General features: G+C 51.3%; 3 protein-coding genes across 10 annotated transcripts; 2 read left to right on the top strand and 1 right to left on the bottom strand.

The window, feature by feature from the left end:
* Positions 1-7828: 7828 nt before the first annotated feature.
* On the top strand, positions 7829-15495 carry PGC (progastricsin). The gene is made up of 9 exons (XM_036927602.2): positions 7829-7969; positions 9410-9560; positions 9953-10070; positions 10942-11060; positions 11538-11737; positions 13139-13261; positions 13821-13968; positions 14382-14480; positions 15203-15495. The coding sequence occupies exons 1-9, from the start codon at positions 7896-7898 to the stop codon at positions 15353-15355; spliced, it is 1185 nt and encodes a 394-aa protein (XP_036783497.1). The 5' UTR covers positions 7829-7895; the 3' UTR covers positions 15356-15495.
* A 1421-nt stretch (positions 15496-16916) lies between these two features.
* Positions 16917-73362, top strand: TFEB (transcription factor EB). Of its 4 annotated transcripts, none has more exons than XM_036927585.2 (9): positions 16917-17183; positions 66928-67144; positions 67222-67476; positions 67943-68020; positions 69579-69699; positions 69800-69856; positions 70391-70466; positions 71096-71243; positions 72226-73362. In XM_036927585.2, the coding sequence occupies exons 2-9, from the start codon at positions 66950-66952 to the stop codon at positions 72712-72714; spliced, it is 1419 nt and encodes a 472-aa protein (XP_036783480.2). In that variant the 5' UTR covers positions 16917-17183; positions 66928-66949; the 3' UTR covers positions 72715-73362. The 4 variants fall into 4 exon arrangements, with proteins under 4 accessions (XP_036783480.2, XP_036783482.2, XP_036783481.2 ...); XM_036927587.2 differs by lacking the exon at positions 16917-17183 and adding an exon at positions 28638-28774; XM_036927586.2 differs by lacking the exon at positions 16917-17183 and adding an exon at positions 51521-51653.
* A 30476-nt stretch (positions 73363-103838) lies between these two features.
* Positions 103839-119105, bottom strand: MDFI (MyoD family inhibitor). Of its 5 annotated transcripts, none has more exons than XM_057493928.1 (5): positions 117401-117555; positions 117185-117268; positions 109883-110065; positions 107036-107260; positions 103840-104512 (listed from the first exon to the last, which is right to left on the bottom strand). In XM_057493928.1, the coding sequence occupies exons 2-5, from the start codon at positions 117255-117257 to the stop codon at positions 104259-104261; spliced, it is 735 nt and encodes a 244-aa protein (XP_057349911.1). In that variant the 5' UTR covers positions 117258-117268; positions 117401-117555; the 3' UTR covers positions 103840-104258. The 5 variants fall into 5 exon arrangements, with proteins under 5 accessions (XP_036783509.2, XP_057349911.1, XP_057349910.1 ...); XM_057493927.1 differs by lacking the exon at positions 117401-117555 and adding an exon at positions 118853-119101 and having other exon boundaries at positions 103841-104512; XM_036927612.2 differs by lacking the exon at positions 117401-117555 and adding an exon at positions 118853-119100 and having other exon boundaries at positions 103841-104512; positions 117146-117268.
* Positions 119106-140720: the final 21615 nt, after the last annotated feature.

The following is a 140720-nucleotide window of genomic DNA, read 5'->3' on the forward strand; positions in this document are numbered from 1 at the left end:
CAGGTGATTCTCCCTGTCTCTCTCCCCATTCTCCTTCCTATGGGCCTGGGAGAGCCCAGGAGACCAGGCAGGAGGGGAGCCCACTTACAGTCCTTTGAGTTCTGGGACATCAGGTTTGCAAAAGACCTTAAAGACCATTACACAACCTCTGCCACAAAAATACCAGAACCCACCGTTTATCCAGACCTTTTTGTGAATTGATATGTGTCGTGATTGAGGTCCAGTCTATTTACGTCAGGTTCCTTGTTTTGCTACTTCCAAGCCTTGTGCCCTTGAGGGCACATTTAGCTTGTCTGAGCCTTTATTTCATCACCTGTAAAATAGGAACAAAACTGTGTTCACCTTATAAAGTTCTTAGAAGATTCAAAGATTATGGTAGACATAAAGTGGTTGAACAGTGCCAGCCACAGGTCAAGCACTCTAAGCACTGGTTGCTATTCCTGGTGTCAGGAGCTGAGCCAAGGGCTCCGTGCACATTTGCTCCTCAAACCTGCGTGACAGTCCTGGGAGTAGGTATGGCCATACCTCCCACAGGTGGTCACTCAGCCCCTTTTTAAACCTGAAACTGGTACTTACTACCTGTGGGCTGTCCCCATTCCATTTACCCAAGGAGACGGGATGAAGCCAAAGCACAGTGTGTGGTGGTCAGGGAGTCCTCTATAGGTCATCCAAACCTCCAAACGTGGTGGGCCAGGCCACTTTCTCTGCCAGCCTTCACCCCTGCTCCGAGTTAATGAATATTGTTAAGTATACTCTGGGTCTCCACTGTGGGGGACACAGAGGAAGGGAAAGACACCACCCTGTTCTCCAAACACTTGGCGATTAATCACTTATTTGTGAAGTGTGCGAGACTGTGTGTGTGTGCTCACATATACATGTGCTCAGTGCCATATAGATTGGTGTTTTTCAAACTGTACCTCACAACCCATTAGCAATCAGCTTAGATGATTGGAACCAGCACTTGAGAAAAAATTTTTAAAAATTTAAAAATGAGGGTGCATTACATGTACTGTGGACTAGAATTTTTATGAGGAGAGGTGAGGCTTTTATTTTAATTATGTATTGTATGTATGTGTATATAAGGTTATGGTGTAAGATATATTTCTAACTGTGGGTTGTGGTCAAAAAAGCCTCAAGGCCTGAGCTCCAGTGGCTGGGCCTCTGCCTCCCTCAGCAGACCACTCTCTCTTCTGTATGCCAGCCTCACAGGCCCTATCATGTCATCTTTCCTACCTCAGGCCCTTTGCATGTGCTCTTTTGCCTACCAGAAATGTTCTTTTCTCACTGGCTTCACCTGCATAACTTGTGTTCACCATACAGAATGCAGCAATGGGTCACATTATCCCCCCTCTCAGCTGATGGGGAAACTGAAGCACAGAGAGGTTAAGTGACTTGCCCAATGTCACACAGCTAGCCAGAGGTGAACTGGGATTTGAATCCAGGTTTCTCTGGTTTCAGAGCTCAGGTTCTTTCCTTAATCCAGTGAGATATGCCTGTTAACAGCCTCAATCCTCATCTTCCAGGTCAGTGCAGTAGCTGCTTCATGGGGTTCCAGCCCACATACTTGCCCTCCGACAGTGGCCAGCACCTGTGGCTCCTTTCAGGATGGCATCCTCCTGAGGGTCTGCTGCCCCATCTGTGACAAAGGTGACAACAAAGTGGGCCTGGTCACTGCTGTGTGTACGGGCTCTGTGTATCTCCCTGCTCAGAGGCATGCCCTCTGGGTCTCTGGGTCTCACAGAAGCTGGGGAGCCCCCGTTTTACACTCACTCCAGCCAAAGTCTGCTTTTCAGGTTTGAGACCAGGGAGGCCTCAAATAAAGCAGCTTTGCAGGATCTGGCTTTGGGGAATAAGGCAGGTGGTTGGAGGACTGAACAGGCAGGCCAGGTCAGTTTGACTTTCATGCCCACTCAGTATAGGCCAGTGGGTCCCAAAGTTGTCATTCAAATACAATCCTCGCAGTCTTTACTCTGTCAGTGTGTGGCCACTAGTTGCAATCTACTGATGGAAGTGGGGGAGAAGCCATTCCAAATTTCACTCTCAGATCTCTGGCTTGTGCAAAATACCATTTCTGGAGATGTGGGACAGTAGTTTGGGAGGAAGTTGAGCTGGCAGTGTGGGCAGAGCCCACTTGGCATGACAACTGACCCAGTGCTCACAGTTGTCCTGCCTGTCAAGTGGAGTGGCTGCCCCTGAGCAGTGCTTTGGTGGAGGTGGGGACAGGCTGGCAGTTCCTGGCTAGATTTCACGTCTGGGAGATTGCTCTCCCCATGGGACCCAGGGCTAGGGAGGAGGTTGAGGAGCAATCTCACACCTAGAGACCCCAGAGCTGGGGGTCCCTGGTAACTGCAGGCTCTGCCCCTCCCTGTGGTGGCTAGCTGAGGAGACAAACTCCTAGGCAACAAGGGTTTCAGGCTGTGATTCTGCCACTTTCTGACACTCCTTGGTTAGGAGCCTGTTTTAGCCCGTGGTGTGCATGAAAGTATGGGTGTGCTGGGTCTGTTATACATCTGTGATGAAATATATGTTACTAAATGCATGGTTATTCAAAGATGTCACATTCATCCTACTTCAACTCAAGTCCTCTCTGCTTCTCTGCTATTGTGGACGATGTTCTCATGAATGAGCATGTCCCCACCACCCGGGAACTCCCCGAGATGGGACTGCCTCCTCCTTCCACCTTTGGGGGTCTCTGAGTGTTCTGTCTCCTTTCTTCTTTTCCTTCTCTTTTTCCCCTTCCTTCTGTTTAAACTGTGACTATGCAACTTTAATTGAAGTGTGATACACATATAGAAGGGTGCACATGCCCGACTATACAGCTCACTGACTTCTCCAGACCCACATGACTGGAGTTCAGGTCAAAAAACAGAATATTATCAGCAGCCCCCAAAGGTCCTTTTTCCCCTTCAGCCCCTGCCTTCAGCCCCCTGCCCCTTTAAAAGGAAAAAACTCTGACTCCACTGATAGTTACTGAGGGCTTGCTACCAGCTAGCAAGGAGGAGAAGTCAAGGGAAGGGGAAGAGAAATGCATGCCCTCAATGTCATCATGAGAAAACACTAGAATAACCTAAATAGAAGGATTTATGCTTTTTTTTTTCATTTGATGTAATTTTCCCCTTACAGAAAAGTTGCAAACATAGTACAGAGAATTCCCATATACCTTTCCTCCAGAAGCCCCTAATGTTAATTACATCATAACCATAGTACAATGATCAAACCAGGAAATTAACCCTGACCTAAATACCATCAACCGGTCTATAGGCTTCATCTGAATTTTACCAGTTTTCCCACACATGTCCATTTTCCAATTCAGGACCCAGTCCAGGAGCCCACGCTGCATTTCGTTTTCCTGTCTCCTTAGTCTCCTCCAATTTGGGACAGTTTCTTAGTTTTTCTTTGTCTTTCATGATCTTGCTACTTTTTAAAGAGTACTGATCCGTTATTTTGTAAAATACCCTTCTATTTAGGTTATTCTAGTGTTTTCTCATGATGACATTGAGGGCACGCATTTCTCTTCCCCTCCCCTTCGTCCTTCCCCTCCTTCCCTCTGTAGGCTGGCTGTCTCCACGGTAACTGACACTAGCAGCTGAATTTTACATTTCCAGAGAAAGAATGAAGCCCAAATTCCCGGGAAAGCTCTCTGATTGACCCATCCGGGGTCAGGTGCCCACACCTGGGCTGGTCAATGGGGGGCCAACAGGGAGGGCCGTGGGAGCACTTGGTGGCTCCCTCAGGAGGCATTCTGAAGACTGTAGACAGGAGATGTCCCCAGAAGAAGTAAGGGTTGTTTCTGGGCACATAATCTCAGAGATGTCTGTGCAAATTTACTTCTGATGACATATGGACTCTATCCACCCTTCTTTGCACATATTAAAGAAAGTGATGGTGATGGATGACATGCAGTGGACTTCAGACCAATCTCCACCACTTAGCAACCCTTGGACCCCAAAAATTCACTTATCCCCAAGATAATAGCTGAAGCTGTGACTAAAATTCATGTAGACAGTTGCCAAGGACTTAAGGTTTATAGAGCACCTGTGCCCACAGCTGAGCTGAGGTCTTTTGGCTCCGTGGGCTTATCTCAGGAGGTAGAATATACAGAGAAACTCAGATCCCTGGCCCAACTTACATCTGGTGCAAGAGACCCCTCTACCAGTACTCCTCAAAAGGTGCTCCTTCAGCCTCTGCTTGGACGACTCTGTTGTTAGTTTGTGAGCCCCAAGTGCTACTGATAATAACTAGAGATTAGAATTAACCCAAATGAATAGGGGTAAGTAATCCTAGCTACCAAGATAATAGAGAACCATACAGTCACTGAACATGGTAAGAATGTGGCTTATCTCTCTCAATGCTTGGAAATGTGTATTTAGTGATCTTTGGTGACAAGAACAGAACAGAAATGGCACTGACACACTGATTATGGCTATGTTAAAATCTAAGTGTGTACCTTAAGAACTAGAAAGTAGTTTAGAAATAGTGCAGATAGTTGGTAGTTTTAAGTTGCCTTGATATCTTTCAAGTGGTATACATACATACAGAATCCTAGATGAGATTTAGTATCCAGAATTTTAAAAAAACACCCTCCATTAAAGGACTTGGGGATTTCATTTCAAGATTAATTGAGAATGGTTGCGTGGAGCACTAGATTGAGAAGAATCCTAAGGCCCAGTGTCAGCACTAGGGGGAAGGGTGATATGTTTGATGAGTGATGTCTGCCATGGGTGGAGGACTAGGTGGCAGTATGCATGCCATGTAGTTACCATGTCATCTTGAGCCACTCCCAAGAACCAGTGTCACTTTTGTAGACACCCTGGAAGATGTATGAGCTGTTTACAGAGCCATGGGCAGGAAGAGACCTCCTCTTTGATTTACAAGTGGTAGGATTTGGTGCAAGTCACTGGGATATAGGATGATATGACATAACGGCCATAGGGGAGGAAATGCAAAGTCCTCCACAATAGGGGCTGGTTTGGTGGTAGGTGGACACAGGATGGAGGGCTTTGGGGCATTTGTGGAGGAGATTTTCAATGTGGAGATGCTCGGGAAGGGTATTGCAGATAAAGGGTACAGCATAGATAAAGGCATGGAGGCTGGCAAATTACAGGCCTCCTTGGGAAAAAGGAAGGAGGTCACTATGGCCAGAGGGTAGAGGATGTGTAGGTTAGTGGTACACAATGAGCATAGAAATGTGGAAAGGGGCCAGACTGAGTGTGTCCTGAAGGCTAGAGTGATGAGTTTGGGTTTTATTTAGTTAGCACTGGGGCCTTTGGAGAGCTGTGAGGCAGGCGGTGCTGGACGGAGATGGGACCAGAGGGTAACGAGACAATGCTTTTTCCCTGGGAGACCATCACTGTGGAAGGCCCCAGGCCCTGGATTTGGACAAGATCCCCTTGGAGTGTGGAGTGGACAATATCAGAGCACTGGGATAATAGGCTGGGGGAGATTTAACCAAGCCCCATCGAGAACAATCCCATGGGCTCCATCTACTACTGTTCAGGATCTCCTGAGCTCTGCTCCCGGCACAGGGAGGTGGAGGCCTCAGTCTCTGCCTTCTGGGAGCTTCTAGTCTATGGAGAGAGGAAATCTATCAGGAAGCAACTGGACGCCTATCCTAGACAGAGTGAGATCCAGCACCAAGGGAAGAGCACCAGCTGGGTGGGCAGCATTCAGGCGTAGATGAGCCCGGCCAGGAGCCAGTGGGTCAGGCTTGCTGGGATTTCTCTCCTTGGAAGGAGGTGGCCCTGGACAATATCTAAGGTGTCCCCAGACTCTCCACATCCCTGGCTCTAGGAAGAGGGGCCTTGAAGGTCAGGAGGAATTTGGATACATGGAAGGGAGAGAAGTGAGGTTTCCAAGTAGGGGAGGCTGGATTGGGGTGGGGGGCAAGCTGGAGCAGGTGAGGACTGGGGATGTCTGAGGAGGCTGACCGCTATCAGAAGGGCAGGTTGGGCCGGGGGGCTGCAGATGCCCAGGGCCCGGTAGCCAGGCAGGGATACCCTCGAGTGGAGCAGCAGGCCAGGGACACTCAGAAGGGATGGGCTGTGTCTGGGGCTTGGGGAAGGTTATCCAGGCAGCCATCAGACTTTAGGGTTCTACCTGATAAGGGGGGTCCCTGGATACCAATGCCGGGGAGTCTGGCAGGCCTCACAAGACTTAGGGGTCCCTCAGATTCTGCTCTATTCATAGGATTTGGCAAGATTTCAGGGATGCTATGAGTTTCTTTTGCCTGTTCTTCCAAATCTGTGGACCCCCCCACCCAGGGAAGGCACTCCCTTCCTCCCTTGCCATCCACTCCCAAGTCCTGCATCCCTGGGGACTACAGGGATCAATGGGAGCTGATTTGGCCTTGAGACACAAACAGGCAGGTACATCCCTCTCCGGGCTCAGCCTGGGAAGACCGCGGGTGCCCTCCTCTCCCTCCCCCATCACGGGGCCAGGGGTGGCTCCAGGGCTCCACCTGGGCGGTGCGTGGTGGTGGCCAGAGTGGAAAATCCCCCACAGGCTGGATTATATCAGTGTTTGTCAGGCCTGATCTTGGCCTTCCACCTGAGGCTTGACGTGTGACAAATCTGTTTGGAGCCCTAAGTGCAGGTCATGAGGTGGCAGAGAGGGGACTGGCATGGAGACTTTTTCCACTTGCCCTAAATGGAGAGCTCTCCTGTGCCAGGTTAACTGGTGCTGGGCCAGCTCCAGGTAACCTCAGGCAACAAGATGCCCATAGCTGGGAAGCAGGGAGACTGGGAGATGAGAGATAGAGGCACAGGATAGATGAGACTTGGGGGCAGGTAGAAGGGCAGACATAGGCTTGGTGGGACGGTGATGGGGGAGAACTAAAGACGGCAGGGTCACAGGAGCCAGGAAGGGTGAGACAGTAAGAACAGAAGCACAGGCAAGCATGTCCTCTGTTCCCATGCCCCGGCCGGAGCCTCCTGCTGTCTAGACTGCTGCAAGGGGCACAGCCAGGCTTATACTCTGGGTGTGTCCTGAGCACTTACTGCATTATGATGAGAATTTCTCCTGATCCCCCATTTAACTATGAAAGCCCACAAAGCTACCCCAAACAGCTCTGACCTCAGCCACAGGTTGCTGGGATGCAGCCTCACCACCGGCACAGGGCTAACGATTCTGTCTTCATTCCCACTGTCAGCGCCACCCCCACCCCCACCTCATCTCACTATCATCCCAACTACTGACCTCATCATCCTAACTGCATTACAGACACCCTCACTGCATTCTTTCAGGGCAGGGGTTGCTGGGAACCAGGACCTGGGTCAGACCTCCCAGTGCATCGCCTATAGACCAGCGATCCTCAGCAATTTTGCCCCCTCACAGGACATCTGGCAATGCCTGGAGACATTTTTGGTTGTCAGAACAAGGGGATGCTGCTGGCATCTAGTGCATGGAGGCCAAGGCTGAAGCTAAACACCCTGTAACACACAAGACGGCATCCATAGAAAGGATTATTTGTTCCAAAATGTGAGAAGTCCCGAGAATGAGAAACTTGCCCATTGATCCTATCGTCCTCACTGTACCATTCTGCGGCCCTGACCCCAAAATGCCCACATCATGCCTCTGGTTCCTGGAGGAGACGCAATCTTCACCAGCCCATCTTAGGGCCACTTTGTTCTTTCTTATCGTTCTCACCTCCTGGCCTCCCACAGCTTTAATTAAAAAGTCAATAATATGAGAAGTCCTTAGCAGCCACCCTCGAGAGGGAAAACACACAGGAACAACTGATACACAGAGCACAGGGTACATGCGAGACTGAGGTCATGCTTGTCCAGGGTAGGAGGGCAGGACTGGGAGAGATCCAGGGGGTATAAAGGGCGAGGAGGGCTCAGGCCTCCACTCCACTGTGCCCACACGACTGGCAGTGGCTTTTCCTCTTCGGCCCCATGGATATCGGCATCATGAAGTGGATGGCAGTGGCTTTGGTCTGCCTCCAGCTCTTGGAAGCAGCAGTGGTCAGGTGAGTTGGGGGCCTGGATGCTGGCGTAGAGCCTGGAGCCCTGGAAGGGCTAGGCTGGCTAGGGGATGCCCCACCTACCTCTACTCTGGAATTCCTGCCTGGGGCAGGGAAGGCTCCCTGGGCCAGTGTAGGACTGGACTCAGAGGTGGGAGAAGATACAGCCTCTTTCCTCAGGACACTTCCAGGTAAAGGGAGAAGGGAGAAGCACACTCCCTTCTCCCATCTGAAGAGAAAAGATGGACCTGAAGCAGACAGTAGAGGTGACTGCCGCTCAAGCAGACCCTGAATGGCGGGTGTGGTTTCCTCCTGCAGAAAGGAGCAATTATTTCCAGATCAGGAGACCTGCTAGATCTGCTAACCATTTCCATAAGGCCCTGTTTATTTGGCAGACGCCACAGTCATCTAGGCACAGTCCTGCCATCCAGTACCGTAATCTCTACATGCTGAGGAGTCAGGAGATAGGGAGCAAGGTGGCATATGGCTCACAGGACACTATGCGGCTTCCAGGCTGCCAGGCCGCCTGCCGCCCACCGTTAAGGAGCGAGGTCACAGGGGAAGAGGCAGCTTCTCTCAGGAGCCTCTTCTAAAATATGAATTCTGTAGAGGTGGCTAGCCTGAAGCAACTATAGGTCTTCATAGCTCAATGTGAATGGGTTTAGCAGAGAATTTCTGGAGAATGCAGGGTCCTGAGGGGAGAGGAATTAGGATGGCAGCAAGCAAGTCTGGGAGGAGGGCCAAGGGTGATATGGGCAGAAGCCCATATTTCCTAAGTTCCAGTTGCAGAGCTGATCTGAGCTCCAGACCACCCAGGCCTCTTCCCCACTGCCCTTGTGTCCCGAGAAGGGCAGTGATTGGCCCCAGGTCAGAAAATTAGCATCAGGGGCAGAACTTGGGCCCTGTCTGCTGAGTCCCAGTCTAGTGCTGTTCCCCTGTACCCATGCCAGGGGCCTGGAGCCACCCCACCAGAGGACTGGGGTGGGGGAACTTTGCCATCTCTGAAACCTTTTTAAAAACGCAGTTCTCCTGCAAAGGGTAATGTCTGAAGTGCCTCTTCCTTTCCTGCGAAGGGATTTATGGGGTATTTGAGAGCAGAGGGCTGGACAGGATGAAGAACCACTGAGATGGGGTGGAGGCATGCAGGAGTGAAGGCAAATGTTCCCTGGATCTTTGAGCAAGTCCTGAGAAGAGCTTTGAAAAAGAGGAGGGCAATAAAAAGAGGCAAAGGAGGAAAGAGAGAGACACAGGGAAAGAAACAGAGTGAAACAGACAGAGATGGAGACGAAGACAGAGACACACAGACACACAAGCGTTCGGCCTGGGGGCAGAGAGACAGCAGACTGAGGCACAGAGTTAGAGATGGAGAGATAGGGATTTCGGCTGGGCTGTTAGAGGTGCTGCAGGAAGGAGGGAGGGCCCTGCACTGACGCCCAGTCTTTCTAGAGTTCCCCTGAGGAAAATGAAGTCCATCCGTGACACCATGAAGGAGAAGGGCTTACTGAAGGACTTCCTAAGGAAGAACATGTACGACCCCGCCCTTAAGTACCAGTTTGGTGGCTTCGTTGAGGCCTACGAGCCCATGGCCTACCTGGATGTGAGTCTTGACCTTCCCTAGAGGTACCCCTTTCCCTGCTGCAAAGGTGGGCGGCCAAGCCAGGTGGGGAGCAGCAGCTGTCCCCTCTGCACCCTCCCGGGGGCCCCTGGGGCCTGCCCTCTTCTCCTGGACCTGCCAGTGCCGACCTCCTTGCCCAGGCCCGGCATGGGGGGGCGGGAGCCTGCTGACCCGGCCGCTAGGTCCGCAGAGACTTCTGCGGCTGCCCAAGGCAGACACAGACTGAGGTCTGAGGGGTCTGGGCAAGCGCGGAGGGGGGCTTAGATCCCTGCTCCTCATGCGGGCTGTGGGCCAGGGATCTGTTCACGGGGGAGGCTGGGCCCGCCCATCCCTGGGCCCCTCCGGAGCTAACAGCCTATCCCGTGACTCCCCAGGCTTCCTACTTTGGTGAGATCAGCATCGGAACCCCACCACAGAACTTCCTGGTCCTTTTTGATACTGGCTCCTCCAACCTGTGGGTGCCCTCTGTCTACTGCCAGAGCCAGGCCTGCAGTGAGTGCTGGGCTGGCAGGGGAGGGCAGTGGGTGGGGGAGGGCACTGACACCCTCTGGGGAAGGTTAGGTGTCGCAGGGATCACTGTGCGGACCTTCAGCCTGGAGAGGACTAGGGGCTTGTCCCGGATCGCACAGCCCACCCAGGCCAGAGAGAAGCTGCCCCTTTGCCTTCCCTGCTCACCAGCACGCATCCCTTCATCTGCTCCCGGCTACTGCCCAGTCTTGCCCCTCCCTGTCCATTTTACCCCACACTGTTCCATTCTGTTCCCTGCGGGCAATGCCACTCCTTCCCACTCAAGTCTACAGCGTTCCTGCTATTCCTCTCCACACCACTATTTACTCAGTTCTCCCAGAGTGTCTCTGAGGCGCCCGGAAGAACAATATAGGATGCGGTCTCTGACCCGTAGTCCTATTTGGAGACAGGCCATATTCCCCTCCTAAAAGCTGCCCTGCTCCCTGTCAAAGCCTTGGGGTGTGGGTCCTGATACTTCTGGTCTGAAGGGTCCTTGCTGGCCCCACCCTGCGCTGTCTCAGGAAAATGGGGCGGCTGGCTTCCTGACCAGGGAGGGTCTGACAATGCAGGGTGCCCTGGGGGCTCACACACTTCTTCAGCTGTTGAGTAATTTCTCAGCACTCACTGTGTGCCAAGTGATCTGCCCGGATGGGGAGGTCACAGTCCTAGGGCACCCCAAGAGTCTGTATGGCAGAGGGGGCTTTGGGACCAAGACTGGTCAGACCCCATGGGCCTTCCAATGCCAGGAACGTGACTCTGCAGCCAGGGTTGCTGAGGCCCTAGGATGTGAGCAGAGGCTGGGAGACACAGCCCTCCAGCGGCCAGCCTGACCCCCGCATCCTCTCTCTGCCTGCAGCCACTCACTCCCGCTTCAACCCCAGCCAGTCCTCCACTTTTTCCACCAACTCGCAGTCCTTCTCCCTGCAGTACGGCAGCGGCAGCCTCACGGGCTTCTTCGGCTATGACACTCTGACGGTTAGTAATGCGCCTGCCACTCCTGGTTCCCCATCCCAGGGTGCGGGGACCGCAGGCGGGGCTGTGAGCTGCATTCTAACCTCACACCCTCAGAGTCTGAAGGGGAGAAAGAGATGGAGACTGAAAAATGTAGAGGAACACCTTAGGGCTCTGCCGTATAGGACAGGAAATCAGAACAGAGGGCTCGTTGACTAGGTCTCCTAACCCGATGAAGGCCATCAGGGGACACAGGATGAATGGGACACCCTGGTCCTCTTCCTTGAGGAGCTAAAGCCTGGGGAAAAGAGATGGGGTGGGGGTGGGGGCCGCAGTTGGGGCAGGCTACTCAGGAGAGTCTGCGGCTCCCGCCAGCCCTGTTGGGAAGGGAAGCAGCAGAGGTGGGAGGGATGAAGGACAGAGCATTAAGGGGTCTGAGGGCTTCTGGGGGAGGTGGGTGGAGGTACTCTTGTCATCTCCTGTCCTCTGCGCTCTCATCAGGTCCAGAACATCCAGGTTCCGAACCAGGAGTTTGGCCTGAGTGAGAACGAACCGGGTACCAATTTCATCTACGCAAAGTTTGATGGTATCATGGGCATGGGCTACCCATCTCTGGCCGCAGGGAGGGCCACCACAGCCTTGCAGGGCATGCTGCAGGAGGGCGCCCTCAACAGCCCAGTCTTCAGCTTCTACCTCAGCAGGTGAGCAGCTGCTCGGCGGGCCCCAGCTCCCAGCCCACTACCCTGGAGGCCCAGACAGCAGAGGCCGGATGCTTCGGGGCTCCGTCTGAGGCCTCCCAGCAGGCACTGGGCTCCAGCCACTCCTGTGCAGGACCTTCTCTCCTGGGCTTCTGAGCCCTTCCTCAGCCCACCCTCTCTCCTAGGTCCCTGCATCTGTCCCCAGCCCGCTTGGACTTTGCTTTGCATTCTTGGCCAGGATGGAATGTCGCCGCTTTGAGTGTTGTTGCTGATTCTCAATACCTCTTAGATTTATCTCCTGCCCAGAGCTCCAGTTAGCTCATTTTCTTCTGACCCACAAATGTTTTCTACCTAGATACGTCTTCTGTATAGTAAGTAATCTGTTCCTTCATCACCTTTGATCTATTGTTCTCACCGGGTCCTGGAGTCTTCCAGTCTAGGCCCACCACTAACTCCTAATTGTACTCCTCCCTACAAGCACAGCTCTGTAGTGTGGAGAGCTGGGAGCTGGGCAGCAGGAGGGGTGTGTGCTTGCAATGGACTTTCCCTTCCTCTCCGGAATTAGCCAACCACCTTCTGGAGATAGTCGGCATCTATCTGGGGCTTAATCACTTGACTCTAACTCAACAATATTATCCTGTTTCTAATGTTGCTGATTTACTCGCTTCCTCAGTTTATAATTCCTGGGGAGTTTGGCCTTTAGGAGCTCCACCCAGTTAGTTCCACACTCAGATCGGCTACCGGGAGAGGTTGGAACGAATGCGGAATAGCCTTCCGTCCCCTCTACCAAGGGCCTCCCTCCCCGCCGAGCAGAAAAACAACTGGCTGGGCTCAGGGTCAGGCTCCCAGGCCCCACCAGCAGTGGCGAGTGGAAGGGAGAAGAGGAGAGTGTGGGGAGGGGCTGACAACCAGCAGCAGGACGCTGGGGGCACCTCATCTGGGAGACTGAGGCACTGGGAGTTCTGAGGTGGCTATCTTGGGAGCCCCAGTCACAGAGGGGACTACAACCCCTTCCCTCAGGCACCCCCAGTCTGAGTGGGGACAGAACCCTGCCCTTGGGAAGCCCCAGTCTGAGGTGGGACAGAGCTCTGCCCTTGGGGAGCCCCAGTCTGAGGGAGTGACATGGCCCTGCCTCAGGGAGCCCCAGTCTGAGGGGGACAGAACCCTGCCCTCGGGGAGCCCCAGTCTGAGGGGGGACACAGCCCTGCCCTCGGGGAGCCCCCGTCTGAGGGGAGACATGGCCCTGTCCTTGGGGAGCCCCTGTCTGAGGGGGTGACAGTTCTGCCTCAGGGAGCCCTAGTTTGGAGCTGCGGCAGGGCCTGTTTCCTTCTGAGGGTGACTGCTCAATAGGGAAGTCTTTTCCAGAGCTATTCCCTGATTCACCCTTCCCTTTGCCTCCTGCAGCCAGCAGAGCTCTCAGAATGGGGGAGAAGTCATCTTCGGGGGTGTGGACAGCAACCTGTACATGGGGCAAATCTACTGGGCCCCGGTCACCCAGGAGCTCTACTGGCAGATTGGCATTGAGGAGTGAGTCTGTATTGGGGCCATGGGGAGATGGGCAGTTCTTTGGAGCTTCTGAGGCACTTCATGTCACACACACACACGTAATGCTGAAGGGCAGGGGGCAGAGGGCCCCTGAGCCTGCCCCCACAAAGCCACAGCTGCCCCCTGCTGGAGTTTCAAGACCCAGCTCAACCTGAAGAAGAGGGGTTGTGTGGTGGACAACATAGGAAGGGGCAGGACAGAATCCCAAACTGTAGTCCAGCCCTATGGTTTAGAGATTAAAACAAGTGTGTGTTGGGGGGACTAATTTTGTCAAAGCACTTACAACAATCAGTGGCCCTGGCTTTCAGTGTTTCTAGAACTTTGCTTGGAACTTTTAGAAAGAGGTTCCATGGCCATTTAGGATAGGCTCTGATATGTTGCGAGGCTGGGGGAATGGCTAGATTGACCACTGCAGAGTCCTTACCTTTCTGAGATGTACTTTGACTCTGTGGCTGTAGCTGTTTGTCCCTCAGTGGTGGGGACAGCTGCCCTAACTGCCTCCAGCTGGGGGTGCTGAGGCCACTCATGTGCTCCCACTCAGGTTCCTCATTGGCGGCCAGGCCTCAGGCTGGTGCTCCCAGGGCTGCCAGGCCATCGTGGACACAGGCACATCTCTGCTCACTGTACCCCAGCAATACATGAGTGCCCTTCTGCAGGCCACGGGGGCCCAGGAGGACCAGTATGGACAGGTGGGTCTGGGGGAGGTGTCCCCCTTCCCTCGGTGAGGCCAGCCAGCAGGTGTTTATATCCCGAGAGCACAGGAGTAGCTTAATTCTTGGCCTCTGTGCTTCCTGATGCCCCTGAGCACTGGAGGTGGGGGGCCCTGGGATGACTAGGGTGGGAAGCCTTGAGGCTGATTCAGGGCCGCCAGATGCTTGTGCTGAGGGGCTGTGGGGAGGTTACTACTAGGCAGAATTTCCTCTGAGCTCCAGATTCCCAGAGAAAACAAGTTAAACACTTGCTGGGCTTTGGAGTAAGAGCAAAATAACTGGAATGTGGGGCCAAGCACGTGGGGTGAGCAGGAGCAGAGGCTGAGGTGATGGGGTTGGCAGGCACTCTCGGGTGGGAGATGAGGCAACCTAGGCTCTGTTCCACTCTGCAGTTTTACGTGGACTGTAGCTCCATCCAGAACCTGCCCACCCTCACCTTCATCATCAATGGTGTGCAGTTCCCTCTGCCACCCTCCTTCTACATCCTCAACGTAAGTCCTGGTGGCCGCTAGCCTGCAGGGATATGATGGGGGCGGGGCCGGGGAGGAGGGGGAGGAGCCAGAAACTCCGGGTCTCTTTCCCTTGTGCCACTTGCCAGCTCCTCTCAGCGCGGATTTGTTTTCACTGCTCATGGATCCTAAACATCCTAAACCCCTTCTCTGGAACGAGGCTGTGAGATAGAAGAGTGTCCCTATTATTATTTATTATTATTAAGTAACAGGGAGGCACTTTGTTGAGTATTTAACTGGATAGGCCAACATATGAAGTCCTTAGCCTATGTCATCCCACTTAATTGTCACAACATTCAATAAGGGAGACACTAAATTCTATGTCACAAGGGAAAACTTGGAGGTTCAGAGAGGTTAAGTGACTCAAGGCTACACAGCTAGTCAGGGTGAAGCTAAGGTAAGAATCCGAGTTGGGCTGGCCTCCAAAGGCTTTACTACCAGGCTGATCTGCTCCAAACTGGGAGCAAGAGGGAGGTGGGCAGGAACCCAGGGAGAGGAGGCCCTGCAGAGAGCCACTGCAGCCTGCATTCACCCATTCCAGAAATCCCTCTCCCCAGCCCCTGCTCTGGCAGCCTGGGGCCCTCAAGGGCAGAAGCTCGGGCTCACCCATTTCTGCATTTGTGCCCCTGGCCTGGGGCTCAGGGCTGAGCAGTCCTTGTCCAGCTGTGAGGAATGCCTGAGTGCTGCCCTTCTGTGTTACACAGAACAATGGTTACTGCATCGTGGGAGTCGAGCCCACCTACCTGCCCTCCCAGAATGGGCAGCCCCTGTGGATCCTTGGGGACGTCTTCCTCAGGGCTTATTACTCCATCTACGACATGGGCAACAACAGAGTGGGCTTCGCCACTGCCGCCTAGACTCAGTGCTTGGATGCCTGGGACCCCTTCTTCCTCTCGGCCCCCTACCCTGCAGAGGGTTCTCTCTGTGCTTTTCCTCTGGATTCAGCCTTTCTTTTCTGGACTCTGGACTTTCTCTAATAATAAATAGATCTTCTCCATGTTGGCCAGACTGTTGTTTTCAGAGGGGAGTTGTGGCCTGTAAGGCAGCTCCTGGTCTTGGAGAATGGGGAAAGTGAGTCGGGGGATAGAACTGCTGAGCCAAGTCCTCCTGGAGTTGCTAGAAAGTTTCCAGGTGGGTCACTGAGATTCTAAGAGAAATGGAACATAAGGTAGGGCCTAGGGATGGGCTCTGTACCTCTCTGAGCTTAAAGCCTGTCCCTAGCTTCTCTCAGCAAAGGGAAGACAGTGGTGGGGGCATCAAGGCAGGGCATTTCTTTGTGATGGGAAGAGGGGCCTTACTCCAACAAGCCAAACTGCTCTGATGACTTAGCTTACCAAGCTACCACCAGAATTATCCTGTGCATGTCCTACACATGTCCACCAGCAGTATGATTAGTGGTGCAGTGAATCCCAAACCTAGGCCTCCATCTCCTTATCTGTGATCAGATTTGCACTAGGAGTTTTCTGTGCACTTCTAACAGTCATGGGTCCTTGAGGGAGGATGGTAAGGCCACCAGCTCCTATTCCCAGGTCAGGGCTGAGTTAAATGATAGTTTCCCCCAGACTGCTCTGTCCCAGGGCCTACATTTGAAGAAGGGCTGGCCCTAACCACGGACAAGAGGGATCACTACTTGAGTTACATGGAAATCAAGCCCACTTGCTGTAACCAATTGAGCAAGACATCTTGCCCCTGTGGACTTCATCCCTGTCCTACTTAGGACCCACCCAGAAAAAGACCCCCAAACCTGGGGCAACATGGGATGGGGAGGAGGAGTAAGAGGAGAATGCAGAAAATGATGGCTCAGTGTCCTGTAACTTCCAACAGGGGAAGGTGTCATGAAAGGAGATCAGAAAGTTTCGGTCCAGCAATGTGGATTGATGAGGCCTAGGTGGGGAGGGGGTGTAAATGGAAAATTCCTAAGGGGAAGGGAGGTAGACCCCTTCTACAACTGTCTTTCACCCTGTCCTACAGTGGCTGGCCCCACCCTCGTGCCTTATGTTCAGGAGCGGGGCTAAAAGCGCAAGATTGAAAACTGGAGGGAAACTGAGGTTTGTCATGCTGTAGTTCCTATGCAATAGCCCACCACCCGGGACCTGACATCTTTCCTAGACTCTGGTAAAAGGAGCTGGCTGTAGGCCTCTTCTTCGGGTCAGACAGGCTCGTAGTGAGCTCAGTCATCACTGAAAAGAAAACTTGCAAAAGGGGAAGAAACGAAGTGGAACAAAGACTCCAAGTTTAAACGCCGAGTCCCCAGTCCCTGTACCTGCACAGTCCTGGGACCCACCAAGTGAGACTACAAATCCCGGCGAGCCCTGCCGAGACCCTGCGAGGACTACGATTCCCAGCGGGCGCCGCGGCAGACCGACGGGGGGCGGGACGGGGCGGGGCCGCAGGGGCGGATGCTGCCCTCTGTCGGGCGCGGCGGGAAGTGGGTGCGGAGTGACCGCGGGAGCCCGAGTGCCCGGCGCGGGGCTCGGTGACAGCGGAGGCGGCGGCCGCGGGCTGGAGCGGCGGCAGCGCCGACGGCAGCTGGAAGGGCGGACGGGGAGGGTCTCCCCGGTGGCACTAGCTGGAGGAGACCGGGAGGGGGCGGCAGGCGCTGCTCGCGGGCCGGACACCTGAACTTGGGACAAGTTGCCAGAGCTGCGGGGCGCGAGCGGCGGACGGATTGACCTTCAGAGCTAGGTGAGTGGGGCCAGGAGGAAAGGGTGCATGGAAGGCTCGGAACCCCCGACCCAGGCCACCCCGCTCCCATCCCTTCGGTCCGGGAGACAGGTGGGTGGGTGGAGGTGCCGGCTGGAGAGAGGAGCGGGACGGTGTGTACCGCGCCGCCATCCGCGCCGCAGTCTGTCTAGCCCGGGACGCCCGGCGCCTGGCCGGAGCGGCGCTGCCCCCCCACCGTGTCCGGGAGCCCCTCCGGTGCCTCCCTTCAGGCCGGGGGCTGGGGGCGGCTTCTCCGCGATCTTATGTAACCAGGCGGGAGGGGCAGGGGCGGGCACGGGCCTTCCCGGTCCGGGAGCTGGGCGTCGAAGGGGCGTGGGGCGTGGGAGTGAACTTGCAAGAAGTTTGAGGGACGTGTGGGCCCTGAGCCCACTCCCTCTCCACCGGACGCGGTTGGGACGGGAGGTACGGGGGAGGGCGCCAGGCTCAGGGAGGTGTGCGGGGGCCGAGTCCGGCCCGGCCAGGCCTTGCCTGGCTGGTCCTGGGGAGTGGGAGGGCCGGAGCGGCGCCACGCCCCTGGGGCTGGGCTGCTGGAGGGGGGCGGGTGGAAGTACCATCCCCCCCCAACTCCTTTCCCGTCCCTTCCTCCCCCTCGGTCTCTGGAAGAAGCCGTCCCTGTCTGAGTCCCCTGCTATATCTTTTTCTCTCCCTTGCATTATTCCACGACCTTAGGGAACACCAACCCCAGAGCTCACCCTCTGTCCGGCACCCCTTTTTCTGCTTTCCCTGGAGCTCCCAGCCATCTGCTTCCCCCCTCCTCCCTAAGACCCCCCCCACCATCTCGGTTCTAAATCCCGGAAAACACGCCCCCTTTCCCCTATATACTCGGAGTCTGCGCCGCCCAGCCCCAGGCTGTCCCGTTCCCCAAGTCAGCGCCCATTCTCCCCACCTCCCCGTACCCCGGCCAGCTATTGGGCCGCAGCGCGTCCTCTTGCCTCCTCGAAAGGAGCGGGCTGATGCCAGCTCTGTCCCCACCCCGCAGCCCCCTCCCGTCTCGGGGTTCTGGCTTCACGCATGGCTGCCCTGAGCTGCTCCGGGTTGCGCGAGCAGGTTCGCACCGCAGCCGCCTGGCGCGCCCCAGCCCGGAGCCCAGTCGAGGGGAGGGCGGGCGCTCGGGGTGGGGCTCGGGGCTCGCGCGCCCGCACAGCCGGGAGCTCTCCTCGTCATTCCCTGCCGCCCCCTCTCCGCGGAGTCCTTCCTCGAACCCCAGTCCCCTCCAGCCTTGGTTCTCCCTCCTGTCTGTTCTGGGGACGGTTCTGCGCGGACGGTTTTCTGTACTAAACTTGGGCGCAGTGCGTTCTTTGGCTTAGCGTTCGCTGAGGAAACGTTAATTACCGCCTAGCCTCCACCCCCCGCTCTGAGCGAAAGGAGTGCTGAGTCGAGCAAGGAAAGGTTCACGGCCAGAGCAGGCCCCCAGCGACATCTCTGGAATGTGGGCTTGGGCCCGTGCACCCTGCCCTGTCCGAGATTCCACCGGCCCCAAAACCTGGCCCTCTTGGGCACCTGAGGGGGCACGAGGTAGGGGGCTGGTCTCTAGCTTCCACTCAGGCAGCCAAAAGTAGTACGCTCAGATAAAAATGCAGATCCTGGCTCGATGGCCCTTACCTCCTGAGACCTTCTCTGTGCCCAGCCTGCGAGACGGCCCCCAGGCCCTGCCCCCAGGTTGATGGCAGTCTCCTGGAGAGACTGCCAGCTATAGGTAAAGGCCTGCCAGAGAGGCACTGGAAAGGGAAGGGCTGGCTGCCCTGAGAGCCCTCCCTGGTAGCCTTTGGGTATGCTGGTACCATGCCTCAGTTTCTCCAGCTGTAGGAAAAATAGCAATTCACTTGGCTCTCTTCTTTCTGCCTGCCTCCTGGCTGCTGGGATAGATGAACTAGGAACCATGCAGTGTAAATGAAGGACTGTTTGTGGCGGCTCTGTGCTGTGCTTCTCTGGGAAGGGAGCCAATATTGCTTACAGTTTACAAGGCCTGTTACAGCTGCAGTGCTATTTTGTCCTCCAACCAGCTCTGTGAGATGCAGCCAAATGGGAGTCCCTGGTTCTAAGTCCCATGAAAAGGGTGCAGGGGTGAGGGCAGGAGACATCCAGGGTGAAGCAGCTGGGCTTCGGAGGGCTGATGGCCAGGTAACTCGTGGTCAGAGACGGGCAGGGGGTGGGCCAGGGCAGACAGCAGTCCATCCAGGGTCCTGGAATGGTGGAGACACCCAATGGCCACCCCCATTGCCAGCCAGGCCCCCCTTTCAGCCCCTCAGCTGGAAAGTAGGTGGGAATGGTCTCACCCCTAGGGCCTGGTGGCCCTCTGAGGGTCTGGCATCAGGCCCTGGTCCTCCTGGGGCTCTGTTTATGGCTGTAATTGCATCATTAGCCAGAGTTTATAGAGTTACTTAGCACCTGCCCCCATAGGGAGTGGCTCAGCCACCCCCTGGCTTCTGTCTCTTCCTTTTCAAAGTCAGCTTGGTTTCTCCCAGCAGTGATAGCTGGGGTCTCCCCAGCTGCAGCTGGTGTGAAGGCCAGGTTGGTCCTTTGTCCTGTGGATGGAGCGCAGTCAGTGCTTGGGGCCCAGCTTGGGGCTGCCCTGGAGATGACCATGGAAATTGGGTTGGCCTCCTCTGATGCAGAGGGAGGGAGTTCAGGATTTCCAGAGCTGCCAGAAGTATCCACATCTCAGGATGCAGTAAGATATACACATGTAATATGTATATCCTCATCTGAAAAGAGAGAGATAAAAAAGCACACACCTTACAAGCTGTAGTGAGAATTTGGGGGGGACCATGCCTAGTACACAGTGAGTCCATGGCGTTGCTCTGTGTGTGGGGGTTGTGTAATTGATGGGAGCACGTGGTTATGAGATTATAGGTACTGGGCATGTATGTGTAGATGAACTGTGTATACACATGTCTGTGAGAGTGTAACAACACATTGTTAATAGATTATTCAGGTATTCTCTTTATGCTATAATAGAACAATATTACAATGAAATTTAGTTATAAACAATCGTTGCCAACATTTATTGTATATTTATTCTTTGGAAAGAGGCGGGAGCTACTATTTTCATTATATGGATTCAGAGAAGTTAAACAAGTTGCCTGAAGTCACATAGCCTGGAAGTGGTAGGGATTCTAACTCAGGCCCAGCTGCCTCCCAAATCCATGTTTTCTCAGTCCCTAAAGAAAATCACTTCAGAGTTACCCAGGTGTTCTCTTCATCTTAAAAGTGGGGGGTGTGGTGGTCTGGGAACCTTCTTTGCCTCATCCAGGGTCTCCTGCTCTGAGCAGGCGTGGGAACTTGCTGAAACCTCAGCCCCAGGACTACACCTGCTTCTTGGCTGCTCTCTGAGCTGCTTACGCAGGTGACCAGAGGGCCCCCTAGTGGGAACTCTCCTGACTGGCCCTGGGAAGAGACAGGTTCAGACATGGCTCCCTGGGTCTCCTTGGAAACCTCAAATGTTAACTTACAGCAAGGCCCTCAGTAGGCATCTGTTTACTTAGACGTGGAGAAAAGGCTGCGGGGACTGTGGGGTGAGAATGAGGCTACAGCGAAGTCATGAGAACACAGGAAACCCCATGCCCCCTGACAAGTCCCTGCTCCACTCAGCCGCAGTTTCCATATCTGTGATCCTCAATCTTATGCGGGGTCCCCTCAAGTGCAAACCTTCTACTGGTCTTTGGCAAAGGCACCTGGACAGGGGAGGCTTCAGAAAGGGAGGGAGGGGGGTTGTGGGGGCCTGCTGAAGGCCACTCCTTAGGGCTTTTGCTAAAGCTGTCCCTGGTGGAGCGACCAGCCAGTCTTTCTTGGGACATAGCTGTAGCCACCATGTGTTGAGCACTGGGCTAATATAATCGAGCCAGGGCACTGTTGAGGATGTGGGCTCCTAGGCCAGGCTGCCTGGCTTAGAGTCCCAGCTCTGCTACTTACTAGCTGTGTGACTCTGGGCAAGCTGCTTATCCCCACAGTGCCTCCGTTTCCAAACCTAAAAAATGAAGATTATAATAGCACCTACCTGATAGTACTGTAGTGAAGGCTAAGTATGTTGATGCACTCTACATGTATAAGACTGAGAATACTGCCGTGCTAAAATAAAGTCAGTTGTTATAATTAACTTATAACTCATTTTTTTCTCACTTTCAAGTGAGGAAATAGAGGCATAGAGAACTCTAGGGAAGAAATAAGGACTTATGGGTTGCAAACAAGCCTGCTTGCATCTAACATCCTCATGTGAAATGCCTCCCATGGGACTTTGTAGACTCCGTGGCCACAGTCCCCACCACTCCCCATTGTACCACATCCTGCCTGGTTTCCACACTTAACAAGGTAGCACAGGGGACTTGGCATTGCCTGCAGCATCTCTACCACCCTGATCTGCCCCTTGGGATTCCTTGGGTAGCATCTGGCCTGGTCACTTATTCGCACTCCTAAACCGAGGTTCTCCCCTGTGCTCCTGCTGCCTGCCCCTCCTCCACTGCATCACAGATACAGATCCTCATGGCTGCGATGTTACTGAAGGCAGAGGTAAAATCCCAGCAGTAGGGAATCATCTGGGACTTATTGGGCCCCGGGAAGTGCTTTGCTGTGCGGTGGTGGGGCAGTGGGTGAGAGCAGGGGGCAGAAGAGGGGCAGAGGCAAGAGGCAGAGCCCTCACTAGTTCTCTTTCCTGGCTGCTTAAGTGGAGGCATAAGGAGAAGGACAAATGAGGCCTGAACATCCCCACCCTCACCCAGGTGCTTTAGGGACAGGCCTCCCTGGCTCTTACCCATACAGTGGAGGTCCCAAAGTAGAATGTGATGCCATGGATTCATCCAGGAACTCCAACAAACTATTAGAAACTCATGGTCCATCTTCTCTCCTGACTGCCCTTGTTCATGCTGGTCCCTTCTCCTGGTATCCCCTTTTCTACTCCCCTGCCTATAACCAAATCCCCTGTCCATCAAGGCGCACCTTCCCAGGAGACCAGGAGACACTTCCATCTGCTGCAGCCCTGGTTGAATATGTTCACTTGAGCAGCTCTTAAAAAATACCATTGCATCTGAATCTTGGGGGTGGGGCCCGAGCATCAATATTAAAAAAATAGGCATACCTTGTGCTTCTCAGATACTGCATTTTTTACAAATTGCAGGTTTGTGGCAACCCTGCCTCAAGCAAGTTTATTGGTGCCATTTTTCCAACAGCCTTTGCTCATTTTGTGTGTCTGTGTCACATTTTGGTTAATTCTCACAATATTTCAAACCTTTTCATTATTATTATATTTGTTATCTGTGATTATTTTTTACCAATAAGATCTTTTTTAGTTAAGGTATGTACATTACTTTTTAGACATAATGCTATTTATTGCACATTTAAGAGACTATGGTACAGAGTAAACATAACTTTTATATGTACTGGGAAACCAAAACATTCATTTGACTCGCCTTTTTGTGATACTTTATTGTGATGGTCTGAACTGAACCTGCAGTACCTCTGAGGTGGGCCTGAAATTCTCCAAATGATTCTGATGGCCTTTGTCTAGGGCAGTGGTTCTCAGTGAGAGCAAGTATCAGAGTCACCTGGAGGGATTGTGAAAACACAAATTGCCATTGCGGGCCCTCTGCCCAGGGTTTCTGATGAGTAGGTCTGAAGTCAGAAGATCTGCAGTTGGTCTGGACTTTGCATTTCTGACAAGTTCTGCATGATGCTAATGCTGCCGGTCCCCAGATCACACTTTGGAGAACCAATTGCTTTGCAGCGCCCGGGTGAGAGCTTTCTGGTTCCTGAGTCTCTGATTGCCTTGGGCCTTTTAGGCCTGTCTCCTTTTCAAAGCCAGGTCCCTGGGGCAGGAGCCACATGGAGACCAGGTGGTGACTGCCTGTCCCTGGTATAGTCAACCCTCTCTTTCCCACCCAGGCTCTCTGCCCCCAGTCCCGGTAACTGATCACTGTCCTGCCTTGTGGTCTAGGCCCCACCCTCTGGGACAAATGCTCAGGGAATGCTTGCTGCTTGAATAAGGCGGGATGAAGTGGACAACTAAGGACAGAGCTAGCCCCATGAGTCATCAGAACCAGAGGCAGGGTCTGAAGCTTCTGCAAAAGTGCTTGGAGCCAGAGTAGCATTGCTGGGATGGGGGGTATCTAAAGGGGTCCCTTACTTTCTTGAAGGGAGGCTGCAGAATGACCCATCACGTTATTTACTTTTTGCCCAGTGAAGGGCAAGTATTGGTCACTGCTTGAATTGTGTTTCTGGTTAATAATAAAAATGATAAAACACACAAAAAGCAGCCGTTTCCTTCTCCTTTTCTCGCCCAGACTGGAGATGGTGGGAGCATGGCTGGGGGTCACTGTTAGCCATATGGGTGTCTCCATCTTCTAGAGGCCCTGGGGGTGCACCCCTGGGCTTGTGCGGTGGAGTCTTCCTAGGAAGCTGGGGGAGGTGAGGGGAGGCAGTGGTCAGTCCAGCCCTGCATGCCGGCGGCGGGATGAGCTTGGAGTCTGAGCCCAGCAGTCACCAGATGAATGGGCAGCTGGAACATGGCGCCCTGAACACAGGGCTTGGGTCTATCTTGTTGGATGCTGTATCTCCAGGGCCTGGAAGACAGGGCATGTCATGGGACTCAGTAAATCTTTGGGGAGCGGGCAGTGTGTGTGAATTGACCCCCTGTCATGTGCCCAGAAAAAAGGACACCGCAGGTAGTTTCCCATGGTCTCTGCCCTGCAGGCAGGGCAGTGGCATCACCTTCTAATACTCAGGGATTGAGCACAGCTTGGCAAGGGGGAGCTCCTTGCATCTGCCTGCCGGGGACCGGGGTGCAGCCTCGCTGTGGCTTAGGGCTCACAGACTGTCCCCCCAACAGTTTGCCGGCGTCACCTCCCCTGTCCCCTCTCCAGGTCTACCAGTGGTCTGTCGGTGGGGGGCTCTGGTCTGTTTTCTCCTGTTTACCAAGGGAAGTCACAGCCTGTCTCTGCCTTGTTTATGATTGGTTTGGGGACAGCACCTCCCCAGCCCCCTGCAGTCCCTGAGGGGTACAGAGTGGTGAGGAGGTAACACACTCTACTGTCCACCTCCTGCCTCCTCTCATCCCCTGCCGGCTCTAGCCAGGTGTGCTCTCGGCTGCCCCTGCCTGCACAGCATGGCCTGGCTTTGCTGCGGCCTGACTGGGGCTGGGGGCTGGGGGGTGCTGCCCCCATGTTGTTGAGAGTAGGGGACCTGGGCCCAGGGAGAGTGAGGGAGCCCCCTGGCACCCTGTGGCCTTGAGCACCGTCGGGGTCACCAGGCATGAACTGAGTGCCTCCTGGGTGCCTAGCACCGGGCTGGCCAAGCAGGATCAGAAGAATAAGAACATGGCTCCTCCCTCAAAGCTGACAGCCTAGCAGGGAATTTCGGTAACCACAGAGGACAGAGAAAGGTGGACTGATGTAGGATAGTATGGAGTAATGTGCTAAATGAATGAAATGTGTCCGTGCCTGGCCCTTTTCCTGAAGAGCATTCTGCCTTGGTCTGGAGAGAGTTTTTACAGAAGGGCTCCTGCCAGCCTGAAGGCAGTGGCTCAGCCCTTCCCTTCCTCTGCACCCCAAAAAGGGCATCTCTGTTGCTCCCTGTGTCCTCTTGCCTGTGTCACCCCTACAGGCCTGGGAGGCTTCCCTCCTGGACAGAATCCTTCCTTCCAGGAGGACTAGAGGCTTCTGGGTCCCAGAGGAGGCCACAGGGAGGCCGCTGACCACCCACCTGCCACTTGGAAGCCCTGGGCCATCATTTTCAAGCTAAGTCACACCCAACAACTCAGACCTCTTTGGACCTGCCTGCTGCTGAGTCCCAAGACTTGGGGCAGTGCATCTGCCTTCCTCCCTGGGACCTTCTGTCTTCCCCCTCTTTCCTGTGCCACTCCCCCCCCACCACCTCCAACCCTGTGACCCTCCCTGTAGCTCCACATCATCTGGGACAGCAGCCCTCGGTGCCTGCATGTGTCTCTCCTGATCTCTGTATTCCTCTTCTCCATTTTCTTTATTTCTTCTTGCTGCCTCCCTCCTTCTTTCGGCATGTTCAGAAGGTGTCTGAGGCTTGCCCCACTCCCCCAGTGCCTCCTCAATGTGAACCCCTGAACCCTGTTGGGGACCCGAGGAGTGGCCCAGGGCAGGGTGAAGGGGCTGTGAAGGTGCCCAGCCCCATCAGCCCCCTGCCCCTGGGCAGCCAGGCCGTGTGCTGGCTTGGACACCCTGGGGGCATAGTGGGGATGGAAGGGGCTGTGGTGCCCAACTCCTACGTGCTGAGGAGCGGCCAGTAGCCTGGACCAGCTGGAGGAGCCCCCCTGCAGACAGCCCCAACAATCACTGGATACCCCAGCCCTGTGACTTAACTGTAAGTCCTCATCCACGTTGTTGGGCCAAATTATAGTCGTTTTCAAAGCCAAATGTGAGAAGAAAATATTAGAACTTCTTTTTCTGCTTAGTTACATCTCTCTTTTCTCCTCCCTTTTATTGTGAAATATAGCATAATTACTAAAAGAGCATAAACATATAGGTAAATGTAATAAATAATTATAAAAGTGAACACCCAGGCAACCACCAGCCAGATGAAGAAACAGAATGTAGCCTGCACCCCCAAATCAGTGGTGTGTCCACCTCAGTCATAATGGCCCCCTGCCCCAGAGGTAACCACTGCCCTGACCTTTCTGGTAATCAGGTCCTTGCTTTGCTTTACCACATAACCACCTATGTCAGCAGCCGTTAGCAGAAGAGTTTGCTTTTGCCTGATTTTAAAATTTAATACAGGTGGAATGACACTGAGCATGTTCTTCTGTGTTGTTTTTTCCACTCAGCAATCCACCTGTAAGATCCGCCCATGCTGTGGGTAGCATGCTCATTTCAGTGCTGTATAGTATTCCGCTGTATGACCTTGCTACTTGGATTTGTATCCATCCTGCTATGTGTGGACCTTAGGGTTGCTTTCCCTTTTTGGCTGCTACATGTGTTACTGTAAGAACATCCTTGTTTGTGCCTCCCCATGCATTGGCGCATCCATTTCTCCACAGTATATATAACCCAGGGTGCAATTGCTCAAGCATAGGGCATGCAATGCATATTTCAGTGTTCGTAAATATTCTGTTAAGTGGTCGTACCAATTTATTCTTCACTAGAGGCACCTAAGAGTTCCTGTTGCTCCATGTCTTTGACAGCACTTGTTATTGGTAGACTGATTTCAGTTCATGCTGGTGTGTAACAGTATCTCATCATGGGTGTAATTTCCATTCTCATCTTTTTTGTATATCTCTTTGGGTATGTTTGCTGACATACATGATACATTCATGCATTGGGATTTATAAGCAATTTATGAGAAAAGCAGCATATATTGGGGGTGCTAATATTTTTTATACTCATAGAAATGTGTGATCAAAAATTGTTGAAAGACCATTGTAATACTGAATGCCAGGGAGGGGCTGTAGGATGCAGGTGGGAGGGCAGTCTTGGGAGGAGACCCCCCAAGTGGTGGTGTCTTTTCTCAGAGGGTACTGAGCCCACAGAGTATTCTCAGTGCCTTCAGGCCCTCCTGTTTGGCACCTCTGGCAGCGGAGGAAGGTGGCTGTAGGGCTGGAGCCCTCCACAGATACTGTGCAATTTAGAACGGCCACAGTCTGTCTTTCAGGGGCTTCTGGGGCAGTGGTTCTCCACTGGGGGAGATTTCACCTCGCAGGGGACTTTTGGCAATATCTGATGACATTTTTGGTTGTCACAACTTGGGCAGTGTTCCTGGCATCTAGTGAGTAGAGGCCAGAGATGCTGCTAACATTCCAGGTCTCAGACAGCCCCACAACAAGGGATTCTCTGGCCCAAGTATCAGTCATGTTGAGGTTGAGAAATTGATCTAGGAAAAGACCCCAGAAACAGATTTGCCAAGAACCCTCTTCATGGCCTTGGGGAAGCCACTTGAGTGCTTTGAGTCTCAGTCTTCTCACCTGGAAAATGCAGGTGTCAAGGGTTGTGAGCGCTTCCCCTTCATGAGGCTTTTGTTAGAAGCCGGGAGAGGGGTCTGTGTAGGCATCTCGGAAAGCACCCGTGCCAAGGGGCCTGTGGTCATCGTTTCCGGGGAGGGAGGGCTTTGTAGCACCAGCCCCTCCCCCTTTCCTACGCACCCTGTTCACAGAGCTGAAGGCATCAGGTGACTGGTTATGAGCCCAGGCCCTGGCTCCTATTCCAGGCCTCAGAGGGCTGTGGGGGAACTTCCCTGAGGGCCCCAGCCTTTTGATGAGGGCTGCAGAAATAAGGGGCTCTCTGGGGAGCCTTGGGGCCCAGGCAAAACCATTTCTGACTTTGTCCTTAGCTGGGTGGGAGTCCAAGGTTGCGTGAGAGTGATAAGAAATACTTATCATACTCCTTATCTGAGGCCTCATTGCAGGTCAGAGTGGTGAGGGGTGGGAGCCACAGGTCATCCTTGGGGGCTCTGCGTACCCAGGCCAGGCTCCTCCTCATCCTCTCTGTCCTTCCAGTGTCTGCTCTTCCGGGGAAGGCCCAGAGTTGGGCCAAGTCTGGGTCAGAGCTCCCCGGGCCTCTCTGAGCAACTCATTCTGAAGCTCACCTTTACCTCAGTCGCACCCCCGACCTTCTCCAGGAACTGTGGCCTGCCTGATCTCCCCCCTACTATACCATTCCTTCCTGAAATACGCTCGTGAAAGGGCCTAGAAGCTCATCCAGCCTGAGGCGTAGATGACTGATAATAATGAATGACTGCCAGCCTTTCTTAACAGTGTTTGCCTATTAAAGATGGGAATCCCTTAGGAACCAGAAAGAAACACTAGTGAAATGTCAAGGCTCTTTGACAGGCCATTAGAGAAGTGCTTTGGGGGCTAAGAAACTCCACAATCATATGTGTAGCAGGAGCATTTTCCCACAGGTGAAAATTGTGTGGTGGCTTGGATCTTCCCAGAGCTTCGTAGAGTATGAAAGTCTATTTCAAAGTGGGCTGTAGTGAAACTGTGAACTGGGTGTCTGGAGGCCCTGGGAAGGCCCAGAGCTGAGATGAGAGGTGTGTGTGGTCAGTCAGGAAGGTGGTGAGCTGTGGAGTGTCTGGCAGAGAGGGCATCTGTCTCCAGGAGGGCGTGGGAGGATGTGTAGGTTAAAGTTAGGTCTGCACTGCACCTAGTAGGATCCCCGCAAACCTCTGCTGTTCCATCTTGGAGCAGGTGGCCGGGATGGTGGCAGCGTGGCCCGGGGCTCTGTGAGGACAGGCTGTGTGAGGGGTGGGGGACTGTCAGAGGCTCAGTCTAGGAGGAGGGAGGGGCACTGTAGGTGGCCAGTGTGGGTGAGATTGGAGCTGGGAGCCCGCCTGGTCAGCATTGGGCAGTCTTATGTGTGTGAGAGGCCTTCCGGGCGTGCAGTTCCCTCTGTGCTGTGAGTAATCCTCAGCCACATTTGCAGCTCCCAGGGGATTGTGCAACTTCCTCTCAGGCCAAGGTGCAGGGGGCTGGGTAAGAAACAGTGCTGGGGAAAATGAGGAAACTGGGGCCGGCCCTGGGACAGGGGCACAGCCCTGGGCTCCAGCCCCCTGAGGAGCTGAATATTCCAGGGGGCCTCTTCCCAGGGGCTACCCTCTCCCAGGTATGAAGGCCTGTGTGCGTGAATGTAAGCATATGTGTGTGTGTGTGGTGGGGTGGGGGTGGTGTCTTTGGGAAGGTGGTTGAATGGGTTGAGACCCTGCTGGCTGCCCTGGCATTTGGGATATCTTGATGAGGAGAAGGGGAGATACTGAGCAGGGTCAGGACTGGGGAAGCAGGTGGCTGGCCTGGGAAAGGGGCCCCCACCTGGGCCCTGGGGATCGCTGGGTGGTGGAAAGCTTGTGAAATTAGGGGTCAGAGGAGCTGGCTGCCAGCCCCACCTCTGAGGAGCTGTGCAACCCTGCGCAGTTTAACTAGGCACTCCCTGCCTCCCGTCCTCATCTCCCAAGCCACCTTTGAGGCTCCGATGAGAAGGTAATGGGCATGATGGGCTTTGCCTGGCACCAGCAGGGTCACAGTACATGCCTGCTTAAATCGGCTTTGGGAGCAGACACTCTGCCAGTGCCCCTGGGTTCACATCCTGGCCCTGCCACTTTGCAGCTGTGTGATCCTGGTAAGTTCCATAGCTTCTTGGTGTCTCGGTTTCCTCTTCTGCAAAATGGAGGTGACAGTGATAGTGCCTACCACGTGGGTTCATTCTGAGAATTCAAAGACTTAACTGATGTAGAGTGCTTGGAAGAGTGCCTGGCGCCCGGGGAGACAGTGCTCATCACAGGTTAACATTTGACAGACACCTGAGCATGTTTGTGTGCAAACAGCAAAAATACTGCCCAGGGTTCATGGTGATTATTTTTGACAGTGGGATTTGAATTGAAACTGGGGACAGTTAACAGGAGCTCGCCTTGCCCAGCCTTACTTCATGTCAGGTGCTGTGCCAAATGCTTGACCCACAGCAGCCCTAGAATCCTGCCAGTCACCGTGTGAGGTGGGTGCTGCTGTCACCCCCATTTTGCACACAGGTACATGGAGGCACAGAGGGGTTGAGCAACTTGCCCCAGGGCAGTGATGTCCATAAGGAGGGACAGCAGAAGGGTCCACCTTAGCCTGGAGGTGGCCTGCCACCCCCCATCCCCAGCCCCTTTTCTGGGTTCTTCAGAGGTGGGTGGGAGGAGGGTCTGCTGAGGGCTGAGAGGCTGGCCTCACGGCCTGCCAGCCCTGGCCCATCTCCCGTCAAGAAGGTAACTAACTAATACAAAGTTAACACAGGGAATGGCTTGTTAGTAGTTGGAGTTGTTAGTAATCCTTGGGTGAGCTTTCTGCCCATGTGTGAACTTAAGCGAGGGGCTGAAGACACTCAGCTGGTAGGAAGGGTGGTGCAGGAGTTAGGAATGGGGTGCCAGATTCAGGCAGACCTGCGGCTTTGAATTCTGCCTTTGCCATTTACTGTGTGACCTTGGGCCTCAGTTTTCTCCCATGTGAAATAGTGGTAATAACTCTTAGGGTGATGGCAAGATGAAAGGAGACACCACAGTAAAATGCTTAGCACAGGCCTGGCCCAGAGCCAGTGCCTGACAAATGGACGCCCTTATTAGGCACCTGTTGTAGAGAGGGTCATGTGTGGGGCAGGGGGTTTGGGCCACACAGATATCCATGGAGGGCTGTAGTTTGAACTGTGGATCAGGGCCACTAAGTGGACCCTAAGCTGGCCAGGAAATCAGTGTAGTGGGTCTCAGTGAACATTTTTTTAAATGGAGAAGAATAGAATAGAAAACACCCATCTGTACTGCACAATACTGGCAAAGGTTGTTTTACATACCTTCTGTGGGTTCACGTCTACAGGTGTGTGTGTGTGTCTGAGTGTGTATACCGCGTCCAATAAAATACACTTTTCTGTGAATCATGGCCAAAATATTTAGGGCCACCACTGTAGAGATTATCTTCCTCTTTTGCAAGGTTTATGAAGCAACTACTGAGTGTAGGGCCTGGCACCATGTGCCAGGGCCCAGACTGGGGGTCAGAGCCCAGTTCTCAACAAGGCGTATGTAGGTGAGTGGGCCTGTGGGGGTTGGCAGAGGCAAGGGCAGGGTGGTCAGGGAGGGCTTCCTGGGTGATGACGTGTTAGATGGGGACAGTGAGAGCAGACATGCCTGTGGGGAGTGGTTGGCTTGGGGGCTGGAGCTAGAGAGCCACTGTGGGAGGTGGGGGGTCCCTGTCGGCAGAGGGCTGAAGGGCCTGGCCTGGTGGAGGTGCTCATGCTAGCTGGAGCAGAGGGTTGGGTGAAGATCTCGGGGCACTGGGTGAGGGCTGTGGCCATCTCCTCTGGCTGGGGTCATTGTGGTTACTGATACCCCTCAACAACTCCCAAGCCTCCCAGGCTCCACAGTGACTGAGTGAGACCCAGAGCCCACGGCTCAGCCATTCACTCCCCTCCCCTCTGCTCCTGGGAGCCTCCTGAACCTTCTCCTCCCCTCATTGGCTCTGGTGGGTTTGGCTTGGGACTGGCTCAGCCCTGAGCCCTGGTGCAGGAGCCAGAAGCCTTTCTACTAATTAGATTCCTGCCCAGGGCAAGCCAGGGCCTCAGTTTATTTATCTGTAAAGTGGGCGTACTAACCCCGGAGGCACCGGCCCCCAAGGTGGTGGTGCCCATCTGTGACCTAACGTGGAGCCGGCTGTAGGAAGTGCGGAGAGCTCTGCGTGTGATGTTATTGTGGTCTCCAAGGCAGGGAGGGCTGGAGAAGATCATGAGGACATCAGCTGCCTGGCTGGAGAGCCCCCTGCCTCCCCACCCCGTGACCTGGGGCTGTGGGGCAGCAGTGGGGAGAGGCCGGGACCCATGGCGAGCGGGGGATTCCCCGGCTCTGAGGGGGAGGTAGCTGTTAGGGGCCACAGAAAATGAGACCCAGGTTTGACTGAGGTTTGGAAACCCCGATTCCCAGAGTGGCCACCTGCATGGGGCATCCTAGGATCCCAAGCTTGGAGGTCTGTGGTGCCAGGTGGAGGGGAGGTAGTGTCCTGGGACTGACTGGCAAGCCAATTTCCAGGAAGCCTTGGGTGGCTTCCAGCTTGCTGAGCTCAGAGCCCAGAGGCTCAGGTGTGAGCTCCTGATGTACAATATGCTGTTTAACGATAGGTCATATATATTGAGCATCTACTGTGTGCCAGGCATTGTGCTAAGCAGTTCTGTATATTTGCAAATTTAATCTTCACAACATAGGCCTTTTTATTATCCCATTTTATATGTGAGGAAACTGAGGCCCAGAATAGTTGTGTCTCACCCAAGGTTACCTAGCTAGTGAGTAGCAGAGCTGGGCTTGAGGCATGAATGAGTTCTGGATTCAGGCTGCCAGGCTTGACATCTGGGTGTTACCTTGCTAGCTGTGTGACCTTGGACAAGTGACTGAATCTCTTTGACCATTCGTGTCTGGCTCTGTGAAATGGGGATAACAAGAGTGCCTTACAGGGTTTTGGGAGAATTACATGAGATAATGGAGGTCACATACCTAGTACATGATACCCACTGCTCAGGGGGGTCCGCTTCATAATTTCTCCTGCGGGCGGCAATCACCCACTCTGAGACCCTGGCCCAGTTTTTTAGTCTGCCTGAGTCCTTGTCTCCTCAGCTGTGTGACACAGGGTCCTGGCCCCTTCCTTGTGTGTAGGGGAAGGAAACTTTTCCAGGTTCTTTGGCTGGCCTAATAACTAACTTGACATATAACAGATTAATTGGAGAAAAACAACTTGAATTTTGTACATATGGGAGCCCCAAGAATGTGAGGTTCAAAGAAGTGACCAAAGCAGGCAGTTTTTATATTTTTTAGATAAAGAAACAATAAATTTGTGAAGAATTGACAAAACAAAGGGGTTTGGCATAGCGGTAGCTAATTAGTGAAGAAGTTACAAGGTGTATTTATCCAGCCTTCTTGGCCCTGAATTCCCTGTCTGGTGATAGCATGTCTGTGTACCTGCTGGGACAGGTGCCCACCTTTCACAGGGGGGATTTGTTTCTTGCTTTTAGGGGAACTAAGGAGGGTCGCAGTGTCCTCCCTGTACCTACTCTTTCTTAAGTAACTTGAATTCAGAATAATCAGCATGCCAAAGTGGCTTATTTTGGGGTGACATAATTTGCTCCCCTTCCATCTTGCCTTTGGAACTTGAAGACCTTTCACACTTGAGAAGCTGAGTTGGTTGATTATTCCAGTATTTCACTGAATGAATCTCCTCGTCTTGAAAATCAGTTGGTTCAGATAAACAGTTATGTCTCATTTTAGGAGGAGGTGATGCAACTAGACTCCCAAAGATAGGCTTATATTGTCTGAGAAATTAGGTAAAATACTGCATTTTTATGGAAACAAAACAATGGTTCATGATCAGACCAGATTATAATCCCAGTTTCTGAGTTCTGAAGGCAGCCCGATGAGACCCGCAGAGGCCAGGCTCAGGGCACCGTACATGGAGTCAGGCAGACACGGGCAGCCTGACGGATTCTCCTGGTCTGTTGTTTGGATGTCTGTGGTGATCTTTCTGAGCCACACACACAGCACATACCCTTGTGATTGTCCATGCGTGAGTTGCTGTGGTGATTTCTCTGGAGTTTAAATCAAATCATTCATACTCAGTGTGCAGGGCTTTGGGGAGAGGGATAATTTTTGCTTTTAAAGATTGTAAGTTAGAAGTAGGAGAAAATTGGAAATGTGAGTTTGGAGAGTTGTAGCCCAAACATTTGAGGAAACTAGCAGAATTCAGGATCCAGTTAGTTTACTCAAAGACAATTATCAGGACTAGAATCTGATTTCCAAAACGGGATACTATAGTTTTTCATTGAATTTTTTTTCTCTATAATTATCCCATATTTATCAGAGATAATCAAAGTAAGACTTGTTTGAAAAATAAGTCTAATTTTAGTAAACTTGGTTTAATTATTTTACATAAGTGCAACAAGAATAGTGATTGACCGTACAGAATCTTTTGATCTGCTTTCCTGGAACTTTCATAAGGAATCTGAGATTGAACTTTTAAAAGCCTCTTGGGGCTAGGAAGCCAAGCCAAAGACTTGACATCAGACCTCACATGCAAACCTATATAGATCTGGGTAAATTACTCTCTTCTTGAGGTCCACCAGGCATCCTGAGGTTCCTAGGCCTGCCAGGAAGTGACCTTTCTTACTCATCTGGTAAGACTGTTGGGAACCCTGTACCAGGCCGATTTTTCCAAGGAGCTTTATTGGCTCCATAAAGTCCATCTTAGTTCTTTACAGCTGTCTGGTCATAACTAACTTGCCATATAACAGATTAATTGGAGAAAAACAACTTGAATTTTGTACATATGGGAGCCCCAAGAATATGAGGTTCAAAGAAGTGACCAAAGCAGGCAGTTTTTATATTTTTTAGATAAAGAAACAATAAATTTGTGAAGAGTTGACAAAACAAAGGGGTTTGGCGTAGGGGTAGCTAATTAGTGAAGAAGTTACAAGGGGTAGCTAATTAGTGAAGAATTGAATCTTTGAATGTTTCTTTTAAATATTGCATTCTAATCAAAGCCTTGGTCATGTAGCCAATGTTTCCAGTTGCGTCCTGTTATAAGAATAGATTTTTATTGAACATAAAATCTCAAGAGTTTGAATTCTGGAGGGATCAGGTAGGCAGAAAAAGGTAAATGTTTCAATTCTGCTTACAAAGATACAATTCACCAAATTGCTGGAAGTCATAGTTACCTTAAAAGGGTTTTTTAATGAACCAACAGTTTTTTAAACAAAAAGTCATAAAAATTATAATCATCTTTATCAGTTAATTCAGTCCCATGTATTTAATTCTTGTCGATCTTGATCTTTTGTTAGCAGTTACATGAATCCAGTTTTTCTTTTAGAGTTCTGTAATTCTTACCTAGTTCAGTGGTATGATCCAAAAGTTATCAGAAACCTGTATTTTAGAGTATTTGTCAGAGTCCTTTCCAGGAATCTCTGAAAATGGAACACTTTTATAAAAGTATCATAGTAAAACACTAACTTCTGTAATTGACAAAAGACTTTAAAATGCTATGGTTAAAGATGTGTTGAGAGCTCATTACAATATTATTGACAAGGAAATTTGGTTATTTCTGCGATACACATTTTAACTAGAATTACAAGTCATAACATTATATCAGGACATACCAGGTCTCTAGGAATTTTATACAATTTCTGGAATACTTATAAACCTGAAAAAATACAGCATAAAGAATGCTTAGTATTAACTTTTTATTTGACAATGCTTCCCATGTAATTTAACAGAGCAAATAAGCCTAATTCATTTTTCCTTCCTTCCTTCCATCCTTCCTCCCTTCCTTCCTGCCCCCACCCACAAATCTTTTGAGATGTTCCAGGGACCCTCTAAAAAATCCCAAAGTTAATTTAAAGTCAAAAGTCTTTATTTAGAATTTGATTTTGGGAAAGTTTGTTAAAATATTCAAAGGCATGAACACTTGACTAAAAAGAGCATGGATCATTATGAAACAATACTTAATTAATTGTTTAAACAAAGTTACAGTGAAAGGTTTTAAAGGCAAATACAGAAGGTTACAGAGTTGTGAGCAAAACTTAGCTCTTTTAATATGGAGAAGTCTCAGTTTTCTTGAGTAACCAAAGACCTAGTAATAAAGACAAACTTAAAAAGTAAAGAGCCTGGGCTCTGCCCTGCCAACAAATTGGCATCTGTTGGAACAAGATAGTCCTGCAGATGTCCTGAAAAAAACATGATTTTTAAGGACCATGTGTCTCTGGGGGACTGTGAAATCCACTATGGGATGAACCTGGAGGTTTATTAGCAATAGAACAGAATTCCTGCCCCCTCCTCTGTCCTGCCTGTCCTTCCCTTCCCTCCCCTCACACTGGTTATGGATGCTTTTAAAAATTCATGTTAATAAAAACTTGGAAGCTGCAAAAAAAAAAAAAAAAGAAAAAGAAAAACTTTTATAATCCCTTATCAGGAGCAGGCCAATAGTCCAAAAAAACTTTGTCCTTATAGCAGTTTTAGTTTTATAATAGTCACACTATTGATATTAATGCTTATTTAAAAAATCTCTTATAATAACAATTCAAGTTTAGCCCGCTTAACCACACCAGATAAAATTCTCTCTCTTGCTTTTTAACTTTTTATATACATTTAGTATGTCCTTCATTTTCTTCCCTCCCATTCTGAAATAACCAGCTTTACTCTAGAACAAAATCACTTTTATTTACCTCAACAAAAACACATCTTCCTATCTTATAGCTTTTCTAACCAAAGAGAATACATCGTATTCATCTTGCATAGAGTTGTTTCTCTTACTATTTCCAGTAGTTTTGATTATGTATATTTATTAGAATTCTTAACCCTTATAAACCTTAATTTATAGTGAAAACTAAGTAAACCATTGTAGACTGTGTGTTACACCAACATTCTATAGATTGGCAAATATATGAATACATTTTATAATTTCTAGAAGCATATGACCCTTTTAAACAGCATAATCTTTTCATGTGACAACAGACCCAAATAACTTTAGTTTCTCTGTAATAGGAAGACAAAGTAAGTAAACCTGTGATCATTAATTAATGTTTAATATTTTATCTTATTTGGAAATGATTTAGATATTCAATGAATTTATTTAACTGTCATTTAACTTAACTTAGCAAAATTAATAGTGGAAATTACCAGAAGATTTGGAAAATTATTTTAAAGTAGACATGCTATAAACATAATTATTGTTGAAAAGTTCACCTAAAAACTTTTGTTCCATTTACATCTATCTAAATTACTTGTTCTTTTTTTTTTTTATTAAGGTATCATTGATATACACTCTTATGAAGGTTTCACATGAAAAACAATGTGGTTACGACATTCACCCATATTACTGAGTCTCCCCACATATCCCATTGCAGTCACTGTCCCTCAGTGTAGTAAGATGCCACAGAGTCACTACTTGTCTTCTCTGTGTTACACTGTCTTCCTATGACCCCCACACACACCATGTGTACTCATCATAATACCCATCAATCCCCTTCTCCCTCCCTCTCCACCCCTCCCCTTTGGTAAGGCCAGTCCCTTCTTGGAGTTTGCTGAATCACTTGTTCTTAACAGTTATGTTTAGATTACCCACAAAAACTTCATGAGGCATTGAAAGTCAGCCATCATCCCAAGCTGTTTTACTTACTGACATATTTAACAATGATAACATTAACTTACTTGACTAGTAAACCCAGATAGAATAAAAGTTGTATGTCTGCATTATATTTAACACTAATAACTCTGAAAACACATCCATCTTAATTAAACCAACAAACTTCAACTAGCTTTTATTTACCAAAGATTATCCCAGATCATGTGAACTTGAAAAACATTTAGGGTAGTTTTTATATTTATGAGAATTTTAGAATACCCATCCTTATAAGCACTTGTCCTTCAACCCAACTAAATAGAGCTCTTTTACAAATTAATTTTGGCAATACCATCCTGAGGTAGAAAAATACCATACATCTACAACATACATATATAGACATATGTAAACATAAAGACAAATGCAAACAGAGACCTAGCTATTGTTCTAAAATTTTAACTGTGAATCAGGTGCAGTAATACAAACTCACTAGCTTATAAAAGGACAGTTGGATCCAAATTTTGCTTCTGGCAGTTGGAATAAGTTGTTTACCCACTCAGATGGTTAAACTTAAAAAAAAAAACATTTGTGGAGGAGACGCTTAAGATTTTTCACTAGTCCAATTTTCAAATAGGCCCTTTATTTCCCTCTGATGAGAAACTTCTCCCTGAAGTTTCCATTTCCAAGAATAGCTTTTAGGTCCTAGAGAAGGTGGGGGTTGAAAATCACCAAGTCACAGAGAAAGTATCTAAAGTTTTCCAAGGAGTTTTGAGGTATGTTTACCTACTATCAGAGATCTAGAGTAATTACTAATTTGTCCTTTTTCTTAAGTGCAGAACAATTCTGTTTCCAATGTCCTGATCTTTTACAATATCATCCACAGGCATTTTGAGATGAATAGACAAGGTTTGGGGAATTGGTAAAGATAGGTGGGATATGAATTACTTCTAGAGCTACTTTTCTGGTTTTAGAGATTTTCAGTACAAGTATAGTTGTTTCCAATTCCCCAAAGAACTGAATTGCAACCTAAATATTAAGGTACTGACCTTCCCATCCAACTAAATGTGTTTCTTTGTAACAGGGAGATTTCCAAGTAATATGGAAATCAAAAGATGTCTACATTCTAGAGCTTGAGGGTTTAAAGCAATGTGCCTTTAAAAAGTCTACCTAAAGCATTTAACAAAGGCCTTCTTTTTTTTTTAATCCCTTTATCAGTTCAGTATGTTGCCCAAATTTCCTACTATCTGATTTACTTTTTTTTTTTTTTGGTATAATTAATCTACAATTACATGAACAACATTATGGTTACTAGACTCTCCCCATCATCAAGTCCCCACCACATACCCCATTACAGTCACTGTCCATCAGTGCAGTAAGATGCTATAGAAACACTACTTGCCTTCTCTATGTTGTACAGCCCTTCCCGTGCCCCGCCGTATATTATGTGTGCTAATTGCAATGCCCCTTTTTCCCCCTTATCCCTCCCTTCCCACCCATCCTCCCCAGTCCCTTTCCCTGTGGTAACTGTTAGTCCATTCTTGGGTTCTGTGTTTCTGCTGCTGTTTTGTTCCTTCAGTTTTTTTCTTTGTTCTTATACTCCACAAAGGAGTGAAATCATTTGGTACTTGTCTCTTTCTGCCTGGCTTGTTTCACTGAGCATAATACCCTCTAGCTCCATCCATGTTGTTGCAAATGGTAGGATTTGTTTTCTTCTTATGGCTGAATAATATTCCATTGTGTATATGTACCACATCTTCTTTATCCATTCATCTACTGATGGACGTTTAGGTTGCTTCCATTTCTTGGCTATTATAAATAGTGCTGTGATAAACATAGGGGTGCATATGTCTTTTTCAAACTGGGCTGCTGCGTTCTTAGGGTAAATTCCTAGGAGTGGAATTCCTGGGTCAAATGGTATTTCTATTTTTAGTTTTTTGAGGAACCTCCATACTGCTTTCCACAATGGTTGAACTAATTTACATTCCCACCAGCAGTGTAGGATGGTTCCCCTTTCTCCACATCCTTGCCAACATTTGTTGTTGTTTGTCTTTTGAATGGTGGCAATCCTTACTGGTGTGAGGTGATATCTCACTGTGGTTTTAATTTTAATTTCTCTGCTGATTGGCGATACGGAGCATCTTCTCATGTGCTTGTTGGCCATCTGAATTTCTTCTTTGGAGAAGTGTCTGTTCAGATCCTGTGCCCATTTTTTAATTGGATTATTTGCTTTTTGTTTGTTGAGGTACGTGAGCTCATATATTTTGGATATCAACCCTTTATCGGATATGTCATTTATGAATGTATTCTCCCATGCTGTAGGATGTCTTTTTGTTCTGTTGATGGTGTCCAACAAAGGCCTTCTTTTTGAGTGTACAGTTAAACCCTGGACCAACCACCTTTGTGGGTTAAAGCCTCTGCTATTGCTTCTATTAGTCCCTGAACATTGGCCTCCAGGTGATCCATTTCCTGATCATTTGTAGAAGGGCCTGGGAGAAATTAAAGTTATCTGTTTTTAATTTCTGTGTGTGTGTGTGTGTGTGTGGTTTCCCATGGGCCATCTGGCTTGTCTGATAACTAGTATAATCATGGGTGGGAAGGACTCTCTTTAGCAGCCAGTCGAGGTCCCTGTGAGTGGGGTTGTGAATGACCACTAAACCTTCTAAGTCTTCTTTAAATTCGGTAGAGTCTTCTCAAAGTGGAGGCAAAAACAGCTTTGCAACTTCATCTTGTTAAAAACAGTCCTTAAGGCTAGTTCCCATATTCCTTTGTGTTCTCTTTTTTATTTGATGTTTTCCATTGGTACCAATACGACAATTGTTTAGAATGAGAGTTCTCTAAAAAAATTTTTAAATATAGAAGTTTGTCCAGTCAAAAGAAAATGGATCAAAGGATCCATTGTCTGGCCATTGATGAATAGGATCCTATATTAATATTAAAGAGACTCAAACCAATAAGCCTTTTCAGGGCTTAACCAGGGATATAGTGGGGGGGTACCAAAAGAGGGTGCAAAAGCTGCAGCCCTCACAAGATCCCGAAAGCTCACTTCCAGAGTTAGCCTAAGAAAGTAAAGAACTTCATTGTCTTAGGCAATAATAATGGTGTAGTGAAATGGTGTCTGGTCTTTCATGGGAACATTAGATGTCATCTGTCACAGACCCACTAATCTGTGACACTGGGCACTGGGTAGGCGCTACTGGAATGGGACTTTTCCAGCACTAACAGGACAATGAAGATTAAGATGACAAAGGCCCCTTGTGGATTGGAACCCCATTATGACAAATTTCCCTGAGAGTTACCATTGTTAGACAAAGAGAATACTGTTTATGACTTCATGTTTTGGAATCCCAGTCCATTTGACTGGCCGTCAAATGTACGCCGGTACATGCACCTTCTGGCTGATGGAGACCAGAGAGAATATTCTCACTGGTCAAAAAGTCAATCTCTCAGGACACAGAACAAGACGAAAGAAAAACCTCATCAGACCTATGGCTCCCCTCCTTATGGCAAATGACACAAAAGACAGAGTCAAAGGAAAACAATGACCATCTCTGGGAGGAAGGAGATCAATAGGAAATAAGAGTACTCACTACCACATCTTTACCAAAGTCAGTATACCCAAAAAACTAGTTCACACAGATATTTTCTGCTGTAATCTAAGTTTAGAAAGAGGAAAGGACTCTCACCACTCTCACTCTTTCCAGACTCCACAGAGATTCAGGGGACTGACATGGTAAGAATTCTTGCCTTCTGCTGGCCCCTGGCAGGGCTGCCAGGATCTCTCGGCTGCAGCTGCCCTCCAGGCTGAGCAGCCTCCAGCCAGGGAAGAGCCTCACGCTGGGCACCCAACCTGTCGGGGAGGAAAACTTTTCCCATCTCCCTTCCAGGTTCTTTGGCCTAACAACTAAATTGACATAAAACAGATTAATGGGAGAAAAATAAATTTAATTTTGTACATATGGGAGCCCCAAGAATATGAGGTTCAAAGAAGTGACCAAAACAGGCAGCTTTCACAATTTTTCAACAAAGAAACAATAAATTTGTGAAGCGTTGACAAAACAAAGGGGTTTGGCTTAGGGGTAGCTAATTAGTGAAGTTACAAGGTGTGTTTATCCAGCCTTCTGGGCCCTGAATTCCCTGTGTCGGGTGATAGGATATCTGTGTACCTGCTGGGACAGGTGCCCACCTTTCAAAGGGGGGATTTATTTCTTGCTTTTAGGGGGACAAAGGAGGGTCACAGTGTCCTCCCTGTACCTACTGTTTCTTAAGTAACTTGAATTCAGAATAATCAGCATGCCAAAGTGACTTATTTTGGGGTGACATAATTTGCTCCCCTTCCGTCTTGCCTTTGGAACTTGAAGACCTTTCACACTTGAGAAGCTGAGTTGGTTGATTATTCCAGTATTTCACTGAATGAATCTCCTGTCTTGAAAATCAGTTGGTTCAGATAAGCAGTTATGTCTCATTTTAGGAGGAGGTGATGCAACTGGACTCCCAAAGATAGGCTTATATTGTCTGAGAAATCAGGTAAATACAGCATTTTTATGGAAACAAAAGAAAAACAATGGTTCATGATCAGGCCAGATTTATAATCCCAGTTTCTGAGTTCTGAAGGCAGCCCAATGAGACCCGTAGAGGCCAGGCTCAGGGTGCCGTACATGGAGTCAGGCAGACACGGGCAGCCTGACGGATTTTCCTGGTCTGCCGTTTGGCATATTTTGCTCCCCTTCACTTGCCCCTTTCAACAAGATTGTTGAACATCAAATGGGCTTAAAACCCAGGGTGGGTCCTGAGAGAGGCCTTCATAGAACAGAAGTGTTAGACTCCCTGAACCCCCAGAGTTCCAGGAATTTTTCAGGGCTTGCTGCCAACTGCAGGGTCTTGATGCCTTTGGTTTGGGCCTGCCCCAAGCTTTTGGGTTTTTCTGCTGACCCCTGCAGACATTTGAATTGGTGACTCGGCATCTTCTCCAGGGCTTCCCAAGATGTGTTCTGTAGAAAGGTTTGGTGGTCAAGCATGTCTGGGAGAGTATAAGTCAATTAAAGCAAAACAGTTGCCTTTGCTACAGGACTTGCTAGAACCTTTGATATGATAATATTCATTGTTCATCTCCAATATGTAGTTGTGATATATCCTCAGATATGTCAATGATATGTGTTCAAAGGTCTGTTTTCCAAATGGAAAAACAAACCTGGAGTGACACCTGGGGAATGATTTCCCCGGATCATGTAGTTTTCTCTAACACAGCTGGGGCCACACCCCAGGGCTTCTGACTCCATGGCTAGTGCTCTACCCAGGACAACTCGCTTTCTTTCCCTCCTCTGTCCTTCTCAGAGAATGTTGTGTGTGGGGCAGCTCCGTTCCTGGAGGCTTCTCCCCTTTTCCTGGTCCCCTCCCTTTGACTCCCAGCAGCTCTAGAGGGTGTCCTATTTGCTCTGAGCATTGCTGGGACACAGGGCTCTGCCCAGCATATGGGCTCCTGGGTGATACTTCCTGGACTAATAGATGATAATAAGGCTTCATTCCAGCTGTGGGGCCCCTGGCAAGTTACAGTTGACCCTGGAACAATGTGAGGGTGAGAGGGGCTGACCCCCTGTACAGTTGAAAATCCACGTAAAACTTTTGACTTCCCCAAAACTTAACTACTACTGTTGTTAAGCCTACTGTTGACTGAAATCCTTACTGATAACATAAACAGTTGGTTAACACACATTTTGTGTGTGTATTATATACTGTATTCTTACAGTAAAGTAAGCTAGAAAGGAGAAAATGTTTCTTCAAATTGTTGCAAATCTCCAAAAAATTTTCCAATATATTGGGAAAAGTCTGCACACAAGTGGACCTGCACAATTCAAACCCGTGTTGTTCAAGGGTCAACTGTAATATGGTTTTCTGAGCCTTAGTCTTCCCAACTGTGTAATGCAACTTGTCATCTTGTTTATCATCTGCCTTACTGATAAGTTCAGTTCTGACACCATATGCGAATGTGCTCTAATAATTTTCAATTCATGTACAGATATCCACGAGTCTAACAATTCCTCTCATTTCTGGGAGTGATGAGGGAAGAGCATGGGAGAAATGAGGGAGACCCTTGGCCATGGGATCTGGCATAGGTGGACCCAAATGCTGAACCGGCCCCACGTCTGATATCTGCCCTTTAGTATGTTGCTGTCCCTCTCTGGTCTGAGTTCCCCTGATCACTTAGGAAGTGGGCCAGTCTGGCTGACTCTAGGGACTCATTTTACAGGTGACACATGAGGGAAGAGGACCTGGAGGCATGGTTCCGTAGTTTCCCAAGAGGAGTTGGTATTAGAGTTTGGAAAGAAACTCAAGCGTCTTGGTGCCTCAGTATAGCTCTGCCTTGTCCAGCTTCTGCCCACTCCTTGGACACCCTTCATGCAGGGTGGCTGGCCACTGGCTTGTGTGATAGGAATGCATGTGGGCCTGCCCATGTCTCTGTCAACTCAGCAGTTGGGGTGTAAACACCCCAGGCCCTCTGCTGACTGTGGAGCCTCCAAGTGAAAGGCCAGCAGGTGGGCCAGGCTGGGCTGAGAGATGGGAGGAGGTAGTGGCTCCCTGACAGAGCATGTCCTCTGCCGGAGAGCTGTTGGCCTGAGTTATTCTTAGCACTGACTCATTAGAGAGTCTATTTTTAGCCGTTTCTGAGTGTTGCCAACATCTGGTGCAGCCGGTACTGAAGTGGGTAGGGTGGCAGGGTCGCCCACTTTGGTCATTGCTCGGGACTGGAGCCTGGCGGGAGAACAAGGACAGCATCTGCTACTTCTTGTACCTGCCACAACTTGAAGCTGGGCACGCAGGAGGCATCCTGTTCATGCTTGCGTGCCCACTGCTCTCCCACAGTCTAAGCCTTCCAGATCCCGCCCCTGGGGGCATAGGGAAGAGGTGGGGTGGATGTTTCCATCCGGCTGGAGAGCAAGAGCTGAGGGTTCTCATCAGGTAGGCTTGCCCATACCCCTCCCTCAGGGGCTCCAGGGGGCCTCTGGCTCCTGCAGAGAGGAGCCTCAGGAGGGAGGCAAGCCCCTAGGTAGGGCACTTGTTACAGCCACTGCTGAGGAAGAACCCGCAGGCATTATAGGGAAGGAGTGTAGCTCAGTGGTTAGGTGTGCGGGCTCTGGAGCCAGACTGCCTGGGGTCAGATCTTAGCTTTACTATTTTTGACTGTGTGGCCTTGGGCAAGTCATCAACCTCTTTGTGTCTCAGTTTCCTCACCTGTGAGATGAGGATGGGGTATTAAGTTGTGAGGATTAAAGAAGATAAAAATGTATGAAATGCCTAAATAAGTAAATGCTATTTAATTGGGAAATTATGGTGTTTTTACCATTTTATTGCTATTATTACTGAGAAGCCCTATGTGTGCTGTCCCGTTGGAGTGAGTTGGGTAGGAGGCTTCTCAGCTTTTCTTTGAGTGAGGCAAAGCTTGGGATGGGGCCCCAAGGGAGCAGTTATACCCAGGCATCCTGATGGTGGCAATTTCTACAAGGCTGCAGCCAGGAGTCAGGAGCACAGAGGTGGGCTGGGATGTGGGCTTTGCTCTTCCCAGGTTTGGCGAGTCAGTTAACTTTTCTGAACATCCATTTCTCTACCTACGTGACGGAAATGATACCACATAGGCTATAGAATTATTGTGGGAAAATGAAGGGTTCAATGTTTGTGGAGCATCTGGCCCAATGCTTCACACGTGGCAGGGGCCAAATCCATAAGACTGGGGTGCATGTATGTGTGAGGGGCAGTGTTAGGTCCTTTCCCGTGTGAGGGAGGGGGTGCTATTGCCCTGGGGGTTGGAGAGGAGAGCTTGGCCTGGAGGTTTGGTGGGGGAGCTCGGTTCCAGCTCTCCCTGGGCTCTGCTACTGATGGGCACCTGTTACTTGCTCCCTCTGGGCTTCTGTAACATGAAGAGGCCAGGGCAAGCTGGTTTTCAGACTTCCTCAGAACCCCGGGACATGCTTTGGGGACTGTTGAGGAGCTTGGGGGAGGCCCCCAGTCGGAAGCCACGTGGTCTGGTCCACGTCCCCTCAGAGTTGTTTCATTCACATGTTTTACATATCAAGGTTGCAAGTAAATTTTGTCTGCAAACAAGGTTCTACTAAAAATGGCCTGGGAATCTGGTAGGTGTCTTCCCAGGTTCCTTGTCAGCTGGCATCTAGTGCGTGCTCTCTAACTCAGTCAGCATTGGCTTTGAGAGATGACCTGTGCAGAGGGCTCTGCTGTGCGTGACCATTGATGCCCAGAGGGTGCTGGGCCTCTCCCCAGGGCTGGGGGCACAGAGGGGACTGCCAGGCTGCTCCTGTGGGCAGAGGCTTGAGTGCTGCCCTGGCCTCACTGCCTGCGGGATGTTGGTGCTGTAAAGACAATACTCAGTCCCATAAGCAAAATCTCACAGAAGGAGCGAGAACTGAGACTGGGCAGAAGGACCCTGGCCACAGCTCTGGCACATAGTAGATGCTCAAGAAATATTTGAAATGGGTGAATGAAGTACCAGCCCAGCATCCCAGAACATTGGAACTTCTGGTCTGCTGGCAGACCTTCTACCCCCTCCTCTTCCTTCTCTCCCTTCACTCTGCCTTCTCCCCCTGCCTTGTGTGGCCAGCCTAAAGCTGCCCCAGCCCTGGGGTCCAGGCTCAGCCTTGCTCATAAACTTGAACAAACATGCTTCCCCACCCTGAGCTGCAGATTGTCCATTCGTTAAAATGAGGGTGATGGGCTCAGTTTCAGAAGGCCCCTCTGGCGCTTAGGGTAGGAGAGAGAGAGAGAGAGAGAGAGAGAGAGAGAGAGAGAGAGAGAGAGAGACACACACACACACACACACACACACGAGAGGGTTGGTGAAGTGGGCCTGACTGGGGAAGGCCCCCTCCCTCTCACCAGGTAGGAGCTCCCAGGTTCCCCTGAGGTGCTGAGTGCCCTGACTGGGGCCTCCAGGATGCCATGTGCTTGCACCGTGGCTCAGTTGGGGGATGGGGTCCTGGGGGGGGGGTAACAGGAAGGGTGGGCATCCAATTGTGTCCACGGAGCTGGGGCTGCCATTGTGACTTTTGTGTGTGGCCTTCTGGGAGTGTGGGTGGCACATAGTTGTGTCATTATGACTGGATGCGAGGGGTGTGTAAAATTGAGTCAGCGAGGGCCAGCGTGCTTATCTCCTGATGCCAGGAGCTTCCCGGGCTCTGAGGAGAATGGAAAGTGATTCATGTGAAGGAGCCCCTCTTCATCTCCAAATTTCAGCCACAACCTAATGTGGACTGGCTTCCTCCCTTTCCCCTACCCGCCGAGGCTGGTGGCCCCTTCCTCCCTTGCCTCACGCCCTGATTCTCACTCAAGGGGACGTGTCTACCTTGACCTGCAGCCTGACCCCATCAGGGGCATTTTGGGGGCTCATCCATACCTGCAGCTCCAGCAGTCAGTGTGGGGACCATCAGCGCATCAAGGCTGCATATCCTGGCACTGGGCTATCCCCCGAACCGGAGCAAGTGACCTGCGGAGGCTGGGCTGGCTCGCTGGTCAGTGGCCCGTACCAACTGAGTGGTTTTCCAGCTTGAGAAACCTGCTGGGCAGGGGAGAGGAGAGGCTCCACCTGCCCACTGTCTCCCTGCCATCCTGGCTGCAGCTGGCCAGCGACTCATTCCCCTGGGGAGTAAGCTGGCTCCTTTCCCAGGGCACCCCAGGGCTCTGGTGCTGAGCCCAGGGCCCCAGCAAGCTGGCAAGGGTGGCCTGAGGCCGTCTGCCCAGGGAGGAAGTTGTGATGGGCTTCTCGTGCACCTTCTCCGGGCATACAGACTTTACCTTCCCTTTGCCCGCAGGGAAATCCACAGACCTAGATTATAGAACGGGTCCAAAATGCCTCACAAGTGAGCCCGCTGCTGGGCGGCTGGACTCAGGAGGCCGATTCCCCAGGGCCTGCCACAGGGCATGTCCCCATTCCTCTGCCTGTGCTTGGTCGGGGAGTAGGTGGTGCCTGCTCCTCCTCCCCCCAAAACAGTGCTGTGCAGCCTGGAGGGAGTGGGAGGCCCTCTCCAGGGAAATGAATTCCTGGCCTGACCCCAGATGCCGGCCTGCCCAGCTCTGCTCCAGGGTAACGCTGGGTGCACACACAGCCCCATTGTATGCCTGGGCCCCATGCCCACCATGGACCTGGCACCAGCTCTATCAACAGCAGTGGCTCCTCAGCTCCTCAGCACCCCCAGCCGTTGGGCTCCTGGGGAGGAGTTGGGCAGACTGGCCATTAGGGGATGGCCGTGTCCCGAGTGGAGCAGCCTGGACCATTCTGAGCCTTGAGAAGCCACAGGAATACATTTGTCTCTCTCATCAACTGTGAAACGCAAGAGTAGGGAGCACTGCTCCCCATTGGCATGAGGAAACTGAGGCATTGAGAGGTTTTAGGAACGTGCCCAAGGTCACAGAGCTAGCAAGCAGGGAAGATGGGGGTCAAGCCCAGGCAGCCTGGGGTCCAGGGTCTACTCTGCACCACATACAGTGCTGCACACCCAACCTCAGGCTGGGACCCTGGAAAAGTCAGCGTCCTTCTTTCCACAGCCCAACTTTGGAGACTGAGTCAGGCTACTTTCTGGAAAGTATATGTCCCCAGGGTAGAAGGGGTCCCCTGAACAGTAGGGTCTGGAGTCCCGTTGTGCCTGTGAGAAGCATGGCAGTTCATTTTCAAGGACAATCCAGGTGGCTAGGCAGGCAGAGCTGGTCTCCAGAGCTGGAGGGCAGCCATCTGCCTCAGTTTACCTGCTTCACCTGCACTGTGTATCTCCTGTGCTTCTTGGAAGGGCACAGATGTAGAGGTCAGGTGTGGCTAGGGCTGCGGCCGAGACCCTCACCCATTTTCCTATGCTCCACAGGTTGGCTAGGAAGCCCCCCTTCCCAACCTAGACCCCCATAGAGGTGTGGGTGCCAAGGCCTCCAGTTGCATCTATTCTGAGAGTCCATCCTGAGCTGCCCCATCTCCTCGGGTTTCCTATCCTGCAGGGGTCTCTGAGGCCTGAGAGCCTGCTGAGGGGGCAGCTCAGCTCTAGGCCGTGAGGGCCTCCCCCTGCCTAGTGCCCATGGGCCTCAGGCCAAGATGGAGGGATGCCCAGACATGACTCTTAGGGGGGTCTGCCCAGTTTCTCACTTTCTGGGCTCAGTTTCCGTCCTCCATGAGCCCCAGCCCCCTGGGGCTGGGCAGAGCTGAAACTCCTCCCTTCTCAGCCCACCCTCCTTGCCTCCTGTCCTCCTTCAGTGCTACCTCAGCCCCCTTAGCAAATGAGCAGGGCATTCTGCAGTGAGCACAAGATTGCGCAGTGCCAGGGCTGGGCCAGGGGACAGGTGGGGCAAGGAGAAGCTGAAAGGGGATGCAGAGGCCAGCTCCCTCTCACCCCACGCTGGGGCCTTGTCTTCTTCCCCACTCTGCTGGGGCTCATCTTTCTCTGTTTCTGCCATTCCCACCAACCAGCCAAACACATCTTCATCCGAGGCCACAGGAGTGGGCGTGTCAAGCACAGAAGGGAAATGTTTGAGTGCCCTCTACTTGGGAGATGCCGAGAAAGAGACAACCTGGGGACAGCCTGAGGGAGCCTATCCTACAGTAGAGAAAACTAGACAGTGTAACTTCTCTGTGCCTCAGTTTTCTCATTTGTAAAATGGGTACACAGATTTTTCCTACTTCCCAGTGTTGTTAAGAAGGCCAAAGGAATTACAAGGCCTAAGGCCCTTACAAACAGTTCCTGACAATGGTAAGTGCTCAGTGCAGGTTTATTAGTAGTGGTAATAGTGGTAGTACTTGTAGTAGTGGAGGTACAATATATGCTATCAGGTAATGCTGTTTTTTCCAGACTAGACTGTGAGTAGCAGGAGGGCAGGGACCGTTTTATTCATCTCTGTATCCTCCTATCAGGCACAGAGCTTGGCTAGCTGTGGATTAACTGATTGTTTTCAAATGGTAATCAGAGGCGGGCAAGGTCAGGGCAGACTACCTGGAAGAGGTGGCCTTTGAGCCCAGCTTCGAGAGTTGAGTGGAGGTTAGACAATCTGTGGAAGGTGGATGGGCAGGGGGAGTGTATGGAGGCTGGGACTGTGTTGGGAAGAGAGAGTGAGGAGGCCTCCTTAGCCAAGCCCAGGGCTTATTTAAAGCAGGGGCATCCTGGATGCCTCGAAGGCTCGATTTGGGAGTTTGGACTTTATCTGGCAGATTGTGGGGAGCCACTGTGGATGATGGAGCAGGGGAGTGACCTTTCTTTGTTGCTCAGTCCATTTTGTTTCTGCTGCCTTATTCTCTTGGGGCTGTTCTCTTTCTCTACTTCTCCAAGACAATAAACTCTGCTCTGCTCTGCCGTCCCTTCTCTCTGATCCCTACACAGCCCCGTCCCCCCATATCCACATTCTGTTCTGCAGCCCTGGCTTCTGCTTAGCATCCTGGCCTGACCTCCTGCCTGCTTTAGTTTGGCTTCTCCTTCTCCCTAGGCCCTGGCCCATCTCCCCTGGGGTAGGGGCCGGGTAGAGTTGGACTCGAGGGGATAGGGGCATGGTGTGTGTGCACTGGGAACTGGTGGCTGAGCCAGGAGGATACCCTCTGCTCTGACACAACCCTACACACCCTTCAGGGTATGACCCTCGCCCAGGAATGTGGCTCAGGTTCATTAGGAGGACCTCACTTTGCATTTGTCAACCTGATAATGGAGATGCAGATTTCTCCAACGGATAAATTAGGGAGTGATGGGCCTTCATTTTCTTGTTTAATTTAGCAGAGAAAGATACTGAAGCAGATGAGAATACTGCAGACAACTGTTGTATCTCTCGTCTCCTTTCAAACATACATCCACCTGTCCACGTATGCATCCATCTGCTATATCCATCCATCTGTCTGTCCGTCCATCCATCCATGCATCCATTATACCCATGCATCCATCAATTTGTATTGAGCACCTATACTAGATGCTTTATGTTTAACCCATACAGAAACTCTCCAATGTAGACATTACCCTCATTTTACACATGAGCATATGGGGACCCTATGAATGTAAGTAAGTTGCTGAAGGTCCTGCAGCCAGTAAGTGACAGATGTGGGGTTCAGCTTTACCTGCTTCAAAATGCACACTCTTAGTGTTGAATCCCGTGGCCTCCCATGGTGTCCCTAGTGCCTAGTTCTGAGCAGGGAACCTAACCACCGTGCTGCTGAGTGAATGGGCATGCCAAGGTTCTGGAATGCTGGAGTTCTACAGTTCTGTTGTAGTTGCAGCCCTGGAGTGGGAGGCAATACCTGTTGCCTTTTGTCACCAGTAACCTCATTTTGCCACCCCCACCCCTGGAGTGGAGGCTTCTTCATCACATAATGTACCACGCTGGCACATCCTTCCTTCTTCTCTGCCTTTGCCAGTGCTGCTCACTCACCCCCCACAGGTGGCAGAGTTCTGGGCACATACTTGGCCACTGCATCCAGTTCCCCCAGTCTTCCCCAGTGCTGCCTGCCTCTCAGGACAGCCAGCCTCCAGCTTCCTCTGGCCCTTTTATTGGCCCTTCTTTCTAAGCTTAGAGTTAGCTGCTCAGTTTCAGGGCAAAACTGTCTCCTTGGGCCCCACTGGCTGTGACAAGGATGTGAGTAGAGGTAGTTCACTCGGGAGGTGTCCCCAGGAAGCACCGGAAGTGGAGGAAGGTAAGTGAGATGGAAGGGAAGATAAAATGTGTCTTAGGAGGCGGGTGGCTGCTGGGACACCCGAGGCTCAGTCTCATTGGGGACCTCTGTAGAGCATGCATGCTTTAGAGTTACCCAGCGGTGGGGTGGGGTACAGAAGGGGATTGGGTCTTCATTCACTAGCTCCCCTCCGTCTTTCGCTAAGGCTGCTGGGGGAGGGCGCTGCCTCTGTTGGCTCTGGCACAGATTTGGTGCTGGTGGCTGGAAATGCTCAGGTGGGCAGGCTGGACTGTGAATGCCCAGGGGATGTGGGCAGGGCACTGGCAGCCTGGACCACACCCACCAAGCCCAAGTCTGGGGATTCACCAGCTCCTTGGAGTGTAGCTCTGTCAGGCCCTCTTCCCACAGTTGCCTTCTCCCCATGCCCACAAAGCTGTCTGGGCAGACCCTTCCCACTGGGGCCAGTCCCCAGCACCACATTGATTGTGTTCAACCTTCAGGAGCACCAACTACATGCCAACTGCCACGGATTAAAGAGGAGGCTGTCGGGATCCCACTAGGCGCTCACAGCAGCGCAGATGAGACCCTTACCCTGTGCCAGATGCTGGCAGCCCTTTCCAGGCCTGGCTGAGGCGGGTGCACTTGTCTGTGCTCCCTGCTCTCCTGGAAGATGGGAAGACATGCTGGGCAGCATACAGCCTGGAGCCACCTCCGAGTCCCCTCCCAGCTCTAGCACCCTGAGACTGTGATTGTAGCGGTCTTTCTGACTTCCTTTTCCTTTCTCTCACTGCCGCTGCCTCTTCCCCTCTTGGGGCCACTAGCCCCATGGCTGCCACGTGCCTGCCTCCTGGTACCCTCCCTCCGTGTCTCTGTGGGCAATGGGGGGATCAGTTTATTCAAGGGCATCTGCTTTGTCCCTGGTGAAGGCTCTGCCTGGTGCCTGTTTCCTAGAGAGGGGCCTCCTCCTTAATGCCTGCTGCACCCCACAGACTCACACTACAGTCTCGTGCCTAATGGGGCCGAGGAGTTGGGCAGAGCCTAGAGAAGGAAGTGGTGTGTAGGTAAAGCCTGCTGGTGGGAGGGGGGGGAAGGGCAGGAGACAGGCATGGGGCAGGTGCTGGGCATTCACACCAAAAACTCCACATTCGGTCCCAGGCCGGCGTGCCGAGGCCCCATCGCTTTGACTCATCTCTCCAGCTGCTGCAGCTGCCCACAGCCTTTGCCCTGGATGTTTTCACTTCCAAACCAGGTTTGCTCAGGGTACGTGTGCCAGGGTGGCAGGGGAAGGAGTGTCTGCCTATGCTGGCATCCTTATTACTCTGACATTCTCCCCCTGCTCTGTAGTGGCATCTACTCCCCACCCCATGGGCAGGGCTGGCGTGGGCCAAGCGAACTTCTATCTTGTACCTTCCCCACTTGGATAGGAAGGTGGCTGTACCCATTCTGGGCTGCTGTGCTGGTGTGAGGGCCGGCCGGGAGGAGAGGTGGCATGATCCACACTGGGACTAAGAGGTGGTGTTCACGATGAGGCTTTTTGTCGGTGTCTCAGGTTGGAGCTTAAGCACCTTTGATCTGGGGAGGAGGGTATGAGGCAGCTGGCTGCAGGATGGCTGCTCATGTCTCATGGCTGCAGGGGAAGCTGGAGAGGCAGGAAGCCTCAGAGATCATAAAAGGGGTGAGCAGAGGCCCCATGCCCCTCCCCCACCCCAACACTGATTCCAGGGCACTTGGTTCCCCTCTCTGCCTGGCTGAAAGCAAAGTGCTGCTTGTGGTGTTCAAGGGATGGGTGAGCTGCTGCATGTATTTTGAGAGTAAGATCGGTGTTCCTGTCATACCTGGGCTGGGGGGAATGGGGCAGGTGGAGGCGGCTCACTTCACTGGTCAGGGTGGGGACCCTGCTGTTGAAGGTCATTTCCCTGTAGGGGAGAGGCTGGCTGTCCGAGCGGGTCTCCTCTGGCTCCCTAGGTGGAGATGGGGTACAGGTGCCAGTGGAGTGTACCTGAGCCAGAACTCTGGGTCTAGGGCAGCTGCCACCACTGGGGAAGCCCAGGGGTGGGCAGGGGCTGGGATGGGACCCAAGCAAGGGGGCCCCTGTGTTTTGTGCCCCTCTTGACCATGCCCAGAAGCCCAGCTCTTTGGCGGGGCAGGGGGCGAGGCCCGGTGGGTAGGTGTGCCTGGTGAACGGAGGACGGCCTGTGCTTGTCCAGCGGCTTCTGCCTGCGCCAGCCGCCCCATCCTGCCCCCACCAGGCGTGAGTCAGACTGAAAGCAGAAGCTGCCAGACATGGCGCAGGGTGAAGCGAGGCAGAACCAACTGTGCTATTTTGGAATCTGGTTAATTCCCCCTCCTGTCCCCCCACCTCTTCTCTCAGGGCAGCCACCCACTCCTGGTCGCCAGCACTTTGCTGTCCTCAAGGGGACAGTTGGGACAGGACTTGTTTTCCCCTGGCGGGTTTGTGGAAGGGGTGCTTAAAGCCCCTCCCCTTGCTAACCCCCTCCCTGGTCAAGACGTGCTGGGTGTTGGGGAGTCAGGGCGGCCCTGGGGAGATGATGGCCCCCGACTGGCCGTCAGCACCGCCCGTCTGGCCCCCCTTTCACCCCCCTCCATCTTTCACCACTTGGGCCAGTTGTCAGCCGCCTCTCCCAGGGGTGTGAGTTGACAAGAGCCTCAGGTGGGAGCCTCTCCCGGCAGTGACTTGACAGGGTTGGGAGGGATTTCCAGACCTGGAGGGGAGATATTTTGGGGCCAAGGGCCTTTCCAGAACCCATGACATCACATACCCTGCAGCAGCCCCAGCGGACCCCCCCCAGTCAATGGTTCTTTCTTGGGGCATCCTAGGCCTGCTTGAGGTTCTGGCCCACATTTTAGGGGTTTTTTGGAGTCTGCAGGAGCCTGGGGCACCCCCGGCCATCCAGTCTGCAGTGGTGAAAGAGGTCAGTGGAGTGTGTGTTTCTGAACTGAAGATGGGGGTGTAGAGGTGAGAGCTGTCACCCATCAATGGGCAGGGTGGACAGGGGGCCCTGCCCCTCCTGAGGCCGCATGGGGAGAGGGTAGGCTTCGTTATTCTGTGTGGATGTTGGTAGCGGGAGAGGGACACAGTGCCCACTGGGTGCTGCCTCTCAGCGGGACCCTGAGGTCAGAGCTCCACCTGCTGTTTACCCCCCAGCAACCTGGGAGGACAGGTTTCATGCATGGGGGGACAGTCATCAGACACTTGCAGGTGACCAGTTAAAATGTGGGTCCTTGTCAACCTCAGGAGTTGGGTTTCTCATTGCTCAGAGGGGTTTGGGGCTTCAGCGGGTAAGGAGGAGGTGGCAGTGTGGAAGAAAGGGTGGTCTCCTCCTCCTGCTGCGGGGGGCTGCAGCACCCCACCCACCCCCGCCTCCTGGGAACATGGCACAGGTGCACCCTGTCCTCAAGGTTCTCCGCTGGAGCTTTTCTTTTATTCTTTGGGCAGGCAAGTCCTGGCTGGTGTGAATGTGCTGGTAAGAGTGCACGTGTGCAGTGGTGTGGGTGTACAAGATGCTGTGTGTGTGAGAGTGGATGTGCCTGGCATGGCCTGTCTGGGTGGCTTTTCCATGGGCAACAGTATCAGCGTCCAGGCTGTTTCTCCATAGACCTTGACTGTGCCCAATCCTGCACAGGCCAGACCAGCACTGAGGGCCGAGTGCAGAGCCGGCCCTGAGCCCTGCATGCGTTCCTGCCTCCACCTTGGCTCCTGGACCTGAGACTCCCGGCTGTTTGCTCAGGTTCACATGAGGCTTAGAAGGGCCTGCCTGTCCCTTAAACTGTCTCTCCCCACCAGGGGCCTGCACCTCCCTCCTGTCTCTTCCTACCTGTCACCACCTTTCATGCTTGTAACCATGTGACCAAGCCCCCAGAAGGCTGCAAGTAAAATAGCTTGAACATACCTACAGTTCTCCTAGGATACTATATGTTAAAATGCAGATTCTGCCTCTTAGGTCTGGGCTGGGGCCTGAGTTCCTTTCTAACCATTTCTAACCCAGGGGATGTGGTGCCTGGGAATCAGGCTTGGAGCGGCGAGGACTTGAAAGGCTCTCTCACATCTAAGCCACAGCCAGACAACTCTGCTCACCCAGCTAGGGGACCAACACCAGGTGCCAGGTCCTTCACATGCTCAGCTCCTTGATCCCATCACCAACTCTGAGGGAGGTGGCATTGATGCAGGGGTTCTTGTTTGCAGAGTCTAAGAATAAACTTAGCAAACACCCAAGGTAGGAGAGCCAGGGAAAGGCTTTTATTGAGAGATACAGTGAGAGGACAGGGTTCTAGCTCACGCCAGGAGGGGACAAGAGAGCCCATAGTGGTGCGTTGTCTAGGGGTTTTATAGGCAGTTGAAGATTTGGGGGAATGTGAAAAAAAGCTTAGGGGTGTGGACTTGTTAAGTGGTCCCTGAATATTTAGAATTAACTTAATACAAGGAACTTCCTGCTCTGATTTCTCCTGGACATACTGGCCTCTCGGTCTGGGAGCATATCAAACAAGGCTGCCTGCCCAGCCCTAAAGGTGGGCTGATGTATTGTTTGCTAAGAGTAAGTTAAGAATCCTACTTCCTAACTTCCTGGGTATTAAAATGCAATCTTATCTTTAAGGTGGAATCCTTCCTGCCTTTTACTGTGTTGTTTTTGGCAGGGCTTCTTGCCATTATTAATTGTCCAGATTGTAAGTCACCTCATCAAGTCTGAAGGAGGAAAGACAACACACAGGCCTGGGCCTTTAGCATGCTAAAGTGAATCTTACACGTGATTACAAATGATTAGCATAATAAAAACATGTGCTACTCTTCTTATCTGGGGAATATTAACTGATCTCGCTGAAGAATGACTCTAGAGCTTAATGTTTAATACAGTTTTGGTAGGGGGTTTCCTTGCATGGAGTTACATTGCTCTGACTGCAAATAGCCTGCCTTGCTTTTTCTGGAGGCCCTCACGCTACTCTGTCTAAGCCCACGGTCCTTGTCTCAGCATTACCACCTTCCTATTCTACAGACAGGGAGGCTGAGGCTCTGAGAGGGTAAGTACCTGTTCCTGGTTGCACAGATGGTAAGTGGCAAATCCAGACTTGAACTGTGGTCTGTCAGGGCCCAGAGCATATGAGCGCTGCACTGACCCAGCTGTCTTCCTGAAAGCCAGCTGGAAGGGTGGGGTGCAGCCCAGGGCGGTGGGTGAGAGCCTGGGACGCAGCTCTTAACTGGGGCAGCCCTGCGGGTTGAGGTGAGGGGGAAGGGTCTGAAAAAGGACTAGTTCTAGAAGGGTGAGAGCTGAGTGGGGCTGGTGTCCTGCCTCACCTGCGTACCCCAGGGTCCCTCCACTAATGGGCTTGAGACCCCCTACCTACCTCCTCAGGCCCTTTCCAGACAGATGCCCCCCACAGGCACCCAGCTCAATGCCATCTATGCTCCATGCACAGGGCAGGCAGAGGCTGGGTGTGCAGATTCCCAGACCCGGTGTCCCAGTTCCACCACCTACCAGCTGTGCGACCTTGGGCAAGTTGTCAGCCTCTCTGTGCCTCAGTTGCTCCCTTTGTGAAATGTGGGAATATATTACTACTTCCCTCACCGGTAGGTGGGGTTGCTTTCAGGATAATAATATGTATGAACTAAGAACAATGCCTAGTGCATCTGTCTTAAGTACTCAGCACTCAGTAATAATGAATGGCTATTGATTTGTAACCAGGAGACAGTAGGCCACCTTCTTAATGCAATTATCTATGGTTGTGGGTGTTCTGCTTTCTTCCTTTCCCCTTCTCTATTCCAATGTCTTCTTTTATTTAGCAAATCCTTGATACTTCAGTTATAAAGCGGTTGTTTTCAAAGTACTCACAGGACGATTAAACTCTTAAAAGGGAGGCCAAAATGAAGTGTTTGCAGTGTACAAGACAAGTCACAGGGAGACAAGAGGCTGGCAGGGGCCCGGGCTGCAAGGATGGAGGAGAGGAATCCGCAAGAGCAGAGCAGGGGGCCTGGAGCAGGGAGGGCTGTGCTCGGTGGGTGGGGGTGCTTAGGCACTGGGGCTGGTTTGCAGTGAGGCCTCCAGACGGAGCCAGAAGCCGCTCCATGTGGCCCTTGGGCCTGTGCCCTCTCACCCCCGGAATTGGCAAGTATTCCTGCCCAGGCAGCCTGCAGAAGCCTGGGCTGTGATTGCTGTCTTCCGAGGAGAAGGAAAAGCAAAGGTTGGGTCCCTGAGGCCACCGCAGCTCTGGAGAGGGAGTTACCGAGTTTGGGGCAGTAGCCGAAGTGACAGAAGTCACACCCATGTCTCCCACTCCTGACCCTGTAGGCTGGTTCCTCGGGCACCTGGCCTTGGTACATCCATGCCGCCTGAACCCTGGGTGTGCCTGGATAGAGTGGGAAGGGGCCTGGCCCTTTCATGTTACCAGCTTGGGGTCCAAGGCCTGGAGAAGGGCAGGACGTGCCTGAAGTCACACAGCTGTGCGCTGGGACAGCCAAATGCAGGTTCTCCAGTCCCACTGTTACCCTGCCGAGTGTCAGAGGCTTTTGTGCTGAGCTTGTGTGGCTAAGCAAGGCCTTTTGGGACAGACTCACTCCCGAGGGTCAAGACTGTTGGGCTTCATCCTCCCTGGTGAGGGGTGGCAGTGACCATACAGGCTGACCCGTCATCCACAAAGTTAGCTGACCTTCCCTCGTGGGGGGAAGGGAGCAGACTGGCTGGGTGGGCGGGGGAGATCAGAGGGGGCTTGGGACACTGGGAGTCCCTGTCTTGAGCCCTCTGCCTTGCCCTTCAGGCTCCTTCCTGTCTGGGGAGCCATCTAGAGGATGACCCCTTCTCTCACCCCTTCCCTCACACACACACCTCTACTGTTGTCCAGTGCCATATCCCTGGTCTGTGCAATCAGCGTTGTCTCCAGCCAGCTTGATATAACCCCCCAAGGCCCTTGTGTGGCCCACCTTAATGCCTCAGTGAGACCAGTTTCCTGAGCCCCTGGGCATGGGTCAGTCTTGGCTATTCAGCGGAAGAGCTTCTACAAGCGGCGGGGTCTGGCCTGTGTTCTGCAGAACCTAGGAAGGCTGAGGGGTACACAGGCCTCGCTGGGACCCCCTGTAGGATTTACGAATGACGACTGGTGAGGGCACTGAGGATTCACTGTAGGTGGGGTGTGGGGAATGGGGTAGGGCTGGAGTTCAGGGGGGCAGTCATCCATCTACACAGGCTGCCAGATTTCCTCACCTGTGCTGGAGCTGATAGTGTCAGACTCCTGAGACCTGCGTTTGCCTCCCCACTTCACTCTGCTCTTGCAGTGTGACCTTGGACAAGTCACTGAACCTTCTTCCTAAGTCTTGGTTTTCTCATCTGCCAGAGGTGCTTTTTGTCTCATGGGAACTGAGCCTGTGTTGGGTCATTGGACAAGAAGCATTCCGGAGCCCCGGGTCTCGTTCTGGGAAGTCTAATGGGTGGGATGGGGTGGAGGTTCAGTAGAAAGCCGATTTTTCTGGAAACTTGCTTGTACCTGGGGAGATTGGTAAGGTGCCAGGAAACAGTGGCAAACCAAACAATGTGGCCACAGTCGGGATGCTCCTGTGGACCGAGTGTCCAGGAGGGGAGCTCAGGGGCAAGGGAAAGAGGGGCTTCAGTCCCCTTACCCCTACCCCAACCCAGGAGAAAGGCGTTTGCCCACTGAGGGACAGAGTGAGGGATCGGCAAGATGTGTGTGTGTGAAAAAGAGAGACAGAAAGACAGACAGACATATGGAGGGTCTACATGTTCGGCTGGGCTGTATCTGTGCATATCACAAGGGTGGACACCCCCGAGGACCTTCTGGTCTCTCCTCTCCATGCTTCCCTCAGCTACATGTACCACTGTCCCTGCTTGCTCTCAAAGCCTAGTGGCAGTCCTGGGGCAAAGCTTATGCCAGGGTCCGGCTGGGCCTGGTGGGGACAGGATGGGCACCTCTCTGGTCTGGGATTGCCTTTGAAGCTGCCCACTTGGCCACACAATTGCCTTACCTTGCCTGGGCCAGCAGACCAGCCAGCCAGGAGGCACCAGCTCCCGCCCTTAACTGTGGGTTGTGAGCTGGGACGTGGGGCTCATGGGCCTGAGCTGTGGGCACTGGAGCTACCAAGCAGGCTGGGAGCTCTCGTGGCTGCCCTTTGCCTCCCCCTTCCTTCCTTTCCCTCCTCCGCCTCCACCTCCTGCCTGTGTGCGGCGTCCTGTGGCAGCTCCTGGGGAGGCAGGGGCTCTGCATGGTGGAGTGGGGTGCATCCTCGGTCTGACTCCTGCTCTGCTGCTGCTCATGCGCGTTGTGCAGACCACTTTTTTGGAGCCTTCGCTTCCTCCTGTAATTCACTATTTGTTCCCCAGTCTTTATTCATCACAAACAAGGGATTGACCAGCCTTTGCCGAGAATGTTCCCATTCGGCAGAGTGACTATGTTGTACGAAAGACTCGGAGGACCACATCCTGCATGATAGTCTTTATGTTCGTCCAGGGTCAGGTGACACTCACCCAGGTGGATGGAGGTCAGACTGGAGCTTCCCGCTGGGGGAGGCTTCCCGAGGGAACTTTCTCTGGTGATGGAAACATTCTCCATCTTGATCTAGGTGGTGACTGCACAGGGGTACGCACCTGCAAAAATTCATTGAACTATGCACTTTAAATCTGTACATTTTGCTGGGATGAATTATACCTCAATAAAAATGAAAAAGGCCAAAACCTTAAAATAGGAGTGTTACAAGCATGTACCACTGACCTCATTTCCTATCTCTGGTACCAAATATACCTTCCAGACCAACAGTACACCCTTTCCAGGGGCAAGTGTGACTTCCATTAGCTCTTTTCAATATTGGAAGTAGCCAGGGCCCCTTTGTTGCCTCTCATGACCTCTCAGGAACCCCTGAGGCAGATAATATGCTAACAACGTGCAATGGGAAGCACCTCCAGTGTGCCAGGCTCTGTGCTGGGAGCTCCGCCTGCTCAGGATCTCTTTAGAAACCAAAGGTCGGTGGTGTCATTCACCTGCCTCTCCTGTAGCACTGCAGTGAATTAGGCGATAGACAAGAAAATTTTTTTTAAAACGCGAGGCTTTTGGAAAGGAAACAGAGGGTGCCCAGTAATGGGAAAAGCTAGCCCAGGCCTTCCTGCCCATGTGCAGTAGGAAGAGACAGAAGCTGGGGTTGCCTCTCGGCTGCTCTGCCCTAGCCTGGAGCCTTGGAATGGACCCTTTTCTCTAAAGGATCTTAAGAGGAACAGAAAGGAGACTTGTCCAGGGGGACCCAGGAGGCATGGACAGAGTGAATGCTCATGGTTCCATCCTTGCAGAGGCCTCCACACCCAGCATCCCACCTTTGGTCACGCAGCTCTAGGGGAGCAGTGGCGCCAGCTGGTAAGCCCACTCGACTGGTGGAAAGACTGAGGCCAGGCTCCGACACTGAGTCAGACCCAAGGCTTATGATACCAAGTTCCCACGGCATCTTGTGGGCAGGACTGCTGGCTCCTGGGAACCTCATGACCCCTCCCCACTCCCGGCTTTGGGTCTGGGCCAGCTGATGCCTCTCCGAGGCCCTGCAGGAACCCATGCCCACCTTGGTAATTTTGAACGGCCTGTCCTAAGACATGGGGATTGTATGGACATTCTTGTTCATTTCCTAGTTCATCAGGCCTTCCTTTGCCACCTCCTGTGCCAGAGGGGGGCTCAGAGAAGACAAAACAAACCCCAGTCCTGGGATCTTCCCCTCTCTTCCCTTCTCAAGCTGGGAGGTTACACAGGAGGTCCGGGTCTTTCCCCTGCCTCTGGGAGCCTTGGCACCCTGCTCAGGAGGCCTTCCTATAGTGGTCAGTCTGATTTCCCCTCTGCCATAACTAGGCATCTCCTGCACATTGGTGGTTTCTAACAGACTGGAGCAGAAGAAAACTTCTGACCACAGAGGCACAGAATGTAATAAATGACTTAAACAGGCATCCCGGTCACTGGGCTCACATACTTTGTTGTTTCAGCCGCCAGACATATGTTTTTCTGGGAATACAGGAAATTATCTCTGCCCTTTGAGGAGGGGTAGAGATTTTCTGCTTGTGCTTGGGGTTCCAGACCATTCTATCGTCCCGGGCACCTTCTGGCCCCTGGACTGGATGAAAGACATCAGCTGCTAAAACCCTTTGATTGTAGGGGGGCTTTTTCAATGGGAATCCCTAAAATAAAATATGGCAATCCGCACCCCCGGTGCATGACTGAGGCTAAACCCTAAGCCCTAGGATTAGAGCTGTGGAGCCAGACCGCCAGGGCCCAGCCTAGCCACTCATTGGCTCCATGCCCCTTGGCAGGTGATACCCTCTCTACGCCTGTTTCCTCATCTGTAAGGGGGGCTGCAGTACTGGTATGTCATGAAGTAATTGTGATAATTAAATAAAGTGCTTTGAACAATACCTGGCCTGTAGTAAGTACTCTGTAAGTATTAGCTATTAGCATAAAATATTTTTCTCTGATTAAAAAGATCCATATGTTCATTCTAGAAAAAGAGTAACATTCCAAAAGGTAAAAAGAAAAAAATTCTTCATGATTGCATCATCCAAAGAAGTCAGTACTATTTTTTTTATATTTCCTCCCAAGATGTTTTTCTACTCATATTTCTTCACGGTGATGTTCAGATTCTATCTAGGATTTTGCTCCAACTTTTTGTCGCTTGACATGTTACCATGTTACTTACTGTAAACACAACATTCCACCAGGAGAAACACAACATAATTTATTTAACCATCCTTTTGCTGGGCATTGAGATGATTTTTTATTTATTTTTCTCTAAGATTATTTTTGGTTTTTCTCTATATAATGTGATAGGTATCTTCAGGCATAAAAGCCTTTTCTGCCTTGCAGATTACTTCTTTGGGCTAGTGGATATTTTTTAAGGCTTTGACACACACCTCCAGATGGCGTTTCCAAAGAGCATGTACCCAGGCGCACTAGGGCAGCAATATTGAAGTAGCCTGGTACCAAAGGCATTTTAAAGTCATAGCCACACACGGGTGGAGGGTAGGAGGGTAATTTGTTTAACTCTTGTTTTAAATTATTTAAGGTCTGTCCTCATACTTATGTAAATTGTTAATGAAAGTACAACACACATACAGAAAAGTGTATAAATGGTCAGTAAGCAGCCAGATGCATTTTCATAAACTCGACACTCCCCATGTCACCAACACCCGCATCAAATTACAGAACATTCCTGGTCTCCCCACACCCCAAGCTCTCCTGTCCTCAAGCTGCCACCTCCCAGTCACTCCCCTCCAGGGGTAACCAGGATCCTGATTTCCAACACAGAAGATTTACTTTGCCTGGTTTTGAACTTAGTATATGTCGATCACGTTGTATGCATTTTTGTGCCTGGCTTCTTCCGCCCAGCGTTCCGTCTGCCGGAGTCATTTGTGTAGCAACAGTTGGCTCGCCACCGTTGCTGGGTAGCGTTCCAGTGTATGGATGCACCACAACTTCTTTATCCATTTCCCAGCTGGTGGATATTTGGGTATTTTCTGGGTTTGGCCCTCTCTGCAGTACTGCTGGGAACGTCCTGGTGCATGTCCTTGGGGGTGATATGTATGCTTTTCTGCATATACTTAGGAATGGAGTTGCTGGGCTGTGGGGTATATGTATTGTCTGCTTCCTGCTCCAGTTTTAAAAGGCAGAAAAATCCCTGGGGCAGTTCAGACTCCTCAGTTAACTGAAGAGCACTGTTTGAGGGACACTGCATGAAGATTATGTTCCCTCTGAAGGCTTGTGTCTGGGGCTGTAGTGGAAACTGAGTCGGGCCCTGGGTTCTGACCCTCCAGCTGCAATGGGCGTGGGACTTCTGCGTCTGGTGGCCACTCAGTGTCCAGACCCAGGGACCTCAGCTGGCCTAACAACTATCGCACTGAACAGGGCGGGGCTTGGGGCAGACTTGGGTGGAGCTGAGGGGACCCCATCTTTGGATATGACTGGTAAAACCCCTAGAAGCTTTCTTGCCTCCTTTCTCTTTGTATTAAAAGACTCACACATGTAGCACATATTCACATCATAAGAGTTAAGTGCCTCCAAAGTGGAATGAGAGTCTATAAAAACCCGTGTTTATCACTCCCTGCTCTTCCCACCTCTCCCGAGGTAACCACTCCACAGTTTGGAGTGTTGGGGGAGCCCAGAACAGAGGTTCCAGAGTGAGGGCTATGAGCCAGGCGGCCTGGCTCAGATGTCCAGTCTGCTGCTTACCTTCTGTGTGACCTTGAGCAAGTCACTTCACCTCTCTGTGCCTCATTTCCTCCCTGACAACTGGGGGCCAATAATAGTAATCCCTCATAGGGTTGTTGTGAAGAAAAGGTGAACTAATATTTGGAAAGTGCATAGACCATCCCTGACCCCTGCAGGGCAGGCATTCAGGACGCCTTCTGATCCTTCTAGTCTTTTTTATATTTACCCATTTCCTGCCTGAAGGGGCTCAGGCTGTGCATTTCCTCTGTGGTTTTCTTCTCCCACTCAATGCCATATCTTTGAGATATCCTTTCCTATATATGAGGCTTTCCTGTTCTGGGGTCCTCCTTCCCCTTGTCTGTCCCTCATGGAGTACAGAACTTTCTCCCCATCTCTCTGTCCACATCCTCCCCCAGGAAAGGTTCTGGGCATGTTTATAACTGAGGTGTAAATGGCTGATGAGGGAGGGCCACTCACAGGCCGGTAGGAAACCAGCCCTGGCCCTGAGCAGAAGGCGCACAGCTGTGGAGGGGAGCCGGGCATCCACACCATCAAATGCCTGAGGGCCTGCTAGGTAAGGCCCACACACTCCCTGTGTCTCCCGGGATCCTCGGGAACCCCCCGAGGCAGGTGCTGTGAGAGGAAGCCAAGGCAGAGAGGCCAAGCGGTGTTGCCAGGCACCCCGCTGGTGTGGACTTGAGCCCAGCTGTTAGGTTGGGAAGCTCAGCTAAGCCACAACCCAGACTCAGCTTAGGGCAGAGGTAGTCAGGTGGGCAGTTCTGGTGAATGGTGGCAGGATGGGGCTGGGGGCCGCTGAGGGTGCAAATGGGGACAGCTGTCATCGCCTCAGCTGAAACTGCGTCCCTGCTGCGTTGTCCATGGGACCAGGGAGAGGCAGGGATTCTCTGGGGCGTCAGGTCCCCTGGTCTCCTCAGGAGGAGGGTGTAACCTGGGGGTGGGCACAGGGGACAAGCTGTTACCAAATGCATGCACAAAGGGCTCTCCCCAGCCTGGCGGGTCTGGAAGTCAGACGGCGGGGAGGGACCCAAGGCAGCTGGCTCTGCAGTGCCCTCCTCTCAGCTCTTCCTGATCAGCGTGGGTGCTGGCAGAGGCTGTGAGTGGCCCTTAGGCCTTGAGAGTGGGCAGGTGTGCTTGGGGGCTCAGGGAGGGGTGGCTAGCGTGCCCAGGTTTCTTCTAGACCACCCATCCACCCTTGGGCCCCCTCAAGGGCCTCCCTTAATCCGACACGAACCCACGCAGATCACCCTCAAAGTGACCCAGGCCGGTGTGCCAAGGGCAGAGGCTAAGACTCCAAGGGAAGGAGCAGCCTTGCTTGACAGAGGGGGTGGGATGGGACAGGCCAAGGCTGCCGACACCTTGCTGTTCACAGTTCTCCAATGTTCCCTCCCAGGATGCTTACACAGATCCCAAGCAGGTGGTGGGGATTCCTGTGTCCATTTTACAAATGAACAAACTGAGGCTGGCACAGCCAGTGAGAAGCGGAGCAGGGCCTCGCTCCCTCCTAAGGCAGAGCCAGCTCTGGCCCAGCCCAGGACGGGCGCCCAGCCTTTGTCAGAGGAACAAGGGGCTCGTTCTCCCCTAGTCCTCCCATGCCGACTGGCACTGCCAGGCCCAGAGCCATCACCCCAGGGCCTACTGAAGTCAGATTGTTCCTGAGTGGGAGGGGCTCCCCAGCGCTGGTGTGAGTGTGTAGGGGGTGCAGCTGCCAGGGAAGTAGGCTGGGCTGGGGTCAGAGCCCCAAGGTCTGTAGGACTTCAGGGGGTTGGGGGGCTGGAAAGACAGGCTCCCCCTCTCTGGGAGCACAGGGAAGGGGTGGAGGGTGCAGCTGGCCCTTGCTACAGGACAGAGAAAGGGGGAAAGGGGAGTGTCTGCTCCTTTCTCCTTGGGGACTGTCCTACTGAGAGCTGGATGGAGAGACCCCAGGGGCTGATACAGCCCCTCCACTAATTCCTGCCTGGGGCCAGAGCCGGGAGGAAGGAAGGTGAGGGAAGGGCCACCCACCTACAGCAAAGCCTGAGGCAGGTGGTGCTATCCTACAGTGTAGGGAGGGTGGAGGGGCCCGGGCTGGCGGTTAGGCGGCCTGGGCTCCATTCCTGGTCCTGATCAACCGGACATGCAGGCTGGGACAAGCTCCCTCCCAGCTGTGCCTAGGGTCACGGTGGCCTCAGACCCCCCAGCAGGGGTTGGGAGCCCCACTGCCTGGGGTTGGGGCCTTGCTCTGTCTCTGCCACAGACACTTAACCCCCCTGTGCCTCTGTTTCTCCTGATCTGTAAAAGGAGGCTAATAATCCAAACTACCTCTTGGGGGTCTTTGAGGTGAAAGTGCTTGGAACAGTGCCCAAAACACAATAAATGCTCAGATAGATGCCAATTTTTATTATTTCTATGATCCAATGATTTTCACTGATGATTTGCCAGTTCCTCCTACTAATGCCGACTTAGGCTGGTGTCTGGCAGTAGGCAGAACGTGTCAGCCCGTGCCACCTGCAGAAGTCTGGGTCTCCTTCTTAGCAGCTTGGGGCACAGCTCTGGCCTGCTGTCCACACTGCAGCTGACTCCGCCAGGCTTACCCATCACTCACCCGCTCAGCCTACCAAGGGCCATGCACTGTGCCAGACACGTTATTTTCATTTAATGCACTCACCAATCTTCTGAAATAGAAACTGTTTACAGATAAGGAAACAGACCGGAGAGGTTAAGTGACTGCCTGAGGTCATATAGCAGAGAAACGGCAGATTTGGGATTCAGGACCCTGTCTGCCCTGTGTGACAGTGCCTGCTCACCTACCATAGAACCTCTATGGGGCCTGGGCACCTCTTAGAGAGTCTCCTCTCATCTTAGCTGGGAGGGACTTTAGCAATAGCCCCATCTAACCCTTTTGTTTTGTGCACAGGGCCACTGAGGCTCAGAGAGGGAGAGGGGTGTGCCCAGGGTCACTCACTGAGCTAGGGACTCAGTTGCAGGACTCATTCTGTCCTGTCCTCCCCCCTTCTGGAGTAGGCTTGGGGACTTAGTTCCCCTGTCCCACTGAGACCCATCGAAAACAAGGGCTGACGTGCTGGGCTGGGGGCAACCTTCCCTGGGCCTTGACAGGCCCAGGTGCCCTGAAGCAGCCCTCCCTGCACAGGGTTGTAATGGCCTGTGGACTTGCCACTTGCATTTATGGGACTGTAGACTCCATGAGCTCAGGGTATATTGCCAGTGCCTTGTTCATAAATAGTGATCATTCCCTGCCCACATTCATGGGGCATCTACCATGTCCCAGGCCCTGTGCTAGAGGCCGAAGGCACAGCAGTTAACCAGACAGACAAAATGCCTGCCCTTGGGAATTTGCATTCCTAGTGAGAAACAGACAATGAGTGGGATAACTAAGCAAAAATGCTTAATACTCAAGACAGTGGCAAGTGCTAGGGAGAAACATAAAAGAGGAAAGGGCTGAGGGAGCATCTTAGGTGGCAGATAGGGATTTTGTCATTTTAAACAATTAAAAAGTTAAAGGGTGGTCAAGGGAGGTCTGTGTAAGGTCGTGACATTTGAACGTTGGAGGAGGTAGAGGGATGAGCCATGGTGCAGTCGGGAAGGGCATCACAAGCAGAGGGCAGAGCAAGTGCAAAGGCCCTGGGGTGGGCATGTGCCTGGCATGTTCAAGGGACTGCCGGGTCTGGTGGGTGTGGCTGGAGCAGGTAGAAAAGGGGAGAGTAGGAGATAGGGTCAGAGGGCACCAGGAGGTGGGGACAGATCACACAGGGCCTTTTATGGTAAGGATTTTGGCTTTACTTGGAAGTGGGAGCCCTGGAGAGTTCTGAGCAGAGTGAGGACGGGATCTGACTCAGGTTTTAACAGGATCACTGTGTCACTGAGTTGCAAATAGTATGTTGCAGAGCAAGAAAGGAGGGAGTCTGAGCATGAGGAAGTCCCTTCAGGAGGCTGGATAAGGCATGGTAGAGGCTGGGCCCACACTGGTGGCAGTGTGGCGGTGGGAGAGGAGAACGTATTTGAGGTCAGATTGGACAGGATCGCCATGTATCATGAGAGGAAGAGAGGCGTCAAGGTTGACGCCAAGCTCTGGGGGCTGACCAAATGCAGTGAATGAAGGAGAGGGAGGCTTCACTTCTGGCCCAGGAACCAGGAAACGTGGACTTGAGTCTCAGATCTCTCACCCACTGGCTTGGTTACCTTGGGCTAATTACTTCCCCTCTCTGGGCCTCAGTGTCCTCTCCTATGTAGTGGGTGAGATGCTCCTTGCCCTTTGCCCTCTCTAAGGCCTAGAGCTCGGAAGAGGAACTGTGCCTCACAGCCCTGCCTCCTGTTCACAGGGAGCCAGTGCCAGCAGCCGCCATGGCCTCGCGCATTGGGCTGCGCATGCAGCTCATGCGGGAGCAGGCGCAGCAGGAGGAGCAGCGGGAGCGCATGCAGCAGCAAGCCGTCATGCACTACATGCAGCAGCAGCAGCTGGGGGGACCCTCCACCCCTGCCATCAACACCCCCATCCACTTCCAGTCTCCACCGCCGGTGCCCGGGGAAGTGCTGAAGGTAGGGCCTGCTCCCGCCGGTCCCCTCCCACCCTGGTCCTGGGAGCCCCTAGAGCCCTTGCCTTCTCCTCCACCCAGGTGCAGTCCTACCTGGAGAACCCCACCTCCTACCACCTACAGCAGTCCCGGGACCAGAAGGTGCGGGAGTACCTGTCCGAGACCTACGGGAACAAGTTTGCTGCCCACGTCAGCCCAGCCCAGGGCTCCCCCAAGCCCCTGCCAGCTGCCTCCCCTGGGGTCCGGGCTGGACACGTGTTGTCCTCCTCCACTGGCAACAGCGCTCCCAACAGCCCCATGGCCATGCTGCACATTGGCTCCAACCCGGAGAGGGAGGTGAGTGAGGTGGCTGCTGCCAGCAGAGCTGGTCCTCTGGTGTCACACTCCAGGGACTCCTAGTCAATGGCAGAGGCAAGGCGCTGCCCTCAGGAGCCCCAGTCTGAGGGAGACACAGCCCTGCCCTTGGGGAGCCCATCTCACAGGGAAAGCATCACCCCTAGTTCTGAGAGCTCTGCTAGGGACACACAGGAGACTCATGGGAAAGCCCAGTACAGCTGCAAAGTCTGGACGGAGGATATGTAACACTGTGTCCCTGGGCAGCTTGGTTCCTTGGGAAGAGCCCTGGCCTAGGCCTTGGGGGCTGTGGGACTTGGATAGCTTATCTCTCTGGGCCTGTGCCTGTTGAGGTGAGCAGGTTGGGTGAGGTGGGCTCTAGGGTCCCTTCCGGTCAGTGGCTGGCCCAGGGCCCCTTCCTCTGCCCTTCTCCCAGTGGGCCCTCCTCAGACAGACTTTTCTCTTTCAGTTTGATGTCATCGACAACATTATGTGTCTGGACGATGTCCTGGGCTTCATCAATCCTGAAACTCAGATGCCCAACACGGTACTGTTGGCCGGGGTGGGGTGGGGCCGGGTGTCAGAGGAGGGGGCGGAGGCCCCACAGTGGCTCCGAATCTGGGGAGAACGAAGGATGGGTCCTCACCCGGGCACAGCCGGTATCTCGCTGCAGAGACAAGCATTGTCTCCATTGAGTCAAATCGTGATAAGGGTCCAGGGCCAAGCAGAATTATGAATCCAGAGACGTGCCTCAGCCTGTGTGCATAATGGGGCTTCAGCAGGGAGAGGTGGCTGGGCCGGCGGGGAAGGCTCCCAGGGGAGGGGAGGGGCAGGTGGCACTGGTGTTGGGCCTCAGCACTGGGGAGGCCTGGGAGGGCAGCGGCGTGGCCACAGGAAGGCCTGGAGCTGCTGAGTTCCTTTGGGATCTGGGGCTTCCCCCTCTCTGCTGGCACAGGCCTGTCCCTCACTCCATGGAGGCAAGTGATACGGGGTTGGCTTTGTCCCCTCCCTCTGCCACCCTCCTGGCAGTGTGAATGGTCTCTGGGCCTCCTGGGAAGAGGTGAGGGAGCAGGTGGGAAGGAGCCAGGCTTAGAATCAAGAGGCTGTGACCTTGGGGAGTCTGTTGAGCATGCTGAGCCCCAGTTTTCTCAGCTGAAAAACAGAGATGCCTTCTACTCCCAGGATTGTGGGAAGATTAGATAAGACAAGAATTTGGGGGCTGGATCTGCACAAGGGTGGGGAGTCAAGCAATCAGTCCTCAGTGCCCACTGCTCTGTTGACATGCCCAGTGGTTCCACAGGGGCATCAAGGGCTGAGAAGGAAGGACATAAGCATGTGGTCCCTTTAGTGGTTTCTATGTACCATGAGGGTACTAAGCCTGTGATTTGCTCTGCATGTTTCTGTGGCAGGAGCTGGGGAGATCTTTCCAGGGCTCAAATCTGTCCCTGTCAGCCCTCTGCTTAAGCCCCCACTGGCTGCCCATCGCAAAATCCCAGAGTCTTTGCCTGTCAAACCCTGTTCTCCAGGGTCCAGCTGCACCTCCTGCCCTGCCTGGACCCCACTCGGCTCCTCCAGCTTGAGTGGCTTGAGGCCACCACACTGCACCAGTCCCCTTCCTCAGCCGCTCCCCTGCCCCCGTACCCCCCAGCCGGGTGCCCTTCCTCCAGTCTCTGCTCAGGGCTCAACTCAGTTTCCACGCCCTCCAGAAACCTTCCAGAAACTCCAGAATAGATTAGGTGCTCCTCCCCTGGCCTCCTGATGCCTGGGGCAGAATCCTGTTCCCCAGTCAGATCGCTCTCTACAGTGGTTCTAGCCACTCGAGGGGGACCGGTTGCTCTTTGAGGGCAGGGACTTCCCCTCCTTCAGCTCTGGACTCTGCAGCCTCTCAGTGGGAGCTGCTGGGTGACGAGGCCCAGGGTGAATTCTGACATCCTTGGTGCTGGCTGAAGGACCCCTGAGAGCTGCCACTGTGGTCCGGGCGACACCAGCACAGCTTCCTCCAGGGCGTCCCTGGAATGGCTGTTCCTAGAACGCTGGGCCCTGGGGAGGGCCTCCCACGGAGAGGGAGCTGCTCAAGGGGTTTCTGTCCCTGCCTCATCCCACAGCTGCCCCTGTCCAGCAGCCACCTGAACGTGTACAGTGGCGACCCCCAGGTCACAGCCTCCCTGGTGGGCGTCACCAGCAGCTCCTGCCCTGCTGACCTGACCCAGAAGCGAGAGCTTACAGGTACCACCTCCCTGCCTCCCTGTGTCCTCCCTGGCTCCCTCCTCCTCCCTTGTTTTCTCCCTCCTGCCCAGCTGCTTTCTCCTTCTCCTCTGGCCTCCAGATGCTGAGAGCCGGGCCCTGGCCAAGGAGCGGCAGAAGAAAGACAATCACAACCTCAGTGAGTCCCGCCTGCCCGCCACTCCGGTCCTCTCACCTGGGCTAGCTGGAAGGCCACTTACCTGCTCAGATTCCAGGAAGGCTTCTCTCCCCAAAGCCTTACGTCCTCGCCTTGGGGTGACTGGGTGGGCTCAGCACTGCCCTCCTCCTGCTGGCCCTCTTTAGGAGGGGGTGGGGAGGATCTCCAGGGAAAAGACAGTCATGAAATCCCCAGTACACCGAGTGAAAGAGCTTATCAGATTGTTTTCTTTAGGGTGTGTAAACTGGGAACTCCTGGGAAGGAATCTGGACAGTGCGGGGAGTCCTACCCTGGGCGGCTCTGCTGTGCTTACAGCCTGCCCAGGACTGATTTGCCTGGAACTGCCCCTTAGTTGAGTCTGGCCTGCGCCTGACCCCCTCACCCCTCTGGAAATCCCGTTCTGTTGGTCACCCATTATTTCCTAGAAGGGCTTGGGCACCCCTCAGTGGGCTTGGCCCTTCTCCCTAGGGAGTCCTCCTCCCTTAATTTGCTCCTTCTGCAATTTGTTACCTTTAGTTGAAAGGAGGCGGAGGTTCAACATCAACGACCGCATCAAGGAGTTGGGAATGCTGATCCCCAAGGCCAATGACCTGTGAGTGTCTGGTGGGGGAAGGGTAGGGGTCAGGGTGGGCAGTGGCTGAGGAGAAGGATCTGGACCCAGCCCTGTGCTGGTTGCCAGGGGACAGGGATGGGAAGAGACTCACTCCTTCGGTGCTGCCTTCTCAGAGCTTATCATCTATGTGGGAAAAGAAAATCCTTCTCTTGTCCAAATCAGGAAAGCTCAGGACAGGTGGGCAGTTGTCCTGGAAGTAAGGCTGGGTCAGGAGGTACTTACCAGAGGAGAGTCGCGCTGGGGACATGTGGCGAGGGTACTGGACTGGTGCGGAGGTAGTCTGGAAGTAGGGGTCGGGAGCTGAGGACAGGTGTGGGTTTTGGCCCAGGAATGGAAGGCCTAGGGAAGGAGGCTGCTCCACGTTGCTTGGTCCCAGGAGATTAGTGAGGTGGGTGTTGGCAGGAAAGTCACTAGGAGAGCTTGTTCTTGTTCAGCGTCCTCCGTAAATTAAAAAAAACAACAACCCAGGTCTGGGGTTTGTGGGCAAAGCTGGGACAGGCGCTATGGGCTTCAGAAACCTAAGCAGGGTTTACTTACACCCACCGAATATGTGGTAAATACCAGGCCAGTCCTCTGAGCCCGCACCTCTAACTCTGCCTGGCCTGCAGGGATGTGCGTTGGAACAAGGGCACCATCCTCAAAGCCTCTGTTGATTACATCCGGAGGATGCAGAAGGACCTGCAGAAGTCCCGGGAGCTGGAGAGCCATTCTCGGCGCCTGGAGATGACCAACAAGCAGCTCTTGCTCCGCATCCAGGTCTGGCCCCTGCACTTGGACTTCTTGGGTAGCTTTGACTCCTGACCCCGGGCCTGGCTTTTGACCCCAAAGCAGTGCGTGCACTTCTGAAACTGAAGATGGGAATGACACCCATGAGGAGAGAGGATGTATCAGTCAGGATGTATTGGCTTAGTGACAAATAATCCCCAGCAACTTTAAGCAACAAATATCACTGGAGGTTCTGTTCAGTGGGATCCTCATTCTGGGGCCCATGTCAACAGGCAGGCACATGTAGAGCGGGCTCTTAAAGCCATGTGTCACTCTAAAGGTAACGCTTGTCACTTGTGCTCACAATGCCTTGATCAGGGCGAGTATGTGCCTACACGTAACCTCAAGAGGGCAGGAAAGTGCAAGCCTGCCATGCGTGGGAGGCAGAGAGGTGGAACTATTCAGTGACTGGTGCTAAGAATCACCGTGGGGGCAAACTAAAGAACAGAGACTTGGGAGAGTCAATTCTACCACCTGGGTGGAGAGTTCTAGGCTTTTGGTTAAGGGCTTCTGTCCTCTTTGGACCTCAGGCTGGTCATCTATACCATCAGAGTGATTGGATTGCAGTTCTTAAACTTTCCTATTTTTCAGAGTAGAAAATACAGTTTGCATTACAGTCCAGCACACATAACCACACTCAAAGTGAAAAGTCAAGGTTTCATGAAAGAAGCCTCATCCTTAAGAGACGGAGTGCATCCTGATAATTTCTATTCTAGTCTGGTCTAGGCAAGTCTAGTTCAATTAAGAAAACAGAGCTGATCAAGACTTACTGCAGTGGTCTCACAACCCACTAATGAGTTGTGACTTGTAGTTTGAAAAAACAGTGGTCTAGACTCCACAGTCACCTATGCTTCCTTCCAGCTGAGACATTTTGTGGTCTTGAGTGCCCCAAGGAGAGGGGCTGCAGCGGGGGCCCACGGAGGAGCTGGTGCCTCTGGGTGTGTCCCCAGCCCTCTGTGTGCCCCACCTACAGGAGCTGGAGATGCAGGCCCGAGTGCACGGCCTCCCCACCGCCTCCCCGTCGGGCATGAACATGGCTGAGCTGGCCCAGCAGGTGGTGAAGCAGGAGCTGCCCAGCGAGGAGGGCCCAGGGGAGGTCCTGCTGTTGGGGGCTGAGGTCCCTGACCCTGAGCCAGTACCCATCCTGCCCCCCCAGGCCCCGCTGCCCCCGCCAGCCCAGCTACCACAGCCACCATCCCCATTCCACCAACTGGACTTCAGCCACAGCCTGAGCTTCGGGGGCGGGGGCGATGAGGGGCCGCCAGGCTACCCTGAACCTCTGGGGCCAGAGCACGGCTCCCCATTCCCTAGCCTGTCCAAGAAGGATCTGGACCTCATGCTCCTGGACGACTCGCTGCTTCCACTGGCCTCTGACCCACTCTTCTCCACCATGTCCCCCGGGGCGTCCAAGGCCAGCAGCCGCAGGAGTAGCTTCAGCATGGAGGAGGGCGATGTGCTGTGACCCTGGCTGTCCCCATGCTGGGGAACAGGGACAGGCCCGGGGGCTGGGAGGGCCAGGGCCACCTCCCTCCCACCCTGCAGGATGCACTTGTGTGTGAAGTAGCCACCTGCCCTGCCTCACTCCTCCCTGTCAACCCTCTGTTTGGACTTAGTGCCTGCTTGGCAGCCTGCAGCGTCGGGAGAAGCCCCCTGCCTGGTTTGGTACCCCCAGGGGCAGCCCTCTCGATGGGGCTGAGCAGGAATAGGCCTTCAACTGGCTCAGGAGCTGAAATGCAAGGAAGGGAGGGGACAGGGTATGCTAGAGGGAAGAGGAGGTCCTGGGAGGGTCCTCTCTTCTGAGCCTGGTCCCCCTACCCCTGCCCCATCCCTGCCCCGTGCTGGTGAAGGATACATTGGAGCAGGGGGTTCGGGAAGTTCCTTCTCTGAGGCAGCGACTGGTCCAGGGGGTGCCCAGGCCTGCCTTTCTGGGACTTAGGTGGCAACAAGCCCTTCCTCCAGTGTGGCCCCCCACCCCCCTTTGGTGCTAACAGCTCTCCACCAGGTGGTGTGAGGGCGGGCGTGGCCAGAAGAGGGGGCGCTGGGTCCCGGCCAGAAGAGCAGCTCCCCTCCAGGCTCCCCACTTTGTGCCTTTAGTAAACACTGCTTTGTACCTGCTTGTCCTGTCTCTTTGGGGTGGGTCTGGGGCTAACAGAACAGGAGAGGTGTCAACCCAATGGACTTCTTTCTGGACTCAGACAGAGTTCAAATGCCCCCGATGGGGGTCAGGGCTGGGGTTACCGAGAGGAGGGAACAACCCATCACCTGGTCCCCTCAACTCCCCACCCCTGCCCCATGGGAAGCTGGGGATACAGCCCTATTTAGGGGGCTTGGATGCTGATGGAGGCACTTTCCCTCCTTGCGGCCGCAAGATGGCGCTGCAGCCACACTTGTCCCACACCTCCAGTTATGGCCTGAAGACCGCTGAGCCGGATAGCGTGGAGTGCCGGGCTGCTCATAAACTAGCTCTACTGTTCTTGGCCGCTGCTTTGGGGCACCCTTGGCTCAGGCTCCCCCTGGCCCGCGGTGAGGGCATGTTTTTGCTGTGTCCCATCCCAGTTCTAGTGGTGACCTGTCCGAGTTCCAACCCCTCCCTAGGTGGGCTGAGACTGCTTGGGAGGGTCGAGCTGCACAGCCTTGGGGGGCAAGGCCAGCCCCTCTGCTCTCTCAGTGTCTCTTGCAGGACAGGCTCGTGACTGAAGGCCTGCGTCCTTCTATGGGTTTGGGGAAAGGGGTCCACATGAACTAGTTTGGGAGGACACAGGAGCCCGGGATGCTGGGTGGAGCGCAGGACAAGGTTTATGCTGTGCCCTGGCACTGGCAGTGAGGCCTGGGCAGATCCTTAACTCTGGGCTGCAGTTCCCCCACCCCATAATTGTTCCCAGGGGCCTCTGATCCAAGATCCTGGGGTTTTATGACCACATCCAAGGCTTGGGACAGTGAGGGGTGGCGTGCCAGCTTCTTCAGCCCCAGGTGCCGGGTGGGGAGGGAGGGGGGCTTTGGGGCTTTCCCTGGTTCCTACGTCCACAGGCTCTTCAGGCAGAGACCAAAATGGCTTCTTCCTATGGGGCCCTGAGAGGCTGAAGGGACGTAATTAAGAAAAATTTTAAATCCCAGGATGAAAATGGCTAAGAGGGCAATTTCCTTTGTGCAGAATGGGAGATCAAATCAACATTGGAGCAATTAACATGTGAGGGGAGTGAAGGAAAGGGGGCTGAGTAAGTGGGCACTGATGGAGGCTGAGCTGGCGGAGGCTGCAGGATTAATCGCAAGGTCAGATGGAGCTGTGGATGACCTTGTGGAGTTTGAGATGGCCTGGGTGCTGGCACCTTCCTCCAGTTCCAGTCGCCACCCCGCTACCAGGGACCTGCCAGGCCCTGGGAACCTCCCCCCCCACCCATTCCAGCCCCTCCTGGGGCAAGCCCTGGACCCTGGCTGATGCATCCAGGCTCAGCCTGCATTTGCTTTGCAGGGGATGGAGGTCCGGGAACTCCCAAGGCCGGTTTTTCGGGGGATTAACTCTCTCCTAGCCCATTTGTCCTTTCCCTTCATCGTGGGGAGGCTTGTGCTGCCCATCTGCTTTCTCCTGCAGCCCCTCCACTGCCTGCTTGCCTCCTGCGCTCTGGGTTACTTCAGCCCCGCCACTGTCTGCATTTTGGGAAGCAGGGTCTGGACCACCCATTGGGTAGGACTGAGGGTGGGAGTAGGGTTCTGCCCACAAGAGGGCGTTGCAGGGCCAAGACCTGGTTGCAGCAGTCCCTGTCACTGGGAGAGGGTGGGGGAGTCTCAGGTTAACCGTACCTTCCAAGCTGTCTGCCTGGGAGCCCTGGAGTCCTGCCAGTTTGGTTAAGGCAGGCCGGGCTGCTACCTCCAGCATTTCAACAAGCCACCAGAAAGTGTTCATATATCCAAGCCTGGTCTGCACGACCCTTAGCTTGTGGCCAGAATGGAGTGGGGGCCTACATCTTCTGACTGGTGGTTATAAGCATCTCTAATTCAGTTAGAGGGGGTGCATTCTTACCTGAGCTCTTTATTTCATAGACAACACCTTTCCAGATATCAGGTCCATTGGGTGAAATTATTTTTAAAAAGGTAGAATGAGTAAGTAGGCTGGAATGAAGGCAGGGATAGACCTGTCCCACCCCCTCATTTCACCAAGGAGGCCCCACTGCCTTGAGAACAAGCAAAAGTATGGGGAGCGAGTGGAGTGTGAGAAATGGGTCCAAACTTGGCAGGAGGAGGAAGAGCAGCTGTAGCTTTCTTGGGTCCGGCGTGGGGCCCCAAAGCAGGAGACGGGGTGCTGGGTGTGAGGGTCCCGCCATCCGCAGCCCTGCTCCTGTGTGTCTGTCTCCACCATCCACTGGCCTCTCACCTCCTTGTACTGTGAAGGAGTTGGGTCCCCAGATATGGTATACCAAGGAAGATGGCTTCCTTCCCTGCCTTCCAAGGACAATCTCCCCTTCTGGTTGTTCAGACAGAAGACCAGGTGTGGACGGCAGGCCATGCTGAGGCCGCTGGGGGTATCACTGTCTCTCTGTTCCTTAGTACCCACCTCCTCAATGTTGGGAAGTCCTGGATGTCCACCTGCACCTCTTCTGAGGCCTGTGGGACAGGGCTGTCTGGGGGGCTGGAACTGCAATGAAGCTGGCTGGGGGAAGCCTGGCCTCAGTATATCCTCCTTGGAATTTCACAAGTCTCTATCACCCTCTGCTTCTTTAAATCAGAGGATCTTAACTTAACTGTTTGGAGCCATTGACTTGGATGAGAGTCTGATACACATTATAGAACTTCGCCCACGCCCACCTAGCCTCCTAAAAACAAAAGCCAAGTTTAACACTCCTGCTTCAACCCATGTCCCCTTCCCCATCTGAGAGCCCACTCCTCTCCTGCCCCTCCAAGCCACCTGGAATGACAGCTGGAGCAGTTAGAAGGAGCCCTTCTGATTTACCTCCTGTCCCCCCCCAGCTGGGACCCCCACCTTTCAGGGTCCAGGCCCATCCCCCTCTTAGCCTCCTCCAGCCTTATCTTTTTTCTTTGCTCTGTCTTTTCCAAGGAGGGCAGTGGAATTTATACAATATTTAAGCAGCCAGAGCTGAGTCCGGGAAGATATTATTAATGTAAAAGGGACGGGCTGCAAATGCTTTTGGACCTGGTTACAATTAGAGGGTGATTTTTCTAAAGGTCAATGAATTCAGATAATATCCACAGGGGGGAGAGAAATTTAATACCTTTTTAGTGAATTAATTAATTATAATATTATATCGGCTTGGGGTTCTTTTCCAGAGTGATTAAGGGAGCGATCTGTCTTCTGTGAGGCCGGGGAGAAACGCCTGCCACCAGCAAGGACCCTATCTGGGACTCAGAATAGGACCCTTCCCTTTCCTCTCACCCTGGTGGTGGCCAGGGAACAGCAGGGGAGGCAGGCAGGACCCAGTCTGGTGAGGGCAGGCACAGAGATCGGCAGCACCCTTTCCCTGTGGCTGTCCCCATGCGGGGCCCTCTTCCTGTCTGTCCATCACTGAGAGCAGGTCCCTCCAGGGCCAGGAGAGCTGGGTGTGAGTTGTGGCCTCCTTTACACTGGGAGAAACTGAGGCGCACAGGATTCAGACTTGCCCTGAAGTTAGTGGGAGTTAAGGCAGACCAGGGTGGGATAGCTGGTTGGAAATAATGAGAAGGCTCCCCCAAGCTCCCAAACCAGGCCTTCTGGAAAATCTCCACCTGCCAGAGGCCCATGGAGCCACCTGTGAGGGTTCCCTTTTCAGAAAGAGGTTCTTTAAGGGTGTGGCGTGTGCCTAGGCTTGGCTTATAAAATGAAAACACTCCAGAAGGGCTGAGATGTCATGATGCAGCAAGGCTGGGCCAGGGAATAGCTAACTTTCTGTCCCTGGAGGGGCCTGAGTGCCAGGGGAGGCACTTTTAACTTGCTTGCTCATTCATTCATGTGTTCCATCCATCATTCATTCATTCAACAAAACCCTGTGGCACACCCTCTCTTATGCCACCACAGACCGATTGAAGTTGCCCTTCTCAAACCCCTGTCCTTGAGCCCTAGCTGCTCATCTGAACAATGAGAGGCGTGCTGGGGAGACCTGTGTGGACCCTTTCCACCCAGACAATAGTCCCTGCCTCTACCTGAGGGCAGGGAGAGGGCTGGGAGGTAGAGGTCGCTCATCCACTCAGCAAACCCTGGGTGCTCACTTCGGAGATGGGCCCGTGCTCAGTACCAGGAATGCTTGGGTGGATAAAGGACAGTCCCTACTCTCTAGGAGCCAGTCCCTGGGGCAGGAGGGCTCCGGGAGACAGACGCAGCACAGCCTCAGGGAGGGGCTTAAAGAAAGGGAGAGGAGACGCTAAGTGAGTGGGGAGGGGCCAGGCTGAGGTCAGGGAAGGGGTATTCAGCCGCAGCGTGAAAAGGCCTCCTGCGGAGGAGAGGGCGGGCGCGGCTGGCACTACGCGAGGCCGGTGGGCGGCTGCCCCTGTCCCCAGCCACGGGCCCAGACATGTTGGGTGGAAGGCGCTTCCACGAGGCCAGAGGTTCCGGGTGCAGGAAGGCAGGGAGCAGCCAAGCCCCGCGGGCCTGGTCTAAGTGTGGGCTCTGCCTCGGCTTGTTCTGTGATGGGGGTGGAAGGGTGGTTGGGGCAGGGGCAGGTGGCGCTCAGAGCCTCAGGTGTCCCTCCCATACTGGGGGGATTTTGAAAGTCGCCTCCTAAGTTGCTGTGTCAGTTAGAGGAATAGTGAAGGAGGTGCTGGGTGCAGTCACCTGCCCAGGCTGTGGCTCCAGAGGGCAGAGCCCCCAGGGGGCCCCGGCTGTGCCCTCGGGTCCTTTTCCATCGCAAGGAGCGCAGCAGAGGCGTAGCCTGGGCACCTTTCTGGGGCGGGGGGAGACCAGCGCCTCTCTCTCACCGCAGCCCTACCTCCCCTGCCCGTCTCAGCGCCTCTTCCCCCAGCCCCTCCCCCGCCTCTCTTCCCTTTACGTGTGCGGCGGGCTGGGGAGGGCCTTCCCATTGTACTATCTTTGGGCCCTAAATTAAAATTGATGACATCTTGAAATGAGCAGTGAGGGTAATTTTGCTTCTGAGCCGGGATGCTAATGAGGCCCCTTAATGGTGCGAACGCCGAGCTGACGGGTCGTGTGTCACGCGAGGCAGCGAGGGGGGTAATGGCCGAGGTAAGTGCCAGTAATTACACCCTGTCTCGCCGTATTTTGGCAGGCCTAGTGGGAGAGCGGGGGCTCAATCACCGCTGGCGGGGGCTCCCCCCACCCACCGTGGACCTGCAGCCAGAGATACCCGCCTGGGCCCAGCCAGAACCCTCAACTCCAGCCCCACCGAGATTGAGGGGCCTAGGCACATACGTGCATGCAACAGGGCACACACACGGTACACCATTGTGCACCCCCATGCCCCCAGTGTGCACACAGCATTTACACAACTTACACACATGCGTGCTCATCCATTATGCTCCCCCCATAATTCCACACCCTGTGCACACACACTGTTCCATGGACACACCCTCGTGGCGCACACACATATATGCATGCATTGAGCACCCACTGTGCTTCACATCTACAGTCTCTAATCCTCCTGGCTCTTTTCTGAGATAGGTATTATTCTCATTTTATGATTCAGAAACTGAGCCCCAGGAGATAGGTTGTCCAAGATCACACAGAAAGACAGGAGCAGTGGAATTCAGATCTGTTTTACTTTGCATTCTGTGCACCCACCGAACTCCCTTTCATGTATTCTCACATGTGTACTTCTCACAAACACACATGCATGCCTGCACATGCACATATATTTATCACGCACAGGTCACCCATGTCCTCTGGGCACCCAAATGTGCAAATCAAATCACTGTACAAGAATTCACCTGTGCACTGGTGACACACATATGCATGGGTGTATTAGCATGCACACAGACTTGCTCGTATGCACACGTGCTTGGATCACATGATGTTCACACTCGGACTCATGTAATGGCTCTAGGCTCCAGCATCTCAATTTCTAAAGAAGGGGAAGTAAGTCCGGCTCCACTTCCCTCCCCAGCATTTAACTGTCGTTAAGGCAGAATGTAGCCACACAAAGTAGGGTGACTTGACTTCTACAACCCACTTGCAGAAACACACACTGGGTGCACACACACACATTGTACACATGTGTGCACATTCTGAGCACATGGTGTTTATGCTCTCCATCCATGCAGCATGCAGCCTTTAGACACATCACTGCCTGCACATCATACACATGTGATGAGCATACATGCAGAGCCCTGGTGGAGAGCCCCAAGAGTGCATGCCAGGGAAAATGGAAACTCACAAAGCCCATGGGTACTTGTTACGCGTATATCCTGTGTGCCCTTCCCCCGGCATTTATCAACCTATGATTGCAGTAGAGGGTAAAAGCATGGACTTTGCAATTTGACTGCCTGAGTCCATCACTTTACTTGCCGTTTGACTTAACCTCTCTGTGTCTCATTTCCCTCCTCTGTAAAATGGGGATAATAATAGTGGACCTACCTCATAGGGATGCCGTGAGGGTTAAAAGATTTAACAGATATAAAGCACTTAGTGCCTGGCACATAGTAAGGCCCCTGTAAATGTGGAGGCAAGGTGTGTGTCTAGGACAAAGAATGCATGTCAGGATATGATAAACACAGAGGGGTGGGAAGCAGAAGGCAGAAGAGGAGGTGCCCACCAAAGCTGGGGTGGCCAGAGAGGGCTTCTTGGAGAAAGAGATTTGGGCTGGGCCTTGAAGAAGACCCATAGCTGCTGAGTGTCGAGCACCTACCCCATGCTGGGCCCTGTGCTAGGCTCTTTGTAGGAATTAGCTCCATGAGTCCTCTGTGACCCCCCAGGAGGTGGGGACTATCATGTCCCCGTTATGGATAAGGAGAAAAAGACACAGACACCCTTGCTAACTTATCCAAGGACAGACAGGCTTAGATAAGAGGAGAGGAGGGCACAGGGATTCCAGGTGGGGGAGCAGCATGTGTCAGAAATAGAGCAACAGATGGGAAAACACCCCCAGAGGGCCCTCCTTGATGCACTGTAACAGTTTCCAGATAATGAGAAGGGGGTGAGCATCTGGAGGGGCGTTCTGACCTAATTGCTGTGTCTCTTGCAGTGACACCAGGGACCTGGAGGGGGTAGGGGTGGCTGGCACCGCCCACAGCCCCCTGGGGTGGCAAGGCGGGGCATGGGGACTGGGCACCTTCACTTCCTCCTCTCCCCGACAACCCCTGTTGGGGATGGGGTAGGTCATCCTAAGCACCTTGGCCTGGGAGACCAGGCCTGGCTCTCTGGAAGGGGACCAGAAGAGGACACGGGGAGGGCAAGAAGCTGAGGGAGGAGGTGGCTGGAGGCAGTGAGCATACCTCTGTCCCCCACCCCAGCATCACAGCACCCCAGGGGCTGGTTCCCCAGCCCCCTTCAACAAAGAATAAGCCGCTCATCAGTGTGCCCAAGGCTCTCCTCAAACAGGACAAAATATCCCTTTTGGCTTCATGCCCATCAAACCATCCTGGGCCTGACAAGCCAGACCGCTCACCACCCCCAGGAGATCATGGATGTCTTTTTCAAAGTGTTTGCAGGAGCTGCTCCCACTTGCCGTGCATTTCTCGACACCCAGCCAACATAAGTGGTCCCTCCTCCACAAAGCTCTTGGTTCACGCTCTTTGGGGTCTTGCCACCATGCATGTTTCAATTGGCCAGTGGCAGAACATGAATAAGAGGATCTCCTCACCTGGTCGGGTAGTTACTGGATGATTGGCCTGTGCCCTTGTCCCCTGTGCTCTGAACATTCTTCTCTCCCACCAGCTCCCAATCCACTTGGGCAGCCATACCCCACCTGCCCCCGCCCCCCAACAGGACAGCCTTTACTCCAGATGCCAAGTTGTCACAACACAAGTCCCTTGGCCACACCTCTGCTCACACTTGCCCTGTATCCCAATGTGCCCCAACCCTGCCTACCTGGCACCCGGGCCACACTCCCCACAAATAACTTCTGGCGCCCCCCCATCCCACATGACCTTTCCTGGCACCCTCTTGCTAACATGAAAAGGCAGCATAGCAGGGCAGGAGAAGGGCATGTGCTTCTGAGGCCCCAGATGGGGGTGAACATCCCAGCTCCTCCCCCGCCCCTTTCTCATAGTGGGAGCTCAGGGAGTGCCCCCGGCCCCACAGATGTCCGTCCTTTGCTTTTCCCTCTGTCAGTGGGGGCGTAAGGGGGAATGCCAACCTGAATCCCAGGCTGAGGGTTCCCAGGACTGGTGTGAATGCACCTGGCCCATGGAAGCGAGGACAGCCACATGGGATCCCATCATTTATTGTCCAAGTCGGGACAGTCTGAGAGTGGAAGACGGCATTATTAATAATTACACCAGGGCAACAGATGAAAACTGGGGCTGTCTGGGAGAAGCAAGATGTGTGGTCACTAGATCTATACACAGTCTCAGTTCCCTTCCTGCCCACACCTGGTAGAATGAGCTGGCGTGTCCGTGTGCCCCCCACTGACCATAGGCTTGGCCACCTAGGTGGTCTGCTTAGAAGCCAGAACAGGCTGGAATGGGGGGAGGTATACAGAGAGCGTCACATTTGGGGGCAGCATTGTGACATCCTAGAGACAAGGTGTGGGGAATGGCTAAACAGTGGAGAGGAAATCTAAGGGCTGGAAGAATGGGGATGGGGACCCCAAATCCCAAAATACTCTCCTGGAGGTATCAACAACCTCCATTACAGCAACAGGAACTGCCTCCCGTGTACAGCCCAGGCTTTGCAAGGCAGGTGCTCCTCTGCTTGCCAAGCAGAGCTCATCAAGTGCTCACAGCCAGCCCGCAGGGGTGGGGTGGCACTGCGACTATCCCCATGTTAGAGGAGAAAGCTGAGGCGCAGGGAGGTTGACAGTAATCTGTCAAATAATGTTGCACAGCCAGGAGGAGCAGAGCTGGTGTTTGAGCCCAGGCAGCCTGCCCTGTTCCCTAAGGGCCCCATTCCTGGCTCTACAGAGAAGTTGCTGGGGATGAATGGCTCCACATGGAGGGTGTCTTGCCAATGGGTTTCAGCCCCAGGCAAGTTCACTATGGATTCAATGTGACCAAAGAAATGACAGTAGAATGTTCTTGGGTTGAAAGAGTTATACTCAACTCTATTTCCACCATGGCAGGTCTATCACTAGAATCCTGTCTGCTTGGAGCAAGCCTTCATGCAGCAAGCCGGTCTCTGCCTCTGGGCCCCTCTGTCCTCAGCCCTGCCACCACTCCAGCCTCTGCTCTGCTCTCCTGCAGCCTTGCAGCCATGTCGCCCAGAGCACTGGGCAGGGCTCTTTATATAAAGTCAGTAACAACGTATTGCCTACACATGTGTAGTGACCTAGCCAACCAGGGCCACGTGAGAATCCTGGCCACAGGAACTCTCATTTTATCCACACTCCACCCCTCCAGGATTCTCTCTTCTCAATCTATGTGCCCTCAATCCTCTGCAGTGGTCCCTGTGCAAGGAAGCTCAAACAATTGTAACCAAATTCCATGATCTACGACAATATACAAAAACCCCTCAAGCCTGAGGAGATCCATTGCCACCAAGGGGTCATCCTGGCTGTATTCAAACCAGTTCTATTCAAATGAGTTAACCAAAAGGACCATGGGTGGGCCTTGCAATACCCACCTTCTCCAGCCTCTCCAGCAAAAAGTCTTGCAGACACACAGGCCTATCTTGTTGCTTTACCTCTGCCTCTGCTTCGTCCTCAGCAGCAGGAACCGCTGCTCTGGTCTCAGTTGTTGCCACAGCTCCAGTCATCCGGTTCCTTTCCATCTGCTCCTGCCTTTTCAAACCAACCCACGTCTGGGTCCTCGTGACCTTCATGGGGCCCTTTAAATTCTTCCTTCAAGAAGCAGATCGTACTTCCTTTTGTGCTTGAGCCTGAGGCTAGAAGCAGAGCACGGAGTGCTCCAGGACCTGAGGAGGGGGCCGCACCTCTCCTGGAAGAACTGGAGGGTGCCGAGTCCTTCTGGCTTGCCACCAGCTTTCAGCCAGGCGGGGTCTCCACCGAGGAGGGGCCTCCACGCCCACCTGTTCATCAGATGCTCCTCCATTTCTGGGACTGACAGCTCCACGACATCCTTCACCTGCCCCTTGGCTCCTGGCAGCCTGCGTGCTGCTGATTCCTCTCGGGCCACCAGGACATCCTTTACTATTTCCACAGCACTTCGTAGTGATGCCATTTCAGTCAGCACCAAATTTTCTTTCTCTTGGGGTGGACCCCAGTCCTCCACCCCTTCACAGTACCACATGTCCACAGGGGGACACTCAAATGTCTCCCCATCCATAGGTGCAGCCTTGCATGAGAGTAGCCTGTTCTTTTCCTTGGTCACCAATGAACCCTGCCGACATTGCCAATTGTCTTGCCAACGGGCTTCAGTCCCAGGCAAGTTCACTATGGATTCAATGTGACCAAAGAAATGACAGTAGAATGTTCCTGGGGTGAAAGGGTTATACCCAACTTTACTTCCACGGTGGTAGGTCAGTCACTAAAATCCTGTTCACTTGGAGCGAGCCTGCATGCAGCAATCCGGTCTCTGCCTCTGGGCCCCTCTGTCCTCAGCCCTGCCACCACTCCAGCCTCTGCTCTGCTCTCCTGCAGCCTTGCAGCAGTGCCACCATGTTGCCCAGAGCACTGAGTGGAGCTCTTTATATAGAGTCAATAACAATGTACTGCTCACACGTTGTAGTGAGCTAGCCAACCAGGGCCAGGTGAGAATCCTGGCCACACGAGCCTTCATTTTATCCACAGAGGGCAAGTCCCCTTTCCATTCCAGGTTCCAATTTTGAAACTTGTGGGATCTGGGAAGTCCTGCAAGAGCAGCAGGGCCTGTGGAAAGTGGCTTGGCTTTGGAGTCAGACACAGCTTTGAGGCTGGCTGCTCACTAGAAGCTGTGTGAACCTCTGTGTACATTCTCTCGGGGCACCTGGGTCTCCTCATCTGGGAAGTGCCTGTCCTGCTGGGTGTCAGAGGGCCCTGATACAAAGCTGTGGCAGCTGGTCAGCACGAGGTGGCATTTCACGAATGCTGGTTCTCAATGCTCTCACCCTCCAAGTTGGGCCTGTCCTGGGGTCCCCCTCACCCCAAAGAGGCCAAAACTCAGGGCTCCATAGCATATACTTCTTCAGTGATTCGGGCCAGGAGTTTTGAAGGAGGAGGGCTGCAGCGTCCTGAATCTAAGGTGCTCATGCCGCTAGATCTGGTGTTACTTATTATTATCACGGAAGGCACCTGACTCCGGGCTAGGGCAGTGCGAACTGTTCCAGTGGACACCGCCCTAGGATCAGGGTGGGCTCAGGGGCTGGGCTGCCGCCTACTGCGGGCTGCTCAGGTGCCTTAGTTGACAAGTCCTAGAAAAGGGAGGGGCAGGGGAGGCTGCTTCCTAATGAACAATTAGTGTCTGCTGCATGGCTAATCATGTGGTTCCGTGTAATTAAGAAGCTAATTAGTGCTGTGTCAATTAAGGTTTAATTAGTTCCCTCTTCAGAGAAGCTTGAAAGATCCTCATGCTGGAAGCTTCTGGAATGGAAGGTTGGAGATGGGGAGAGGGATGCAAGGAGGGACAGTGCATGAGGAGTGGAGCCCCACTTCCTCTTGTACCCCCTCCAGTTCTAACCACCACTGGCTCTGTTCATGGAGATTTTGGGGTCCTGTGAGGCTGCCCTGTACCACCAGGGTACGGTCACCCCAGAGTGATGATACCCCTGCACAACTTCCATGGAAGTGGGGCCTTAGGGTATTGTGCCCCATTCTCCACACCTGTTTTAGGGTAACTTAAGCTGCCCTGCCCTGTGCAAGGTGAGGAAACTGGGACCCAGAGAGGTCAAGTAATTCCGCTCTCCAGGTTGCACAGCTAGTTAAATGGCAGATCTGGGCTGCAGCTCCAGGACTGTCAAGACTCCAAGACCCGCTCTGAAAATCTAAGCGAGGGGAAGCAAATGCACAACCCCCAGGAACTGACCCGATCCTCAGAGCCTTTAGTTGTGCCAGCACGTCCCCTTCCCCCAGTATCTGCGAGGTTCATGCCCTCAATCATTTGGTTCTCTGCTCACATGACACCCCCCATCAGAGAGGCCTTCAGTGTGCACCCTGTATGAAACAGCATTCCCACTCTCCCTGTCGCCTGTCCCCTCGTAGCAATTATCAGTACCTGACATATTGTCCATTTACTTATTGGCCTGTCTCAGCCTGAAAATGAAGACTCCATGCAGGTCAGGACTTTGCTGCTCTATTCCCAGTACCTAGTACTTAGTAGGTGCTCGATAAGTAGCTGTTGAATGACTAAATGAACAGAACTTTGGCCATGCCTGTAGCAAAATGCCAAGTCCTGACCACAAAGAAGGTGATGGATAAGCAATTCCCCTTCCCTCCTCTGCTCCCCACCCAAGCAGGGCTTGCCCTGGGGCCAGCTGACTCCCAGCCCTGGGGATGGAAAGGCCTCAGGCTGGAGGGAGTTGGTCTGGGCACCATGTCTCTGGTTGAGTTCCTGGCCCCGCCTTTCTAGAAAGCGCAGCCGCTCCCTTCTGGTTTCCTCTCCTCCATCCCCTGCTTGGGCACCACACCTTCCTGGTATTGAGCTGTGACCTGGTCTGGTGGCTGGATACTGGATACAGGACGACACTGGCTACCCCCCTGCAGCCAGAACAGGTCGTGCTGCACGGCGGGGCCCCATCTGCTTGGGTGTCACAAAGAAGGCAGCTGGGATGCTAGTGGTCTTTGGAGGGCACGGGCAGCATTTCTCCTCAGCTTCTGCTGCCAGCTGTCTCCCTGAGGTGCTCCAGTGCCCCCCCAACTCATCTCACAACCTTTGCAGTGGGCCTCCTTCTCCTGCTGCAGGGCAGTGTCCTTTTCTGCTGGGGTCCAGAGCTGTGCACCGCACGGGGCAGAAGCCACTTTCCTCACAGTGCACAGAATCACCCTGTCTGGACACTCTACCTGCCCTGGTTAAACATCTTAACAGCTTTATTGAGAAGTAATTTGCAAATCATTAACTTCACTCCTTTTAACTACACAATGTTTAGTATTTACAGGAATGTATAAGTATCACCATAATCTAATTTCAGAAGATTTTCATCACCCCAAAACAGACTCCTGTACCCATTAGCAGTCACCCTCACCCCCGTACCCGCCCCATCCCCCCGGCAACCACAGATCTGCTGGTTGTCTCTGTGGATTTGCCTATTCTGGACATTTCATAGAAATGGGATCATACAAGATGTGGTCTCCTGTGTTTGGCTTTATTCATTTAGCAAAATGTTCCCCCACTCTTTTTACTATTATAAAGAATGCTGTGATGGGCATCAGACCTTCAAGGCCATCAAAATTTGAACATAAGATCTCCAGGCACACCTTGAATAATTCCTTTAGGGTCAATTCCTTGAAGTGAAATTGCCGAGACAAAACAGGAGGCATGTGGTTTTATCTACTTCCTGTCCCTTTCTGACTTCACCAGCTACTCAGAGCCACTTGGGGTCACCCATGCCCTGGCAGCCTCCTTTGTTACCCTCCTGCCACCACCTCATGCCTCCTTTTCTTACCCTTCATCTCTCCCCTCTTGATTCTGTCATGAGCACCAAACCTGACTTCAATCTCAGGAATGCCTTTGCTGGAATGTTCCCTATGCTTATGGGAAGCCCACACTCCCTGGTGGCCCTTCAACCTTGTTGCAGCCCCAACCTTGTGCGTTTCTTCCTTCCTTCCTTGAGCACCCCAATGATTGAGCCAGGCCAGGCCCCTCACCTGCCCTGGGATGCCCACCTATGACTGTCTGCAACTGCTTCTGTTCATTGACTTTTACTCTTAACTCTAAATTTCCCAAACCAACACTAGCTCTGTGAAGCTTTCTCTGATTCTGCAACCCAGAAGTGATGTCTTCTACTTCAGAGCAATCAGGAGGCTGGCTGAGATCATACCTCCTGCCAGGCCTCCCCTGACCGATGTGCCAGATGGCATTTCTAGGCTGTGTAAGGTATGCTAGTGTGAGGCGGTAAGCACCCTACCCTGTGCTAGGATGGAGACGCTCAGCACCATCATTTCGGCGCCCAGAGTTGTCATTTCATTTCAACAATCCTTTCTAAGCGTTTTCTGGAAGCCAGGCCCTGGGTTAAGTCTGGAGACAGGGAGGCAAACAAGATGAACCCTTGCTTTCAGGGAACTTACAGTTCAGTGGGCGAAGAGACAAGTAACCAGGCCCTTAGAAACAAGGTGGTGAGGACCTAGGGCTCCTGGGAATACAGGACAGGCCCAGTGTTACCTCCTGGCTGGCATTAATGGTGGTGACAGCTGAGCCTCTTCCTGCCCACCTCCACCCCCAGTAACTGGAGTCACAGGAAAACTCAGTAGGGGAGGGGAGGCAGAGAGACTGGGCTGGAGGAGAGGAGGAAATGAAACAGAACAGAGATAATTATTCCCGTTTGACAACTTTTTCTAATTAGGGACCAATTATGTCCTCAGGTATCTAACTGGGGTCCTGGTAGATTCTCTAATTTGCTAGGTAATTACTGGCCAGTAATTCTACCAGGATGAGATTTAGAGAAGAAATATGTTATCACAACATTTTTTTTTTCTGTCCTGGGGGCTTGGCCCAGAAAATAAGCTAGGTGATCCGAGCTTTCTTCTGCCTCCCACTCCTCATGTGCCTGGTGGTCTGGGTCTCTTTCTGGTCCCCAAGCTCCAGGAGCTGGAAATCTAGTTGCAAACCATTGGCCAACACCATAAGGAATTAGGGGCCATCTGTATTTTGGCCTTCCTAACATCCATCCAGCTTTGGCTAACATAGAATTACTATGTTCCAGGAAACTATTCTAGTCCTCTGACCCCTAACACACATTGATATGGGTTATAACTATAAAAATTGTTATCCTCATTTTACAATTGGTAAAAGTGAGATACCAATAGGTTAAATAATATATAGGAATTTACCAAAATGAAATTATCCAAATGTGCTTGATGGTTTTATGTTCAAAGATGTCCATCATGGTGTTATTTATAATGCCCAAGATAACTAGTAAGCAGTGGAGCCAGGAAGGAAGCCAGATAGTCTGGTTCAGGCACCACACCATGCTCTCCCTCACCACAAAATTGTTCTGCTTCAGTTTTCTTCAGTGAAATCATTCCTGCTTTGTTTACTAAAATGGTTTTATTAAGGTATAACTGATATTTATTGCACATATTTAAAGCATACAATTTAATAATGTTTGATATATATTTCTACCTATGAAACTATTACCACAATCAAGATAGTAAGCATATTCATCCCTCCAAAAGGTTCCTGTGATCCTCTGTAATCCCACCCTCATTATCCTCCTCATCCCACCTCTACTCCCAGGCAACCACTGATCTGCTTTCTGTAACTATAGATTAACTTGGATTTTCTAGAATTTTACCTAAGTGGAATCATATAGTCTGAAACCTTTTTCCTCTGGCTTCTTTTTGTAGGCATAACTATTTTGAGATTCATTCATGTTGTTGCATTCATCAATAGTTCATTCCTTTTTGTTGCTGAGTAATATTCCATTGAAAGGATATAGCACTTTTGTTTATCCATTCACCTTTTGATAGACATCACATTGTTTAGAAGTTTGGCTGCTGTAAATCAAGCTGCTTTGAACATCTGTATAGAAGTCTTTGTATGGACATGTTTTCATTTTTCTTGGGTAAATATACATGAGTGGAATGCCTGAGTCATTTGGTAAATATATGTAGATCTTTAAAGAAATTGTCAAACTGTTTTCCAGAGTGGTTGTAACATTTTACGTTCTATGAGAATCTCAGTTCCTTCACTGCCTCAATAATATTTGGCATTAAATCAGTTTTCATTTTGACCATTCTAACAGGTATGTAGTGCTATCACCTTATAGTTTTGATTTCAATTTCCCTAATGACTAATGAAGAGCATTTTTTCATATGTTTATTTGCCATCTATTTTACTTTGGTGAAGTGTCTATTCAAATCTTTTGCCTGTTCTGTTTGGGTTGCTTGTCTTCTTTTTTACTGAGCTTTGAGAGTTCCTTATATGTGCTACATACAAGTCCTTTATCAGAAATGATTTGCAAATAATTTATACTAGTCTGTGGCTTATCTTTTCATTCTCTTAATGTGTCATTTGAAGAGCAGAAGATGTTAATTTTGATGAAGTTGAACTTTTATTAACTTTTTATTTTATGGTTCATGCTTTTCTGTTTGTCCTATCAAGAAATATTTACCAAACCCAAAGTCACAAAGATCTTTTTATTATATTTTCTTTTAGAATTTTTATATTTTAGGTTTTATATTTAGGTTTAAGATCCATTTTGAGCTCATTTAAAAATATGGTGCAAGATAAGAGTCAAAGTTCATTTCTTTATAGATGGAAATCTAGTTGTTCCAGCACCATTTATTGAAAAGATGATTCTTGCCTTGGCACCTTTGTTGAAAATAAATTGATCATATACATATACATCTATTTCTGGACTTTCTATTCTCCATTGACCTATTTGTCTATCAGTTCCATCAATTATTTGTCTGTCTTAATTACTGTAGATTTATAAATCAGACAGCATAATTCTCCAAATTGTCCTTTTTCAAAGTTGTTTTGGCCATTCTAGGGCATTTGTCTCTCTACATGCATTGTAGAACCAGATTGTCAATTTCCAATAAAAGCCTACTGAAGTTTTGATTGGGATTGCATTGAATCTATAGATGAGTTTGGGGGAGAACTGACAGTTTCCCAATATTGAGTTTTCTGACCCATGAACACAGTATATCCTTCTCTTTCTTCCTTTATTTCTCTTAGCAGTATATTTTAATTTTTCAGTGATCCAGTCTTACATATCTTTTGTCAGATTTATCATTAAATATCTCATAGTTTTCAGTGCTATTCCAAATATTTTTCTGGTAATTTTGGAACTGACAAGAGGTTACCAATTTTATTGATTTTTCTTAAGGAAACAGCTTTTAGTTTCATTCATTTTCTCTACTGTTTTTCTGTTTTCTATTTCAATGATTCTGTTCTTTATTATTCCCATTCTTCTGCTTATTTTGGGTTTCATTTACTTTTCTTCTAATTTCCTTAGATGGACATTTTGATCATTGATTTGAGCTCTTTCTTCTTTCCTAATCAAGGCATTTAGTAGTCATAAATTGCCCTCTAAATACTGCTTTAGCCGCATCCTATAAATTTTGACATGTTGTGTTTTCATTTTCATTCAGTTCAAACAAACTGCTCACTGCCATGAAAGGGCCTCCCTCCCTCCTGACACTGGGCGGGTGTCCACGGACCTGTCACTCCTTTGCACTGTGCTTACAGTCTTCTCAGCCACACAGCTAGATGCTGTGCACTGGGCAGCAATCCTGTGAGCCCAGGCTGGCTCTGGAGGGAGCAGCTCGGATGTCCCGAGCTGAGGGGCGCCAGGCTGAAAGGCTGGAAGATGGATGACAGGATGAGAGCTCACTGCGGGACACTCAGGAAAGTGAAGACATGGATGGACAGTCACTCAGAGACTCTGAGCTCCCAGAACTGGGATGTCAGCAGCATGAATGACCTGCTGGTCTTCACTCTTCCCAAGCGAGAGGACCTGATGCGGTCAGTTGGGCATTGTTTCTGTCATTTGCCTATTTGTCTCCAGATCCATTTATTGCCCTTTCTTGATCTGCTCTGAACCACAGGACAATGGCCCTTGCGCTTTGCCTTTCTTGGACTCCTGTATCAGCTGCTTCCGTCCGAGTTCAGCCAGTGGGGGCTACTGGAGGGAGACTGTAGGACAGAAGGAAGGTATTTGTCTTCTTTCTTTGCCTTAGGTGGCCTCTCCAGAAGCAGTTGTGTCCCCTCTGTGGCTCCAGACAGACCTCCCTCTTCACGGGCACAGCTTCTGCTAGGCAGCCCCTGCTGTGGTCTCTCTCCTTCCACGTGGCCCTGGCTTCCAGCCTCCTCCACTTTGCTGTCTGTCCCCTCCCAATGTTGCTGATCTCTGGGGTGCCTCACCATCCATTGGTATCTCAGTTTTCCACTGCCCATGAAAGCATTCCTTGTATTAAACCCTTCCCCACTCTCCACCCCACCCCACAATTTGGAATACTCTGAATTTTCCTAACTGGTCCTGACTCATAGAGTCATCTCCAAAATGGAGTGGCTCCTTTGACTAGAATTTAAGGAGAAGACCCCAAAAGATGGCTGGCTTCCTTCATAGCTCAGCCATCCATCCCTGGTCTAACCAGGCATGATCAATTTCAGGACTCCTACACACTGTCCAGCTTGCTGTGGCACCATTCACACACAGTCATGCGAGTAGTGGCCCCTGGAAGTTTTCAATGAGAAGCACTTCTCTGGGCGGTGGGATTGGTCTCACTTGACGTAATGGTAAGGTGCATGGCAATTTTTAGGAGAAAGAACCACTAGGGGCTTCTGTCCCTGTGGGGATGGGGTGCACCTAAGCACCTGTTTTTGTTTTGTCTTCTGGCAACCTTCCCTGGCTTCTTCTGAAACAATACCCCTGCTTTGGGGAGCCTCTCCTCTTCCCTCCATGTGGTTCTGATGAGGCCCTCCATTGCAACAGCCACCTCTGCAGCAGGAGAGACAGATGACCCAGGCCTGACCAATCAGTGTCTCCAATGTTCCCGGCACAGTGATGCGTCCAGAGGATGGGTGTGTGACCCAAGAAAGCCATCCGGAGTCTTCTCCTAGGACTAACTCCACCAAGCGTCCTTGTTCTGGGGTTTCTGACACCTCCAATTCCTGTCCTCCTTGCCCACTCCCCATCCACCAGTGTGGAGGAGATCTGTCTACAGTAGGAAACACTGAAGCCAATACACAGAGGGTCAGAGTTGAGACCAACGGAAGGAGAGAGAATCCTGGTGGCACTGAGTCCCCAGCTCCCACTGACTGCTGAAGATCTTTCTTTCATTTTACAAATACCAGAAAGTTCCTTCCAGCTATGAGAGCCAATAAATTCCTTTTTTGCTTAAGTTGGTTTGCATAGGATTTCTATCACTAGCATGGCAGACACAGAGCTCTCTGAATTCCACACCAGGAAAGTGAGACTTTGGGGCAACCTCTCCATGCCTTTCATCGAGCAACTAATGCCGAGAGAAAGGAAGTAGATCAGCCAGCTTTTTTCTTCTTTTTCCAGTTTTACTGAGAAATAATTGGCACACATCACTGGATAAGTTTAATGTGTGCAGTACAATGGTTTGATTTATATGTATTGTGAGATGATCATACAGTAAGTCTAGCTAACATCCATCATTCATATAGATACAATGAAAAGAAAGAAGAAAAGAAAAAAGAAAATTTTTCTCCTTGTGATGAGAACTCAGGATTTACTCTTTTAACAACTTCCCTATATATCACACAGCAGTGTTAGCTATAGTCATCGTGTTGTACATTACATCCCTAGTGCTTATTTGTCTTATAACTGCAAGTTTATACCTTTTGACCACCTTTCTCCCATTCCCCCTCCTCATTCTTCTGCCTCTGGTAACCACAAGTCTGATTTCCTTTTGTGTAAGTTTTGTTTTAGTTTCTACTTATAAGTGAGATTATACAGTATTTGTCTTTCTCCATCTGACTTATTGCACTTTGCATCATGCCTCCAAGTTCCATTGATGTTGTGGCAAATAGTATGATTTCATCATTATTTATGGCTGAATAATATTCTATTCTATATATATACACTACAACTTCTTTATCCATTCATCCTTTGGTGGACTTAGGTTGTTTCCATATTTTGGCTATTGTAGATAATGCTGCTGTGGACATGGGGTGCAGATGTCTTTTTGAGTTAGTATTTTTGTTTGCCTCAGATATATCCCCAGAAGTGGAATTGCTGGATCACCTGGTAGATCTATTTTTCATTTCTTGAGGATTTTCCATACTGTTGTGCATAGTGGCTGCACCCATTTACGCTTCCAACAACAGTGCTCAAAGGTTCACTTTTCTGCACAACCACACCAGCATTTGTTACTTCTTGTCTTTTTGATGATGGCCATTCTAAGAGGTGTCAGGTGATATCTCACTGTGGTGTTAATTTGCATCTCCCTAATGACTAGTGAGGTGAATCTCTTTCCATGTACCTGTTGGCCTTTCATATATCTTCTTTGGAAAAATGCCTAATCAAGTTCTTTGCCAATATTTAAACTGAGTTGTTAGTTTTTTGCTGTTGAATTGCATCAGTTCTTTATATATTTTGGTTATTAATCCCTTGTCAAATATAAGGTTTGCAAATTTCTTGCATTCCATAGGTGTCTTTCCACTTTGTTAATGGTTTCTTTTGCTGTGAAAGAGCTTTTTAGTTTGTTGTAGTTCCACTTTTTTGTTGTTGTTGTTGTTGTTGCTTGTGCTTTAGGTGTCATATCCAAAAATTACTACCAAAACTAATGTCAAGGAGCTTCATTCCTGGGTTTTCTTCTAAGAGTCTCATGGTTTCATGTTCTTACCTTACGGTCTTTAATCCATTTCTAGTTAATTTTTGTGAGTTGTGAGATAGGGGTCTGGTTTTATTCTTTTACATTTAGATATCTTATTATCCCAGCACCGTGTATTGAAGAGGCTGTCTTTTCTCCATTGAGTATTCTTGGCTACCATGTCAAATATTAGTTGACTGCTTATGTTTGGGTTTGATTTGGGCTCTTAAGTCTGTTCCATTGGTCTGTTTGTCTGTTTTATGCCAGTAGCATACTCTTTGATGACTACTGCTTACAGTGTAGCTTGAAATCAGAAAGTGTGATGATTCCTGCTTTGTGTTTCTTTCTTAGGATATCTTTGGCTTTTTTGGGGTCTTTTGTGGCTCTACAGAAACTGTAGGAGTGTTTGGTCTACTTCTGTGAAAAATGCCATTGGAATCTTGATAGGAATTGCATTGAATCTATAACTTTGACATTTAACAATATTAACTCTTCCAATCCAAAAACAGGTTATCTTTTCATTTATTTGTGTCTTATTCCATTTCTTTCATCAATGTCTTATATTTTCCAGAGCAGAGATCTTTTACCTCCTTGGTTAAATGTATGCCTAAGTATTTTATTGTTCTTGATGCTATTGTAAATGGAATCAATTTCTTTTTTTTTTAAGAAAATTAGTTGTTAGTGTATAGAAATGCTACTGATTTTTGCATGTTAATTTTGTATCCTGTAACTACTGGATTAATTGATTAGATCTAACAGTTTTTTGGAGGAGTCTTTAGGATTCTATATATTTAAAATCATGTCATCTGCAAAGAGAGACACTTTTACTTCTTTACAGTTCTGGTGTCTTTATTTCTTTTCCTAGTCTGATTGTCTAGCTAGGACTTCTAATACTATGTTGAAAGGAGTGGTGAGAGTGGGCATCCTGTCTTGTTCCTGATTTAAGAGGAAAAGCTTTCATCCCTTCACCATTGAGTATGATGCTAGCTGTGAGCTTGTCATATACAGTCTTTATTCTATTGAGATATGTTCCTTCTATGTCTAATATTTTTAAATTTTTTATTAAGGTATGATTGATATACACTCTTATGAAGGTTTCACATGAAAAAACAATGTGGTTACTACATTTACCCATATCAAGTCCCCACCCATACCCCAATGCAGTCACTGTCCATCAGTGCAGCAAGTTGCCAGAGATCCACTACGTCCCTTCTCTGTGATACACTGTTCTCCCCGTGATCCCCCACACCATGTGTACTAAACATAATACCCCTCAGTCCCCTTCTTCCTCCCTCCCCACCTGCCCCCCCCCACCCTTTCCCTTTGGTAACCGCTAGTCCCTTCTTGGAGTCCCTGAGTCTGCCTCTATTTTGTCCCTTCAGTTTTGCTTCATTGTTATACTCCACAAATGAGGGCAATCATTTGGCATTTGTCTTTCTCCACCTGGCTTATTTCACTGAGCATAATGTCCTCCAGCTCCATCCATGTTGTTGTAAATGGTAGGATTTGTTTCTTTCTTATGGCCAAATAGTATTCCATTGGGTATATGTACCACATCTTCTTTATTCATTCGTCTACTGATGGACACTTAGGTTGCTTCCATATCTTGGCTATTGTAAAAAGTGCTGCAATAAACATAGGGGTGCATATGTCTTTTTGAATCTGAGAAGTTGTATTTTTTGAGTAAATTCCAAGGAGTGGGATTCCCAGGTCAAATGGTATTTCTAGTTTTCATTTTTTGAGGAACCTCCATATTGCTTTCCACAATGGTTGAACTAGCTTACATTCCTACCAGCAGTGTAGGAGGGTTCCCCTTTCTCTGTATCCTCGCCAGCATTTGTTGTTCTTAGTCTTTTCAGTGCTGGCCATCCTTACTGGTGTGAGGTGATATCTCATTGTGGTTTTAATTTGCATTTCTCTGATGATTAGTGATGTGGAGCATTTTTTCATGTGTCTGTTGGCCATCTGAATTTCTTCTTTGGAGAATTGTCTCTTCATATCCTCTGACCATTTTTTAATCAGGTTATTTGCTTTTTGGGTGTTGAGGCGTGTGAGTTATTTGTAGGATGTTAACCTCTTGTAGGATATGTCGTTTACAAATATATTCTCCCATACTGTAGGATGTCTTTTTCTTCTGTTGATGGTGTCCTTTGCCGTACAGAAACTTTTTAGTTTGATGTAGTCCCATGAGTTCATTTTTGCTTTTGTTTCCCTTGCTTGAGGAGATGTGTTCAGGAAGAAGTTGCTCATCTTCTATGCCTCATTTGTTAAGAGTTCTTATCATGAACGGATGTTGAGTATTTCAAATACTTTTTCTGCATGTATTGAGATGATTATGTGGGTTTTATCACTCTTGGTTCTACCACTCTTATTAGTGTGGTATATCACATTGATTGATTTGCATTGAACCATCCTTGCATCCCTGGGATAAATCCCACTTGATTATGGGGAATGACCCTTTTAATGTGCTGCTGAATTTGGTTTGCCATTATTTTATGGAGATTTTTTGCATCTAAATTCATCAGAGATATTGGCCTACAGTTTATTTTCTAGTAGTATCTTTTTCTGGCTTTGGTATCAAAATATGGAGACTTTGTAGGATGGCTGAAAATGTTCCCTCTTCTTTGATTATTTTTTGGAAGAGTTTGAGAAGGATTGGTGTTAATGCTTCCTTAAATGCTTGGCAAAATTCACCAGTGAAGTCATTTGATCCTAACCTTTTCTTCATTGGGAGATTTTTTACTACTGATACGATCTCTTTACTAGTAATTGATCTATTTGGATTTTCTATTTCTTTCTGGTTCAGTCTTTGTAAGTAAAGAATTTTTCCATTTCTTCTAAGTTGTCCAGTTTGTTGGTATATAGTTGCTCATAAATCAGCATGTTTTTAGCTACAAGTAGTAGAATGCCCAATTAAAGTGGCTTAAATAGGAATTATCACAGGAAGATACTCTTGAACAGGTAGTATTTGGAAATAGTGTGGTTCTAGGGTTGGCTAATCCAGTGGCTCAAAGATGTCCTAAGGAGCAGATATTTTTTCTTCTTTCAACTCTGGAATCCTCTCCCATCACTTGAGTCTCACTTGCCAAAAATGCTGCATGAGTTCTCAGGATGCATGTGTCCACCCACCCTGTATAAAAAGGCTCTGCATGATCCAAAGGAAGGCAACATTTAGTGCGAGGCTTATCCTCAGAGGCATCAAAATCCCATGTCCCCTTCAGGGCACAGGTTGTCACACATGTGTGATATAAAGAAAACAAGACAAGTGTTGAGAGATCTGGGTTCTCATCCAGCTGGGGTGCTAACCTGACCTGGGATCTTAGCGAAATCACTCTCCCTCTGACCTCAGTTTCTTCTTATGAATACAAGTGGACAGAACAGGATAACCCCCTTGCTTCCCATTCTCATATGTGAAGCAGGAATACACACACACATTTGTACATGTATATATAATTTCTTTTTGCTTGAAGTACATTTACACATAAAATGTACATGTCATAGCAGTACAGCTCAATGAATTTGTACATGCTAAAAATACAGTCATCTAACCAGCATCCAAATTAAGGCACAGAAGCTTCCCAGTTCCCTAGAAGTGCTGCACGTCCCCTCTCAACCCTACCCCTTAGGGTAACAGCAACTGACTTCCCACACCATGGATTGGTTTCATTTGTCCTTGTACTTTACATAAAAGCAACTATAGAGTATGCTCTTTTGTGTCTGGCTTCTTTCACTGAACTCCAGGTTTGTGAGATCCATCCATGTTGTGAGTGGCTACAGAACCCTCCTTCTCACTCTAGACTTCCATCATGTGAATGTACCATGATTTGTTTATCCATTGTACCATAAATGGATGGTTGGGTTTTCATTTGGAGGCCATTATGAATAGTGTTGCTGTGAACATTCTAGTCCATGTCTTTTGAAGCATGTATGTATATATCCCTGTTTCATATATACCCAGTAGGGGATCTCTGGGTCATATGCTATGCACATATCCACTGTAGTAGATTATGCCTAAGGAGATGCACTGATTGATACCCCCAGTGATGGTATACAAGGGTGCCAGGCACTCGACACATTTGTGAAGTAGGCAATCTCTACCTACAGCATAATGGGAGGAAGTTGGCACCTGGATGGATAAAGCTGGACTTCCCCGCCCCAAGAGTGGATGGCAGCATCAGGGCAAGGGCAATGACATGCAGGAGTGGGTTAGAGGATGGAGTTGCAGCCTGTGTGGAGGGTGACCACGGGAAGAGTCCTGAGGGGCCATCTCTTGCTTCCCTCCTGAGCTAAGCAGGTGGGGGAGGCTGAGGTGACCACTCCACGCTCAGGTGACTCTAACGGGACTGGAACTGAAACTCTTCTCTCTGGAGTTTGTCCCCACACTCTCCTTACACTAAGTGGAAATCACTCAGCCCCCGTGACTGGCCTGTGGTGACAGAGTCCAATAGGGCCCCTGCCGAGAGGGTGGGGAAAGGTGGCAGCAGACCCAAAGTGGCCTCCCTGACAGTGAGCCCTTTTCCCCTTGCCCCATAGTGAATCAGGGATGATCTGGCTGCCAGTCACTGCTAACCCACTGCAGGGGATGGGACCAGCCTGTCCCCTGGGGCCCTACCAGTAAGTGAAGAGTTCTCTGGCCACCTGCCTGCCAGCATCTCCATCCCTTTGCCTGAGGGCCTCCTTTAGCAGCCCAATCAGGCAGCGGGTGCCAGACCATTTGGCACCCCTTGTGGGAACAGCCCTCAACCCCTGACTGTGGGTTTAGTGTGTAAATTCCTCAGCTCCCTCGAAGGCACGTGTCCTCCAAAATTGAGTGCTGTGGCCCACAGTGGTTTGATAACAAACCCTTTACCGGCTCCCTCCTTCCCATCCTCACTCCCTTCCACTCCTCCCTCCCCTGCTGAGGTTTCCATGAGGTCCCTCCTGACCACAGGGACTTGTACTGGCAGCCATGTGTGGCCCAGTCTGGGGAAAGATGTAAGTAGACCTGCTGAGAGCTTCTAGAACTCTTTTTCCCTGCTCTGGTAGGAGGCGCAGGAGAGGGTCTCTTTCTCCCACCTGCCTTTTTGGCTCTGTGTGGATGCCGTACATGAGCTTAATGCCTGGGGCTATGCCATCCACTTTACAACCCGGAGGGGAGACATGGACCACATGCTGAGGATGAGGGCAGAAGGCTGGAAGCCAGCCTCCTGGATGGCATCTTTGAGTCTCCTGATCGGCGCTGGGTCACCTACCTCTGCACTTGCTAAGGAAACAATGCATGTCCTTACAGATGAAGCCACTCTTATTTGGGTTTTCTGCTGTTTGCAGTGATACTCATCAATTTACTAACACAGGCCTTGTCCCAGAGGCATTACAATTGGAATCAAGGCTCCGTCACTACCACAGGCTTGAACTCCACAGGTGGCTGAGGACCAGGAGTCCCAGAAGGGAGAGGGACAAGTGGGCAGCAGGTGTATCTGAGGTCCCAAGGACGGAGGTTGTCGAGGGCAAGAAGGCAAATCCGCCATTAATCTAGCCAGGATGAGCATTGTTATTGTTATTATTATGAAGCATCTCCAGGCTCTCACACTTGTCCTGGCCTGGCCAGGCCCCACTAATGGCCCCATAAATCCCAGCCATAAAGAGTAATGGGGAGAGACAAATGAGATAATTAGGAATAAATCTCACCGAGGTCTCCATTCAGCACCATCCCTGGCCGATCTTCCGAGCCATTAGCCAGGCCCCTAATTAATGCTGAGCTGCCCAGGCGCTGAGGATGCTCCAGGCACAGGAGGGACTGGGCTGAGGGGCACCACTGCCCCCACAGTCAGTGGCAGTGGGTGACCTTGGGAGGAGCTGAGGGACTTGTGCCCACAGCCTGCCTGCTGGCTTTTCTGTCTCCAAGGCCCAGCAGGTGCTTTGTCTGACCTGTCCTGTCTGCCCCGGTCTCTCAGCTTCCTTTTCTTCATCTCACTCTATCTCCTGGAATCCACCTTCAATCTCTGTTTCTTTCTTATCAGACTGTCACTGTCTGCATTGTTGAGCCATCAAAGGTCTAAGTTAGCAGGAATTGTGGGGGCCCCTTATAACAGCCCTCACCACCTGTCCTCCCTGCGCTAGTCACCACCAGGGCAGGGATGCTATCGACGTCCCCAGCCCAACACTGGCCTCGAACAGGAGCCTCTCCCTCCGCGTTGGAGGCCGTCCCAGCTGGGGCACTTCTCACTGTGGGAGCGGTCTCTCTTGCCTGCGGCTGGCAGATCTCTCCTTGCTCTGTCTCCTCGGTCTTTTGCCTGTCTGCTGGAGCTTGTAAACAAGCCTTGCTTTCTCGTCTCAGGCCAAATGCCCTGAGCTGCATTTGACAACTTGATGTTTCCAGCCAGGCCCCACCCCCAACCTAGGCACCTCCTCGGGTCCACCCTAAGTAACTCCATAGTGACTTCTGTTGTTCTAATTTGCCAGGCTTCCCCCTTTTTCTTAAAGCACACTGTTTCTTTGGGAAGTTTCCCCCTCCAAGTCCACGTGGTTCTAGAGGGGTAGCCAAGGAACCCACCCTCCCTGGCCACAGAGGCCAGGGCCTTCATCATCCTCTGTCCCTGGACATGGTGACTGGACCAGGGATGAGCCTTGGCGCCTTCTCTGGACACCCTGAACTGGCAAAACTGAGAAATGTCAGGTGGACCCAGTCTCCCTTTCTCCCCCACCCCCCCACCAACCTGTCTGCAGTAGGCGGGAATGAAGCCGGAACCCAGAGAGAGGCCCACCCAGAGATGGTGGGAGCTGTGGGTATAAAAGCTGCTACAGGGTCAGGGAAGGTAGTAAACCAGGTGAGGGGCAAGGAAGGCTGGGAGGGGGCTTTTCTCTGAGAAGGCTGTTGGGGGTAGGTAGCTGAGGTGATTGAATGGCTGTGGTCACAGGCACCATCCCATGTCCTGTCCCCATATCATCCTGGGAACGGCAGACTGTGGAAAGGAGCGTGAACATTGGGGTGACAAAGGGCTGTCTCTATGATCTGTTTCCTCGTGCCCCCATGTGTGGCCTGAGGCTTCTGTCCCTGCTTCCTCCCTACCTGTCCTTGCAGGGGGCCAGTGCCAGGCACGACCACAGTGCTTTCCCACTGCTCAGCCATGGCGAGTGTCTGTAGCACCAGCCCCGAGAGCCTCAGGACCAGCCCCCAGACCTCCACCACCTCCTCCAGAACTGGCAAAGGCCCCAGGCCACGACTGGCTGCAGTCAATCAGTTTCAGGGCTGCTTAAAGGTGTCCAGTCCTGGCAGGCCCAGGTGTCGTGCTGGTGGAGAGGCCTGAAGCTCAGTTTGCACAGCTCTGCAGCAGAGCTCAGAGAAAGCCAATTAAAGGTGCCAAAGGGAGAAGCTGCTGGAGGCTATGAGGCAGAATGGCGGGTTGGCCACCCCTCCTTTCACAAGCCAGCCCCTGACGCAGCTACTTGCTTGGTCATGGGGCAAAATCTCTTGACTTTGGCACACAAACTCAGTGATCCCCCGTGGTCATAGGCAGTCCTGGCCAGGGGCAATTTAGCTTGACCTCACCATCTCCCGCCTTCCCCCATCTTTGGAGCGTGATCATTCCCATCTTGGGTTAGACCTCCCAGGGCATAAGGATGGCTCCTCAGGAGGTCTCCTAGGCAAAAGGGGGCCTGTCTACTGCTCCATAGATAAAAGAAAGCCAGAGGCAGGCTCTTTTCCTGGACACAGTGGCAGCCATTAGATTTCCAGAGTCTCATTGCTATTCCACTGTACATATAGAAAACTGAGGCCCATAGAGCCAAAGGGCCTCTTCCCTGGCCCCTAGCAGAGCCAGGGCTAGAAGTGACTGCTGGCTCAGACCAGCTGGTTGGAAAGCAGACACTGGGAGCTGACCAACAGGGCCATGGCTTGGGGAGGAAGGGTCTAGAACTAGGGCTTGTTCTGGAAGCCGTCTGGGCTGGGTGCGATAGGTAGGTGGCTTCTAAGACAAAAGCCATCTGCTTTCTAGCAGAGCTGAGGGCCACCTGGGCAAGGCTGGGTGGAGGTGAGGGGAGGCTGGGCAGGCTGGGATGTGGGAGGAAGGGGGTGCAGGGCTCCACAGCACAGCCCAGGCTGATCAGATCAGTCTCTGTAATGGTAAGTGTGTGAGTGCACGGTTGGTGTGTGTGTGTGACTTTGTATCTGAGTATGTGGCTGTGAGTCTGTGTGTGTGCGCATGAATGTGTGTGCATGCACACGTGTGAGTGCCTGAGGGAGGCTGGCTGAATCCCTCCCCGGTCCCGCCTCCACCCAGCTCCAGCCTCTCGGGTTTCAGCCACTGTCCTAAAGAAAACAGCCCAGAGCCTGCAGCAGGAAATCGCTATTTGGATTGCAGAGGCGCCTCTTCCTGCCACAGCCCCCATGGATGGGAGAGGGCCAGGGAGGGGGCCTTCCTGCCCACCTGGACCAGACCTCATGTTGGTCAGGAGCACAGCCCCACTAGTGTCCTTCAGACCCCAACTTGAGGCTGAGCCAGACACTGAACGGAAGCCCTCCCACCATTGTCTGCCCTCGTAAGGACCAAGAGCCACAGCAGTCAGAGAACTGGATGCCCACTGTGGCCCTGGGAGTGCACTGGCACACACACCCGGGAAGTGGCTGGGCATTGAAATCCCACTTTCAGGAATATACTATAGCTCTACCTCATTCATGCAAAAGGACATGTTTACCCAATCTTGTTTATAACAGAGAAATAAGTGGAAGAGACAAACAGGAACTGGGTAACTGGACTGTGGCTCATCCCCTCAGTGAAACTCCAGGGTGCTTTTCAAATGAGGAAGGTCCCCAGGACAAATGGTTAAATGATAAAAATGTGCAGGGCATTGTGTACAGGATTTTGACATTTTTCTAAAAAAAAGGAAAATGTGTAAATGCTTTATATATGCACAGATTAGACTTTTTAAACTTCGATACTTCGGGCATGCAATAACTAAGCAGAAAAATGAGAGAAAAGGATAAACGAACATTGTGGAAGAGATCTCTCCTGGCTTTGATATTGACTATGTGACCCTGTGCAGGTCACTTTCTCTCTGCATCCTGTGTTTTCTATGTGATCCCAGAGGTCCCCAAACTCTGATGTTGGCAAAGTGAGGCCTGTGTACCTGTGAATGAGTAGAGGGGTGCAGGCAAGGAACGGTGGGTGGGGGAGTCCTTCTCACCACCTCTTCGTAACTCCTCTGGCTGCATCTGCAACCCACTCCCAAGGCCACGGGAAAGCTCCCTTGAAAGACATGCCTTAAGAGAACTCAGCTTTCATCTGGTCCCAGTTCTGAGCTCCCTCTTTCCCACCAGAATGCCTCTGGCCCACTTGAATCTTTGTTCCTGGAGGTAGTGCCCACCAATTTCTCATGAGGTCTCCACTTTTCAAGGCCTTCTTCAGCCACGTCTTCTCTTTAGGACAATCCAAGTCTGACCCCAGGTTGTCCTCTCACTCACCCTGGGCCCCTTCCTCATCCCAAGGGGTGAGGGCGGGGCTCGTTCCAGCAAACCTCCCCGCCCGCCAGAATCCACTGCCCACCAGGTGAGCCCTGCAGTGCTCAGGCTTGCCCCTCCACCCTCTACACCAAGGGTGCTGGACGCATGGCGTCAGAGGGTCCTCTCAGTCCTGACAGTTTTCTTCTTTCTCAGGCCCCTGGTAATGGGGGGCCACCTGAGGCTGGGCCCTGTGACCCCCACTTAGGCCGTACCGGCCTCCTGATGCAGCCCAGAAACAAGCCCAGGGTGGCCGCCTCCCTGGCACTGCTCTGCCCCAGGTAGGTGTCACCTATGCCTCGGAGCCATCCGGGGAGGGGCTTTGAGAATCTGGAGTCAGCAGGAGATTCATTAATCAAAACCTGAACACATCTGCTGTTAATTAATTCCATGCCAAGGGTTAACTCCTCCCTCTCTGGGCTTCCACTTCCCTTTGGTGGGAAGAGGGACATAGTAGTGGGGGGGTCTGTACCCTTTTTTTTCCCTTGATGGGTACATGAAGGCAAGAAGGGACCATAAAAGGGACCCCAGAGGGCAGGTAGCCCCGCCATTTGGGTGCTTCGTAGGGGTCTGTGGGGAGTGTTTGCTTCTGAGACTCAGGCCTACGGACATTATTCAGAGTCCTGAGGAAATCTGATGGACAAATACCTTTATTTACAGCCACAAACAGCCCCGCCCGCCCTCCCCCCAGCCCCTTCCAGTCTTGCCTGTGCCGTTGCCCCTCCAGCCCGCCCTGCCCTCCCCCACCCCGGACGGGGCAGGCCCCCACGGGAGCCCAGGAAGGGGAACTCGCGAGGGGCTTGGCGGAGGCGGGGTGGGGTGTCGCTTTCACATTGTGCCGTCCGCTCAGCCTGGGGTGGCAGGGGAGGCGGCACCGGAGGCGGGGCCCCCACAGCCCCCTCCCCGCGGCCGCCCCTCCCCCGCCTTTCACAGTGTCGGCCGCCGAGTGGCAGGTCCCGGACCCCCGCCCGGCTCCCAGCGAGGTCACCGGCGAGGCCCCCAGCTCCCGCGGCGGGGGTGGCTCCGGGGCACCCGCTTCCCACCCGGCTGGGGCCCGAGGGGGCGGGGGGCGCGGTGAGAGGCCAGGGAGGGGCTCAGGCGTGGTGCCGGAGGCCCGGCCGGTCAGGAGGAGAAGCAGAGCCCGCAGCACTCCATGCAGATCTCCAGGCAGTCGGCGGACTCGCAGCAGGCGTCCAGGATGCCGCAGTCCAGGTCGCACGGCAGGTCGCAGTCGGCGCACTCGCCCGAGCCGCAGCAGCAGCACAGGCACGAGTCCTCGGAGCTGCACGAGCCGCACGTGGCGCAGTCCAGGACGATGTTGCACAGCGTCAGGAACTCGCAGAACAGGCAGGACAGGATGCAGTGGACGCAGCAGTCTGCGGGCGGCAGGGCGAGTGAGATGGGGGCAGGGGAACCGAGTTCCCGCAACCCTCCGCAGCTCCACGGTGGGGCCTGGGAGGCGCCCCCTTCACGGGCGATGACCCCGAGTTGTAGGGAGGGCCAGAGTTTGAACCGGGGCGGTCTGGATCCTGAGTCCCTGCTCTTAACCACCCTTGGCCATTTATTTAACAAACGGACGGAGTGGTGACATGTTCCCAGGCACTGTTCTAAGTGTTAGGCATGAATTAACTTAATTGAAACTCGCAACTCCCTGAGGTGGGGCTACTATTAGCCCCATTCTACAAATGAAGAAACTGAGGCACAGAGAAGTCAGTTCCTATAAATACATCCAGAAGCCTACCACTCGCTGCTCTTCTCAGCCTGGCAACCTGACAGCCTGCCCACTGGTCTCCCGGCTCCCCACCTTTGACTACCCCTCCTGCATCTATGCCCCACAGAGCCACCAGAGGAACTCTTGAAGAACTTCAGTTGCTTCTATTCATCCTGGGCCCAGAACCTTCTAGTGGCTTCCTCCTCCCTAGGAGTGAAAGCCGAAGATCTCAGAGTGGCCTCCACAGCCCCCATGAGCTGGTCCCTTCCCTGCCCTGTTCCGCGGATCCTTCTGCTGAGGTCACACTGGCTGTTCCTGGTCATACAGGCCCTGCTGTCCCCTCCAGGACTGCTCTCACTCTGGGAACAAGCTCAGTTCCATCCCTCCCCTTCTTCTTTGCCTAATGTCCCCTCTGAGTGAGGCTACAGCAGGCTCTTTCATACTACAACCTGCCTGTCCCACCCCAGCACTGCGGTCTCCTTACCTGGCCTGTCTGTCCCCCCACCTCCACCCCCGGCAGGGCTGATCACCTTCCAGAGTACCACACAGCTTCCTCCTCCTCCTAAAATGTAAGTTCCATCAGGGCAGCCATGTTTGTCTGGTTTGGTCACTGATCCACTACAAGTCCTTAGAACAGTGCCTGGCACATCACAGGTGTGAGTAAATATATGGTGAGTGGATTAATGCATGAGCCTGCCCTTGGGCACCCAGCTGGTAAGCAGTAGACCTGGGAACTGAACCCAGGCAGGCCAGCCCTCTCCCAGAGGCCAGAAAATGGGGCAGAGTGTCCAGTTCCCCTTACCAGGTGGGCCCCTGGCACAAGGTTCCTACTGGTCCTGTGGGAGTCTCACACTGCCATGGAGGGTCTGACTCCCCCACCCCATTCCTGTGTGGATGGACCGGGGTCCTGATACAGCTGGAACTGCTGCAGTCTAACTGCAAACTGGATAAGGGCATTTCCTTCAAATGCAAATCTGATGAGGTCACTACCTTGTTTAAAACCTTTCAATGGCTCCCTGTTGCCTCCAGATAAAGTCTAGGTCTACTGCATGTTCACAAGGCACCCCCTAATCCCCAGAGTCCCTGCCTGCTTGCAGTCTTACCTCTTACTATTTCTCACCTTGAATTTTATGATTAGCCACACAAGCCATTTCTCACCTCTGTGCTAATGCCCCCCTGGCTAGCTCCTTCTACTCTTCCTTTAAGACTTAGATACCTCCAGAGCTTTCCCAGATGCCCTCTCCAGCTTTCCGGGCTACTGGGGGTGTGCCCCCTATGTGCTCATAATCCCATGTGTAGCCTTATCACTTTATTTATCATTTCATATGGTGATTACTTGTTCGCAGTTTTTCGTGGACTGGGTACACAGCACACAGCACAGTGCCTGGCTCATAGCAGATGCCCAGTACACTTAAATGAATGAATACCCCCTTTACAAATAAGACTGTGGAGCAGCATCTGCTCTGTGGGGTGGGAAGCTTTGTGAATATGTTATGTGCGAATGTGTACACTGAATCCTATTTGTAGAGGACCAGGCCAGAGACCCCCACCATGGACAGGAATCACTGAGGAGGTCCGGGGTAAAGGGCAAGTGCCACTGAACTATAGGAGCTGTCTGCCATGCTGGAATGATGTCTGCTGGGACAGGGTGGGGGCTGGCTGCCCTGGGTGGCCCTGAAGAGGTCTTTTGTGTCACAGGAACAATGACAGATGTATCGGGGTCCTCTGGTCTCCCCTCACAGCCCCTGCCCCACTCCCAGTTAAGCATCATTTTATTCTGCTAGGTCTCATCAATGGATGGTCCACTCCTTGAGGAAAATTTGTTTCCAGAAATGGGGTGCTTAAGCTGGATCAGCCCAGAGGACTCCATTCCTTGTTATAGCAACTCTGGGAGAGCAGAGATAGGAAGGTGTTGCCTTTGAGCATGCAGATAAGCCTCACTTTACCCAGCAAGTGTTCTTTGCAAGGTTGTCCGATTTGAGAGTTGGCATCAGACTCCCTGGAACACTTGTTAAAAGGCAGACTCCTGAGTCCCACCCAGAGGTTCAGGTCGGGTAGGCCTGGTGTGTGGCTGAGACCGCACTTCTAACCAGGAGCCTGGTGAAGAGGCTGCTGCTGGGCCCTGGGCCCTGCTTCCAGGAACCCAGCTTTGCAGACCCCCCAGGGAGCAGAGGGAAGGGGTGCTTACCGTCCTGTGCCTGAAGAGGGATTTGGGGCGCGGCAGACCTGGGGCCGCTCTTGCTCTTCCTGCTGCCCTGGCTGGTGAGAGATGGGTGCGCCTGCAACTTCCGGTGGGCCTTGGGGCCACCCAGGGTGCCATTCCCTGCCCGTCTGCTGCTGCCCAGCTCCGAGGGGTGGCTGGAGCCATTCACCACCAGTGGGGTGCAGCTCAAGGGGTTCCCCTGAGGCTGGCCTAGAGAGATGATGAGAAAGTATGATGGGGGAAAGGGTGGGGGCTGCAGAGCCTCCCTGAGCTTTGCTCTAATCCTGCCTGCCTCACTCTAGATGCACCACAGTTCACCTAACTGCAGACAGGGCAACTGAGGCCCAGACAGCAGAACAGATTTGCCCAGAGGCACATCATGAAATAGCAGGTGAGCTGAGCCTGGCTCCTGACTTTCGACTCCCAGGCCAGTGCTCATTCCAGAAAAGACAGGGGTTCAGGGCAAGGGACGGGGCTCAGAGCCCAGGACCCCACCTTCTTACCCTACATGAAATCCACTCTCTTGCTCTTGGAGTCCTAGGATTTGGGCGAGAGCAGTGGTGGCCATGGGTGAGGGGACAGAGATGGTTTGGCTGGGATGGGGAGGACAGCAGGGAAGCAGTTAACCTTCGCCTCAGCCCCTGCCAAGCCCCCAGCTGTTTTTGCCCTTGGTGTGCTGGGTGATTTATTGGAAACATCTGTTTGGAGATGCAAGCGCTGGCCCAGGAATCCAGGGGCTCCTCACAGCAGCCCCTCCATCTCCTTTCTTTCTGCCTCAGCTCCTGCTCCCCATCTGGCCTCTGTGGGACAGCTGGCAGAAAGAGTTTGCTGAGGGGCCCTTAGGGTCTGGATGAAGGGGGAGAGAAAGGAAGGCCAGTGGGGAGACTCCAAGGCCAGGAAGCCCTGAGCCCCTGTCCCAGGCTGAGGGACCAGCTCCCTCCAGGCCAGGCCTCTGTGTTGAACTGTGGTATGAGGAGAGATCTGGGGGGCTGTTACAGGGGACAGTGGCCTCAATGCTTCTCTTGACTGAGAGGCTGGGCTGTCTGGAAATAGTAGCAGTCACATCGCTGAACACTTACTGCATGCCAGCCACTGTTCTAAGCACTTGACACGCTGATTAGTCTCTCACTGAATCCTCTCAGCATTTGTACAGGGCAGTATCCTCCTTTTACAGATGAGGAAACTGAGGCCCAGAGAAGTATAGTAACTTGTCCAAGGTCACACAGCTAGTAAGTGTCAGAGGTGGGACCAGCCTGGAGCCTAAAAGCTGAGGCTTGGAGGGCAGAGAGGCAATGAAGGGGAGAGAGGTTGGCAAGGAGGGGGACTGGGGAATAAGCTGTGACCATCAACAACGATCACTAGTCTTATAACTAGTAGCTTCCCCGTTTCGAGCTGCTGCTAGGTGCTAACAGTGCTAAGAGCTTTATGTGCTTCTTTGAGCACCACAAAAGTGCTACTATTATTGGCCCCATTTCATAGATGAAAGCACTGAGGCCCAGAGACGATAAAAGTTGCCAAAGATTCCACAACTATGAAGTGGAGGGTGGAGGGGATGGAGATTGAGAGAAAGCAGCTGAGGACAAGGTGGAGAGTCAGAGAGGATAGGAGACAGGGCTCTGGAGAGGCTCCGTGCTGGGGACCTTTGGCCCTGAGGTGTGGCTGGTGGCTGCATCTGGGTAAACAGGGGTAAGGCCATGGGAAGTGGCCAGGCCTGAATCATCCTGCCCCAGCTGCTTGGCCCCATGGGAGGTGACTGGGCTGAGTCCCTGGCCAGCCTTGGTGCCCCTTGCCCTGATGCCTAAACATGGGTACAGTGACCAGAAGGTGGGAGTGTGTGGTGAGCTGAGGGCCCTGGGAGGTTTGGGTAGACAGAGCTTGCCTGTGGCCATAGCCATGGGGGTGGCCATGGGGGTGAGTCATAGAGCAAACCCTCAGGGCCCCAGACACAGCAGTGTCTGTCCAGCTCGCATCCAGGCCCCCTCCTCCACGCAACAGCGCTGACCTCTTTCAATTCTGCTGGTGGGTGTGTCTGGAGGAGGCTGAGGGCAGTTCGCGAGCAGGATTTAGTAACCCTGACTTCCAGGGAGTCCAGCTTAGTCCCAGATGCCCTGGCTGAAGGCAGCTCCCTGCTCAGCCATGCCAGCTGCACGGGCTGGCATAGGGAAGAGCACTGGGCCAGGAGACCTGAGTTCTCCAGCTCTGTCCGGGGTGAGAGCTTCTCTGTACCTGCTTCCTCATCTTGGCGGTAGCTATCCTGCTCCTGCACCACAGCCTGATTTGAAGAGCATGTGAGATCATTCAGGGAAAGAAAGTTGCAGAGTACAAATATGTCCATAGATTTTGCAGATCTTATCGGTAATTATAAAATGATTCAGACTGCTGTTGAGGGTGAGGGTGGAGAATTCTCTCTCTCAGGACTTCAGAGCCAAGCCTGGGAATAGAGCTGAATTTTGCTTCTTTCTGTCCAGAGCAACTGGGGGCTTCTCTCCATTTTTGCCCTTGATACCCTGACGGATGGGGCTGCATCAGGCTCTAGCTCTTTGCCCCTGGCCCCCACCCAGCTCTCCTTCTGAGGTGAGGGGTACCTCTTTACATACAGCCTCATGCTCTCTTGTCCTGAACCATATTACCTAGAGCCTTCCCAAGCTCATTTTGAACGAATTTTATACTAATCATTTTGTATGTGGAGGTCTTGCACCTTCCCACTGCCTCCTCCTCAAGGTTCTGGCCCAGTGCTTGGCTCCCATGGGTGCCCATTGCATTATTGTGCCCACCTGGATTGTGAAACCCTTATATGTTGCCACCCCAATCCCCCAGCCCTTCAGAACTCACGTGTCACAGCTTCTGTGGGGACATTGAGGTCAGTGCTGTCCAGGGCCTGGGGGGCCCCAGGGCCATTGCCTTGGGGCATGAGGGGTGCCGCCTCCTCCAGGGAGCTCTCCTCTAGCGCTGCCTCCACAGGGTGAGTGGGTCCTGTGACTTCCTCCAGCCCAGGCAGAAGAGATGGGGTCTGGGCTAGGGAAAAAGCAGATGATGGAGGTATATCCAGGTGCCCTCCTGTCTGCCCGGCCCTGGTTCTCTTCCTGCAGCCCAGGAAGCTACACATCCTCACTCCTGGTCTCTTTATACCAGTTACCCAGCTCTTACCCTACCTGGTAACAGTGCAGACTTCCAAATAGAAAGCTCCCAAAACACAACCCACGAGTGAGCAAGGGTATGTGTATGTGTACACGTGTGTGCAAGTGTGCGTGTCAAGAAGAGGGGCCAGAAATGCACTATATGAAGGGAAGCGGGTGAGGAGGTAGAAGCACAGTGCAGCAGGGAACAGACAGTCGGTGATGGAGAGCGGGCAACAGGTATCAAGAGTGAGAAAGAATCAAAGGGACAGCAAGAGAGAAGCAACAAGAGACAGCGTCAGAACATGGCAGATTGGGCATGGAAGGAGAAAGCCCCAGCCAGCCAGTGACAGCCTGCCCGGGACGGAGGGAGTCAGCAAGAGAGGAAAGTCAGCGGTGGAGAGGAAGATGAAGACAGGGTCAGAGGCAGTGGCAACAGAGGAGGGAGTGAAAGACAGACGGGGCAAGAGGGAGGGAGACAGAAACTGGGTCGGAGACGGAGGGTGACAGCAAGAAAGAGTCAGACAAACCTAGGGGTGAGGAGCAGCATCGGGCCTGAGGCGGAGGGGCTATGGACAGGAAGGGAGACAGGCAGGCGGCCCAGGAGGCCTGGGAAGAGGTGGAAGGCAGCAACATATAATTACAGTGACAGCTCAGCCCCTCTGTGCAGGGTGGGTGGAAGGCAGAAATGGAGCCACCTTCAAACCCACAGCTCCTGAGGCACAGGACCAGAGCCGCCTGGGCCCAGGGAAGAAGGTTAGGGAGTTGGGAGGAAGGGGAGGGCGGCAGAAAGATGCTCAGCTCCCACCCCTCAGTGACTGCATGTGGGAGGGCCTGAGGCAGGCAGCAAGGGCGGAGCCAGGGGTCATGGGGCCAAGAGCCAAGCTGGGCAATTAGAGGGTGTAGGTTGGGGCCGGTGTCTCTCTTCAGTCTCCAGGCCATGCAGTCCAATGATAGGGTCCTGAATAGGCTGCCCCCACGCTGCCACATGCCATCTTGGGAGCGGGAGAGACATAGAAACAAGAGACTCTGAGAGACACAGAGACCAAAAGGGCACAGGGAGAAGCAAGCGACACAAGGAGACAGAGAAAGACAAAGAGAAAGGGTGGAGGAACCCGGAGACCCACCATGCACAGCACACAGAGATCAGGAGCGAGGCACCCCTGGAGGGACAGAGAGAGGGCACAGAGACTGCCTTGGAAGAGGAAATGGAGTCAATCTGAGCAGAGTGGTGTCCTCTGAACTATTTCCAGATGGGGGTGGGGGCAGCAGGGGGTACTTAGAGGGGTCAGTGCAGGGGCCTTGCAGAACCATGAGGGAGGGGACAGTCCAGGGGCTCCGCTGCCACCCTCTGAGCCTCGGAGACCCCTGAGCAATCCTTGTTCCAAAGACCCCAGGCACCCAGGGCCAGAGGATGGAGGCCTCGGAGGCCCCAAATGGGTAGCGCAGAAAGCAGCCCACGTCCCAGGGAAAGCCACAGGCCCTGCCTGGAGACAGGAGCTGGGGCAGGGCTCCTGTGGCCCCTGGAGGGTGGCAGAGGCATGTGCTGGGCACTGCTCACAGTGCCCACGGCTGCTCCAGGGTGGGTGCCCTCCAGACCCATCCACTCCCTGGGCCTGCTGACAGCCCCCTCACCACCGGGGGCAATGAGAGAGAAGTCACATGGCTTTTGGAGGCTGGCCAGAGGAGATGACACCTGAGGAGCACTGCTGCCTGCTGGATGGCATCTCTCCCGAGCCTGGTCTACAGCAGCTCAGACATGACTCTTGAGGGCTAAGACCAAGTTGGTATGAAGAGGGGGCTTAGGACTCAGGCCCTAACTCCCAGGAAGTGGGGAGGGGGGTGTCAATAACATATTAGTATGTTGTTATTAAATATATCAGTGACTGTCAGCCCCAGCCTCTGGCCCCACGGGCCTCTTGCCACATCCCTGCACCTGGAGTGCTGACTATCCCATGTGGTGTCACAAAAAAGGCCTGCATGAGAAACTGCAGGGTCCCAGCCCTGGTTTTTACCAGTTCCTGGCTTGGGAGGGTTACCAGGGCCTGGGTTACCCTGTGTGTAAGGGGTGGGGATCTGAATGTTATCCCTCAGGGCTTCAGAGTAAATGAGGTGCTCAGCAGGGCCCTGGCATGTGGGGGGCCATGCGCTAACCCTCTCATCACCCACCCCCCTACCTGCCCTCCTTTTCTCTTCCTCCCCCCTCCCTTCTTTCCTTCCTTCCTTCCTCCCACCCTCCCTCCCTCCCTTCCTGTGCTGTTTGGTTTAACATTTTTTAAGCAGCTATGATGCACCTCGCAAGATGTCAAGCACTAGGGAGACCAAAACAGGAAAACAGGTCACTGCGTCAGGAGCTGTGTCAGCGGTGGGTGGGGGTGGGCACACACACTGAGGGGCAGAGTCACGGCGGGGGCATCTGTCAGAATGGGGGAAGCACAGAAGCTGGGCCCTTACCCCAGGGGTGTGCCTACAAGTCTTGCTGGAGATGGCAATGCCTACACTGGGCTGTGAAAAATCAGTCAGCAAAGAGGAGGAAAGGGACATTTTGACAAGAGCAGCAGGAACCATGACCCCACAAATGAGGGAAAGCATAGCCATCTGGTGGTGTTGAGGCCAGAAAGCCTATGATGAGAGCTGGGGCACTGCAGGCCTTGTGGACAGTTCTCAGTCTTTCTCCTGATGTCACTGGGGCACACAAGGGGGAAACCATCAGTCCTATAGTAGAATGAATCAGGACTGAAGCTCTATGGCCCCCAGGGTTGGAGAGGGAGGAAGGTAAGAAAAAGGGGTTAAGGGAGACTGGTCCCCATCTCTGCCCTCTGCCCCCAGTGCCGCCACTCTCCGGGGAGGGTCTCCTAATAGTCACCGTCACCCTCAGGGCTGGCAGCCTGAATCGGTGGACACATCCTAAGGAGGCCCTCCTGTGGGACACCTGCCTTCTAGGGTAGGGCCAGCAACAGAACTTGGAAGGAAACCAGGAGAAAAGAAAAGCCAGTCCAGTCCGGCCAGCTGGACCTGGAAGCACAGGCCGACAGGCCTCCTGGATGGGGTGGGAGGGGCAGGGGGGACCCAGCAGATGCCCGAGGGAGAGACACTGAAGGCCCAAGAGGGAACTGTGCTGGGTGTGCAGAGATTTGGATGCAGAGTGAGAAGGAATGAGGCAAGAAGACCTTCTCTCTGAGGGAGAAACTGCCCAGAGGGCTCTGATGCCAAGATGCTGGACCAAGAAACTGCTCCAACTAGGAGCACACGGAGCAGAAAAGCCAGACAAGAGGCAGAGCCCAAGAGCTCAACCATCAAGAGACTAAAAGAGGCCAGTTTTCTTTCTTGTGGCCATAAGCCCGGCTATTTGGCCAGAGAGGAGAATATCTCTGAGGAGAAACTCCTGGGGGATGTTCAAGAGGGTAGAAATGTGGGCTGGAGGGAAGGGGTGGCCAGCAAAGGCCAAGTGCCACTGTGTGGACGTGTAAGTCCTGTTCTGCCTACAGGTGCCTGCAAGGCGGGCAGTGGGTGGGGTTGGTGCCCATCCTTCATGAAACTGCCATCTGCTCACTTAGCCGCATACCTGCTCCAGCTGCCCAGAGGGCCACCTTCCTCTAATGGGCACAGGGGACCAACTATATATGCTGGTGGTGTCTCTGAGCAGAAGCCCCAGCCCCACACCTCTCTCAAGGGTCCCTGTCTACCAGGCAGACATACAAAAAGGCAACACCCCCTTTGCCTCGACATACTTTGATCCCAACACAGGATAAAGTTCTGGTCATTGGCCTGAATTCTGGAAAGACAGCTACGGAAAGGAGTGGACTAGTCATGATTAAATCCATAAACCCAAGAGAGAAGGCTGAGAATTGCAACCTCAGTGGGACCCTGTGGGCTCCCTCTGCCTGCTGTCCACCAAACCGAGGGATGCTCTGGACCGAGAAGGAGTGGGGGCTGGGATGGTCTCGCTGATGGGATGGGTTCCCTCCAAGCCTGGAAATGACCCACGGGGCCCTTGTTCCAGAGCTCCAAGGGCTGGCCCCTCAAGTCCAGCCCTCTCCATTATCTCTGTGGACAGTGGAGCTGGGCTTCTCCCTGGGAGCCCTGAGCACCTCTGGAAACAGAGAGCCAGGATCTGGTCTGTTGGGAGAGTAGTGACTGGAACACCACCCTCCATTCTCTCCTGGGCCTGGAATTCAAGGCTTTGGTCTACATCTTTGGCCTATCAATGGACAAGGATCCTGTCCAGGCTGATTGAGCTCTCCATGGCCCAGGCCACCTCCGGACCTTCTGACCAATCTACCCATGTTTACAGTACTCCTCTTGACCAGAAGGGCTTACCCCTCCCACTCCCCAAATCCACCCCTTACCAGATCTGACCTAGCTCCAGCTTCTTCCAGAAGACATTCCCTGAGTCCTGGCCCCTACCAAGGGCCCACGTACTGAGAACTTAGCACCCAGCATCCCCTGTTGTTAATTGTAGCTTGATATTGACCTCCTGGCTCCTCAACCAGACTGCACCCTCCCCAGCCCACTTCCTCAGGGCGCTGTCAGTATTCATCTCTGCACTCCCATTGGGCACTCAGCACATGTCTGTTGGTGAGGCTTGAGCTCTGGAGTCTGGGGAAAGGAGAGAATGAGGAGGCGAGGATTAGGGGTGGCACCTGGCTCCAAGCCCCAAGGTGAAGACTGCTCTTGCTCGTTACAGACTTGGGACGGACTGGTCATAGTCCGAGGCTGCCAGGCTGAGGACTGGAGAGGGCCTAAGCTAGCCGATTAGGCTGGGTCGGGCTGGTTTTATTTTAGGTCTGAAGGCTCCAATTCCCTAGGAAATTCAATTTAGAACCGAGAGCTGGAATGTGACGCCCCAGTGCTGGACCGAAATCTGTAGGTGAGGGGGCCAAGCTCTGGGTGCTCTCAGAGGCGGGGGAGGGGGTAAGGGGCCGCTGAGGGGGCCAAGAGTGTGGGGGCCTGGCCACCTGCCCCCCCAGACCTGCCCTGGTCTCCTTACTCCCCGTCTGCATCTGGGGTGGTTGAAGGAGGGCCTGACTTACTCCCTGGCTGTCCTGCCAGCAGGGCCCCTGGGGAAGGGGGTGTGGCGCTGCTGCATTGCTGTTCTTTCAGGGCTCAGCAGGGAACATGGGGGATTCTGGTCTCAGATTCAGGCGTCTGTGGGGTTTTGGCTGGTCTCCTGCGGTTTGGGCTTCCTGGGCAGCAGGCTCATTCTCCCAAGGCGGCAGAGCTAGGCCTCTCCGTGTTATGAAAGCCACATTGTCTGGTCCAGCCCAGGCTGGGGAGGGGGCTCGCTGGGGTGCTGGGGGCCTCAAGTTACAGCCTAGGGCTTAACCCTCCCAATGGCCTGCTTCAGCTCCCTCTTCTCCCTCCTGTGGCTCAGAATGGCTCATACAGGGGAGAGGATTTTGGAAGGAGAGAGCAGAGAAAATGGATAAATGGAGAAGACAGCAGGGACAGCAGGAGGATGAGCAAGAAGCAGGAGGCCGAGAAAGAGGAGGGCTGAGAGAGGCTGAGAAGGAAGAAGGGTCCCAGATACAGAGAAAGATCCTTCCCAGCCTCCTGCCTCTAGCTCTTCCCAGGCTGAAAGAGCCTAGTTCTTGCAGGAGTTTATTCCCCAGAAGTCCCTGTTCCAGGGGCCCCCACAGAAAGGAGGGAACCCAAGGGTTAGCAGGGACGCACAGCACACACATTAGTCTCATCTATGAGAGGACCCCTGGCCAGACATCTCCCTCTTGTCGTCACTCTGTTGCAGGAGACCCCGCCCTCCAGCCCTGGGTGTCCAGAGTGCCAGCATCCACACCAGGTAGACTTGAGGGGCTGAGACACACCTCTCCTAATAGGCCAACAAGACCCTATGGGCAGATGGGGAGACTGAGGCCAGAGAGGGGAAGGAAGTTGTCCAACGCCATGCATGGAGTCAGTGTCAAGAGTCCAGGAGCAGATCTTCATTACTCAGAGACTCAAAGAGGGGAGAAAAGGAGAATGAGGATGGGTGAGAGGAAGGCAAAAGAATTAGGCCAACCTAGAGCTGCGTAAAGTCATGAACTCTGGGCCTAATATTCGTGCACTCCATCCCAGGGCCCCTACAGATCTTAGAAGTCCCTGACTTCTCCCTGACCCTATGTTCCGTTGTGAGCCTCAGCGTATGTCTGTACAGTGGGGAGAATGGACTGAGAACCGCAGCGGGCAGAGCCCCCACCTCACACCCCCAGGGAGCTGCAAATCCTCCCCAGGTTCAGAGGCTCCCAGAGGAACCCCAGGGAGGTTACAGACCTGTGAGTTGGAAGGGCATTTCACTCGGGTTGTGGGAATGTGGTTGGGGTTAGAGAGTGTGAGATTGAGTGAGTGAGTGAGAGTGAGAGTGAGTGAGTGAGTGAGTGAGTGAGTGAGTGAGTGAGTGTGTGTGTGTGTGTGTGTGTGTGTGTGTGTGTGTGTGTGTGTGTGTGTGTGTGTGTGTGTGTGTGTGTGTGTGTGTGTGTGTGTGAAGGTGCTCGCTCGCGTAGGATAGGAGCAGCAAGGACTGGCTAAGCCCGGGTGGGGAGGATAGAAAGAGAGACAAGATGGCAAGGAGGGGAGGGGCTGGGTCCTGTAGCTGCTTGCAGCAGAGGAAAGTTTTCGGGAAGCGCTGGGCTCTTGGTTGAGTTGGGGGAAGGGAAGAGAGAAAGACTCAGACACCTCAGCCCCCGCCGGAGGCCCCCATAAATATTTACACATTGGGCAGAAATGGTTGTGACACAAATCCCAGACGGACAGACACTGCGGTGTGTGTCTGCTGTTGGGAGTGGGGGTAGCTGGGGCCAATTTGGCGCAGCCACCGCCTCCATTCGGGCCCTGCCCCCATCACCCCAGCCTTCCACTGTCCTGGACCCGATACCCTGACCCCCACCCTACCTCCCCCACCCAGGCTTCTCTGACAGTCTCCCCACGTCTTGAGGAGGAGGTAGAATAAACACCCTCCCACTCCACCCCATGCCCAGCCGCCTACCCGACTCAGGTTCGGCCTCGCCTCCATTCCCGGTCCTACCTGGGCCGAGGTCTGCGCTGGGGGCTCCATGGGGCGCGTCGCAGTGAGGGGGGCGCTGGCTCACTTGGGACATCGGCCCGGGACCTGCGGAAAATAGGGCTCAGCAGGCAGGGTCGATCTTCCCCCCGCGGGTGCAGGGAGAAGGGGGCTGGGCGCGGGGTGATCCGGCCACGGACGCGCGCCTCCCCTCTCCAAGGCCACCACCGACGAACTTACTCTTGAAAGCTGCGCGCTACCCTCTCGCCTAGCCGGGATCACCGCGCGGGGCCTGCCATTGAGCGCCAGCTGAGGGCGCCCCAGCGAGGGGCCACTCGGCCCCTCTCGCCCGCCCGCGCCCCCTCCGCTCTCCCCAGCTTCTTCCTCCGGTTCCGGCGCCAGCTCGCTCGGCTCGCCCCCTCCCTTCCTCCCCCGCTCCCTGCGGCCCCCGCGCTCTTCCCCGGCCCGCCTTTCCCCTCCTCTCTCTGCAGGCCCACCCCCTCCCCGCCCCCTCCTCGCCTTCCCAGTCGCCCCTCTCACCACGTCCCTTCCCCCGCGCCGGGCTGGGCGCTGCCAGGGCCGGACACGTCTGTCCGCGGGGCGCCGCGGCCGGAGCCCCCACAGGAAGCCGGCCCCGCGCGTTTCCTCCGCGCTCTCAGAGCTGGGCCCGTCTCCCTAAATCTCCACCCCACCCCCCACCCCAGGCCAGCGCCCCGAGGGGCAGCAGAGGGAGATGGCTGCGCGTTCTCCTTCGCTTGCCCTAAACTCTGCAAAAGTTTTCGGAAAATCAGGAAAACGAGGGAGAGAGATAGAGCCAGAGAGAGAGGAAGAGAGAGAGAAAGAAGCCACAGTGACCTCAGCTGCCTCGAGCCAATTGTCTGAATAACTGTGGCCCCCAATCTCGTTGTCCCAAAGGTGGGAGTGATCACGTTCTTCGGACACCCTTTGCCTACCCCCTCGGTCTGCGTCTGCGGCTCACAGCTGTCGTGCCCACCCAGCCAGAAGTTGTCCCTCCGGGAAATCCGCTTGGTGACTAGCCTACCGTGTCCCATAGCAGCCCCGAGCATCTCTAATCCTCCCCCCCCCACCCGCCACAGCTATGCGTGGGAATGTGTGTCAGAAAACCACTTTGGAGGCAGAGAGAGGTTCTCCGAGTTCAGCCCTTCCTTTGGCTGCGGACCGGAATGCAAGGCCTTCCAAAGTGCGAGTGCAACGGGGAAAGGGGAGAGAAGGGGCCGCGCCGGGCGGGGCAGCCCCGCGGCACAGCTGGAGCTGTGGGCTGAGTCCCTCCCTCTTCAGGGCCGTGGGGGAAGGAAGGAGCCGCCGCCGCGCAGTCCCGGGGGTTCCAGAGCCCCCAGTGTGACCCCGGGGCCAGGGTCCCGGGAAGGGGGGAGGGCTTGGAGCCTGCGGCCCCTGGGTGGGACGGCACGGGCGCGTGGATGAGCCTCAGGTGGGGCGGCTCGCTGCGGTGCGAGCGTGTAGGCCAGGCCGCCTGGGAGCCGCGTCTGGGCTCCCCACCACGAGGGCTGGTGAGCAATCAGGGAGGCGGCGGCGGCGGCGCCGGGCCGGTTCTTCTAGTCCCGCGTTCCAGCCCAGGCTTGAAGCGAAGCGGGGGACTGGGACGCCGGGGGCCGAGTGAGGGACTCGGAGTTTCCCCCTTGGTCTCCGCCAGCCCCGGCAGTCGCTACTTACGGCGCTCGAGGGTCCACCCGCCGCCGTCGTGGCCAGGACAGCCGTGGCCTCCGCGGCGCCCGCCGAGTTCTCACCACCGCGGCGGGGTCCCAGCGAAGTGGCCAGGAGGCTGTGGCCGGAATAGGGGGCCCCGGGCCGGGACGAGGGCGTCCCGCTCCCGGGGCCGGGCTGCCTGCTGCGGGGGCCTGGCCTGGCGCCCCGGAGCCAGCCCGGATCCGGCTGCTGTCTGAGAGCTCTGGAGAGCGAGGCGGACTCCCCCTTCCTGGCAAGGGCTGAGTCACCGGGACGCGCCCGCGCGCTGGGGCTTGGTGCCTGCTACATTCTTACCAGCTTACCTGGGCCCCCGGGAAGGGCTCCCTGGCCTCCAAGGATGGTGTTTGAGGGGTAAAGGGGATGGACACCGTCTCCAGGGCAGCCCCCAACGTCTTCCTCTCTGCCTGTCCTGCATATAGGGCTCCTTCTCCAACCACAGACCCTAGCCCTGCACACACCCCGCCTCTTTTCAAACCATCCAGGGCCCCTCAGGCTGGCTCAGCCCAGTCCCCAGCCTTACTGTCCGAAATCTCCAGCCTGAGCTCAGAAATCCCCTGAATCTGGCCCCAGTACTAATATGCCTGTTTTCTTGGAAATGTAAACTAAGTTTTAAATTTAATCCCACATGTTGGTTATGCAGGTGTGTTCAGTTTGTGAAAATTCAGCAAGCTGAACATTTAACGTACATGCCCTTTTCTATATGACTGTTATACTTGAATAAAAAGTTTTTAAAAAATCAGCAGTCTTTAAACTCAACACTCCAAGACAGAGTACAGGTAGCATGTGATGGCCTGGCAGTGGTTCTTGGCATTGGGCTCCAGTTCAGATCCCAGCCCTACCATCCATGAGTTTCCTCGGGGAAGTCCCTTCAACTCTCTGAGCCTCAGGAGGATGAACATTTGGGACACTCACTGTGGAACCCAAGGAATCCAGGGCAAGGACTAGGGTGGAGTAAGTGAGGCACTCGCCTGGGGTGCAAAGTTTAGGATAGTGCCATGACAAATAACGTTTTCATCCATTATTTTAAAAAACCAAGTCAACAGATTACAACCCTGCCAGCCAGCTGCTTATTTTTTAAAATAAAGTTTTATTGGAACCAGGGCCAGGATTAGGGTGAAGCATGAGAGATAGGATCCTGCAAGTTCAGGGTTAGATCCTGTTGGTATTTTGTTCATCATGGATTTGCATCAATTTTGAATTTTAGATATATTGCAGGAAAATATTACCTTTATTACTGAACTTTTCGACTCCCCCCTTAAGTTTTGCACCTGAGCCAAGTTTCTCACTCACTTGAGGCCTTACACACCTCACCCTAGTCCCTGGCCTACTACTGTCTCTTTCTGAAGGACCTGCTAGGACCTCTGTGTAAATGAGCAGAGGTTGGAGATGCATACATAACAATTGGTAGGATCTGCACTTGAGCCCAGACCTAGATTTCCTGGGGCTCACTGATCAGTTCAGAATAAAATGCGAAGTCCTTACAGTGGCCTTCAGGCTCTGAGAGCTGGGCTCTGATTTTGCCTTCCTCTTCTCTCACTCATTCCCTTTCAGTCTATTTGCTGAGTTTGTTTTTTTAAGTGCCTCATGTGCTTGCCTCAGGGCCTTTGCACTTGCTCTTCCCTCTATCCAGAATGTGCTTCCGTTAGATAGTTACATGGCCCCCTTCCTCATTTCCTTTGCTTATGTCACCTTCTCAGACAGGCCGTCTTAGACCCCACACTCTGTCCGCTCACACCACTTAAGTGTTCTTCATAGAACTTCCCACCTCTTTTCTTATTATAAATTTTGCTTGTTTTTTTGTAGAATGAAAGCTCCAGGAGCTAGGGCACTTTGCTTTGTCTGCTAGTATATTGCCTAGAATTGTATCTAATACAGAGAGCTCAGTAAATATTTCCAGTTTCACAGACTGGAAAATAAGGGATGGGAGAGAGGAAGGGGCTAAGGCAAATCACACAGTGAGTTAGTGGCAAGTTCTTACTAAGTCTCAGATTTCCAGACTTCCAACCCAAGGCTCCTTCCTGCCTTCCTCGGGCTTATCCTCACACTCTACCGCCAGTCTTCCAGGCAATGAAGGGTAACAGTGATCCTTCACAGCTCTCTCTACAGTCCTTTCCACACAATGCACTCACAAGGCCTGGCCCAGCTCCAGCCCCTGGTGGCCACCCCTCCCCAGTGTCCGGTAGGCATGCACAGTGCTTCCAGCTTCCTGTCTCTGGCACAGGGCCAGTCGGAGGCTGGGCTGGGTTCCACAGCTGGATCACAGCTGTGGTCTCTGCAGTGCCCTGGAGGATGGGGGACAGGACACTGTGGTGCAACCTCCCTGCAGAGCGCTGTGTAAAGGAGAGGGTGGTAATTGTGTGTAGTGGAGGGAGGCTGCCAGATAGGATCTGACAATCTCCAGCTCCAGTTCCCCTCCTGAACTCCCTCCCTGATGGGTGCTGAGTGGGGAATGGGGCTTGAACCCCTCCTTCCTGAAGGAAGTGGCATGCAATGGAGTGAGGGGGCTCTGGCCTCAGGCCTGACTCTACCCCTCTCTTAGTCTTGGTGATCAGATGTGATGGTGATATGTCACACTCAGTACACATGACTTGGGTATGTTCTATATCCAGCCTCTTGATAGATATTTCTAGGTTTGTTGCTTCCTTTAACACCCACACAGCCCAGCTGGTTGTTATTCCCATTTTATATGAAGAAACTGAGGCATAGCGAGGTGAAGTGACTTGCCCATGGCCACACAGCTAGTAGTAGGTGGAGCTGGCCCTTGTTCCACACCTTATAGGCCAAGAGCAGAGCCCATTGCAATCTCTGAAATGGCCTTTAGTACACAGAGGCAACAATAGTATTCTTCTTAGTGTGTCTCCCATCTCCAAGCTGGTTGCCAAAGATGAAGACACGGCCCTCCACATGCCTCCTCTGTTCATTGGTAATTGGGGCACCAGGCACTTGGCAGAGTAGAAAGGAGTGTGGCTTGGTTTGGTGTCAAGGAGACCAGATCCATCCTGGCTCAGTCACTTCTGTCTAGCTATGTGATTTGAGACAAGTCACCTGAATTCTCCGAGCTTCCGGTTTTGTGTAAATCCGAGAGGGCAGCCCCCACCTCATAAGTGGGGGAGAAATTAAATGAGCACCTGGTACAGCATTGTTGATGCTCAGTAACTGCTGACTCCCTCACCAGCCCTTCCCTTCCCTGTTCACACAGCAGCAAAGGAGGGGAGCCACAGAGGGCCAGGTGCCTCCCCTTCTGAGTCTCACACAGGGCTTAGTAAGTGACAGGCACGACAAACAGCACTTTACATGAATCAACCAATTTAATATTCACAATACTAATTATTGATTAATACTAAATACCAGTATTTCCCCCAGTTCTCAGATGAGGAAACAGAAGCACAGAGTAGTTAAGGAATTTGCTTAAGCCCTGCAGCCTTCCACGGCCTCCCAGCCACACCATCTTCCCTGGGGCTGGGGGTAGTTGGCTCAGGGTGTCACTGATCATCTGCTCCTGTGTAGGGTCCCTCCCTGTCATCCTCAGGGTAAGTTAATTAACTCTGAGCTGTTAACCACATATAAATACCATTATGCAGTGGCCTCCAAACTTTTTTTTTTAATTCAATTTTATAATAGTTACAAATAAACCTGTTAACATTTTCTGGACAGTGCCAGGGTTTGGATTTTTGCAAAGAAGTAGAATTTATTATTTAGAGCAGTTTTTGGTTTATAGTAAAATTGAACACAAAGTACAGATAGTTCTGGTATACTCCCCTCCACACACAGCCTCTCCTACTATCAGCACCCTTGCTACGTGTATGACAACCCAGGATCTTACATCGACACATCATCACCCAAAGGCCTGGTGTTTATTTGGTGCACTCTTTGTGGTGTATGTTCAATAGGTTGGCACAAATGTGTGACATGTATCCACCACTAGAGTGTCATACAGAGTAGTTTCACTGCCCTGAAAGTCCTCTGCGCTCTGCCCATTCATCCCTCCCTCTCCCTTAGCCCCGAGCAGCTACTGATCTTTACTGTCTCCTAGTTTTGCCTTCCCAACAATGCCACATAGTTCGATCACAGAGTTTGTAGACTTTTCAGATTGGCTTCTCCCACTTAGTCACCTGTATGTAATGTTTTCCCCATATCTTTTCATGGCTTGATAGCTCGTTTCTTTTTAGTGTTGAATAATATTCCATTGTCTAGATGTCCCATCATTTATCTATTTTGCTTTTTATTGAAATACGTCTTGGTTGCTTCCAAGTTATGGCAGTTATGAGTAAAGCTATGATGAATATCTGTGTCAGATTTTTCTGCAGACATAAGTTTTCAACTCACTTGGGTAAATACCAACGAGCATGATTGCTGGGTTGTATGGTCAGAGTATTTTTAGTTTGATAAGAAACTGCCTTACTGTCTTCCAAAGAGGTTGTGCCATTTTTCCTTCCCACCAGCAATGAATGAGTTCCTGTTTCTCCACATTCTTGCCAGCATCTGGTGTCGTGAATGTTTTAGATTTTTGCCATTGTCTTAGGTGTTGGCTACAGGTGTGTGATCAATATGTATTGTGTCACTGTTGCTTTAATTTGCATTTCCCTAATGACATATGATGTTGAACATGTTTTCAATGCTTGTTTGTCATCTGTATCTCTTCCTTAGGGAGGTGTCTGCTCAGGTCTTTTGCCCTTTTTAAACTGGGGGGTCTATTTTCTTAGTGCTAAATTTAAAGAGCTCTTTGTACATTCTGGATAATAGTCCTTCATAGATATGTCTGTGGCAAACATTTTCTCCCATTTTATGGCTTACCTTCTCATTGTCTTGAAAGTGTCTTTTACAGAGCAGAAGTTTTTAATTGTAATAAAGTCCAGCTTGTCAATTATTTCTTTCATGGACACTGCCTTTGGTGTTATAGCCACCCAAGGTCATCTAATATTCTCCTCTGTTATCTTCAAGGAGTTTTATAGTTTTGTATTTTCATTGAGGCCTATGGTTCATTTTGAGTTTGTTTATTTTTTTTGAATTGTGTATGGTCTGTGCCTAGATTCATTATGTTGCATATGGATGTCCAGTTGCTCTAGCACCACTTATTGAAAAGACCATCTTTGCTTTCTTGTCAAAGATCAGTTGACTGTATTTATGTGAGCCTATTTCTGAGCCTTCTATTCTGCCTTATTGATCTACTTGTCTATTCTTTCCTCAGTACCACACTGTTTTGATTACTGCAGCTTCACAGTCAGCCTTGATGGTGAGTAGGGTCAGTCCTCCAACTTTGTTCTTCTTGAATATTGTGTTGCCTATTCTGGGTCTTTTGCCTGTTCATATACACACTGCTATTGAACAGCTTCACTAAGATATAATTCACATGCCATACAATTTACACATACATCTAAAGTGTACAATTCAGTGATTTGGGGTACATTACATTATTACATTGATTTAAATTGTGATAAAATAAATATAACATAAAATTTTCCACTTTAGCTGTTTTTAGTAGTATAATTCATGGGCATTCATTACATTCAAATGTTGGACAACCATCACTGCTATCTATTTCCAAAGCTTTTTCATCACTGCAAGCAAGCATAAATCCTATAGCTCTTAAACAATAACTCCCTGAATTAGTTTCCTAGGGTAACTGTGACATAGTACCAAAGACTACGTGCTTAAAACAATAGAAATGTATTACTTCACAGTTCTGGAGTCTACAATTCCAAAATCAAGGTGTCAGCAAGGTCATCTTCTTTCTGACGGCTTTAGGAGAAAATCCTTTCTTGTCTCTTCCAGATTTTGGTGTTTGCTGGCAATTCTTGGAGTTCCTTGGCTTGTAGATCACTTCAGTCATCTGGCTCTTTTCCCTGTGTCTCCATATCATCTTCCCTCTGTGTATGTCTGTCTCTGTGTCCAGATTTCCCCCTTGCATAAGGACAGTAGTCATATTTAATTATGGTCCATCCTAATGACCTCCTCTTAACCTAGTTCAATCTGCACAGACCCTATTTCTAAATTATGTCACCTTCCGAGGTACTGGGGTTTAGAACATCAGAATATCATTTTGGGGGATACAATTCAACTCATAACACTTACCATTTCTCCCTCAGGCCAGCCTGAGATAACCTCTATTCTACTTTCTGTCTCTATGAATTTGATTTTCTAGATATTTCATATAAGTGGAATACAATTTGTCCTTTTGTGTCTGGCTTATTTCACTTAGCATAATGTTTCAAGGTTCGTTGCATTGTACTGTAGCAGAAGTTTATTCCTTTTATGGCTGAATAATATTCCATTATGTGGATATACCACCTTTTGTTTACCCATTCATGCATTATAATGGTTGTTTTCATCTCTGGGCTACTGTGAATAATGCTGCCATGAACACTGGCGCACAGGTATCTGTTTGAGTCCTCCTACTTCCTCCAAACTATTTTAACAGGGCACTTATACCAATTAAAAAAAAATTGAACATCAATCCCAATATTGCCTACTTACTTATAAAGTATATACCTGCCCTATTGTTTAATATATAGTGTACATAATAAGCATATAGACTGAAAAGATGAAATAGAAAGTAAATATGAATGATTCTGACATAAATAGAAGTAAATATAAATAGGTGTTTCTTCCTGAATCCCACTTTGGAGACAATAACGTACCGCTCTGCTCTTCCTGAAGGAATATATATGATTGACAGACAGCCTCGCCTTAACCTACTGGTTATAGCTTTTCCTGGACCTCATATTTCTTTGACAATCTGAAGAAAGCTATGGGCACTCTCCCCAAAAAGCTCCCCCTCAAATAATCATACCTTTTTCAGTACAAGTTTGGGAGATTCATGGACCCCCAGGAAACCTTATTTAAGACTATTTGCCTTAATCGGAAGGGCCACTCCAGGGGTAGAATTCCAGGCAAGTGCATAGAGGGGTATTTGGCGGTAGGGAGGGAGAACTTTATCCACCTCTGTGGCCCCATTCTGAACCCATAGGTTTTTTGAGGGCATTTGACATTGAAAAGAACATACAAAGCAAAACAGAAGGAAAGTATAGAGAGTGGAATTGAGTCAGATAATCAAAAAGTTCCTCTAAATAGCCAAGAGAATAACACAAGACTGCAGGTGATGAAGTAAGTGGCAGTACTGGAGGTGGGTGTTGGGTGCTGGGGTTGTGTGTCCTGGTCCCTGAAGGTGCCCATGGACTCCCATTGGGGTGGCAGATGGTCTGGCCTAAAGCAGTCAAGGTGACAGGTGGGATGATGTCAGGTTCCCATTGAAGGGAAAATCTCTGAGAGTTTGGCCTTGGGATTTCCTTTGTACTTTGGGCTAGCAGTAATAAGACAGAAAGCATTTTCACATTTATCACTTCCTTTATCCGTATCAATCAGTGTCCAGTCAGGAAAACAGAAACCATCATAGGCACTTCAAGTAGAAGGGGCTTTAATACAGGCAGTTGTTCACAAACGTCTGGAAAGGGAGGAGGTGGTGCTCCGAGGCTGGGAAGCTGCTAGCATCCCCGGGTTGTAACCCATAAGCCCGTACTTGGTTTGGGCAGCTGAAAGGGCTCCACCGTGCTCTTGCTACAGCTGGAGCAGCCACCACTGAGTGACACCCAAGGGGCCTGCGCCCCACTGATGCTGGGGAAGTGCGACCCCACGTGCCCACCACTGCCGCCGCCTCAGAAGTCACCTGCAAAAGCAGAGAAAGCTGCTTCTCTCCCTCATGCCTTCCCATATCCCACCAGTTCCTCCCGGAGGTAGAACCTAACCAGAGTTTGGGAAGTGCAGTTTGCAGGCTTCTGGCACCTGCAGAACACAGAGGGGACGGGATGAAGCTGACGGCCAACAGGCAGAGACCTGGCATGCCACGGTGGCTACTGCAGATCCCCGCAGGAATAGATTCACTGTTCACCCGTGCATTTTCTGCCTCCCCTCGCCAGGGTATGACCTCCTGGAGGATAGGGTGCTGTTTGTCTCCCACACTTTCTCCAGCACCTGGAACGGGTGTGTGAATCAGTAAGCAGTAAACACGACGGCCTTGACGACTTTGTCCTCTCCATGGAGTGAGTGAGCGAGCTTCTCCACTTTTAACATACAGAGAAACCAAGGTCCAGAAAGTTGCAACTTGCCCAGAGGGACCCAGCTGCTGTGACTTGCCTTCTGACAAGCCTCAGGAAGGCTCTGGGCAAGGGCAGGGCTGACTCGACAGCTGCCGGCTCTCTGCTCCCCGCCACACCTCTGGTCTGGCTGCCCCAAGCAAGCTATGAGCCATGATGTGGATGTCTCTTTCGTGTCTCCATGTGCTCGCAGAGCTGAGGCCAAGGAGGGCTGACTCAGCCGGGACCTCCTCAGGGCTGGTGCCCCGGGAAATAGAGCATCCCAGTGTCTCTGCTAAAAGGGCCATGGAAGGCAGGTATAATAGGCAACTGAGTCAAGGGCTGGAAGGGGCAGCAGTGAGGCCCTGTGAGGGCCCCTCCCTCCTCCGTCCCCCAGGGTGGAGCTCTCCACCACAGAGTCAAGCTGTACTTAGGGCGAGCACATTGCCCAGGCCAAGAATTCATGCACATAGTCCCTCACATGACTGATCTTATGAGGAAAATGGAGGCAAATAGTAGAAATAGGGTCTGTCCTTCGGGGTCAGGGGAAACAAGGGGATAAAAAGGTACAAACTTTCAATTATAAACTAAATAAGTCATGGGATGAAAACTACAGCATAGGGAATATGGTCAATAATATTATAATATCTTTGTAAGAAGACAATTGGTGATAAACTTTTTATGGTAAGCATTTCACAATGTATATGATTGTTGAATCACTAAAACCAATAATAGTGTGTATCAACTATACTTCAGAAAAAAAAGAAGAGAAAGATAGAAAGAAAAAAAAGGAAATAGGCTCTATCTCAGCATTTCTCAACCTTGGCACTATTGATATTTGGGGGCCAGATAATCTTCGTTGGGGGGCTGTCCTGGGCACTCTAGAATGTTTAGCAGTGCCCCTCAGGACAGTGCCCGGCATGTGATAAACCTGCCTTATGGTTTGCCATTATATGATAATGGGGAGACATTCTAAAGAGGAGATTAGACAGTCCCCACACAGAAAACATACCTAGGACAGCTTGTAAGAGAGCAAGTATACTGTGTGAGGCAGAAGAATGATCCTCCACTGCCACACTCACAAAAATGCCCCAGAAATTTAAGAATGTGTTTTACCTTATGTGGGAAAGAGGCTCTTACAGGGTATGGACCTTCCCATGGAAAGATTATTCTGGATTATCCAGGTGGGCCAATCTAATCACATAAATCCTTAAAAGTGAAGAAACTTCCCTGGCTGTGATCTGACAGAAGGTATGCAGTATGACAACTGAAGTCCAGAGAGATGTCAGCATAAGGACCAGACCAGCTATTGCCAGCTTTGAGGGTGGAGGGAAGGGCCATCAGCCCCAGAAAAGCGCGCAGTCCCACAATACCTTGAGCTGAGCCCCATGAGACCCGTGTTGGACCTCTGAGCTACAGAACTGTGAGATAATACGTTCACATTGTTTAAAGTTGCTGACGTTGGCATAACTGGTTACAGCAGCGAAAGGAACCTAATACATGTACTGACAGGTATGGGCCTAAAAGTAGAAAGATAGTCCTCAAGCAGAAATTACTACTTACACTGCAAATGAATCAGCTTGCCAGCCCTCTTTCCCTGCAATGACAGTGATCAGAAAAACACAGGATGATTCTTCTATTTCTTGAGGGCCAGCTTCTTGTCAGGCCCTCCGCTCGGCCTTTTCAAACATTGTGTCATTCGGTCCTCACACCACACCATACTCTGTATTTACAGCACAGACAGAGGGAAAGACCTTTTGCCCTTCTACCCTCTCAGACTGGCTCCCTGCTAATAATTAACACCCAGCAAGTTGGAGATGACTCTTCAGCAAGCTGAAGTCCTTTTAAACCCAAAGGGTTCGTTAGTTAAGGAGGTGTATATGCAGTCTTAGAGGCATCAGTTCAAGACTCTCTGAGAAACAGTTTTTATAGACTTATCAGAACATTGTCAGAGTATCTGGAATATCCTGCAGCCACTCATTTATTCATTCATTCATTCAAAAAGCATCTTGAAAGCACCAACTATTGAGGCCCTGCCCTCAAGAAGCTCTCTCTGGGGAATGTGGGGCATGGACAAGCATAACCATAGCTTGGGGCAGAGCAGGACTGCGTCCCTCAGGAAGTATGTGATGGTTGTTTAGCTGGGCAGGAGGCACGAGGCTGTGGGAATCTGGGAAGGCTGCAAGAAGGTGGTGCATTTAGGTTGGGTCTTGAGGAAAAGGTAGGCTTCCTTGATTAGAGATGATGCGCAAGCAAAGACATAGAGGAGGCCTGGGGATCAGTTCACTTGTTCCTCACAGCATCCGAATTGAGTAGGTACTATTCTTATCCCTGTTTTGCAGAAGAATAAACTGAGGCACACAGCAGTTGAATGACTCGCCCTAGAGCACATCCAGCTTATCAGTGCTGAGCGGGGTTTGCTGCGGGCAGTCGGGCTCCGGGCTCCTGCTCTTAGCTTTTAATTGCATCTGCTGGGGAAATGGCAGCTCAGCAGCGTGAATTTAGACCAGGGGAGTGAATGAGAGAGCTTCACTTATTCATTTGTTGTTTGTCATTCAATAAACACTGATGGCGCACCCACCGGGTGCCAGGTCTGTGCTAGGGAAACTGAGGTGACTCAGTGGCTCTCTCCTGAGGAGCTCCCGTCTAGAGGTGAAGATAGATGGGTAAATACTGAACTGCTTCACTGCACTGAGTCCTCCCAAGATATGTGCACAGTGGAGGGAGAGAAGAAGGCCAAGAGCTGCCTCCCGGAAAGCCTATTTAGGAGGGTGGAAGAGAGAAGGAAGCCAGTGAAGGAGACAGGGGAAAGTGATTGGAGAGCTAACAGGGTAACCAAGAGGGCAGAGTCAGGCCCACCCTGAACATCTGCAGGGCCCAGGAAAACATACCTACGGCCCCTGGCTCACAGCCTGTCACCTTTCTTTTGCACTCATCTTGTCCTGCAGAGCAAGGGAGTCTCACGTTAACATGCACACACATTCCAATCATACATCCAAGTTCTGCCCACACTCTCCACCTGAAAACAGTGCCCTGATCCCCCCTTGGGCCCAGTGTGCACGCACCGGCCATGCCACACCCTCAGGAGGCCAAGCTGCAGGAAGCAGTTCTTGCAGTCTCTGCGGGGGAGCCCAGGGCAAAGAATCCCCAAATGTCGGGTCCCAGGAGCATGGGGTACAAAACGAGTTCCATGCTCAGGGAGGGTGTGTATCTTTGGCCCCATGAGTTCCTTGTTCTGTCAGGGGCTCTGTGTGTACAGGTCCAGAGGTCATTTTGGATAGAATTGTGGAGGCCCTAAGAAGAGATTTCTTTCACTGTCAGATTCTCCAGGGAGGCTGGATGGAGCAAGGATCGAGAAGTGGTCACTGCAGCGAGAAGGTGGCCCCCGGCTCATGTGAGCGAGACTGCGGATGGTGCAGGGTGTGGGAGATGGCCAGGGAGCATGAGGTGGGGAGAAGGCGAGTACAGAGCCCTCTTTCAAGAAATTTGGCAGTGAAAAGAAATAAAGCCAGAGGAAAGGCTCTCCAGGGGGAGGTAGGAAAGAGGGAATGTTTTTATTTGTTTGTGTTTAGAAGGCAGTGGACAGAAATATGTTTTACTCTTAGGGAAAACATTCTGCAGAAAGAGAGGCTGAAAAATCAGGAAAAGAAAAAAAGAAAGGAATGAAGAGAAAGTATAACCAGAAAAGATCTTTTTATCTCACCACCCAGGAGATGTGAAGGCCTTAGAAAAAAAGGAAGGACTCTTCTTTCTCTGAGCAAAGGTGAGAGGGGTTTTAGGGAGCCCTAGCTGGGTGGTCTTGATTGTCCCTGAAATAATCCACATTTATTGAACACTAATGCACTATGTGCCAGGCACTGTTTTAGGTGCTAAACATGTGAAATCTTGCCTATTTCTCACAACATCCCTCAGGATCAAGACTATACTGTCCCCTTCATTTGACAGTAATGAAAATGAAGATACAGGGAGCATGAGTAACTGGCCCAACGTAACCCATCTCATTAGTACGGCTCCTAGATGTAGGCAAAGGGGCCTCTCACCTGGGCTCCGCACTTCAGAAAGCTCTGCGTGTCACAGACACCACAAAAATAAATTTATTAGCAGAACAAGACTTCTACTTCTGGCCATAATGAAGTGACAGGGACTAGATTTACTTTCCTGCCTTAAAATCTAGGACTCCAGACAAAACATATGAAAGAATGATTTTCAGACTTTGGACAAAGACAACTCCGGACTGTGTCCTGGAGAAAAGGGAAACAGGTGAGGTGAGCCCTATAATGACCCCAGCTCACTCACTGCCTGGGGCAGTTTCCGGGCTTCAGTGTAGGGGTGAGGGAATCCAAACAGAGCATGGTTGTCTTGTTGATTGAGAAGACAGATTTAGAGTTCAAGAGGCCAAGGTGCTAGAATTTACGGGACAGAGTCCCAGAGAGAGGGAGCTGAACATATATCCAGAGATCTGCAGAGGTGTCTCTCTGAATCTCTAGCTGAGTCCTGATGTGCACACACATAAAAGGAAAGGCCAGGGAAAGAGCCACTGAAGGCAAAGTACTGCTTGGCACTCACAGGGCCGGGATTAACTTGTGTTCCCAACAGGCAGAGTGGAAAGACCTCGTTACACATGAGGTACAGTCAGCAGAAGAGGGTACTGCCTTAGTAGAGGTCAAAATTAAGCTTAAACCAACAGCTATGCTATATCTGTCCTAAAAATCTTAAAAGCAAGCCTCAGAAGTTTACATCTTGTTCCAAGTATGTTAACTATGTGCCAAGAACAAAGTCCCACATTACTAAAGGAATGCAACAAACTTCAACACCAAACGATGTAAAATTCACAATGTCTAGCAGCTAATCCAACTACAAACCAATACTTCCCATGAACATAGGTGCAAACATTCTAAACAAAATTTTAGCAAATCAAATCCAATAATATATAAAAAAGGATATTACATCATGACCACATGGGGTTTATCTCAAGAATGCAAAGTTGTTTTAATGTGTGAAAAACAATCATTTAATTCACCATATTAACACATTGAAAAAAAGGGATCTGATCATTTCAATAGATGTAGAAAAAATATTTGACAAAATTCAACATCCATTTCTGATAAAAAGCATCTGACACCAAACAAATAAGCAACAAAAGGCAAGCAAAGAAGTAGAAAGTATGACCCACAATCAGGAGAAAAATCAGTCAGTAGAAACAGACCCAGAATGAAAAGATGAAGGAATTGACAGAGAAGGATATTGAAAAGATAATATCAATGTGCTTCATATGCCTCATATATTCAAGAAGGTAGAGAAACACATGAACATTATGAGGAGAGAAATAGACATTATAAAAAATGTTTAAATGTGATTTCTAGAAATTAAAAATACAATACCTTAAATAAAATGACACTGGATGCGACTAAGAGGAGATTAGGTACTGTGGAAGGAATGATCAGTGAATCTGAAGATACAGCAATAAAGACATCCAAAATGAAGTCCAGAAAGAAAATAAAGGAGAGAAAAAGAAATAGAACTTCAGTGGCATTTGAAATACTAATCACTCAAATGAAATTGGAGACCCAGATTGAGGCAGGAAGATAAAAAATGTATTTGAAGAGATAATGGCCAGAAACATCCCAAATTTGATAAAAACTAAAAACAACAGATTTAAGAGGTACAATGAACCCAGGCGGAAGAAACATAAAGAAAACCACATGAACACATCGTAATCAAATTGCTGAAAAACAGTGATAAAAGGAAAATTGTATAAACAGCCAGAGAAAAAAGACACATCTCATAGAGAAACAGAGAAAAAGAATGACAGCATTTTTCTCATGAGAAACTGTGTAGGCAGAGAACAATGGAAAGACATCTTTAAAGTATTGGAAGAAAACAAAAGAAACCATCAATCTAGAATTGTATACTTAATGGAAATATCTTTTCAAAATGAAGGCAATACAGAAAAGTTGAAGTTCAGAACAGTCAAAGTAAATTTGAAAAGACATAGAAAGTAGGACTTTGCACAAACTGATTTCAAGACATAAAAGCATAGTGTGGTATTACTGTACAGATCAATTGGCATTGATCAATTATAATTTGTATTTTTCCTTTTTAATTATAATGTTGACTATTTTAAAATAAATATACAACCTAAAAGGATTTAAATTTTAAGGATTTCTTACTTTTACTTTAAAATGAATTTATAATAAAAATATATAAAAACATTGTATACTTTGACACAATTACATTTTTCTTTTAATCTTTCATATCATTATTGTCAATAAAACAAATGCAAATCTTGACTAAAATTGGTGATTTTAATGAGAAGAGAGCAAGAAAAGGAAATGTCATGGAATAAAATATATAATAAGTCATGAATTATGGTTATTTTTATCAACTATTCACCCAAACATTGCCAGCCTATAAACAGAAGCCCCATCCTGTTAATACTTAACAGCATTAATTAAATTCAGTGGTTCTTATATTTTTCTCTTTTATTATAGAAAAACCATAGCTCTATGCAAACAAACATACATATGCACATACATACAGACATTTTTTAGTTATAAGAAAAACATATTTGACAACCTAGGAAGCTGAAACTTATTTTATGTAATGGTTTGTTAGCTTTATTTGTAACTTCTAACTAACAAGCTGTAGAATTTGGAGGCTTCCTTAGTAATTTTCCCTGAGCTACGAATGTGAAGGGTAAGGCTCTGTCTGGCAGGTGACAGACCCAGGACCTTACCCAGGTCGTCTGGCCCTAGGACCCAAGTGCTTCCCACTGCACCACACTACCTGGTGGTAGAGCATGGAGAGGGTGTATGGGAAGGGGAAAGCCCAGAGAAGTTTCTGAAAGAGGCGTGTGAAGATCCCAAGGAACCACTGTAGGGAGTGGAATTTAATGTTGAGGAGGAAAAGTGTGATGGGTGAGGGAGTTAAGGAGTACGGATTCAGGGTGCTGGGGGACCTGGGGGTACTAGTTTTCCCTCTGGAGGCAATGGGCTCACTGAAAGGGGAATTGTCAGGAGAGAGCTTGTAGCCTGGAGCTGGGGAGAACCTGGGTTTTGACCCTTCTTACTGGCTGTCTTTATTGCGGCCAACTCCCCATCACCCTCAGGAATGGAAAGCCAGGGTCACTTGGCGATCATCAAAATAAATATAGGGGACACAAAGAACATACTAGAGTCTAGCTAGATACTGTTTCCTGCCAGATTCTGCTAGGTACCTAACCAGAGACACCTAATGTTAGACACAGGCTAGCGCTTATCTGAGATCTTTCTCTTTGATGGTATCAAAAGGATTGAAAAGGAATTCAAAATGAAAAGTTATTTCTTGCCAGGTCCAGGTCTACCGAACCATCTCCAGGGCACCAGTGATACAGTGCCCATTGTGTGGGAAACAGTGCTCTGGGCCAGATGCCAAGATGGTGGGAATCTGATGGCCAACCAGACTTCCACCACTCCCCATCCACCACTGATCGCATGTCATGTGCTGGGTATGCTGTTTCCAAAGACAGCCCCCCACTGCTCAGTTTCTCCCATCCCTGTGCCCCGTTACTTCTCCTACGGGGGGTTTACCCTCTCCCTGATTCTGGGCTGTCCCCGAGACTTGCTTTGACCAATAGAATGCACCAGAAGTGATGTTGTGTGGGCACCAGCCTGGTTGCTAGCTGGCTGCTTTTGCCTGCACTCTCTTGGAACCCTGGGCCACCGTGTAGGAAGCCCACCCTGCTGGAGAAAGAGGTCTAGCCAGCACCCGCCTGCCCCAGCCATGCCAGCTGAACTGCCAGTTGAAGGCAGCCAAATGGGTGACCCCAGCCACCAGCACAGAGAGCAGAGGAACTGCTCAGCTAGGCTCCCCAGAGACCCACAAATCATGAGGAGTGATAAATAGCCATTATTTTAAGTCACTGAGTTTTGGAGGGGATTTTACACAGTAATAGACAACTGAAACACGTACCAACCATGGCTGAGAGCCTTTTGTATATTACTTATGTAATCCTCCCAGCATTCCTGGGAGAATGTTACCTTTAGCTCTATTTTGCAGATGAGAAATCCCAGAGTCAGAAGGGTGACATCGCCTTGCCCACAGTCTCACAGCAAAAAGGTGGCGGAGTATAAATTTGGACCTAAGTCTGTCTGCCTCCAAGAGAAGCAGGACAAGGGGTGGTGAGGAGATCTGAGAAGGGCCCACATCCTGGTAACAGGAGGGGGAGAAACTGCGGCCTACCTCACCCTACTACCACGGGACGATCCTGGTGCCACAGCAGTAAACTAAAGGAGGGTGCATGCTGGCTGAATGGGGGGACCAGGTTCTACATTGAGGGTTAGCTCCAGAAGCTCTTGGAAGAAGGGTCTTCATAGCCAGGAGCTCTTTGATCAAGGCAGATCCTACCAGCACCCTGCTGGAGACCCACCAGACTTCACGTGGTCCCAACTGGACATTATCTCTGAAGAGGTCTCCTGGCTTGTCCAGCTCACCAGCCTGGGGACCCAGCACCTATGCAGTGATGGTCACAGGGCTGTGGGTGCTGGGCATTTCCCTGGCACAGGGCAGGAGTCCAGGAACTGAAGGACCACCTCAGGCTCCCTCGGGGAAACCATCGCCTACTCCCTTTCTCAATATCTCCCTGCTCCGTATTGGGATTTTGCACGCTGCTGAACATCCTATCAGGTCACGAGCCTGAAATCTCATTCCCCTCTGGATGCTGGATGACAGAGAAAGGACAAGGTGGCCCATTAATGGCATGAATATCTCCTCAGGCTCGTAGAGTAGGTGTCCTTGCTAAGACCACACGGGGTGAGAGTTGGTTTGGGCTAGCCGCAGCGCTGGGTGGCCTGGGGCTCTGTCGGGTATGTGCATTTGATACAAATTCCCAGGACGGCATTCCTTTGGACGAATGGGAAGGAGGCCTGGGAAGAGAAGGGATGTTTCTGGTGCAGTTACCTGGGAAAGAGGGAGAGGTGAGAGGGGTAACATGAAAACCACGGTGGCATCTGTAGAGCATGGCAGGAATCTGAAAGGCACATTTCTCAAAACTCACTGGCAACACGGATCCAGGTGCAACTGTGTCCCCCTAACATCAATGCACTTGCTGCTGGGAGGGCAGCAGCAAGGCCCTTTGTGGCTGCTTGTGCTCACAGGTAAGGCAGTGGAAAGGCACACTTTTGCATTGTTGGGGCCCTTTTATAGCTCCCTGGCTGTTGACAGGCAGGTTGGGCGGCAGCAGGAGCCATTTCCTGATCCCTGGATGGCAGCCATGGGATGTGCTCTTGAACTCTGAGCTCCGAGGGAATAGCCCCTCGGTAGGTCCTGGGCGGCCACCTCTTCTAGGAGTGCTGCACTATCGGCATGCATGATGTCACATAACCGTGGGGGGAGCCACAGCTCCCTCTCACACCTCCTTTGCCAGGATGGCTTGTCTCCCTTCTTCTCATTCCTCTCCTCTCTTAAATCCCACCCCAAGAGAACTGCTCAGATCCCCTAAATGTCACTTCTATGCACACAAGAAGGCAGCTGTGATGTTGCAGGAGCCATGGACAGAGGAGCCAGAGACTGACAGTGTTGTCCTGGAGCTGCCACTAACCCTCTGAGCACTGGGACACATGTCATTTCTACTCTGTGGACCTCAGTTTTCTAATCTGTAAAATAATGGGTGGAAATGAAAGTTTCCTCCCAGCTTGACCCTACAATGATTCATTCCCCAAACATGTAATTGAAGGCCTGTTGTCCCACAGGCACTGGGCTAGGTGCTGGGGCAACAAGATGAATGAGGCCTGGTCCCTGTCGTTGTAGAGCTCACTTCTGGACGACAGGCTGATGCGTGAGCATGGAATTTCAACAGAGGAGTTGAAACAACTAGTTCTGTCAGCTTTGTTAAGAAAAGCAGCGGTGTCTTGGCCTTTCAGCCCCTTGCCCACTCCCCAGGCACACCCGCTCTCTTTCAGACGATGCCTTTGAACTTTAGCATCCTATCTGTAGAAAAGAGATGTGGATTTGCATCATTACTTTTTGATTTTTCAGCTCTAGGTGCCAATTAACTTCTCATCCTGGGAGATGTGGATTCAATTCTTTGCTCTGTCCTCCCCACCATAACCTTCCCCCAGAATCCCTGTCTGTCTCCCCATTCTCACAATATGGTTACATCATCCTCTTACTAGATTGATGTTCAGTGTTTTCATTATTGTGACAAAATATTATTTATAGTGGAGCCAGGTAGTATATTATTATTACTCTTCTTTCAACATTTGGTCCTCTTTAGAGTTAATTGCCCTTTTTTATTTGCTAGTACTCTTTATACATATTAGTGACTCAATCCCCAAATCTCTCCCAAAGATCTCATAGCAATATGTTCACATTTTTCCGCATTCTATGCATTTTATCTCCTCAAAAAAATCTCTCCTGCAGCCCTGTGAGTCCTCCCAGGGGACCTGGTTGCTCCCCAATCCTAACCTCTCTCTTACGTGGTCCTTCTGCCCCCTTTGTCTTGTTTTTTGGTGGTGCACATCCTCCACCCTCCCATTGTGAGAAATGATTAATAGAGTTGTGGCTTTTGGAGTTTTGCACGCCTGGACAAGTTCTTATGCTACACTGAATTAACAGTTTGGCACGGCATGGACTTCTAGACTGGAAATAATGATCTGTCAGAACTTCAAAGGCAATGCTCCATTACCTTTTAAGACAGTGCTGTTGAACAGCCAATATTACTCTAAGTCTTGATCTTTTAAGGTGACTTGTTTTTCCCTCTAGAACTTTGTAGGATCTTCTCTTTGTCTCCAGTGTTCTGAAATGCCATGACGCTGTGCACTGGGGAGAGTACATTTTTATACACTCATGGCCTCCTCACTTGGAACTCATGTCCATCAGTCCTGGGAAATGCTCTTGAATTCCTTTCCTAGGGATTTTTCTCTTCTCTGTTTTCTGTTTCTCTCTTTCTAGATCTCCTGTTCTTTAGACACTGGTCTTCTGAACTGGTCCTCTAATTTCACTGTCTTTTCTATTATCCTTTGTTGTTCTGTGTGCTGTATTTGAGGAGGATATCTTTAAAGTCCAGTCTGCAGGTTTAATTTTCATTTCTGTTGCATTTTTAAAATTACTAAGACCTCATTTTCTGAATTCTCTGAATGTTCATTTTGTACCATCTTAGTCTTATTTCGTGGATGCAGTATCATATTTCTCTTAGAATAAATGATTTTTTTTTTGTAGATAATTATTTTTTATTGAAGGGTAGTTGACACACAGTATTACATTGCATTAGTTTCAGGTGTACAACATAGTGATTCAACATTTATATAAATGACACTTCTAGGTACCAGCTATCACCATACCAAGCTGTTACAATATCTTGACTATATTCATTACATCCCAGTTACTTATTATTTTACCATTGGAAGTGTATACTTTTTTTTTTTTTTGTGAGGGCATCTCTCATATTTATTGATCAAATGGTTGTTAACAACAATAAAATTCTGTATAGGGGAGTCAATGCTCAATGCACAATCATTAATCCACCCCAAGCCTAATTTTCGTCAGTCTCCAATCTTCTGAGGCATAACAAACAAGTTCTTACATGGAGAACAAATTCTTACATAGTGAATAAGTTCTTACATGGTGAACAGTACAAGGGCAGCCATCACAGAAACCTTCGGTTTTGCTCATGCATTATGAACTCTAAACAGTCAGTTCAAATATGAATACTCATTTGGTTTTTATACTTGATTTATATGTGGATACCACATTTCTCTCTTTATTATTATTATTTTTAATAAAATGCTGAAGTGGTAGGTAGATACAAGATAAAGGTAGAAAACATAGTTTAGTGTTGTAAGAGAGCACATGTAGATGATCAGGTGTGTGCCTGTAGACTATGTGTTAATCCAAGCTAGACCAGGGCAATAAAACATCCACGTATGCAAAGATTTCTCTCAGAACGGGGGGGTGAGGTTCTAAGCCTCACCTCTGTTGATCCCCAATTTCTCACCTGATGGCCCCCCTGCGACTGTGCCTGTCTTAGGTTGTTCCTCCCTTGAGGAATCTTACCCGTCTCTGGCTAACCAGTCATCTTCCGGGGCCATACAGGGAAATGTGAAGTTGGTAAGTGAGAGAGAAGCCTTATTGTTTGAAAAAGTTAGCTTTTTACTTCTTTGCATATTTATGCCCTGTGGCTTCTATGCCCAGCATTTGTCTTGAGGTGTCTTTACCACTTGGAAGAATTATGATACTCGGTAAATTTGATATGAGGCACGAATTCTATTTAAGGGTTGTAATTAGGAAGGAAGAAGAAAAGCTGTAGAAGAAGCAGGCGGAAGAAAACATGGGAAGATTGATTATTTCTTTGACATATCTTCTTGTAGAGTAACTTCAGCATGTATAGGTTTTAAGCTACTACTTAAATTGCGCACACACATTAACATAATAGGAGTATAGTTACATAACCAAAGCATACCTGTAATTACCAGCCATCTGCAGTGAAACCAAGAAAACCAGTTAGGCACCCTAGGCATTTGTGAAAACTTATCTATGATATGGTGGATATTGTCCAACTGAGCTTGAACAGTCTGAGAGAAATCAGACAAATTAAAACAACCCATTCCTGGGGAATGTTCACATCCCTTATGTTCTTTTAACAGTAAATAGTCTGTAGTTGTAAGACTTTGGAGTGCTACAATTTGCACTTCTCCTAATTCTTGGTTGAGTTCCAACAGTATAGATCCAGTCAAATTTGTTGTTTTACTGTATGCACAGGCCAGCTTAGATATCTCCTTCCTCATTCCCATGGCAAGTCCAGGAACTGGTGGGATGAGTGCATCTACAGCTGTAGCAGTGCGTGGATCTTTGTTGGGGTTTTTTGACGATCATCTTCTGTCATGAGTCTTCCCGAGAGTGCTGATGTTGGAAGTTCTTTTTCACATCGAATCTTAGTTCATTTTCGGGGTAGCCAAATTAGGCTTTGATCCTCTGTAGAAACACAAACAGACCCTTTGCCTACACTTTTATATGCCCTTTATATCATTGTGTAGAACTCATTGGAGGTCACCACACAGGAACTTTTTTTTTTTAACATTAATCTACACTTACATGACGAATATTTTGTTTACTAGGCTCTCCCCTGTACCAGGTCCCCCCTATATACCCCTTTACAGTCACTGTCCATCAGCGTAGCAAAATGTAGAATCGCTACTTGTCTTCTCTGTGTTGTACAGCCCTCCCCTTTCTCACACCCCGCTATGGATGCTAATCTTAATACCCCCCTTTTTCTCCCCCCCCTTATCCCTCCCTACCCACCCATCCTCCCCAGTCCCTTTCCCTTTGGTACCTGTTAGTCCATTCTTGAGTTCTGTGATTCTGCTGCTGTTTTGTTCCTTCAGTTTTTCCTTTGTTCTTATATTCCACAGATAAGTGAAATCATTTGGTATTTCTCTTTCTCTGCTTGGCTTGTTTCACTGAGCATAATACCTTCGAGCTCCATCCATGTTGCTACAAATGGTTGGATTTGCCCTTTTCTTATGGCTGAGTAGTATTCCATTGTGTATGTGTACCACATCTTCTTTATCCATTCATCTATCGATGGACATTTAGGTTGCTTCCAATTCTTGGCTATTGTAAATAGTGCTGCGATAAACATAGGGGTGCATTGGTCTTTCTCATACTTGATTGCTGCATTCTTAGGGTAAATTCCTAGGAGTGCAATTCCTGGGTCAAATGGTAGGTCTGTTTTGAGTATTTTGATGTACCTCCATACTGCTTTCCACAATGGTTGAACTAACTTACATTCC

Source organism: Manis pentadactyla, chromosome 16 (genome assembly GCF_030020395.1).
Source record: "Manis pentadactyla isolate mManPen7 chromosome 16, mManPen7.hap1, whole genome shotgun sequence".
Lineage (NCBI taxonomy): Eukaryota > Metazoa > Chordata > Mammalia > Pholidota > Manidae > Manis > Manis pentadactyla.

Coding starts and splice junctions, on each gene's coding strand:
- PGC (XM_036927602.2), top strand. CDS start 7,896: ATGGATATCGGCATCATGAAGTGGATGGCAGTGGCTTTGGTCTGCCTC. Junction 11,738..13,138: donor TTCAGCTTCTACCTCAGCAG/GTGAGCAGCTGC, acceptor TGCCTCCTGCAG/CCAGCAGAGCTCTCAGAATG. Junction 13,262..13,820: donor TGGCAGATTGGCATTGAGGA/GTGAGTCTGTAT, acceptor GCTCCCACTCAG/GTTCCTCATTGGCGGCCAGG.
- MDFI (XM_036927612.2), bottom strand. CDS start 117,257: ATGTCCCAAGTGAGCCAGCGCCCCCCTCACTGCGACGCGCCCCATGGA. Junction 107,261..109,882: donor CCCCACAGAAGCTGTGACAC/GTGAGTTCTGAA, acceptor TCATCTCTCTAG/GCCAGCCTCAGGGGAACCCC. Junction 104,513..107,035: donor CCCTCTTCAGGCACAGGACG/GTAAGCACCCCT, acceptor TGCCGCCCGCAG/ACTGCTGCGTCCACTGCATC.
- TFEB (XM_036927584.2), top strand. CDS start 51,633: ATGTTTTCACTTCCAAACCAGGTTTGCTCAGG. Junction 67,145..67,221: donor TGCCCGGGGAAGTGCTGAAG/GTAGGGCCTGCT, acceptor TCCTCCACCCAG/GTGCAGTCCTACCTGGAGAA. Junction 71,244..72,225: donor AGCTCTTGCTCCGCATCCAG/GTCTGGCCCCTG, acceptor CCCCACCTACAG/GAGCTGGAGATGCAGGCCCG.